Raw genomic sequence first — 144,179 nt, forward strand, 5'->3', positions numbered from 1 at the left:
GGAAGTGGGAAAGAATCACTATGGATTTCGTGACAAATCTGCCCAACACCAGGAAAGGCATGAATGTAATTTGGGTGATTGTTGACGGACTAACGAAGGCGGCACACTTCATACTGATCAAGATAAGTTACCCAGTGGAGAAGCTTGCCCGCATATATATTGAAAACATAGTCCGATTACACGGTGTGCCTGTCAATATTGTGTCTGACAGAGATCCTCAATTCACCTCAAGGTTTTGGAGAAGTTTGCAGAAGGCATTGGGATCTCAACTAAATCTTAGCACAGCTTTTCATCCGCAGATGGATGGACAATTAGAAAACACTATTCAGACTCTGGAGGATATGCTCTGAGCCTGTGTTTTGGAAATGAATGACAGTTGGGATGCTCACATACCCTTGGTGGAATTTGCATATAATAATAGCCATCACTCCACCATTGGCATGGCACCGTTCGAAGCATTGTATGGACGAAAGTGTCAAACCCCGCTATATTGGGATGAAGTCGGTGAACGAAGATATCTCGGACCTGAGATGATACAAGCGACCTGCGACAAGGTGGATATTATAAGAGAAAAGATCAAGACAGCCCAATCAAGACAGAAAAGTTATGCAGATAATAGAAGGAAGGACATCGAGTTTGAAGTCGAAGAGAAAGTATTCTTTAGAGTATCTCCAACTAAAGGATTACTACGATTTAACAAGAAAGGCAAGTTGAGCCCAAGATTCATTAGTCCTTTTGAAATACTCAATAGAGTGGGACCTGTAGCTTATCGACTAGCACTACCACCATCTTTGTCAGGCATCCATGATGTTTTTCATGTGTCAATGCTGCGAAAGTACATTAACAACCCGACACATGTACTATCAACTGAACCTGAACAGTTGGATGTGGATATGACCTACGAAGAGCAAACCACGGAGATATTGGACAGAAAGGAGCATAACCTCCATAACCGTACCGTCGCTTTTGTAAAAGTTCGATGGGGAAACAACCCGATAGAGGAAGCTTCATGGGAACGTGAGGATGAAATGAAAGAGAAGTATCCTCAACTCTTCGAAATGCAAGGTAAGCAAATTTCGAGGATGAAATTTTTGTAAGGTGGGGAGAAATGTCAAACCCTGCCCCTGGCTGATTGGAATTTTGATTGAAGGACAGGAACCCCTGATCAGGCAACCAAGAACACTATGGAGTATCACTCCAGTGGTTTGGATTGATGAGAAAACTCTGTGTGGATCATCCTACATGCCTGTCAGTAGGTGGACAGCAGATGTTTGAGTTAAAATAATACCGCAAGCGTACGGGTCAATCGTAGCTACGGGTTGAACACGAGGAGATATACGCCACTCTATTTAATTAACTTAAAAGTAATGCAAAGTGAACCAAATTAAAGTGTTAAATTAAACTAATTAAACTAATGAAAATTAATGCATCCTAACTCATAAGCATCTAACAAAATTAAGGGATTAAGTTGGCGTCCTAACACATGAGCATCTAACCTATCAAACTAACGTAAATTGGAAAGAATAACAAAAACGCAGCCACACTTCATAATCACATAAAAATAAATAAGGGAATAAAAGTGCATCCACATACCACAACCATATAAAAAAAATAAAAGAAATAGAGGGAGAAGAAGAAGAAGATAGAGAGAGATATAGGAGAGGGAGAATGAGATTGAGAGTTTAGATAGTAAAACCTGGATGTGCTTGCATGAATGTAACTGAAAAGCTTGAATACTTCATAAACTCACCATGGCTTCCTCTTCTAAATCTCCATGTCTTGTCATCAACATAGGAACTTAGACTAGGAAGCTTTAAACTAAAACTATTACAACCATTAAACTAGACTTATGAAATCAAAAGTAAGAACTTGAAATCAAAAGTAAGAACTTAAGCCAAAAATAGGAAAAGAAGAGAAAATTTCACTAAGTGAATGAAATAAAAATTACACTAAAAAACTGAATTAAAATTGAACTAGAAACTAACTAAAAACTGAACTAAAAAACTCCTAACTCCTTACAACCCAGAGGGTAAGGGGTATTTATAAGAGGAAGAGAGGAGAAGAGAGAAGAGGGAAGTGTAGGAGAAATATTCCCTAAGAAAAGAGAATATTCTCTTCTCCTTCCTCTTTTACAATGCCTTGAATCCTAAGAAAAAAGAAAAAAATAGAAAGAAGAAGAAGAGAAGATTGTTTACATAGACCTTCTATTTCTAGAAAAGTAAACTTCCAATTCTAACAAGTGCTTCCTTTTCTTTGTAGATATCTTCTCCAAGCAATAAAATCAAAGCATCTTTGATTTTTCAATTTTCCATAGGTGAGAGAATATCTTTCAAAATAAATCTATCCCAAATAGAATTCCAGAAGTGCCCTTGAGAAGTTGGAGGAGAGAGAGAGTAAGGGTGATGACTAGGATTCCTTCAAGAATAAATAAAATACCCATTCTATCCTTCAGAAAACGTGGAGCATGGGGTGCTTATATAGGCCTCACCATTGTGTTCCTTACGAAAAATCACCCAAAATAGACCCAAATTTCGTCCAATTTGGAGTTCGGGAGCCCAAGATATCTCAAGTTGAAGTTGGACTGTCCAGAGCCCTCCAAATGGAATCTTTCGGGTACAGGAAATATAACTTCTGGTTATTGCGTTAAGGCCCCTAGAATCCGAACTTTCGCTTCACTTTGTCTCCGGCCGACTGTCAATAATTGCAAATAAACCCCTACAGACCATTTTCGCGCTTCGTTACGGAAACGGCCGTAACTTCTTCGTTTCAACTCGGAATCAAGTGCCGTTTGAACCGTTACGAAGCTGACTCGATGGGCTACACATCCAAGCCATTAACACCTTTAAACAGCTTAAAAATATTTCTTTAGCATCATCTCTTCCATTTTCTCAAAAATTCACCTAAAACCTGAAAAGCACAAGAAAGCACCGAGTAACTCTGTCCAATGTGGTAAAATGTATGATTTATGCCCTAAGATTTCACACATAAATGTGCTCATCAGTAGACCCCTGCAAATGTACAGCCCATTGCCTGATATATGGTTTGGATCCCAGGTAATCTCTCTCCTCCTTATAATAGTGGGAACCACCTCTATAAAAGTGTGTAAAATCTCCTATGGGGCATGTGGGGACAATACCCTGACCAAAGGTCAGACCCCTGTGCAAGCCCATTGAATTTCAGCTTGCTGGAATTCTCTGGACAATGGCACTGGGCGATGCAGCAAGGCCCAGTGACATCGCCCAGTGAGTGATTCTGTATATTTAATTGATTTTTAATTATGGGGACCAGCCCATATGAACATGGGTACCCTCCACTAATAGAGGGAAATCCGAGGGACCACCTCATACCCTTGGTTCACTGTGGACCCCACCAGTGTACCCAGAATCAGTCTGAATCAGTTTAAAAATTGATTTTCAAAAGGGGCCTTCACAGCCAAACAAGCCTCAGTGTGGGCTGGGCTTATAAATAGAAGGGTCTTGAGCTCATTTAGAGCTCTTATTTCTGCTGGAACCGTGAGGAGAGAAACGAGAGAGGAAAGAGAGAAAGGAGAGGAAGGGGAAGAAGGAAGAAGAAGAAGGAAGAGGAGCTGCTGCAGCCCTGCACCAGGCCTGAACCCGAGCTCTATCAGACCTGTTCAAGTATAAACATACCTGCATATGCCTGCTGTCCCCATTGTTTCTCTATGTATGATGTGATTTTTCTCCCTGGGCAGCCCTGAACAGCTAGGGTTTGCCCAAAACAGCACCAGATCCGCCATGCAAGCCTTGAGCATGGAAGATCTGGGATTTTTACTTAATTCTATAATTCTGTTTTGCTGTTCTTTGGAGCTGAATATGGTTGTGCACAGCTGCACTGCCCAGATTCACGTCTGGCTGACTGATTGGAGCCCTGGATGCAAAGACCAAACCCTAGGTGGTTGCAGCCTTAAACCACTATTTTGCATCCATTTCCAGCCTTGCATGTGGCTGGAATCGAATTCCAAGTTTAGAGAAAACCCTATGATACTATTCACTGGGCTGTCTGGGCAGCCTCTGGCAGCCAAATGGTTAACCAGATGGGTGATCCATTTGGACCAGTAGGAAGACCACCCCGGGGTCTTCAGAGCACCCTAACATGCATGGGGTGATGTTGAGCACACTGCCCAAGAAGCCCCACCTTAGAATCTCAGCCCATTTGTAAATTGCAGCCTCTGGGTGATGCACTGGGCGATGCAGACATCTCCCAGAGCCATCACCCAGTGAATGGAAAATTGTTGGAATGCTGATCTGGCTATAGGAACCTCACCCAATGGCTGTGGGACACTATGGGAAGTTGGGAAATGAGCAAAAAGCCCTTCCCCGCATCTATCCTTGGTGGAGGAATACTTTGGAACCCTAGTGGGCCCCGCAGGTGAAGGAAACCTTGCTGTGCTTGGTCCTACAGCACAGGCAAGCTATGGACAGCACTGTGGATCTGATCTGACCTAGGGTCAAGTACAACTATTGAAAATGACCATATTACCTTTGTGCCACTGACACTGGATGATGCACCGGGACATGAACCTAAGACATAGTGCAAGGCCCAGTGATCCCAAATGAGTACCAATCAAGCATCAGGTCAACCCAGTAAGCTTAGGTTAACCCTAGACCTATCAAAGACAGATTGGAAACTTAATATGACAACTTTTGATTTATATCTAGGAATTGATCCCACGCTCGAGGTCAACAACCAAACTGCTTTTGGAACTGAGTTTGCAACTGAGGTCTTAGAACCCAACACAGGTGAATGGATAATATCATCATATGTGTATGTGTAATTGTAATATTGTGTCGGCTATTAAGAATTGTGAATATAAATACTGAGTTATTTACTACTGTTCAAATTACTCAAATCACTACATAATGACTATCTGTTGATCAACACTATGATTTCTTGATGATGATTGTGATTGTTAGATTAGACACCGTAGTCGGCTTGGAAATGAGGCTTGTGGTAGCCCGTATAATGGGATGCAGTTGACACCACCCGACTCATACGATGCCATATAGACATGGGGCTAGAGTTTCATCACCCATGCTACGCACCCTTGCCAGTAGGGATTTAGGTGTTGGATACCTGTGTGGGTGACCATATGAATATGAGAAAAGAAATGAAAAGAAATGAAAGAACACCGGAATGGTGAATGAAAAGAAATGAAAGAACACCGGAATGGTGAATATGGGCTGTAAGCCAAAGAAAAGAAATGCATTGCCCTATAGGTTAATCACAAAGGGCTGGTCAGGCTAACCTTGGTGAGGGAGATGCGGGAACTGATTGGTCCTCTCCGACAACTCAATGGGTGAATCGCGGGAAGGGGTTAGAAGCCCGCACCAGGGATACATGTTGTAAAACCCCTGCCCAAAAATAGGGGCTAATTGAAATTTTTGTTGAAAGCCCAGAATCCGAGGTCAAGGCTACCAGTATACTGTGGTGCAATGGACCCAAGGTTGAACATAATGAGGTAGCCCATTGGTGAGGACCTACACACCATTAAGAAGGCAAACACAAACTCTTTGTGACTGTACAGCTCATCACAAAATGTACAAGCTAAGGAAGGTGCCATACCCTGATTCTAGGACCCTTGGACTTAAATCCTACTTCTAGGCTAAACTAATGATGGCCCTCATCACCTTGAATGTTTTAGATAAAGCATTTTTAAACCCAAATATCCATTTTCATGATTGGTTTGATAATGAGAACCCAATTCCATACATACATCTTAAATCCCAACATAAATGACAAATTCTGCTAATTTACAGATAGACCTTCTCTTAGTTAAAAGGATATAACTCTACCACCTGAACTTCATTTGAGTTGGTTCCAATTTTTTTAGAAACTAGACGCATAGGGATCCCTTTTGTTAGAAGACACCATTACTTAGATCTGTCTCTAAGTTAGTTAAAAGCTTAGCTCAAATTTCTATCAAAATGGGATCCTGCTGTTTTGACAGGTTGACCTTTATGTAATAAAAATAGCATAACTTCATAACCCAATCTTCATTTCATTTGATTCCAAGTTTAATAGAAACTAGATTCATAGAGATTCACTTTCCTAGAAGAAACCATGACCCAATTATGTCTCTAAATGGACTGAAATTTCATTTCAATCCAAATAATTCTGCAGATAAATTCTCTGGGCGATGGCACTGGGCGATGCAGCAAGGCCCAGTGACATCACCCAGAGTGGGAAATTGCTGTATTTTAATGTACAGATGTGTGGGGACCACCCATATTGGACATGGGCACTCTCCATAGGTTGAGGGAAGTTTGGGGGACCACCTCATACCCTCGGATCACTGTGGATCTCACCAGAGTGCCCGGAATGACTGAGAATCAGTCTAAAAATGCATTTTGAAAAGAGACCTAAGCAGCCAAACAGGCCTTAGTCATGGCCTGGCCTATAAATAGAGGGTTCTTGAGCTCATTTAGAACCCTTAATAACCCTGAAACTATGAGGAGAGAAAGAAGGGAGAAAGGAGAGAAAGAAGAGGAAGGAGAAGAAGGAAAAAGAAGGGAGAAGGAAGGGGAGCTGCTCCAGCCCTGCACCAGGCCTGGAATCGATTTTCTCAGACCTCTCAACCCTGCTCAGGTATACATCTGCACACCTATACCTGCTGCCCCCTTCTCCTCTTGTGTTTTGCTTGAATAACTGCTCTCTGCCAGCCCAGAATAGCTGGGGGAAACTAGGTATGGCTCCAGATCTGCCATGCAAGCTTTAAGCATGGAAGATCTGTGATTTTTGAACAAAAATATAATTCTGATTTGAATTTGTCTCCCCAAAATCCCCAATATACCTAACATTCTGGCTATGCCACCTATTGCAGTACGAAAGTAGGGTTCATACAAGATTTTCTTTTGGTATTCTACCAAAAAAAAAAAAAAGATTTTCTTTTGGTAGAATATAATATATGATTTCAGTGGCACAAATTTAAGGATTCTGATCCCAATACATGATTTCAATGGCATAGATTTAAGGCTACTGATGGACATTGAAAAAGTGGCTAAAGAGATTCCTTTCCACGGTTGAAGGAAAACTTTTGCAAAAAAAAAAAAAAAAAAAAAGAAAAAAAAAATTTCCCGCCACTCGAAGGTTTTGCTTCGTAGATAGCGCCGTCAAGTATCATGCCCTTGAGGGCAAATCCGTCAATGAGTGGCGCAGATAAATTGGCACCGGTTACCCCGTCCGTCCTCTCATTTCTCGGTTAACGCCTCTGTGTCTTTTTTTTTTGGGTAACTTTAATGCCTCTGTGTTCATTGTATGAGTTATTGTAATCTTTCATGCTTAGAGTTCACATGTTTCATTCAAAACTTCTCTGCATGGTTTGAGAAAACCCTAATTTCCTCAAAAAGTTTTCAATGGCGAAGAGGATGGCTACCAGAAGGGAGCTTTTGGATCGTTGGAGAGGCATCCAAGAGGAAGATGAGGCCTCTGGCTTGGATCCGTCTAAGCAGCGTCATCTTCTTAAGGCCAAAGAAGAATGGTTTGCCCTGATTTTTAATTGACTTTTCTGATCAAATTTCTGTTCAATTCGCTTTCGACCTTTTTTTTTAAACGACGACGAAGAAGAAGATTATGCTTTATGATCAGTCCTCTTTGGTTTTGATGCAATACATTCACCGAATTCAATGCCAGATTTGATTCATTTCAGTTGATAAGTTAGAAAATTTTGAACTTTGGAGGACTTGGTTGCTACGGTTAGTGCTCAAAGTACACGTTTTGTTAATCCTTTTCTTGTGGCCGTTACTGCTGTATTACTAGTTATGGTAAGTGATATTGAGAACCTTCTTCTTTTGTAGAAGAATAACTAGAGCACAAGTAGAGGATGCTATCTTTTGAGACTAAATGTCTTACGAATGCTTTGACTTTTGGACGGGAAACCACTCTTGAAATCATCTTGTAAATACAAATTATCTGTAGGAGTTAGTAGAAGGAGTAAGGTATATGATTTTGAAGAAAAAGTTTAAAGAGGTGAGAACATCATGTTCAAGTAACTAAATTCTTCAATTAGTCTGTTAATTTGAAGATAGATTCATTCTTCTTTATTAAGTAAAGCTAATCTATTCAAGTGAATGCATTTAATTGGGTGAGACTAAGCGTCCCTGGGATTTGTTGTTTGCTAGATTTGAAACCATGTTGAAGGGGTTTTTGTTGATATATTGAGAAAGAGAATTTGTTTTGGTTCCAACTTCAATTTAGTTTTCCCTGTGTCCAACATCAACTAGCTACTGACAGAACCAGTGGTGAGGGCTTCTAATGGCAAACCAGAAACCCAAGCTCTGGGATTAGAATTCAAGGTTGATCTACTAAAAGGATCTTCCCAGAAAACAAGAGAATGAACCAGAAAATTCAGAACTGAGAGATAAAAGGAGAAATTTAATTTCTAGCGGAACGGTGGTCAGAACGGATTAGAGTTCTGGTCAAATAGCCTACTGGGAAGGGCTACTGAGCAGCTCAGGACCAGCTACCTTAGAGAAGGAGCCAGCCCAACTAGTCCACTGCTAGATGTTTTAACAGCTTCACGATCGGTCCTTAAGTTCTTTTATTTTCAGTTTGTAGATCTTTTGACATATTTGTGGGCCCCATGAGGACAGGTGGCGTGGGATAGAGGAGATGCTGCCAAGAATTTTAAAGTTTCTATTTCCATGTATTAGCTATTTAGTTAGTAAGTTAAACTAATTAAGAGTTTTTATTTGCATGTACTTTCTATTTCCAAATATTTCCCATGTAATAGTTTATATTTTGTTTTGCTTGGTAGCCAGTTACTCCCCAGTCCCCACGCAGGAGGGAGCTTCTGTTCTTGTATTGCCATTGATTATTATCAATAATTAAAACATAGGGCTATAGTAGCCCACGGTTTTGGCAAAGAAAGTGTTATGTCTTCTTCAATGCAGCTCCAGTTCTTGTGGTGAAGCAAGAGCCAACCCTAGGCGGTGAAGCCTAGATTGGGTGGTGGTGAAGCTTTTGGTCATATCCTCTTCTCCCCTTCTACTTCATTTTTTCTTTCTTTCATCGTTCCAGCAGCTTTCTATCACTATCGTGGCCTCCTATTAGGTGATATCAGTCTGCGATAGGGTTATTCGACAGCATATGAGTTTGAACTTCATTAATTGATTCATGAGAACATAACCATTGGATTAGGCTGAGTTTGAGTATGTTAATCCCTACCCTTTCTACTCCATTCGACCCACACTTGAGCACCATCGCACTGATGGATTGAGAGTTATTCAAGTTCTCCTTACTTCCTATTTTCTGTCCATGTTCATATCTTCTAACAATGTCATTTTGCTTTGGTATCTTAACCACATACTCACCCCATTAGGACCTCTATTATATATTTCTTTCTGTCCCAGCAGAATTTCTGGATTGCAAGTTCTAATCATATTTAGTTTCTGTCATAGTCATAGTTTTTTGATTCACTACGATTCTGGTTTCTGTAGGTTTGCTAGTGTTTGTTTGTTGCAGCCTATCCTACCTCATCAATTGGTATCAGAGCTCATGGCTAGCAGTGATACACAAGCTTCTAATCCATTGAGTGTCCAAGAATCCTTAAATCACTCCACTGACATGATTAGGCACCTCACTAACCGAATGGCTATTATAGAGCAAAGGAGTCCTGACCCAATGGCTTAATTCTCTGTACCACCTAGAGGCAATGAGGAGACACAAGTACATTCCACTGCCAATAATGGCCAAAGAAGGGGACCTCAAAGAACATCCACACCAACACCTTCTTTTGAGGATCACGTTTGTGCATACTTTAGTGCTGGACTGCCACACTGTCGTATCAATGACTCACATTGAGTGTACTTGGAGCTAAAGGAGTACAACAACAAGCATGATCTGCGGTTAATCTATGACTGAGTTTCATGTTTGGCTGACTGTTTCGATTGGTATGAATTGACAGAGCTAAAGAAAATGAAGCTTGAATGAACCAAATTAGTAGGCCCTTTCCAGGATGGTGTAATCATTAATTCATTATGAGAGGCGATGACAGCAGAGGGGGACAGTCCCTAGCACTTGGCTCGAGATGAAAGAAGAATTGAAGGGCACGTATCTTCTGCCCACCTTCAAAGCATGCTTGCATGATCAGCTTAACTCACTGCGGAAAAACCCTATTAGTAGTTGATTACATGCAATATTTTGACGCACTTATCTCATGTACCATACTTAATGAATGCAATGACCAGTTGGTGTCTCATTTCAAATTAGGACTGAGACTAGCGATCCAGAAGGAGATGGGCGTGACAGACATCTATGACCTTTAGGATTGTTTTCAGAAGGCCTTACGTGCAGAGGAATTGTTGGAGGTTTCAAAGAGGCGGATTGGTTTTCAAGCGGGGAGGACAACAGGAAGTCTGCAGTCAGTGTGGTATCCGATAAACTCGCCACTTGCTCTACCAGGCTACCACTACATCCATTCCTACACATGCAAAGAGTAAGGGAAAGGGTCCTATGGCCAGCAGCAGTAGAATGCAATGTTTCCATTGTCAGGAGTTTGGACATCTTGCAAAATTCTGCCCTTTATGGCAATAGTTGAATGCAGTGGTTACTAGCACTATTGAGGAGGATGAAGAGTCGGAGGTTACCTAACCATAACCACTTGAAGATTTTGGATGCTGTCTATGATGCGGGCATTCAGCCAGCTTGCCAGGCCTAGCCTACCAGACCCTGTCAAGCACCCCACGATGTAGCATCTTAGGCCCAGGCCCAGGCCTCTTTGGCCCCCTGAGTAAGCCTGCAGCCCTAGGGTCCTAAGTGCTAAGTCAAACTACCATTTTGGGTGTCATTTAAAAAAAAAGAAGGGTTCCACCATGTTTACGAAAACAACGACGACAACAACTCAGCCTTATCCACTAAATGGGATCGGCTACATGGATCCCAGTGAAGACAAAATAATAAAGATAAAAGAAGAGAAAAGGAACACAACAACGATAGCAACAAATAAGTCTTATACAAACTAATTGGGGTCGGTTATGCGGATCCTTTCCTTCCAATAAGCTCTATTTGACATCATACATGAAACAAGACCTAAACTATGCATGTTTTTCTTCACCACTTCTCCTAGGGTCATTTTAGGCCTGCCCCTAGCTCTTTTAGTACCTTCAATCAGAATCAGTCACTCCTCCGAACTGGAGCATCCGAAGGCCTCCGTTGAACATGGCCATACCACCTCAGACGACTTTCTCATAGCTTATTTTGAATCGGGGCTACTCCCAAACCAGCTCTAATATTATCATTCCTTATGTTATCCTTCCTGGTTTTGCCAGTCATCCATCTCAACATCCTCATCTCTACTCTAAGGGTTCCACCATGTTTATAGGGCCTAAAGTAGGCTGTCCTGCAAGTTTCATGACGTAATAAGGTCATATGGCCACCGGACCCAAGAGCCGAAATTTAACATAAAAAATGCACCAACTCAGCCGAGATCTCGCCAAGTTACCAAGACAACTTGGTTTTTTGACTGACCAGCTGAGATACCGTGACCTCAAACCTTGGCTGATGAAGAGAGCGACATTGCAGAGGATAGGGAGCTTGGTAATATTATAGAGATTGAGATGGAGGTTGACACTATAGTCCTAGAGATCCAAGGAAACACATATCACAATGGAAGCTGAACCTGAGGTAGAGCACATTGAGCTTATAATTCCACCTTAGTTCTTGGGGAGAGGGGACCATGCCTTGAAGATTACATTCCTACCTATCATGAGCTACCGGAGTACTTGTATGGGCTGAATTTGGACATCCATCACATACAGTTGATGCAGTGTAGGAGTTAAGACCAACTACATTAGAGTTTTTTTAAGTGGAGAGAGCTGATGCAGTGTAAGACCAGCTACATTAGAGAAGGAGCTAGCCGAACTAGCCCACAACTAGCTGTTTTAACAGCCTTTAAACAACCCCATGATGGGTCCTTAAGGTCTTTTATTTTCAGTCTGTTTGGGTTCATGTGTGTTAAGTCACTTAAGCCCATATCAGGCCCAGCTATTGAAGTTATAACTTACGCCCAAGTTCTGTCCATGTAGCCCTCGAACCGCAGCAGTTAAGGATATCTTTTAACAGATTTGTGGGCCCCAACGAGGACAGGTGGCATAGGATAGAGGAGAGTTGTTGCCAAGATCTTTTAAGGTTTCTATTTATTTAGTTTCTATTTCCATGTATTAGCTATTTAGTTAGTAAGTTAAGCTAACTAGTTTCTATTTCCATGTATTAGCTATTTAGTTTCTACTCCCATGTATTAGCTATTTAGTTTCTATTTTCATGTATTAGCTATTTTTTTTCTCAGTCCCATCAGATTTGTGGTTTCCAAGTTCTAATCATAATTAGTTTGTGCCATACTCATAGTTTTCTGGTTCACTGCGATTTTGGTTTCTGTAGGTTTGCTAGTGTGTGTTTGTTTAAGCCTAGCCTTCCTCATCAGCTATTTTTAAAAAAAAAAATTTATTAATCCCAAATATTACCTGGGACCTGGGCCAGCCCCTAGATTTTTATTAAGATCCAAAAATAATAAGCGAATAGAAGGGGGGGACATTCCACCTAACCGCAACCCAAGGAGCAAAAACACTCTTGACCTCTTAAAAACAAAACCTTCCAAACCAGTATAGAAAAGAAAAGAAAACACCAAAGCTATTTTCTGAGAACAGGCAGTCCGGCCTTGTCTTCCCGAAGAATACTCTGAAAAGCGCCCGTACACAGACGTCCCTACTGGAAAGTAATAGAAGACCCACAAGCAAGATTAGCCAACCAATCAGCCGCCTTGTTACTTTCTCGATAAGCAAAGGACATGTAAGCCCTAGCAGCAGAAACTAAGGCCAAAACCTCCTGGAACCAGTATCAACCCTTCCATAAGTTACACCTCTTGTGGTTAACCATTCTGACAGTGGATGCGGAATCCGTGTTAACCACCAAGTCAAAGAAACCTAAGTCCTGGCACAGTAGCAAGCCATCCCTCAAGGCTCTTATCTTTGCAATTGAATTAGTGCAAACACCATAGAAATTAGAGAAGGCAGCCAGGACCACAACATTCGTGTCCCTAATAACCCCTCCGCTCCCTCCAAGGCCCGGGTTACCCCTACAAGCACCACCCACATTTAGCTCTACCGAGGGGAAGGGTGGATACCAAAAACTGGGAGAGGGCGTTTCGGCTTGGGTGTTGGAGCCAGGAGGCCAGAGCACTGTAGAATTAAGCCGTCTCTTAAGGACCCCAACCGACCAATCTTGGATGGTAACGGAACATCCTTCACCCAGGCTTTAATGCGCTCAACTATTGAACCAGCAGTATGCCTATTTTCCCCATGCCTTCTATTGTTTCTCTCCTTCCAAAGCTCCCAAACGATCAAAGAAGGTCAGACACCTATAATATAAGCACTTAAGCTGCTACAGCTAGCCAAATCCTGCTAAAGTGAGATACGACTTCTGATATCTTGTGAGGGAAGAGAAGAGATGTCAAAAATACAAGAGAAGTAGCCCCACACCTTAGAAGCCGTACCACCAGAACCCAGGCAGTGATCAGTAGTCTCCCTCCTTGGACTCCCACAACAATTGCATTTGGAAGCCAGGGGAATACCAACCGACATTAGGGATTCATCCGTGGGGATCCTTTCATTAAGGAGCTGCCAAGAAAAAAATGCCACCTTCAAGGGTACAGATTGATTCCAAATCCACTTAGCATAGGATATCACAGGTGAAATACTCCGCACTTCATTCCAAGCCGATCTAGTTGTGAAACAACCATCACTAGAAGGGGTCCATACTAGAACATCCTTTCTATCTGACAGAGCAAAATTATCAAGAGTAATGCTATCTCTTCTTGCTGCTGTATCAATGTGGGCCAAAATGTCCTGCCTCCAAGTGCCGTCCTCCCCCAAATCATCCTTGACACACAGCTCCGTATCCACTAGTAGGCCGTTGTCAACATAGTCGATCAGAGGGCCAGCCCCAGTCCAATTATCAAGCCAGAAGGAAATATTGCCAGAGCCCAGCAACCATCTCCATTTATCCATCAAAAGCCCCTTAACAGCCAGAGTATTACGCCAAGATCTTGAGCCAACTCCATGCGACCCAGCCAGAGCAACATGAAAATTCCTAAAGAACTTTGCCCTAAAAAAATTCACTCCATAGGGAGAATTTTCAGACAAAATCACTCCTCATCAGCTACTTTCTTACAAAATCCGAGAGAATTCTCAGAGGAATCAGCAGGTGCGACAGTGGAGTCCTAGTGTTACTAGGATTATTTTCCAACAAACTAGAATTCAGAGATTTAGAATGGGAACTTGAAGAATAGTGCATATATCTCAGAGAATAGCCAGAATAGAGATCAGGTATGAGAAACTCTGAGAGAATTCTGAGAGCAAATAGCAGGTGCAACAATCATAGTGTTACTAGGACTGGTATCCAACAAATTCGAATATAGAGATTCAGAATGAGAACTCGAAGAACAGCAAGAATAGAGATCAGTTGTGTAATTTTGGTTAAACAGATTAGGTACTAGATAGATATGAAAGATTAAAACTATCAGAAAATAACTAGAAAAGAAAGGAATCGCAGGGTACTAGAATAGTGAAGGACTAACCGAAAATAAATAGAAGAGATAGGCACAGGAATCTATATTTGATCAGTCCTTGGAATCCACCTAGCATCTACTGAGTAGCCACCAAGCAAAACTGAATTCACATCTCTTTCACAGTTAGAAAAACTGTTTTCTATTGATTATAAAAATGGGGGAGGCTGTAGCCCTTACAACTATATAAAATTTAGAAATAGACTCTAATAATCCTAAACTGATTTGGAATTCAAACCACTATTTGAAATAGCCAAATTAGACATTGTTAAGAGATATGTAACACGATAGGGGGAGTCCCCCTATCGTGGTTTCCTTTTATTAGTTTATGTCTTTAATTGTTAGTTTCCTAGTAAGTTATTGTTTTAGGCTTTAGGTTTAATTAGGTAAGAGTTATATTCCTTTTGTAATTTTGTTTTGGCTTAATATAAATGTGTTGGCTGGTACGGTAGAAGTGAAATTCCATCGTAAAGCCCTTTTCTCCCATTGGTCTCTCTTCTTCTCCATCTCTTTCTATCTCTTCTCTTTGTCAGGCACTGGTTACGAGTTCTAGGATTCTTTACATGGTATCAGAGCAGTAACCAATACCTGGTTCTCTTCGTGATTGCCGTTTTGAGAGTCGTCTAGGTTTCCAGTTTGAAGCATAGTTGGAAAACCAGGTTTTGACTCGGGCGAGTCACCCGAGTTGAGTCAAAATTTTAGAAAACCTGGTCAAGAGTCATGCAGACTCGGCCAGCTTAAAAAATGACCAGACTCGGTTGAAAATCGTCCGAGTCAAAATAAGACTTGGTTTTTCACCCGAGCCACAACAAACTTGGCGATTCTCGTCATTTTAAAAGCATTCAATTGGGTAGTTGAGTCAGTAAACCAATAAATAAAACAGGAAAATGTAAAACCCTCTAGCTTCCCTTGTCTGACGTCAATGCTCGACTTCGTTGAAAGGACGAAGCCCTAAGGCTTTCTGCAATTTCTGGCAGCTCTACCATGAAGCGTCACCTCCATTCTGTCTGGCTGAAAATCTGCAACTCTGGTGGTGAAAACAGGATTTTCAGTTTGGTGAAAGCATGTCTCTCTCTCGGTAACTCTCTGAGGGTTAATGCGCTCTTGCATTCCTGCAGCCAGATACCTAGGGATTCTACCACTTCTGCTCCCCGTTTAACTTGTGCCCATCCTTGACCTTGAAGCCCAATTTTTGTTACTCCGTTTCCTTATGGATCTCTTGTTTATTCATGGTGTTACTTGAGTCTAAGTGAATTGCTTTTTATTTTCTTCCTTTCTTTATACTCTCCCCACGGAAGTACAGTGCATTTGACATTTTTAGTGTCCCCATTAAGGATGGTTCGTACTATCCTATCTAACCAATTCAATGCTGACAAGACAAGAAAGAATAAAAAAACTATTAATAAACTCAAAATTCATTGATAGGTCATTCCCTGAATTATTTTCCATACATTTTTCTGTATATTTTTTTGAATTTGTATTAATTTATATATATTTATTATATTTAATAAAAAAAAGTGAGCTCCGAAGGATGGGGTTTTGTTATCTTTTACAACCATGAGCTGTATGCTTCATCTATGACTTATGGAACTGCAGGAACAACACAGGAAACTGACCTCTGGAGACTCAAAGAAGGAATCCATAGGCACTTCCATTGGACTGCAGGAAGCTAGATAATTTGATTGACTGTGAGGAGCTGAGGAATTGGATCACAAGTCAAGAAATTCATCCTTGGCCGTGGGAACTATATTATATTTTGCTGGATATTAGTACTATGTTGGAATCTTATGAGTCTGTAAATATTGTTAAGCAACCTAGACCTTTGATACAGCCAGCCCATAATCTGGCAAACTATGCTAGGACAGCGCCACTTTCATCAGATAGCATGTCTTGTAATATTTCAGTTATGTTTTAATGCATTTTTATTTCATAAAAAAAAAAAAAAAAAGACTCGCCTTGACCAGGTTTGACCAGGCCGAGTCACTAGGTTTTTGAAAGACGAGTCGTGTCCGAAAACCTGGTTTTCCAACTACTTTGAAAAAGGGAACCCTAGTTCATAGAAGAAGAACTAGGGTTTTGTATGCTGATGTTGCTGATCAATTCATGTTGATTGAAGTTTATTGATGATGTTAATTGAAAACCTGTCGTGTCTTGGTAACCAGTGTTCTTGATGGTTCTTGAAGATTTATTTGCTTAGTTGGTTACCTTAACCTGCTATTTGATGCAATCGAGATTGCTGGTGATTTCCTGGTCCAAGAAAGTTGCTGTTCTTGGCAGGTTACTGAAGATGGTAATGTGACGATGAGTGGCCGCTGTTTCCCCTTGATTATACCTGAATCTATTCCTCTTGGCGTGTAACTGTCGGTCGTATGTTGTCGTTTTAATTATTTGCAGCTATTTTTTGTCATTGTCGAAGGCGTTTACTTGGTAACCAGTGTTCTTGATGGTTCTTGAAGATTTATTTGCTTAGTTGGTTACCTTAGCCTGCTATTTGATGCAATCGAGATTGCTGGTGATTTCCTGGTCCAAGAAAGTTGCTGTTCTTGGCAGGTTACTGAAGATGGTAATGTCCCCTTCTGGCATGTGTGTTTGCAATAAATTCCTTGGTGATTGGTGTTTTGATCGATCGAAGAAGATGAAGAAGATTTATATACTGCTGGTTTTCTTGGTCGTCAAATTCTAGTTGATTGCTGTTGGAGCTTTTCTGTTGCTGAACCCCTTCTGTCTTCGATTATTGCTACCACTGCTATGGTTTCTGATATTTGCTGGTTTGAAGGTTTGGTCGATGGAATCGATGACTGTTCTTGCTTTTTGTTTGCTGATCTGGGTATCGATTTGCACTTGTTGAAGATAGTCACCATTGTGTTGATTATGCTTGCTGATCTCTTGCAATTTGTGATTAGCCGTGGTTTTCTTCTCGTTGCGTGAAGGTCTCAATCTCCTTGGTTCTCGTTCCAGATGGTTTCATGAGGAAGAAGACTTCCTCTACAAATTGGTAGGATACAACAAGTTCTTTGATTGCTTTCCATATTCCTTTGTCCTTTATTTCATTATTTGAGTTTTCCATTTATACTCCTCGTATTAGCACTAAGTCCCTCATGTCCTTATTTTACTTTTCATTCCAAGATTACCCTTTTGCCTTGGGTGTTATTTGTAATTAGATTTCATCTAAATTACAGATATGCTTCTGCCATTCCCCTATTTATCTATCCAAGAGCCACTTTGAAAAATTCTAATTAATTACTAGATTGCCTTATGTTTTACCTCTCTTGGGTGGATCAATAATTGGGTTTTAAGATTGGGATTACATTGGGATTGATGGATTAATTACAAATTTGCCATTATCTAGCATTGGTGGACCCCAGATCGCGTTGGTTTGGGATTTTATTTGCTATCGTGAGGGGTGCTTCTTTATTGGCAATTATATGTGGCTGCTCTTGATTGAAGATTATTGGGATTTTATTTGTTATGGGATGGTATTTATTGTTGCCATGTATTGGTGGAATATTCTCTGAATTATTTGTTCACATGTAATGCTACACGTGAGGGGGAGATTGAAGATGTCTAGTCTACTGTCTGTGAAGATGTCTACTGCAAGCATTTTTATCTGAGATTTTTTGTTTTTTTTGGTGTTTGAGACTCAGGAGGGAGTATAATTGTTGTTGGATTGCCTTCCTTGAGAAGGGCTTTTGTGTAGCCATTGTAATGTAAGGTTAAATCACGAATGATCTAACCCCAGGAAGGATCTTGATCTCAATAAATAAATTTCAGATTAAGGGAACAAATCAGCAATCAAACCAGAAGATAGAAGAGAAGATGGAGGGATAGAAGGGTAATGTGGATAGGGGGCTATCTCAGCCGTGGGCTTCTCACCCTCAACTCTCTCAGTTGATCTCTCAGCCTTTCTCAGGACAATGGGTTGCAAAAAGCAAGCTTCGTTTTTTTCCATTCATTCTATTCTTCAAAAACTTACAATAAGGCCTCTATATATAGTGAGGGCTTAACCAAAATAGTAGTAGATACTTGCTTGATGAGAAGTCTTTACAAGTCATTCTTTGAGAAGTCGCTTACAAGTCTTGATGAGAAGGTGCTAACAATGTATTCTTTGAGAAGGTGCTTACAAGCGGTTGATGAGAAGGTGCTTACAAGCTACTGATGAGAAGCTGCTGCTGAGAAATGGCTTGATGAAGACAAATTGGCTGGTCCAATTCTGTCCCAAAGTTAGGGATTGGTTAGGTTCGAGCTGACTGGTCTTGGCTGGGCCGGTTCGATTGTATGTCAGCCCATGCATGGGGCTGGGATCTACATCAACTCTCCCCCTCTTAGGAAAAATTCGTCCTTGAATTTTGAAGATGCTAGGGGTAAGCTTGGTGTGGTGAATGTCAAATTTCTGTCCATACAAATATTCTTGCAGCTCCTTGAACATACAAATGTAATCCAGAATGTGGAGTTCGTTCTTCAAAGTACTTTGGTGGAATAACAAATTCCACGTGTTCAACTTCCACATCATCCACTGCCTCAACTTTGCTTGCTTTAAATTCTTCAATGTAAGTCTCAACATTCGGACCATCAAGAGCTGACTCTTTCATGACGGCAGAAATTGCTGGAACTTCAACATTAACTTCATAAATGTCATTGTTATCATCCAGGGTGTCTTCACACTCTTCTCCTTCAAGGGCAGCATCAACAACCCAATCATCATCAAGCTGTGGTTCACACACCAACATCTCCGGAATCGATTCAATGGCTGTGATCATTGAGTCTATCTTCTCTTGTTGCTTGTCATCATGTGGTTGATAATCAGGATCAAATTCATCACCATATTCATGCTCATCTGGATATGTAGCTTGCAAAACTCAATGAGGTGGACGTGGTACAGGCCTAGGAACACGGTTCACTGTAGGTTGTTGGCTGTTGGCTTGTGATTCCCTCATCTCTTTAATCTTTCGGTCCATAGTAGCAGGCTTATCGGACAGTTGCTGGACTGCTAGGATGAGTTGCTCCTGACTAGCATTATCCGTCAGCGGATTGGAGCTTGGTTCTCCCATAGCTCTGGTACCAATTTAATGTAAGGTTAAATCACGAATGATCTAACCCCAGGCAGGATCTTGATCTCAATAAATAAATTTCAGATTAAGGGAACAAATCAGCAATCAAAACAGAAGATAGAAGAGAAGATGGAGGGATAGAAGGGTAATGTGGATAGGGGGCTATCTCAGCCGTGGGCTTCTCACCCTCAACTCTCTCAGTTGATCTCTCAGCCTTTCTCAGGACAATGGGTTGCAAAAAGCAAGCTTCATTTTTTTCATTCATTCTATTCTTCAAATTCTTATAATAAGGCCTCTATATATAGTGAGGGCTTAACCAAAATAGTAGTAGATACTTGTTGATGAGAAGCTGCTACTGAAAAGCTGCTTACAAGCTGCTGCTGAGAAGGTGCTTACAAGTTGCTGATGAGAAGCTGCTGCTGAGAAATGGCTTGATGAAGTCAAATTGGCTGGTCCAATTCTGTCCCAAAGTTAGGGACTGGTTAGGTTCGAGTTGACTGGTCTTGGCTGGACTGGTTCGATTGTATGTCAGCCCATGTATGGGGCTGGGATCTACATCACATTGGAGCTGCACTTTTATGGGCTTTTGTGTAGTCATTGGAGCTGCACTTTTATGGGATTTTGTGTAGCCATTGGAGCTGCACTTTTATAGGCTTTGTGTAGTCACTGGAGCTGCACTTTTATGGGATTTTGTGTAGTCACTGGAGCTGCAATTTTTATGGGATTTTGTGTAGTCACTGGAGATGCAATTTTTATGGGATTTTGTGTAGCCATTGGAGTTGCACTTTTATCTGTCTTTGTTTGAATAGGTTACTACTTGCATTTTGGTGCCTTCATTGGAAAGGACGTTTGATGTAGCCGTTGGGTGCTGCATTTTGTTGATTTCCTTGGGAAGAGTTTTTGGTGTTGACGTGTTTCTGATTGGATTTGTTTGGGTTGCTATTGTTTATGGATTTATTGAGTGGAGTGCTACTTTGAGCTCGCTGGTGTCTATGACTACATGTGTTCAAGATTGGTGCTGCCTTTCATATTTGTTCTTGTTGGTCCAAGCTGGAGCTTTCTTTTGATATGTGTATACTATAGCTTAAGGGGGAGTGTTAAGAGATATGTAACACGATAGGGGGAGTCCCCCTATCGTGGTTTCCTTTTATTAGTTTATGTCTTTAATTGTTAGTTTCCTAGTTTAAGTAAGTTTATTGTTTTAGGCTTTAGGTTTAATTAGGTAAGAGTTATATTCCTTTTGTAATTCTGTTTTGGCTTAATATAAATATGTGTTGGCTGGTACGGTAGAAGTGAAATTCTATCATACAACCCTTTTCTCCCTTTATTCTCTCTTCTTCTCCATCTCTTCTCTTTGTTAGGCACTGGTTACAGGTTCTGGGATTCTTTGCAGACATTTAATTGACACACCTACTGAAAGTAGCACTCTAAACCTTTGCATTAACTGAAAAGGAAAATTGCAAGTCAATTCTTATTATATATATAGGATACTAAGACTGCTTAACATAATATAAACAAAACAAAATCTCAACTTTGACCCCAAGACCTGACTGTTGGACTAGCTATAGGATTCTAGAGTAGGGTACACAATCAACTACACATACTAACTGTTTGTTCTCCTTTTCCTTGCAAATGCCTCAGCTTGACAATGACTATAGATGCTTCCATGTTCTGTAATCTCTATTCTGCTGTTGACAATTACTTTTTTGGTCCTCTGTTGGAGCAAATATGTAACATGAAAGATTGTGGAATTTCGTGAATACTGGCTTAAGTCAGAGTGACTACAATCATCTTTATTTATAATAAAGAGAAGAACATTCTGGAATGAGTACAAGGACAGAAATACCCTTATGACTATTCTACCCCTGAACCCATATTACAATACTCCCCCTCAAGTTGGTGCATACATATCAAACATGCCCAACTTGCTAATTATAGGAAAAAAATAACTTAGTACTGATTCCTTTGGTAAGTACATCAGCCAGTTGTTCACTAGACTGAATAAATGGGATACAAATTATTCCTTGTTCTAGCTTCTCTTTGATAAAGTGCCGGTCAATCGCAACATGTTTGGTACAATCATATTGAACCGGGTTGTGAGCACTGAGCAATGTTGATTGCAGACTTGCTGTCATAGTAGAGCTGCATAGGAAGATTAGCATTCATCCCCAGGTCTTGAAGAAGCCCCTTGAGCCAAAGAAGCTCACAAATACCCTGCGCCATAGCTTGGAACTCAACTTCAGCACTAGATCGAGCCACAACAGCTTGCTTTTTGCTTCTCCAAGTAGTTAGGTTGCCTCCAACAAATGTGCAATACCCAGATGTGGACTTCTTATCTGTTAGAAGAATGTACTTTAGAATACCGTGGGGGTATTCTGGTCCTTTTGGGGTTATTTTTATGTTATTAAGTGTAAGTCGGCTATGTGGGTTTTAGTCCCACATCGCCTATTTTAGTCTCTTGTAACTTTCCCCTCTATTATAAATAGAGGGGCTTACCTATCAATTAATACAAGCAATTCTATTATTTTCTTCCCTCTCTCTAACCACGGTTCAACCAACATGGTATCAGAGCTGGTCTGATCTCGGTTAGAAAAAGAGGAAAAACCCTACTCCATCTCTCCAATCGACCTCTCTTCTCTCTCTCTCTCTCTCGGCCTCTCTTTCTCTGGTTTTCTTCTTCTTCTCCTTATAAGGGGGCAGCACTTATGAGGTAAAATCCTTGACCAATGATTTAGTTGCTGCCCTCCTCCATTCTATCTACTTTTTTATAGTAAAATACTGCTGGAATCATCTTTGCGATTTGGGGTTTTCCAGAATTTTTTGGAGATCGACTTCCTATTACTATTGAAAGCTGACCTTCCACCATTGGAGCTCCCTATGCACCCTTCTCCAGCCCCTTTCTACCCTATTCCATTATCCTCATTCCCTATTTCCTTTTTCTCGAAGCTTTAATTAATTCCAGCCACCATACCCTAATCGATCTCAACTTGTTAGGGTTTTTCAAAACCCTGTCTCCAATCGATTTTGGTGTTTCTTTTTTCAGATGTAGCTAATTTTTTGGGGGTGATTCCCTATTACTACAAGCCCTACTCGACCTAAGTTTGGACCCTTTCTGATGGCTGGATTTGTTTCTACAGCAAAAATTCCTTAACCTGCTAATTTGGTTACCTGCCAAAAACCCTGATTTTCAGGTTTCAGTTTTTGCTAATTTTTGGAGGGCTGATTACTCCCACTTTAAGGACCAATCGACCTCAATATTGCACCTATCCAAGTTTTTTGAAGACCCCTACCCCAATCGATCCTTCTTTTCAGGGTTTTTTTCAAAACCCTGCCCATATCGATTTTGGGTTAGGGTTGTTTGCTGCTATTTGGAATTTTTTGTTGGTGTTTCTACCATCACAAATGACATTCTACTTCAACTATTTATGGCTTGAAGAAGGTCTACTGCCCAAGATAGCTGCTGCCCTCATTATCTGCGATTTTTAGGTATTTCTCCCATGTGAAGATCAAGTCTCAATTACCAAGGAGATTGGTCATTCGAACTGGAGATCCATTCTAGCAGTTTTTGGTCAGCAAGTATTACAATAAGCAAACACCTTTGACATGTCAGCCTCACCTTTGTTGAAGACCCCTTCCCTATAATCGATATTCACTTTCAGGGTTTTTTACAAAACCCTGGCTATAATCGATCTAAGGGGTAGGGCAGTCCACAGTTGCTAATTTTTTAAGGAGAGTTTTATCAACATCAGAGGAGTATACAGCCCATTATTCAGCATCTTACATCAGGTTTTTTAGTAAAAAAATTTCCAGTTCATTCTGTTGGCTTGGTTTCTTCAATTATCAAGCTGTTTTTCTTGTTCCTATATGGCTGGCTGCTTCAACTACCTATGAATTTGTCTGGTTATTTGTCTTATTTGGCTGGTTATTATGAGCTTCACTACCTACCTGGCTGGTGTTATTGATTGGCTTCTATAAGCATGACTGGTTGATGTGTCACTGCTGCCTTTATATGGAATACTGCTGCCCTATAATTGTGACTGTGTTTCCTCTTATTGGAGATCGAATTTCTCTCGTTATTGAATACTCGAATCTACTACCCTGGAGATCAGCCTATTTGGGATTACCACAGTGTGTTCCACGATTTTGGTTGCACCTACGAAACTATTTGGTCATGTGGAGCCTTTCTGGTTAATATCCGGCATACTTTGGAGCTTGCATACTAGCATTGTTACAGATTCAGATCTGATCCAGTTTTGTTGAGGCTACTTCCATTCATTGCTGTCCGGATAACTTCTTAGTACTGTCTAGCATGTGGGAGTTTCTACCATGGAATCTTTTGCTCAATTGCTCCTCCTTGTTTGAAGATTGATCAAGCCTTAACAATTGGAGCATTTCCTTACTTCGAATCAGATCTGTATATTTTTCTGATCTGAATATTGGAGTTAGGAGTTTCTCCCCTGCAGGGGTTTCCATTCAAAGTGTTTGGTTGATTGATGGAAGATGGTTGGAGCTTTCTATGTTACCCAAGTTAATCTTACTCCATTATCCCACTGCTGTTTTTCTTTCACCACCTCCCAAAACATACCTTTGGCATTACCCATAACACCCTTGAAAGTTAATGGTATTCTCTTCTTTACCATTTCTTCTTTTTCCATTACACTTGGCAGCTATTGAACCATTCTGGAATGTTATGTTTGGCCCTATCTCTAACCTAATCTCTCTTATGTCCACGTGCACTACATGTGAGGGGGGGATTATATACAGTATACTTGCAGCCAATGCAGAGAGCAGAACATGCAGGGACACTTGGTGCAAAACATCGAAGGTTAGAGGTTTCACCATTGCCAATAAGTATCTACCTTGTTATTGGGTTACGTATGCCGTAAGGGGGAGGCTGGTGTTAAAAGTTTTGAAGATGTTTGGTTATTGCCTGCCCATATGAGGTCCTACAGTTTGGTTGTTTCCGCTGCTTGATCTTTATTGCTGCTTGACTCATCTGCTTGCTGCCCTAGTTACTTACCTTCAAGATTATCCGCCAGAGATTCATCCCTGGACAATTGTTGAAGATTGGTAACAATTGATCAAGTCTGCCCAAGTTTGAAGGTCTATTTTTTTCAAGTTCTTGAAGGTCTATTTGGGAGCTGCATTCCTTTTGGAGCTGGATTCTGCTACAACTTATTTTTCCCATTTTTCATTCAAGTTGGGCATTAGTACCTTGTATGCGCCAACTTGAGGGGGAGTGTTAGCATTGTTATGGAGAGAGTTTTTTCTTTTAGAGTTTTTTTCTTCTTTTAGTCCAAGCTAGATCTTCCTCTTTCTTATTTGTACAATCCAGCTTGAGGGGGAGTGTTAAAAGAATGTACTCCAGAATACCCCCAGGGTATTCTGGTCCTTTTGGGGTTATTTTTATGTTATTAAGTGTAAGTCGGCTATGTGGGTTTTAGTCCCACATCGCCTATTTTAGTCTCTTGTAACTTTCCCCTCTATTATAAATAGAGGGGCTTACCTATAAATTAATACAAGCAATTCTATTATTTTCTTCCCTCTCTCTAACCACGGTTCAACCAACATCATTAGGACTGCAAGCCCAATTTGCATCAGTGTATGCTTCTATCCGGAGATGGCTATGTGGAGAGAACAAGACTCCTTTCCCCGGAGATGATTTGTGGTAACGGAGAATTCTGTATACTGCTCATGTATTGGCTGACAAGGCTTACAACAAATTTGATTTCTGACCGGGTATGTGAGAGGTAGATCAATCGACCAACCAACCTCTGATACTGCCTTTGTCCACCGGGTCACCTTCCTTACTCTTCAAATGTGTGTTGGGTTCCAGAGAGGTATCTACTGGTTTATACCCAAACATCCCCTGTTTCTTTCAATAAATCGAATGTATATTTCCTTTGAGAAAGAGATATGCCCTTAGCTGAATAGGCAACCTCAATCTCTAGGAAGTACCTTAATCTACCCAAGTCTTTGACTTCAAATTTGGTGCCCAAATAAGTCTACAACTTCTTGATTCCTGTGCATTACTGCCTGTGATCACTATGTCATCAACATAGACAATCAACACTGTCACTTGCTGTCCTATCTTCTTAACAAACAATGTGTGATCAGCATTGCTCTACTTATACCCATAAGCAACCATAGCCTTATGGAACCGTCCAAACCATGCCTTTGGTGACTGTTTCAGACCATATAGGGCCTTTTTCAGCTTACATACCATTCCCTGAGTTTCTGAAGAGGTAAAACTAGGAGGTATCTCCATGTAAACATCTTCTTCCAAATCTCTATGCAAGAAGGCATTCTTTACATTAAGTTGTTGGAGTTCCCATCTTTGATTCACAGCACAAGAGATAATGACCCATACAGTATTCATCTTTGCTACAGGAGCAAAGGTCTCTTGATAGTCAATTCCTTGGGTTTGAGTAAACCCTTTGGCAACCAAGTCTTGCTTTGTACCTTTCTACTGAGCCATCAACCTTGTGCTTCACAACAAAAACCCATTTACAACCAATGGGTTTTTTTCTTAGTGGAGGACTCACCGAATCCCAGGTCTGATTCTTTTCAAGGGCATGCATTTCTTCATTCATCGCATCCTTCCATTTTTGTTCGGCTATTGCCTCCTGCCAATTGTTAGGGATGGAAACAGAGGATAAAGAAGATACGAAGGCATGGATAACAGGAGTTAGAGAGTTGTATGACACAAAGTTAGAACTAGGGTGCAATGTACAACTCCTCTTTGATTTTTGAACAACAATGAGTAAATCAAGACTGGGATCAAGAGAAGGCTTACAAGAAATTTGACTAGGAGCAAGACTTGGAGTGGGAACAGATGCCGATTGAGTGGATCAGTGGTGGTGGTCTCTTTGTACAGAGAGCTGTCCAGCGGAAAATCAGTTCCCCGAATGTACACATTTTCCTTTGTCTGTTGTTGCTGTCCCACTTCTTGTTCTTGACTTGTAACTCCATTTTCAAATTCAACAGAAACATCCTCTATAGTAGGTATCTCAATGTCTAGAGGAGCAATCAACGGAACCTCTTCACCAGTTATAATCTCCCCTTGCAGAGGTTCCTGCTGTTTAAAGTAAGCCTCAGACTCCCGGAACACTACATCTATAGTGACAAACACTTTTCGGGTAGGAGGATGATAGCACTTATACCCCTTCTGGGTAGCAGAATATAACCAAGAAATATGCATCGCAGCCCCTTTAGATCAAACTTGCCGTGTACATGGTGATTCCTGGCAAACACAACACAACCAAATACTTTGGGGGACACAACAAAAGTCAATTCCCACAGAGCACATCCAATGGGCAGCGGCCATCCAAAACACGGGATGGAAGGCGATTAATAAGATATGTGGCTATAAGAGTGTAAAGACAGTGTTACCCCAAAAAGAGGAGGAACAGCCATAGTGAGCAACTCCAAAAGATGTCGGTTCTTGTGTTTAGCCACCCCGTTTTGAACAGGAGTGTCAACACAAGAGGTTTGATGAATGATCCCATGGCTGTCCAAATATGACTGATAGACACCATCCATATACTCCTTCCCATTATCTGACCGGAGAATCTTCACGTTGGCATCGAACTGTGTCTCGACCATCTTATGAAATAAAGTAAAACATGTGAAAACGTCACTTTTACTATGCATCAAATACACCCAAGTCGTCCGGCTGAAACAGTCAATAAAGTGACAAACCATCGAAACCCAGAGCTAGAGACACAACGGGCAGGGCCCCACACATCAGAATGTATCAAACCAAAAGGATGCAAGCTTCTGTTATTAGAAATTGGAAAAATGTTTCTAGTTTGCTTTGCCAAAGTGCAAGAATCATTAGAAAAATTATATTACATCTTTTCACTAAACTAGGAAATAAAGTCGACAAAACACCAATCGGAGGATGGCCCAAACGACGATGCCAATTATTCAATTCAAAAAGTGCAGAATCAAAATCAGAAGATGCAGGTTGAGATGTCAAAGCTGTCCGTGAACCGTCAAGCATGTACAGACCACCAACCACTTTACCACATGCAATCGTACTGTCCATTGCTAAGTCCTGAAATAAACAATGGGTTGGAAAAAATGTTACCTTGCAGTTTAAATCCCTAGTTATGCTACTAATGCAAAGCAAATTAGTAGTGAACTTCGGAACATGTAACACAGATGAAAGGGTAAGAGAGGAAGAAAACTGCACAGTTCCCTTTCCCGGGATAAGAGAAAGAGATCCATTAGCAACACGAACCTTACTCTGACCAGATAAAGGAAAATATGTGGAATAAAAGGAGGAGGAGCCAGTCATATGGTCGGTTGCCCCTGAGTCTATTACCCAAGAATCGGGCATGACTGAGGTGCAATTCCCACCAAATGAAATACCTGTGGATGAAGGTGTATTGCGAGTAGTAGGCAGAGACAGAGCCGAGGTAGCCATAGAAGGAGATACAGATGCCGAAGATGTGTCCAAACGAGTCACCATATCCCGTAAATTTTGCAAATTTGCCTTAACCTATGACAGAGAAGGATCAGGCTGGTCCTTAGTAGTGGCCTGATGAGCATGGGTGCAATTGGACGGATTGGAACCACCCCTCCCACGCCCGCGAGTGTCTGTTGGGCAACCATGAAGCTTCCAACAGCGGTCCTTCGTATGCCATTCCTTCCTACAGTGATCGCATTTGATGGGAGAACGATCACCAGATGTCCGATCAATACTGGCAGATCGAGAAGAGCCCCCACGGGAAGACTGTGAACCAGAAATAAGAGCCGAGCGCTCTTGAGTAGCAGGGTGAACCATGGCGGTACGTCGACTGTCCTCAGTTGAAAGAATCGCATAGGCCTGTTCAAGAGTTGGGAGAGGTTTGCGATTTAAAATATTCGACCGGATATGATCAAACTCAATATTCAGGTCAGCCAAGAAATCAAAGACGCGTAAACCATCCTCCCACTTTCGGTAGGCCGTGGCGTCAACATCAGTGGTTACAGTGAAGGTGCCCAGAAAATCCAACTACTGCCACATCGTACACATGGTATTGTAATACTGAGAAAGTGTCAACTCCAGCTGTTTTGTAGAGTGGATTTTTTGACGTAGTTCATAGCACTTGGCAGCGTTCCCAATCTGGGAATATCTTTGGCTATCTTCCATACTTTTGCAGCCTAATCAAGAAGGTATCGCCCATCAATTTTTTGGTTCATGGAATTAAACCAAATACGACATGACCAAGAAATAAAAATTCATCTAGCGCTCCTGTGTAGAACCAGTCTCGGTAGGCTTGACCGTGGTACCCGTGGTATAGCCAGACAGGCCACGGGAACCACTAGCAAACAAACATGATTGAGACCATATAAGATAATTGCTGCCATTTAACTTGATGGTGTTCACCGGAAACGGAATAAAGTCATAGTGCGATGAACCATCAGAACCAGAAGAGGCAGAAGTGATCTTTGAAACGTCAGGCATGTTGGCTGGAAAAATAAATTGCAGGATCCAAAGGTAAGGCCTCCAAAAAAATTTAGATCGTTAGGAGGGAAAAAAAGAATCCCCTCGGTGGGAGTCAATTCACCACCAAGGGTGGGAAAAAAGTAACGCCAAGGGAAGAGAGAGCCTCCCGCGAGAAAAAAAGGAAGGGCGAGAGGCTATCGGGGCTGGTGGTGGTGGTGGAAAAGGCTAGGAGGCCCTGCGGTGGCTGGCGGTGGTGGCAGAAGGGGGTGGGAGGCCTTGCGGGGCTGCTGGTGGTGGTGGAAGAGGGTGGGAGACCTTGCGGGTGGTGGCGGTGGTGGCGGAAGAGGTCAAGAGACCTTGCGGGGTTGGCGGAAGGGAGAGGAGGGCAGGGGGTGGTGGCGGAGGGTTGGCGGAAGGTGGAGGAGGCCGGCCTTGGGTCAGAATCGCAAGGGAGAAGGGAGAAAGAGAAAAAAAGAAAAAAAGGAAAAAAATTTTAATTCCCATATTCTCAGAATATTTTTGGCTCTGATGCCATGTGGAATTCCGTGAATACTGGCTTAAGTCAGAGTGACTACAGCCATCTTTATTTATAATGACTGGCATCCATCGGGAGTCCTGCTCAGCTTTGGTTAGATCACTGGCATCCATCGGGAGTCCTGCTCCACCATGTCAGCCCTAGATTGATCTACGGTTTTGGTCTGCCTAGAAATGCTTTGGTGGCTGATATTCTTAATGCTGACGGATGGGATCCCCCTGATTCCTCTACTCCAGCTCTAACCTCTATCTGGAACTTACTGCCTTCTATTTTCAAAAGACCCTCTATAAGGGATGACTGTGTTTCTTGGCTGCCTAGCTCTTTGGGAATGTTCAGCTCCAAATCTGCTTGGGATCTTGTTAGAACGCGCCTCCCGCTTGTTCCTTGGAGGAAACTTGTCTGGTTCAAGCATCACATCCCCAGACACAGCTTCACGGCTTGGAGAGTCTTCTCCAACTGCCTCCCAACGCAAGCTTTCCTCAGACATCGCCACATTATGGTCTCTCCCAGTTGTGACCTTTGTTGGAATGGGATTGAAGATACAAACCATCTCTTCTTTGAGTGTCCCTTCTCCTGCTCTATCTGGAAAGGGATTCTCTCCAAATGCTGGCCAAGAAACAGGAGGATCCTACCTTTTGACCGTGAATGGATTTGGGTTGACATGACCTTTGGTGGTTCTACTCTTTGTGATGTGATTGGGAAGATGGCTTTCTCTGCTGCCATCAACCACATTTGGATGGAGTGCAATCTTCGGAAATGGACCTCCAAATCCAGATCTGCTAATCAGATTTGGGAGTCCATCTCTTTTGAAATCAAATCTAAGCTTAGTTTGGTTGCTCCTGCTTCTTGTATTGACACCCCAAGGAACAGACTAATTGTTGTATCCTGGGGTCTTTCTACTATCTCCCTTGTCCCTGCAGGCTCCCCTGTTTGAGCTTCTGCTGCTGGTTCTTGTTTCCTCCCTCCTATTTGAGGGCTGCTTTCCTTTTTAGTAATGAAATTTTTATTCACCCAAAAAAAAAAAAGAGAAGAACATTATGGAATGAGTACAAGGACAGAAATACTCTTATGACTATTCTACCCCTGAACCCATATTACAACAAAGATTATTTTTTTTATTAGTAAAATTGCATGATCTTTTCCTTCCCTGCCCCCTCCCCCACCAAAAAAAAAAAACCCCCTGCACTAGAAACTTGAAGGATTTATATGTTTTTAATCCCTTCCCCCAGCTACTGCATTAATCTTAAGGGGAGCACTCTGTATGGTTTGTTGAAATGGAATAGTCTTCTCCCTGTACCTTCTCTCTCTCTCTAACACCCTAAGTTTGTGCTATAGAATAGGACATGTATCAGAATCAAATATGGCTGACCATATCAGTATCAGCTGCTACTATCTGATCTTACCTCTAGGATGGGCTGATTCGTTATTCATTTTACATTTTCTGAGGTTACTTTCTGAGGTTATTGTTGTTGGTGTTCCATCGAATACCACATGCAGCATCTGCAGATTGAGATAGGAACACATATAATGAACAATAACAAGTGGTATTTTTCTGGAAGAGTATATGGACCAGCCATTTTTTTCCCCTGGTCGGATTGGTGTATTGGTTGAGACTGATCTGATCCTTAGTACTGATTTCAAGAATCTGTTTGTTTATGTCTTTGTAATGGAAACAGTAAATTGGAAGGAGATTTGATAGATATTCCTTTTCCTCCCAAAGAGGTGTAATTCTTCCTCGAAATCTGAAATCAACAGCACAAATTTTGCATGACTTGGTTTAACATTCTATAGCTTTTGAGCTTCCTCTGTTTGTTTATGTCTTTGTAATGGAAACAGTAAATTGAAAGGAGATTTGATAGATATTCCTTTTCCTCCCAAAGAGGTGAAATTCTTCCTCAAAATCTAAAATCAATAGCACAGATTTTGCATGACTTGGTTTAACATTCTATAGCTTTTGAGCTTCCTCATGAGGTGAACTAGACTTATGTGAGAGGAAAATGTACAAGGAAGTAAATTGTATGAATGCATATGCTTTTTGCAGGTTTATGCTCGACCAGAGTTGAGTCTTGACATTAAACTGTTTCTATTTTAATTTTTGGTTTGATCTATATGTATAATTGCTCAAATATCTTATCAGGGAGTATACTGGCCATTATTCTATCTAATATTTACCCTTTTCATTTGCATAATTTATATTTCACATGCTTTTCTTCGACCATTTTGACTTCATTAGTATCTGCAGGTTTTCTGATGCCTTCAACCTTTTGATATCTTTATCGAAGGAAAATCATATCTGGTGTGGGTCATGGGAGCTAATGGGACCTCTTTTGGAAACCTTCTACAATTATCCAAAGGATAAATGCAATGATTCTCCTCTCAAGCTTCTATGGTTTAGACTTTCTCAAGAAATGCAGCAATGCATACAATGCATTTGTCAGCATCATCAAGCTCAGGAATTGTATAATGCTGAGTATGAATCAAGTACCATTAGCCCTCTTCTTAGCATCCTGCGAAGTCTGGATGAAGAAAGGGTGACTCAACACCTTAAAGAGATTAATGCAAAGGTAGCCAGCGGGGTATATGATCCTGAGCTGCACAATGCTGAAGTTGTCAGTATCATGTATGAGGTATGTGCAGCAGCTATCTTTTCTCATTTATGGGAAAAGGTTTTTTTTTTTTGGGGGGGGGGGGGGTGGGGGGGAATTTTTATCACCTCCAATTCGCTGCCCCCTCCAATTCCCTCCAATCCCTCACATAGGAGCAGAAATGACCACCCTACCCCACCTTGGGCAGTGTGTTCCGGCAGTGGGTAAGGTGGTCATTTCCACTCCTATGTGAGGGATTGGAGGGAATTGGAGCGGGCAGGAATTGGAGGTGATAATGATTCGGGTGGGGGGGTGGGGTGGGGTTCCTACCCATGGCCCAGTAATTTGAACCATGAAAAAAATCTTTGAATGAATACCTGGTTCTCCTTTGCCTTTTTTGTTTTGGACGAAACTGATGAACACTTTTGTTGTCAGTATTAGATGTCATAAATTCTTCTATTCTGTTTCAGTTTGTATAAGCACCTTCTGTATGGTATCTTGCTCAGATGATTGTAGATTACATGCCTTTTCATTTAACTTTAGGCTTGAATTATAACCTGGAGGTTACTTCTTGATGCTGACATTACTTTCTTCTTCTTGATAGATAACAATGGAAATTTTATTGAGGAAAACAGGAGAAATGAATATGGTACATCAACAACAAACCGGGGCTCTCAAACTGAAGGGAGGCCCAGGGCAGGAAAAGAAAAGACGAAGTTGGGGGGAATACATTATTGACTGTAAACCCACATATAACCTGCCCCTGTTGATCCCTTCCTTGGCTAGCTGGTCGGCCATAGAGTTTGCTGACCTAAGTCTCCAAGAAACGGAGAAATTTCCTTGGGCAGCTAAGGCCTTGGCTTTCTTGATGAGATGCATATACTTCCAAGGATCGCCAAAAGGATTCTGGGGCCAAAAAACCATATTTTTGGAACCCTCTCAATGATGACATCAAACCATCTATTAGAGAGCAAGCTAGAGGCCGAGTCAGCTCTAAGCTCAGCAAAGGCAGAGTCAGTGCTTCCATAGAGCCAGAGAAAACCAACAAGACCCATTTTTAAATTTATCACCAATCCACTCTGGCTCTGGGTTCCCCAAAGAGCCACCATCTACATTTTGGTTTAGGTTCCCTGGGTTGGGGGGGGGGGGGGGAGGGGCGCCAAGACCGAGAGTGATGGATAGCATGGCTTGTGATTGTGGATGAAGCCACCACTAACTAACAGCTCAAGGAGGAGTCAGCAGAGATTGATGCAGATACACTACCTTGGACCGACCCAAACCCAGTTGGGTATCGAAATTAAGATGAACCAGGTCCCAACCATGTTTTGGTTCAGTAGGATATTTAGAATTTATCTTATTTGGGAAAGATATGTAATCTTTTATTTTGGGGTAGCTATTAGACTTATAGGGAAATTTCCAATTTGTGTTTTATTGAGTTTCTATTTTAGTTAGTCTAAGTTTCAGGATGTAATTAGGAGTCTAGTTTTTGGGGGGTTTATAAATACATGTGTAACCACGATTGAAGCAGATTTGAAGAATGAATTGAGTTTATGGTTTGAGTAGCCTGAGGGCTGTGTGCATCCTTCTTCCATTCCACCCTGTGACTCGATCGATCCCTTCCACCGCTTTCGGTTCCTCCAGCAACAACCAGAACCAAAAAAAGAAAAAAAAAAGAAAAAAAGAAAAGAGATAGAAGAAGAGAAGAGAGAAAGTAAGAGGCAGAGAACAAAAAAAAAATTACATACCTGGTTTCAGAAGACCCACCGCTACTGGTTCGACATCGTTCGCTGGCCGACAAAATCTCTTCTTCATCTGAACTCCTCAGTCGATCAAGACCCTCGCAGCACCTTCATCGAGTCGACCTCCTCTGTCGCTGTTTCCCTCTCTGGAGTAGCAAGTAGGAGGAGGCTGCAATTGGCAACCCCAAGCCAAAACCCACGACTTCTCATTTTAAACCTCATATTCCCTTTATAACCCTTGTTTAGTGCTTTGCTTTCCCTTCTATTATCTTTTGTTTTTATTTCCTAAACTACCCCCTCTCTGTCTTATATTACCCCTATCATTAGTTGTTCTTTTATTTCTAAGTGAGGCCTTATTCTTTAATTTTTATTACTCATCCTACCCTTTCTCTAGTCTACCTTTGTTACCCTTTAAGATTCTTTTAATTACAAACCTGCCCATGGATTGTGTTTAAATTTAGAGGGCATTTGCCCAATGGAAAGCTTGTATGTTGTTTATTGATGAAGGGCAAAGCAACAATTTCATCTCATGATCTGTGGTAGAGATGTTTTCAAAGAATGACCAGATCGTTATTCACTCTGAGGATTATTTATTCGTTGAATTCTCCGTTTCTTATTATTGTGATGGTGCTCATTGTGAAGTGTTTGATTCTCCTCTTATTAAATTGGGTCGTGAATGGCTAGAAGAACGAAAAGGCATCATTGATCGTGACGGAAACTTGTGCATCCTACATCCTTTTCACATGTCCTAGACATTCATTCTTCATGGGTTGGTTAACAACATTTGTTCCAAGCCAAAAGTGGCAGCACTAGTGATACAACCTGATGCAGGACAATTTTGGACCGGGTCGACCGAACTGGTGTACTACATTGGACTGACCCAAACCCAGTTGAACCGGGTCCAGTTTGAGTGTTTGGATCTAGTAGGATTTTTGGAAGTTTATTTTATTTGAAAAATTATTATGTAATCTTTTATTTTAAGGTAGTTATTAGACACATAGGGAAATTTCCAATTTGAGTTTTATTGGGTTTCTATTTTAGTTAGCCTGGTTTTAGTAAGTAATTAGGAGTCTATTTTTTTGGGGTTTTATAAATAGATGTGTAACCAAAGTATTATGATGATGTAGGAATGAATTAAAAAAAGGTGAGTTTGTGCGTGTGCTCCCCCCCCCCCCTCTTATTCTTCTTCTCACGGCTTCTTCCTCCCTCCTCCCTCTGATTTCTTCTCAGATTTCCCCTCTCCTATTCTGTCCCCCATTATCTGGTATCAAAGCCCAAACCTGGGTGAATCTCTTCCCCTCTCTCTCTCTCTCTCTCTCTGATTCTTCATCCTCTCAGTCTCTCTTCCCTGCTATTTCCTGAGTCTCATTTTCCCCCCATTCTATTCTTCGTCCTTCTATTTCCTCTTCGCTGCAGTTGTGACCGAACTTCAACAGCAATCATACCACCAAGCCCAACCCCCATCTCATCCCTTCCCCACAACAATTTCCGCTGAATTCACAACCCATCCTTTCGTTTCCCGTCTGTGACTGCCAAAAAAAGAGTCGTCTCTGTGGAAACAGAGGTCGAATCGAAAACCCAGACCCCAATCCCATCCCTTTCGATTCCATGAGCATAATCCCCAACCCACCATCACCCATCTTCTTGATTCCACGATTCAACTCCCCGTAGTCGATCAGCTCCCTCGCACTGACGTCATTCATCGAAGTAATGAAGCCCCTCCTCAGTGCCTTCCTCCATTCTTCCTCTCTAGTTCGACAGAATCAGACTCCAAGTAGGAGACGGTAACCCCACCCACAATCCCACTTTTTGTCTCTTTTCTTTATTTATTTTTGTTTTCCTAAATTGCCCTCCATTTTAATCTAATTCTGATTTCCCTTATTTTCCTTTTATTCCAAGTATGCCCCTCCCTCTCACGGTTCCTTTCTTTTATTGCTTCTCCATATTACCCTCACCCCTAAGTGTTGCCTATTTGTGTTCTTATTTTTCCAGGATTACCCCCATCTTTCTCTCTAATTTCCTTTTCTCTATTAATTTTATTAGTTTCCAAGTTTATCCTCCCCATACTTGTGACTCTTTTCTTGTGTGTTTCTAATTGAACATCCCATATTTACAATTCTGCCATTGATATCATAAATCCCATTGTATCTACAGCTGTGCCATCAATGTTCTACTTCACCATATTTACGGGAATTGACCAATAGTAGGAGTCAGATACAATGCAACCAAATTCTCTTGGTTACAATCCATCACCTATTATGTCCTGTAACGGTGAAAGCACTGCATTAGGTATTTTCTCTTTATGGATTTGTGGAAAAGATCATGACAACATTTCATAAGTCTGCTAGTTCTCAAGCCCTTATCCAGTATCAGTCACTTCTAAGTGCCGTTTTAGCAAGAAATGCTCTTCAAGGGCGTAATGTTTATGATGATTGCTTTACACTGGACATTCAATTTTCATGCCTAAGTGAGGTACAATTGAACTACAGACGGTCAAAGGGTTTCAAGAACACATCCGTGCCTTCAGCACAGAAAGACAGGAAAATTATGATTGAGGCATCACCGACTGAATCACTTCTAGGAGATTCTAATGCATTGAAGGAAAACTCTACTAAAGATGTCTCTGAAGAGCCAAAAGGTGAGCCACCATTGATGGACGTGATGGTGTCGATAGTGGTTCAAGAAAAGGTGGAGCTGAACGATCCGTTCAAGATTGCAGCCGTGGAACCAATCAATGGTCCGATTACAGTGGCAAAACCCCGTGGTCCTATTCCAATCAAAGTCATATCATTTGTTGACGACCATCGGGAGATCATAACGGCTGATTGGGAGATGTGTGGGATCACCGTCCCTATTAAGCTTTTGATTGTGGATGCTGATCGAGTAGTGCTGATCCTTTCCTTCTTTAAAACTCGTGGGCGAGTTTTTCTCATTATCGGGCGAGTTGATGCAGGACAATATTGGACCGAGTAGACCCAACTGGTGTATTACATTGGACCGACCCAAACCCAGTTGAACCTGGTCCAGTTTGAGTGTTTGGATCTAGTAGGATTTTAGGAAGTTTATTTTATTTGGGAAATTGTTATGTAATCTTTTATTTTAAGGTAGTTATTAGACACAGGGAAATTTCCAATTTGAGTTTTATTCGGTTTCTATTTTAGTTAGCCTAGTTTTTGTTAGTATTTAGGAGTCTCTATTTTTTTGGGGTTTTATAAATAGATATGTAACCAACGTATTATGATGATGCAGGAATGAATTAAAAAAAAGTGAGTTTGTGCGTGTGCACACCCCCCCCCCCCCCCTATTCTTCTTCCTCCCTCCCCCCTCTGATTTCTTCTCAGATTTCCCCTCTCCTATCCTGTCGCCCATTACAACCTCAACCAGAACAGCCAATAGTAGCAACAGAAGATGAGCAGATCGTGGATCAGGTGATGAAGAAATCTAGTGCAGTAAAGTCCTTCCCCATCATAAGTTCGTTCTTCCCCATGATTTCCCTGACATGGATGCAACCCCAAAGCTTCATGTTTTGGATTTTCTTCAAGTTGCAGACATGGAACAGATAGCCCCCGCTCGTTAGCTTTCATTTCTACCATTACAAAATTCGAGTTCGAGTTTTTCTCAACACGGGGGAATTGATGTAGATACACGACCTTGGACCGACCCAAACCCAGTTGGGTATCTAAACCAACATGAACCAGGTCCCAACTATGTTCTGATTTAGTGATATTTAGAATTTATCTTATTTGGGAAAGATATGTAATCTTTATTTTGGGGTAACTTATAGGGAAATTTTCAATTTGTGTTTTTAATGAGTTTCTATTTTAGTTAGTCTACATTTTAGGAAGTAATTAGGAGTCTATTTTTTGGGGGGGGGGGTTTATAAACACATTGTTGAGTTGTGTAACCCGATAAGGGTATTTTTGGTTTTTCTCTTTGTTTATTCCCTGTAACAGGGACATATTTGTAATTCTGCCCTCTTATTGAAAGCTATAAATGAAAGGGGCTGAGTAAACAATTAATTCACTCAAGCCATTCTCCAATTTTCTGTTTTGCTAACATGGTATCAGAGCTAAACCCTACTCTGATCTAAGTTTCCAAAACCCTCTCCTTCCATCGTTTTTTCCCTTCTCTCCTCTTCTTCTTGGTTCCTCTCTTTCACCTTAGGGCAGCACTAATGAGGTGATCTTATGATCTAGTTGCTGCCCTCAAACCTACCTCTTTTTCTCCATGTCATAAACTCTACCGATACCCGATAGTTGCTGCCCTTTCCTTTTGTGATATTGAAGCTGTCCAAGTTTTTTGAAGATCAAGTTATCTCGTTGTAGGTTGATCTTCCCCTGATTGGAGCTTCTTCTGCTACCTTAATTAGCTTTTATCGACCATTCCCATTCCTTTTGAAGATCCCTAACCTAAAATCGATCTCACTTTCAGGGTTTTCTAAAACCTTGACATCTATCGATATTTGGGTTAGGGCTGCTTGTTGTTGCTGCCTTTTTCGGAGGCGTTTATTACCATCCAGAGTATTCCTCGACATCAATTTCAGCCACAGATTCTGCAAGTTTTTTGGAGATTCCAGATTCCCTTGTCTTGAGGTCGATTTCTCCCTATATCGATCTCAAGGTTTTTTGGTTCTCCTTGGCTGACTGCATCGAATCCTTGCTTGCTCTCTTCATTGTTTGGCTGCCTCAATGACAGGCTTAGACTCCTCTTCTGCAACCTCTGGGCTAGATGGACAGCCCCAGACAGAGTTTCTTCCCCTTGCTGCTCCTATCAAACTCGATGGCACAAGTTATCTCAAGTGGTCTCGGACTACCTATTTGACCATTGCTGGTCGCTGGCTTACTGGCCATATCCTTGGGACCAACCCCATGCCAGCCAAACCTAGTTCTCCGCAAGAGAAGTGTGATGCAGGACAATTTCGATGGATCGACCCGAACCCGTTTGTGAACCCAGACCAAGATGAACCGAATCCAAATTTAGATCAATAGCTTACTTTAGTAGCATTGTTTTTGTTTCTAGTTTATTCTTAGGCTACTTCCTATTTTAGTTGCTTATTTTTAGAAAGTTGATTTTATTTTATCTCTTTCCTATGTAATGGTTTCCTGATAAGACTCTTTATACCAGCTATATATCATGTAAGGCTTTGGCCAAAACAAAAAAGGAGATGAATGAATGAATTGAGTGTTTGAAGCCTGCGTGGCTGGTTGCTTCTCCCCCCCCTTCTTGGACGCTCCCTTCTTCTGCTGCATCTTTTTCTTCCCCTTTCTTCTGTGTGATTTCTCCCCTCCCCCTCTAGTGTCTTCTTCTACCTCCTTCAATCCTCTTGATTTCTGTCTCCCATTAAAGTGGATGTCTCATGATGCTATGGTGATGTCTTATTTGATCTACTCTATGCAACCAAATCTATCCGACAATTTTTTACTTCTGGAAACATCCCATCAAATCTGGAGTGCTGGTAAGGAGACTTATGGACGCATTGGGAATGATGTTCAGGTGTATGAGATTCGCAAGAAGGCCCATGACCCCACTCAGAAGGAGCTGTCCGTATCTGCGTACTATGCTGCCCTCAAAAGCATGTGGCAACAATGGATCATTAGTCCGACTATCAGCCCTCTACGCCTACTGATATTGCTGACTATCGTAAACATGTCGGCAAAATCCGTGTAAACGACTTCTTGGGAGGTCTGAATGTGGAGTATAACACTATTCGAGTGCAAGTGCTTAGCAGCCCTACACTAGAGCAGTCATTTGTTTGTCATACAGAGGAGACTCGTCGGGCTGCTATGTTGCATACTCCTACTGTTGATCGGTCTGCCCTACAGACTACTTCCAGCCCCACTCCCATTAGCATTACTGATGGTGATAATGCTGCCTCCAAGGAGCTAGTCAAGTGTGAACACTGCAACAAACCCTATCACACCAAGGCTTAATTCTAGAAGTTACACGGGAAGCCTGCTGATTTTGAGGCAAAATGGAGCCGTGTGAAGTCTAAACCCTAGGCAAATCTTACTGAATCTTCTGCTGCTGCTGCCCCCTCTACGGACATTGGGCTTACTCAGGATGAACTCCTGGCTTTCTGTCGCATGCTATAGGCCTCTTCCGCTGCACCTACTACGGCATCTGCACCTGCTACCTCTTCTGGTTCTCACTTTGCCTCAAGTATTCCAGTCGGTAGTCATTATGCATCGGTTGTCTCTGTCCTTTGGATTATAGACTCTGGTGCCACTGACCACATGACTGGTTCTTCCCATGTGTTTTACCAGTATTCTCCCTCTTTCGGCAAAGATAGTGTTCGAGTAGCTAATGGTTCTCTTTCTCCTATTAATGGAAAGGGTTCCATTTGGTGCTCTTCTACCCTTACATTAAATTCTGTTTTGCAGGTTCCTTCATTTTCTACCAACCTTCTTTCCATTAGTAGTCTAACCAAACATTTGAACTGCAAAATAATTTTCTTTCCCTCATTGTGTCATACAGGATCTGGTGAAAGGGCACACGATTGGGGGTGGTAAGGTACATGGTGGTCTCTACATACTCGGCACGAGTCAGACTTGTCCACCGTCAGCTTCATCCCCGACTCATTAGTTACATTCAACCACTTCTTCGGATCTCCATCTATGGCATTGTCGGCTCGATCACCCTCCTCTTCGAACTTTAACTTTTTTGTTTCCTCAGTTAAAGATTGTAAAAGGGATGAGTTTTTATGTGAGGCCTGTGTTTTGGCTAAACAGACTCGTTCAACTTACTCTCCATTAAATAATAGAAGTATTTCTCCCTTTGCTTTAGTTCATACTGATGTGTGGGGCCCTGCCCGTTGTGTTTCTATTTCTGGCCATAGATGGTTGTTTCCTTTATTAACTGCTTTACTAGGACTACTTGGATGTATATGATGCAACACAAGAGTGAGGTTTTTCAATGTTTTCAGCTATTTCATCGTATGGTTCAGACCCAATTCAATGCCACATAAAAAATTCTGCGGAGTAATAATGGCAGGGAATACATGGAAGGTCAGTTCCAAAAATATTTGGCTGAAAATGGCATACTTCATCAGACCACCTGTGTAGACACTCCGGCCTAGAATGGAGTGGTTGAAAGAAATAATCGTCATCTTTTGGAAGTGGCTCAAACAATTATGTTTGCATGGCAGGTTCCTTCTCCATATTGGAGTGATGCTATCCTCACCGTTGTCTACCTCATTAACCACATGCCTACCCCTGTACTTGATGGCCGTGCCCCTTTTGACCTTCTCCAGGGTTCTTCCTCTTTTGTGGTCCCCCCAAAATTTTTTGGTTGTGTTTGCTATGTTTGCAACCATCATCTTCATGGCAAGCTCGATCCTCGGAGCATTCGGTGTATTTTTTTGAGCTACTCCACCACCCAAAAAGGATACAAATATTATCATCCACCCTCTCGGCGTACATTTGTTACCATGGATATTATCTTCCATGAATCCCTAACATATTATTTTCAACCACCTCTTCTGGGGGAGCATGATCCAGGTTTCGAAGATGTGTCTGCTCTTCTACCGGTTCCTATTCAGGGGGAGCCTTCTTCTCCAGAACTTCCAACCTCAGTCTCCAGTGTGATTCCTATTCAGGGGGAGCGTAGACCTGTAAGTCAGAATCCTGTTGATAAAGTCTATACTCGGAAGCATAAAGAGCAAGTTGAGACTACCACTACTATACCACGTCTCCAATCGTCAGAACTTGATCTAGATCCAGACTCTGCTACATCATCTGGTAAGGATTCTTCTCTTGATTTACCTATTGCTGCCCATAAAGGCATATTAGGTCTTACACCCAACATCCCATCTCCAATTTTGTTTCCTAATGCTTTGTCTCCTTCCTATCATGCATTTGTGTCCTCTCTTTCCTTTGTTTCTATTCCTTGAAAATGGCAGGAGGCAATTGCAGATCCAAAGTGGAAAGCAGCCATGATGGAAGAGATGACGACCTTATCCAAAAATGAGACGTGGGAGTTGGTGGTTCTTCCTTCGGGCAAGAAACCAGTAGGTTATAAATGGGTGTTTGTTGTCAAGCAGAAGCCGAACGGAATAGTAGGCAGATATAAGGCCAGACTTGTGGCCAAGGGCTTTACTCAGACCTATAGGATTGACTATCAGGAGACGTTTGCCCCAGTTGCAAAGTTGAACACTATTTGGGTTTTGTTGTCATATGCTGTCAATCTAGGCTGGGATTTGCAGCAATTGGATGTGAAAAATGCTTTCCTTCATGGAGAGCTGGAAGAGGAAGTTTATATGGAGGTTCCTCCAGGTTTTTCTTATGACAAGACTCATGGGAAGGTTTGCAGGCTGAAGCGGGCATTATATAGGCTGAAGCAATCTCCTAGGGCTTTGTTGGGTAGGTTCCATAATGCAATGATCTCTATAGGATACAAACAGAGCAATGCTGATCACACCTTATTCATCAAGCGAAATGGGGATAAGGTCATTCTTCTTATAGTCTATGTCGATGACATAGTTGTGACTGGTAATGATTCAGATGAAGTTTCTCACCTGAAGACCTTCTTAGGACGAGAATTTGAAATAAAAGGTCTAGGACAGCTCAGGTACTTCCTTGGGATTGAAGTTGCCCGTTCTCCCAAAGTCATTTTTCTCTCCCAAAGGAAGTATGTTCTAGACCTACTCACAGAGACAGGTTTGTTAGGATGTCATCCATGTGATACTCCTTTGGAAGCTACTACTCGTCTGCAAGAGAAGGATGGTGATCCGGTTGATAGGGGACAATATCAATGGTTGGTGGGAAAATTAATTTATCTCTCCCACACTAGATCGGACATTGCATTTGCAGTAAGCTTGGTCAGTCAGTTCATGCATGATCCCCACTCCACTCATATGGCTGTTGTTCTTTGTAATCTCTACTACTTGAAGTCAGCTCCAGGAAAAGGGATTTTCCTGTCTCTGCATGATCATCTTTGCTTTGAAGCTTACACAAATGCTGACTAGGGTGGTAATCCTGACAGGAAATCCACTTCAGGTTATTGTACCTTCGTAGGAGGTAACCTTGTCATGTGGTGAAGTAAAAAACAAAATGTTGTGGCAAGGTCCAGTGCTGAAGCCGAATTCGGTGCTATGGCCCAGGGCATATGTGAGTTATTGTGGCTTCAGAGTTTACTCCAGGATTTTAGTGGTTCTGTTCATCGTTCAATGATGTTGTACTGTGACAACAAAGCAGCAATCAGCATTGCCCACAATCCAGTGCAACATGATCGTACCAAGCATGTGGCGATCGACAGACACTTCATCAAGGAGAAGTTAGAAAGTGGGCAGATTTGTATACCTTTTGTGAAGTCTGATGATCAACTTGCTGATGTCTTCACCAAAGGGCTAAGTGGAAAGTTATTTCACCCTAGTTCAGTCAAGTTGGGCATGTGTGATATCCATGCCCCAACTTGGGGGGGAGTGTTGAGTTGTGTAACCCGATAAGGGTATTTTTGGTTTTTTCTCTTTGTTTATTCCCAGTAACTAGCATAGTCGGCTCTATAGGGACATAGTTGTAATTCTGCCCTCTTCTTGAAAGCTATAAATGAAAGGGGCTGAGTGAACAATTAATTCACTCAAGCCATTCTCCTATTTTTTGTTTTGCTAACATACATGTGTAACCTCGATTGAAGAAGATTTGAAGAATGAATTGAGTTTATGGTTTGGGTAGCTTGAGGGCTGTGTGCGTGTGCACTCTTCTCCCCCCCCCCCTCTTTCTTCTTATGCGATTTCTTCTCTCTTCCCCCTGCAACTCTGATTTCTTCTTTTTTTAACCGGCCCTCTACCAGAGATGCTTCTGAAAGTCTCTAATGTCACAACCCATCTAGCATCCTCAAGATGACGATGTCACTAGCCTCTTTAGTTTATCTCAAATGGTTCAATTGTAAACAAGAAAGACAAAACAACAGTTCAATTTGCTTTGGGGAATGTAGAGGCCTGCCAGAAATCCATCAGATCTCGGATACCTCGCGGGGGATTCCAGAGTTGATCAAAGGAAGCCCCAAACTGTGCCAATGCAGCTTTAGAAAAAGAGAAGTGGCTGAACAAGTGATTAACAGATTCCCCACCTGCCACACAGAGAAAGCAGACCTGTGGAAAGATAAAATTTCTTCCCCCTCCCTGCAATCTATCTCGAGTATTGAGCCTTTAATGGCTCACCTCCCAAGCTAGGGTCTTATATTTAGAAGGCCCCTTGATTTTACATATCAATTTGAAAGGCTAAGTCCTGTTGGGGTGGGAGTGGAGGATATCAGACCTGAAAAAAGATGTAGAAAAAACCCATCATTGGTATGGGTCCAATTGCATACATCAGGCTCATTTGGAGAAATAATGACATCACTTTTAAAACCAAATTTCTTTTTTCTTGTAACTATGAACTTTCACTGTATTGTACTACCTCTCTACCTAGAAGGTCAATCTAAATCATGATTTTTTCATTAACATTGTCTCCTTGGGCTTGTGCTTTGCTATTATTAAAACTTTAACTCTCTTTTCTTCATTTCCTTTCCATAAAATTATAAATTTATATTAGTTCGATTCACCCCTTTCCTTAAATATTTTATTTATAATTGATTCAAAAGGAAATAAATAATTTGTTCAGTACTTCAGTCATCAATATTTTCCTTTGCATACTTCAATAATGTAGCCGACCCCATTTAGTTGGGATAAGGCTGAGTTGTTGTTGCGTACTGTTATAATATGGTTGTTTGTATCCCAATTGCAGGTGTTGATGTTCCCTGGCTTATTAGATGATGAATCTTTGGTCACTGAATTTCAAACAGTAATTGAAGCAATTGATGATTCTCATGAACTGAGTTTGGCCGGACATCAGCAGTATCCGGTAACTGTCTGCCTGGACTGTCTGCCTCTGAAATTTATATCGTTTTTGTATATTTATTTTCTCCTGCGTTACCCACCTTTTGCTCCTCATAGTTTTCTGAAATGAGTATCTTTTTTCCAATAGGGTGTTTATGCGCTTCTTTTTCTTAAAAGTAGAAGAACTCGTGCTATTGGTTACCGCCTTGCTGGTTACATGGGGAAATTGAGGTATTATTGCTTGTGCACTGTTCTTGCTGCAATTGATTGTTGTTATTGTTTTTCTTTTTGTGGGGATGGGGGGATGATATACAACAACAAAAGGGTATATTAAACGAAAGGGAAAAATACACAGAAACCAAGGACACTAAAGCACTACCAGAGGCCACCAGAAAAAACCCTATACCCCCCTCCCAACACACACACAAACACAAAAGAATGCTATCAGGGAGGAACACCTGCAGAAAAAATAAACAAACACCCCGAACCAGAAAGAAACAGGAGGGAGCCTGCACCACTCCACCATCCCAAAGCACAGAACCCAGAAAAAAAAAACAGGAAAAAGATATTGGAATACCAAGACTAATATAAACTGTCTCTGTGAGTTCCATTGACACTAGAAGACAAATTTCTCTGACTGACCAAACTATTTCTTGATTTTTAACCTCGTTTCACCCAATATTAAGATCTATGGAATTTTAGATTTGAGAAAACCCCAGGCATTAGAAAGTTGAAAATTGCACCTACCACCGAAAATCCAGTTTTTGTTCTTGAACTGGGGGGTTGACTTTTAATCCTTTTGGAATTTGATTTTTTAACTATTTTTATTGGATTCAAATAGGGGATATTTGTTTATTTATGAATAATATCTTAAGTAAACATTTACTTAACTGTTATTTGGCATAAATAAGTGCCTGTTCTGGTTTCCAGTCAGGTTTCCTCAAGTTTCGATGGGGATAAGTGACACTTATATAGGTGTCTAGGTCGAAACATGTCAAAACAGGTCAAAACTTGTCGAGTTGGGTCGAAACATGGGATATTTTAAACTCGCATGACATCTCGTCTCGGCTTCGTGCGAAACTGAGGTATCTCGGTCGAAACTGCAAGTTTCAAGCGAGATTTAATTCCATGATACTACTGTACAATTATCACATATCAACAAACATGTTCCATTCACATTATATCATGCTTCATACAATCAATAATCTGTAACAGTACAGTATACAATCCCTCATATTCTTAACATTATATATATAGCAATGCATCATTCAATACACATGATCCCCTCACATCATTCTACTCATACATGTAAAGCTATGTAACTAAGCAATAACCTGTCATACCAATATACAACAATACTTATATGACTCCTTCACTTAGCCCATACATCATAGTAACCAATAACACAAATACATACAGCCATATACATATGAGTCTCTCACCTTTAAATCCTAATCTGTTTACTACTTCGATCAATGGCATGTCAAAATAGCACTCCCTAGGAAAACAGATTTCTAAGACTCAAGAACTTCAAGTTCCTTCATTCCTCTGCTTTTCTCTTGCTCAATTCTCCTTCTAATCTTAGTTTCAACAAATTCCGTGAAGCTCCTGCCTTCTTCTATTCTTCTTCTTCTCTTTTCTCCGACTCAGCAAACCCAAAAATGAGAGAATCGATTTACCTTAGTCTAACTTAGGAAAACTAAGTACTAACTCAAATCACTAATCTACTTTTGGTCTAATTAGTCCAACTAATCCCTGTTACAAACTTAGATAAATTAGACTACTAACACACTATTCACCTAGTCAAACTTTGCTTAACAAAGCATTTGACAGCACCTGGGCCAGCACATGAGACCTCATTGCCACCTCTTACTTCCCATGCTAGGTGGCTGGGCTGACTGTGCCACAACCTCCTTGCCATGCAACATAGCTGCCTTCCATTGCCACCTCCTCCTCTTACATGCACATGGTGGCTGCACCATGATGCTACATGTAGTCCAATGGCATGTTGCTAGTTGCCACCACATAGATTCCACTAACTCAGTTAACCTCCCATTAGTTTAACTAATGAAGGTTAACTCTTAACTAATCATAGCTACGACTAACCTTTTTTTTTTAAACCCGAATATTAACTGGGACCGGGGTCGGCCCCTAAGATTTTATTAATGTCAAACCGTGGAAAAAGAATACAAGGGGTGGACGTCCCGCCTTACCCATCCCAGGGAGGAAACCTCTCAAAACTAGAACAACCCCAAACAAGCTAAGACATGAAAACTTCTCATTATACTCCGGGAACTGGTAACCTAGCCCTGTCTTCCTGAAGAATACTCTGCAAGTCCCTTGGTGGCTAACTGCCCGTGTGGAAAACAACGGAGGCAGAAGTATCACAAGCTAGGTTGGCAAGCCAATGCGCTGCCCTGTTACTTTCTCTATAGGCAAAAGCTAAGTGAGGCCGAGAGGAACGGATGAGGGCCATAGACTCTTGGAACCAGTACCATCCCCGCCAGAAGCTGCACCTCCCTCGTTGAAACATCCTGATAATGGTGGAGGAATCTGAGTTCACCACAAAATCAGTCAGGCCCAACTCATGACACAACTTCAAACCATCTATCAACGCCCGTAGTTCAGCAACAGAATTGGTGCACTTGCTATAGAAACTAGAAAAGGCTGCCAAAACAACCCCTTCCTTATCCTTGATGATCCCTCCACCCCCTCCTAAACCCGGATTACCTCTACAGGCACCATCAACATTCAGTTTAACTGAGGAGAAAGGAGGGCACCAATAAATTGGGATCGGCCGCCTTAGTCTGGCAGGCGGAGCCGACAAGCCCAAAACCTGAAGAATCAAACCCTCCCTAGGCGAAACCGAGGCTCCAACCTTGAGAGAAACCGGTATGCCTTCCACCCAATTTTTTATAGCCTCAACAACAGTATTCACTGATCGTCTGCGCTCCCCGTGCCTTTTGTTGTTCCTTTCCTTCCACAGCTCCCAGACAACAAAGGAAGGTAGTAGGCCAGTAAGGAAAGCTTAAATGCTTTTAGGACTCGTTGCCTCATGCCAAAACAGGATTCGGGTTCTGGCATCCTGAGCAGAAATCACACTAATGTCAAAGAGACATGAGAAGAAGTTCCAGACCGTTGTAGCAGTATCTCCTGAAACAAGACAATGGTCCGTTGTTTCTCTCCTAGGCCTCCCGCAACAGTTACACCTAGAAGCCAGGGGAATGCCAATAGCCATCAACGACTCATCTGTGGGTATTCGGCCGTTGAAGATCTGCTAAGTAAAAAAACCAATCTTTGGGGGTAGGGACTGGTTCTAGATCCATCTGGCAAAGGGGACCTCAGGAGATCTATATTGCACCTTATTCCAGGCAGATTTAGTAGTGAACTGACCATTACTAGAAGGGGTCCAGACCAGAACATCCTTCTCTAAACCCACCAGCTCCTTCAGAGCAGCGACACTATGCCTAACCACATCAGAATGAACCTGGTCCAGAATGGATCGCTTTCGTTAGCCATTTTCCTCCAAAGCATCCTTGACCCTCAGCGACATGTCGACCGTCAGTGAATTATCCACAAAGTCTATCAAAGGTCCAACTCCCACCCAATTATCCAGCTAGAAACAAATATCACCCGACCCGATCAACCACCTTGACTTGGTCTGGACGAGATCCTTGTGCACCAGAGTGTTCCTCCAAGACCTCGAGCCTATCCCGCTCGAGTCAGCCAAAGCAAAGTGAATATATTTAAAGAACTTTGCCCTGAAGAACTCACTCCACAGAGAATGGTCAGCAAGAATTCTCCATAACCCTTTTAAGTCTTAAGGCGAGACCGAAATCTTCCAAAAGCCTGACTCCCAGTCCCCCTTTAGCTAGGGGCTTACAAACTTTCTGCCAGCTCACCCAGTGTCTACGCTTGCCCCACTCCGAGTCTCCCCACAGAAAATCAGCAAAGATGCCATAGATCCTACCCAAGACTGCCTTAGGCGGGTCCAGGGTTGCAAGCACATGGATAGGGATGGATGCAAGAACATGCTTTAAGAGAGTAACACGACCCCTAGCAGACAAAAGTTTTCCTTTCCAGCCTGCCACCTTGACCCTTATTCGAACAATCAACTCATCAAAGTAACAAATTTTAAGCCTTCCAGAATGGAGGGGGGACCCCAGGTAAGTGATCGGGAGCGGCTTCCTTGCAAAATCAGTAACAGACCCTACCATCCAAGCTCTAGCTGACGAGATCTTGTCACCCAACAGGATGCAGCTTTTGAGTTTGTTAACCATTTGCCCTGAGAAACCTTCATTCCTAGATAAGAAACCCATAATTTGTTGCAAAGATCGCTTTAGACCCTTTGTGAAAATAATGGTGTCATCTGCAAACAAACAGTGAGAGATACTAGGGCAACCTCTAGGCTGCCGAAAAAAGTTTGCACGCCCTGCCACAAAAAGATTTTTCATCCCCCTACTCAGAACCTCCTCCGCCAGAATAAACAGAGCAGGAGACAAAGGGTCCCCCTGTCTCAAGCCCCTGGTAGATTTGAAAAACCCAGAAGCACTGCCACCCATGACTACGGAGAACCAGCAATTCTCTGTTGTCTTCCTAAGTAAATTGATCCAAGCTTCAGAAAACCCAAACCTTGACATGACCAAATAAAAGAATCCCCACTCCAGACGGTTGTAAGCCTTGGCCATATCCAACTTGAGGATCACATTGCCTCCCCTTGTCTTCCAATTTAAATCATGGGTGATCTCCTGGACAATGGAGATGTTGTCATGGATGCACCTTCCCTGAACAAATGTGCCCTGTTCTTCGGCAACCAAGGCAAGGAGCAGCCCTTCCAACCTGGAGACAATAATCTTGGCAATAATTTTATGGGAAAAATTACAAAGGCTAATGGGCCGAAAATCAGACATTACCTCCGGGATGTCCTTTTTGGGGACCAGAACCAGGTTAGCAAAAGTGAAGCTTCTGGGAAGAACGCCCCCTGCAAAGAAATCTCCCACTGCTGCCCAGACATCTCTAGTAACAGTTTCCCAGCAAGCCGTGAAGAAATATCTTGAGAAGCCGTCAGGGCCTGGGGCACTATCACAAGACAATGAAAAAACCGCCCCTTTAACCTCCTCTAGTGACGGGGAAGCCAAGAGCATAGCATTATCCTCCTCTGAAACAAGCCTGGGAATTTGGGCAAGCAAATCCTCATCAACCACACACCCTTGAGTTGCAAAAATGTCAGAGAAATGATTCACTGCCGAAGCCTGAATACCCTTTTGGTCAATGATCCACTCTCCATCCTCGGACTTGATTCTGTGGATACCACTCTGCCTTCTCCTAATGTTAACCATGGAGTGAAAAAATTTAGTGTTCCGATCCCCCTCTCTGACCCAAGTTGCTCTTGATTTCTGCTTCCAAAAGATTTCCTCCTGAAGCAGAACTCCATGTAAAGCCTTCTTAGCCACTTCAAAGGCCAACACCGACTCAGCGCTCCCAGCCTGTTCACAGGCTACCTCTGCCCTACTAATTGAGTCCTCTGCATCCCTTATATTTTGGTGGATATTGCCAAAGACCTCGCTGTTCCAAGTCGGAGAGCAACCCGAAGGCTTTTGAGTTTCATGAACAACACAAAAAGTGGCGAACCAAAGACAGGCGTCTCCCACTGACCCTTAATGAATGCCTGAAAATCCGGATGCAACATGTTAGAAGTCATGTAATAGGGGTAGTTTAGGAACTAGTCTCATTACTTTTTGCCCTATTATGTAATTCTGTTCTTTCTTCTTTATTTCCCTTGTACCTCCCTAGGGAGATGAATGTAATTTTCTCCTTATTATGTTTGAAGTAATATAGGTGTATGGAGAAGTTTCTCCAACACAACCGATTCACAACCTAACATATTCTCTTCTCTCTTCTCCCTTCTCTTGTCTCCTTCTTCTTCCTCCAACTTCTTCCTCCTCTCCTACTTATCTCCCTAACCTAAATCTAACTACAACCTCATTTGCTGAAATTTAAATGCAGAGATAGACTTCCCACCCACGTCTGCAACAGAGAGCAAGATTGGCGCATGATCAGAGCAAGCCCTATTATGATGAACAACCTCGCACCTGGGAAAAGCAGCTACCCAGGCCGAGTCAACCAAGAACCTGTCCAACCTAGCCATGACCTTTCTCACGCCTCCCTGATTGTTACACCAAGTGCAAAGATTCCCACGTAGCCCATGTCAATGATGGCAGCATTACTCACAAAATTTCCAAAGTCATCCAGAGTTGTCGAACAAGCCGGTCTGCCACCAGTTTTCTCAGAGGGAGACAATGCCGCATTAAAATCACCCCCAACTGCCCAGGGAAGAGCGGAGGTCCTAGAGAAGCGAACCAGAGCATCCCACAAAGCCTCCCTCTCCACCATCGAGCACAATCCATAGACAAAAGTGGGAAGGAAGCAAACCCCATTAGAAGCCAGGCATTCCAGAGTAACAAACTGGCAGTGTTCCTCCACTACTTTAATCTGAAGAGAGTCCTTCCAAAAAATCCAAAGCCTTTCCGCAACATGCACCTTGTTGAGGCCAACCCTTCTCAGCATTACTGGTGCCTTAGCAGGTAGCGCTTTCGGTTCTGCAATAGCCACAATGCCAAAATTATGTAATTTGACTAAAGCCTTCAGCCGCCTAGAAGTAGGCTTATTCCCTATTCTCCGAGCGTTCCAGAATAAAAAATTCATTTGGAACTGGGAACAACAACATCTACCGGTCCCATTGACCTTGTGATTCTCCTCTTGTGCCCCCCCTTAGGAAGACGACGCCTCTTCAACACCTTCCGCCTGTACACCTTTGCAACACTGGAGGCAACAACCCGCGCCACTACCCGCTTAGCCTTGGGGGGCCTAGCCGACTCCACCAGCCTTCCCTACTCGCCCAACCTGTCAAAGGTTCTGTGAAGCCTCCCCTCAAGGGAAGCTCGAAAAGCTTTAAAGCTGTCCAACAAAGCCCCACGGTCTCGACAGACCAAGCTCAATTTTGCAACCTAGGAGTCATCTCGAGCACAGGGCAAACCAGCCTTGTCAACAAAGAACGGCGTCGAAGGGCCACCCACTGATTGCGAGCCTTTAGGCAAGACCCTCTCAGCACCTGCGCCAAAGGCATAGAACCCCTCGAGGCTCGCTTGCTTGGGGATGTCAGACACAGTCACCCCCACAACCATATTGTCCACAACCGTGGCAGCACAAGACGTTTGCTGCCCTTGAGGTGTCACGACTGCCCCTTCAGAATCTGAAATCTCCCCCTCTTCTAAAGCCCCCGAGACCACCACCTACCCTGCCGTAGCAATGGCACCAAAGACAAAGTCATCCGCAGCCACCAACGTTCCGCCACCAATATTAGTAGAGCCAGCCGCTGCCAGAGAGCGCGGCAACGACGCCCCCTGAGCAGCAGGCCGCCATCGACCACCATGCCCAGTCCTGCCCTGCTCCTCCGAAGATCTCCCGTGCCTAGGCGCAGAAACCCCAGGCACATCAGCAGCGGCTTACGATGAGCCCTCCCCCATCGGAATAAAAACTCCATTCGCCGTACGATTCTCACCACCTTCATCAACCGCCACCACAGTGGCCTTCGCGACACCATCAGCAGCGACAACACTGCTCGAGCCAGGAAGCGAATTACCCCCTTCTTCTTCCTGTTTTTAAGACAGACGTCCTTGGGGTGCCCAAGCTTCGTGCAACGAACACAGTACACCGGCAATTTCTCGAAGATCACCTTATGGTAAAACCCATCTCCACCACACCCAATCCATACCTTCGATGGATGTGATGCTTGAAGATCAACCTCAACACACACCCGCGAAGCCACAGTGCGAGTGCAATTGGCATAGCGCTATCCACCTTCAACACCCTTCCAATCGCCCCAACAATTGAGATCAGGTAGTTCCCCTGGTAGAAATTGATTGGCAGACCTGGCAAGGAAACCCAAACTGGCGCAAGGGGTGATTCCCAACTTGAAATAAAATCCGAGGTCCACTTCATAAATCGCAAACGAAAGCCTTGGATATGAACATGTTCCTTCAAACACACTTTCACAAAATCCGACTGAAGAGCAAATCGCAGGAGCATATGCCTAGGGTCGAACGTCGAGACGATGATGTCCCCCTGGAAGAAGAGGGATTTCTTCAAGAACTCCTTAACCTTGAACAACGATGGCCTTCCAAAGCTGCACTTGGCAATTAAAGCCGAAGAAAAAGCACGTTCCAAGAGTTGAACCTCCTCTTTGGAGAAGAAGATTGCAGGGTCCCCAAAAAAGGACGAAGGCTTTTTTAATTCCACCTCTGCAGGTGGGGTAGCAAGAGAATGAGAGACTGCCTCCGTAAAAGACACTGGTAGGGCCCCAGCAGAAGCAGATCCAAGCCTTGGATCAGGTGGGCGGCCCTCCCGAGAAGGAGGAGACGCCATACCTAGAACCCCACGAAAAACCACTATCCTGCGCCTCTAGAGCTACTCGCTGCTAACTAGTGCCTCAAGATAATCACTATTGCACCAGCTACGGCTAACCTTAACTTTGCTTAACTAACAACTAACAAATCAACTTTATTAACTTAATCAAGCATTATTACTTAGTCAAACGTATCTCCAGCCACCTCCTTCTTCTAGGACATGTGGCTGCCCCTCTTAAGCCACCTCAAGCTTAAGCATGCACATGGTGGCATCACCACATGAAACCATGTGGTCCAATCCTAATCAGCCACCACAAAAAATCCGTAAGTCACTTAATTCCCTCTTAGTCTAATAATGCTAATTATACTAATAAACTATGGTTATTACTCAGCTGCCACCGCCTACTTCACTATTCACATAATAAAAAGAAATCAAATAAACTTTATTAAATCAATATAAATATTCCAAACACCTTCATATAATAATATTACATTGTAACAATTAAGAAACAATATTAAAATACCCCAAAGTATCATTTCAATGTTTTAGAACAATTTAAAAGGATATTGAAATAGTAGTAAAATTTTCCAAATCATTATTATATTATTAACATGGAAATGTGGGGCATTACACGGGATCGGTGGATTTTGATCTGATTTGGCTGGAATCGGCAATCCAACTCCGATTCCTCAAACCATGCCTCCTGTAGACCTGAATTTTCAAACCTCTATTTGGCCGCCAGCTCCAGTTGGAGTGAAACTTGACTGATGGGCATGGAATCTTTGGGTCTACCTTTCCACAACTTTTTGGTTCATTCAATATGCCATCCAGCAAATTTTTGAGTTTACCAGATATGCTTATCTCGTTGACCAGATGCACGTTATCTTACTAAATGGTATTACTAATTTAAGAAGTAAATACAAAATAAGATTCTTGATCTAATTAGACTTTCTGAAATTGAATTCCTGTCACAGATTTATATTCTATTGGAACATCAGTCATAACTTTCTTAGTGTAGGCTTGTAGTTTGGAATAACCTTTCAAACAATATCAATACCATGAGAAATATAGAAATTTTGACTATCCAAATATAATCCCCAAGAGAAGGGGATAATTTCATTTTCACAGCCTGTTATGATAAGCTTATCATAATGGTCCACTATTTTAATCCATGTTGCAGGATGATGATGTGATTCTGACTGTTGGATAGACAGGTCTAGGTTTGGTCTTGACACATGTCAAATTTTCAGAACCTAACTGAATTAAATGCCCTCCTGTGTATTATTGGCATGCATCCTTGAATTTTTCGCCCTGTAGTCCTTAGATTTTCAAAGCTTTTCTTTGCCACTTGGTGATATCCGTTAGAACTGAAACTTGACATGTAGGCATGGGACCTTGGGGTCTACTTGTGCACAAAATATAGGCCCAATCCAACATGCCATATTGCAGATTTTTGGAACATATCTAAACAGATTGTTTAGGATACTTTTTCCTAAGAAAAGTGGTTGAAGTGCACATTAGGATCCAATACTACTTACTCAATTCTGGCTCCAATTCTTTAGAATTGGAGAATTGTGTTTGGATGCACTATTTGCGTTTCCAATTCTTCTCTGCTTTGGTATGACAGAACCCCCCTTTTCCCCATTTGCTCTGGTTTCTTATGCTTTTACTGTGAAACGCCGAGAATGCTCCACTAAAGCATGTGCAATGCACGATCTTTAAAGCCGTGCCTTAGAATTGAAGAACTGGGCTGAATGCCAATTCTGAGTTCTTTCTTAATTCTGTGAATTGGCCTCCAAAATTGGAGCAAAAAATATACGTAATGATGCCAATTCTAATTCTTCGCCATAATTGAGAATTAGAATTGAAACCAAAAGTGCACGACATAACCATTTTTTTGTCTGTAATATAATGCTCTCAAACACCAAAACTGATGCAATGGTTTGTGATGAGCAATCAAACCATAGGAATTATTTTGTAGGATGGTCCTGTATCAAACTATCATATTTACAGCATGGGCAAGGAACTTTTAGTCATGAGGAATCAAACTACTCCCTCGTAAATGGTGTAAAGCTGAAACTAATCTGGTACCACTCTCCTTTCAAATATGTGCATGAATTACTGCATGATGTATGCTAATTGACAGCAATAGTTATCACTAATAGTTGCAGTCCCAAACCATACTTAACTCAGCTCAACTGAAAAAAACATAGGTTATTCAATTTAATTGCCAAGGTAATGCTGGGGATACCTCATGGTCTAGGAAATAAACCTTTTTCATCTTGGGCCCTAGTGTGAGAGGATCATCCCTGTCTAGCATAGTTGTCAAGGCGTCGCCTAGGCGATGCCTTGGCATCAAGCATTTTTTTGGATGGGTGCTTTGGTTTTCTAGGCGTCTTGTTGGTGTCGCCTGTTTTTTTTACCCCCTCAACGGCCTTGGTTCGCCTAGACGCCATGACAACTATGCTGTCTAGGAAATAAACCAGCTTGCCTGTCTCCTGGCACTTCTTGTGAGTGGTAGTGTGGTTTTTTTTTTTTTGTGGATGAATAAATAAGTTCATTACCAAAAGGGAGAGAAAGAGATAGGGGGCCCCGAAGGGAAGAAAGAAAAATAAGACAGCAAGCCCAAGCCTTAGGCAAGACCGGCTGGAGCAACTAAAGATACATTGGAGAGACCCTAGGAATCAACAATGAGCCTGTTCCTTGGGGTGTCTAAACACTGGGAGGGGGGGAGCTAGAAATAACTTTGCATTAATTTCAAAAGAAATGGAATCCCAAATCTTTTGGTAAGAGCGAGATGTGGAGGTCCATTTCCTGATATTGCGCTCCATCCAAATGTGGTTGAGAGTAGCACAAAAAGCCATCTTTCCGACCGAATCGCAAATAGAGGAACCCGCATAGGTCATATCAATCCATATCCATTCTCTAGAGAAAGGGAGAATTCTTCTGCGGGCAGGCCAGCATTTGCTGAGAATTCCTTTCCAAATGGCAGCGGTTGTAGGACAATCAAAGAAAAGATGATCCAAGTCTTCGGCATTGTGCCAACAAAGGCAGCAAGCAGGGGAGATTGAGCTCTGGCGGCTGCGGAGAAAGGCCTGAGTTGGAAGACAGTTGGTGAAGACCCTCCAGGCTGTGAAGCAGTGACGAGGAATGTGATGCTTGAACCAAAGAAGATTACGCCAAGGAACCAACGGGCCTTTCAAACGAATGAGATTCCAGGCTGCCTTGGAGAAGGAGCTTGAGTTGTTTGACGACCAAGTAACACAGTCACCTCTTGCCACTAGCCTTCTTGGAATGGAAGGAAGCTCATTCCAAATAAAGTTAAGGGAGGGGGGAGCCCAACCATCTTGATCAAGGATGTCAGCCACCAAGGAGAGTCTGTTGACACTCGAAGCATAAATGATTCTCGGAGTGACCAAGTGGGGAAGAATTCCCAATGGGTGCCAGTAATCCAACCAAAGGTAGGAAGAGAGACCATCACCAATCTTGGAGCGAATGACTTGAAGCACCAAGTGGCGGTTGGCAAGAATTTTATGCCAGACCCAAGAAGCATTTGACAAGGCTAAGGCAGTCCAGATTGAGTCCTGACGAAGGAGACCCGAGTATATCCAATCAGCCCAAATACTTTTCTTTTTTGAGGCAATCTTCTAGATAAGCTTAATGATACCAGCAGAATTGACTTCTTTGATTCTTCTAATGCCTAGACCACCTTCCTTTTTGGGGAGACACACGGCAGCCCAGCTAAGGGGATGGAGAAATCTCGAGGAATCATTTGCCTTCCAAAGAAAAGAAGCTATGAGGGATTCCAAGGACTGAATAATGGCTTGAGGGAGGCCATAAATGCCAGACCAGTAAATGTAGGACGACTCCAACACTAATTTGATAAGAATCAATCTGCTTGCATAAGAGAGAAGCTTGCATTTCCATAGTTGAAGCCTGTTTCGGATAAGGTCCAGCATAGGATTGCAATGGTGAGCAAAGAGTCTTGCTGGAATCAAAGGAAGCCCCAAATATTTAACTGGCAATAGACCCTCAAGAAACTCAGATTTCTCAAGGAAAGCCATTTTGTCCATCTTTGACGCCCCAGCAAAGAACAACTGAGACTTTGAGGAATTGATGCGGAGACTTGAAAGCTCATGGAAGCACTTAAGACAGAGCAAAATGGACTCAAGCGAGGCAATCGAGGCCTTAGAGAAAATCATCAAGTCATCAACAAAAGCCAAGATTGATTGAGAGCTTTACACTTGGCCAATGGAGAAATGTGCATCTGATAAGTGCTAAGCTGGATTTCTTTGGATAGAACTTCCATCGCCAAAGTAAACAAGTAAGGGGAAAGAGGGCATCCTTGACGAATACCATTGAAGCTCTTAAGTATCATGCCGGACTACCATTAACCAAAACTGAGAACTTTGAGGAAGAGATACAAGAGCTAATCCGGTTGACAAAAAAACCAACGCATCTTAGTTTACTCGTATCTCCTAGACGTTGTGACAACTATGGTTGTAATAGTAGTCAGCTACATAAGTTACTTGTAACTTTAGAACACTCCCATTGTTGGAGAGGTTTTTTTTTTCCTGGTTGGGTATATATTTGTTATATAGAGTTTGAGACTATTAGTCAACTCTATCTATATTTGTAAGAGCCTAAGGGCTCCCCCCTAACAATTTGATGAATAAGAATTTGTTTTTTTATTTTTCCTTTAATGGAGCTGTGAGAGACAGATTAGCTACCGTGGGAGACAGCTGCAACCTCCGTGAAACTCTGAGACCGATCAGTTGGGAAATCTGATCTTATTCTCTGACCTTACTCCTTTTCTGCCTCCTTACAGTACCAAGTAAGTACAACCCTTGTTCTTAATTCTTTTCTAAAATTTTTCTTTGGGATTCTTCAACCTTTTATTAAGAGAATATAAGCCTGATCATGGAGTAACATCACAGCAGCAACCTCAGTGAGACTCTGAGATCGATCAGGTGAGAAATCTTATCTTATTCTCTTACCCTACTCCTCTTTTTCCTCCTTACAGTACCAAGTAATCTAACCCTGTCAAACAACCTTGGTCCTCCCTTTCTCCGGCAGCACCTCTGCTAAACCTGCTGGACATCCTCTTCATTTCGTCCCCCCTACCTCCCTTGATGCTTCCAAGATTGGGTTCTGCTCCAAAGGATTACTCGATGATGAAATCTCAAAATGGCAATGCTGCCTTGTGGGGAATTTCCTGGGTAGCAGACCTCCTTGCCATGTTGTCAAGTCCTCCCTTCTGAAACAATGGAGAGCTGCTGGCGCAGTCTACATTTACTTGCTATCAAGTGGGCTGTTCATCTTCAGATTCTCCAACGATTCCGATAAAGCTCGTGCGCTGGAAGGTGGGCCCTGGCAGATTGGGAAGAAACAGATCTATCTCCGGCAGTGGGACCATCGTTCCTCACTCAACAGGATCGACCTCAAGCTCATTCCAGTTTGGATTAACCTACTTGGGCTCCCCTTCCATTACTGGTGCCCCTCTGGACTTAGCATCGTCGGATCGACCATCGGCAACCCCCTCTTCTCCGACGAGCGCACCAAGAGAATGGATCGACTCTCCTTAGCTCGCATATGCGTTGAACTCTGTACTGAAGACCCTCCACCGGACTTCGTCACCATCCAGGAAGAAGATGGACACTCATTCACTCAGCGTGTTCTCTATGAAGGCCTGCCCCACCACTGCTCTGTCTGCAAGCTCTTCGGTCATACCTCCAAGAGTTGTGTATCAGGTTCTCCTTCTTCCAAGAGTCACTCGACTTCCCTGTTTGCTCCTGAGGCTCAGGTCGAGGCTGAGACCTTCGTTGAAGATCACAGACCTGCTCCGTCTTCGGTTCATGTGCTTGCTACGTCCACGGCTACAGTGCCTGCTGCTGGTTCAACTGACGCTGCTGGTTCTATCGCTGCTTCTAAAGGCATCTCGATGGACTCCATCACTGCTATGGTCGCTGTTGGTTTTATCGCTGCTTCCAACTTGATCGATTCCATCGCTGTTTCTGCCAACACTGGTACTGGAGACACTTCTAGTGACCGGAAAAAAAAGAGGAACCGCCATCGGAGGAGTCGCGGGGAACCAGACAAGACTCCAGCACCTGGCGAGATCCCCGAGGCTCACCTGACGCTGGCCACAACAGGTTTGCTGCGCTCATGGACCTCGATCCTGAGGCTGTCTGTGATGCCGCTGTCTCTCCGGTTCTTCAGGAGCCCAGGGAGATCCTACACGAAGACCTGCAACCTCCCTCTGCAAACCCTCTTGAGAAACACCTATCGCCCCTGCTTCGCTCCCTTTCCCCTTTTGCTAATACAACCTCGAAGCCCCCCATTGCTACACTTTTAAACCCCTCCACTTCTAGCTCTTACCTACCCCCAACGTTGGACCCTGCTCCCCAAAATACCCAGTTGACCTTTCCACGTGGCCCTCCCCTTGCCTCATTCCACTTAAAAATATTTCCTGTTGACCCGACCCAATTACCCACCTCCCCAACCCTTTTAGCCCCACTTCTCCCCTTTAACCCAACCAACTTGAACCCAACCAAACCAGTCCTAGCCCCCCATACCGGTTCAACTGGTCCCTCTTCTCCCCTGGTTTGCTTCCCCCCCTTGCGTGATTACTGTCTCCGGCCCCGCAGTGTTCCTCCGGGGTCCAGAGTTAGTCCATTCACTGGTTGGCTGCCCCCTCCACCACCCCTCCCATGATCCCTTGGACCATCTGGAACGTCCGTGGGCTTAATGCTCAGGCCATACAAGCTAAAATCCAAGTCGCCTAAAGAACTCCAAATCCCCCCTTTGTTGTCTCCTTGAAACCAAAGTGCTTGAGCACAACTTGTCCCGTATTGCCTACTCTTTGGCCCCCTCTTGGTCCTTCCTTTCCAAGTATGACCATTCCCCCCTTGGCCGCATTTGGGTTCTGTGGGATCCCATAAAATTCCATATCTTGCCCACCTCATCTTCCTCCCAATTTCTCCATCTCAGCATTTCTGATCACCTCCATAACCATCTCTTCTTTACCATGGTCTATGCCCTCAACCGCCATCCCGATAGGATCCCTCTCTGGGAGAATATCCGCTCCATCTCTTCTTCTATTGGTTCCTCCCCCTGGGGCATTGGAGGTGATTTCAATGTCATTCGCTTTTGTTATGAAAAATTGGGTGGTTCTCCTATCGACCACCAAGTAGTTGTAGCCTTTAACTCCTGTCTGGAGGACTCTGGGCTAAACGACCTCAGATGGTCGGGTGCTGATCTCTCTTGGCACAACAAGCGCTCTGGCTCTGACAGAGTCCTTGTAAATGATCCTTGGCTTTACTCCCTTCCTTCCTCTTATGCCTTCTTTGACCTTCCTGGCCTCTCCGACCATTCCCCCATATCTCGTTTTGTCCTTCCTTTCCTTTCTTTTGGCCCAAACCCTTCAAGTACTTTGACATGTGGTCCTCCCACTTTGGTTTTTTGACCATTGTCCAAATGGCTTGGAACATCCCAGTGCATTCCTTCTCCTCTCCTCTGCTTGCCTTCTCCAAAAAGCTCAAGAATGTCAAGGTGGCTCTCAAAGTCTGGAATTCCTCCACGTTTGGCAACATTTCTTCTCATGTCTCCTCTTATCGGGACACCCTCTCCTCCATCCAGCTCCGCCTTCAGGCTGACCCCCTCAACTCCTTCCTCCCTGAAGAGGAGATCCTCGCTGCTTTTGACCTTTCCTCTTCTCTCTCCCTTGAGGAAAGCTTCCTTAAACAGATATCCAGAATCAAATGGCTTGACCTCGGCGACTCAAACACCGCCTTCTTCCACCGCTCTCTCAAAGCCCGCTCCAACTTTAACTCCAACTCCATCCTCTCTCTTACTTCCTCTGATGGCACTGTCCTCTCCTCTGTGGATGCCATCAAAGCCGAAGCTGTGAGCTACTTCACTGGTATCTTTTGCCCCCCTCCTCCCATACCCTCCTCTCTACAGACCTTATCAACAAATTCCTCCCCCCCACCTCCTCAACTCCCTCAGCTCCATCCCCTCCGACTCTGAAATCACCTCCGTTGTGCGCTCCCACAAAGCTTGTAAAGCTCCTGGCCCCGATGGGTTCAGCATGGGATTTTTCACCACTTGCTGGGACATCATCGGTGTCGAGCTTATCAGTGCCAGTTAGAGGTTCTTCTTCAACCCTCAGCAGATCCAAAATATCAACCATACCTTCCTCTGTTTGATCCCCAAATCCTCTGGAGCTTCTTCCATGTCCGACTTTAGACCCATCTCCCTTTGTAATCTCCTCTACAAATTCATTGCTAAAATCCTTGCCAACCGGCTCAGCCTTGTCATTGATTCCCTTGTTAGCCCCAACCAATTTGCCTTCATTGCTGGGAGAAGCATCTCGGACAACATCATCCTCTGCCAGGAAATTGTCCGAGGCTTCGACCGCAAGTCCCACTCTCCTGCTACTCTTCTAAAGATCGACATCCACAAGGCTTTTGACTCCGTCAGATGGGATTTCATCTCCCAAGTCCTCCTCAAGATGTCCTTCTCCCCCATTTTTGTCAATTGGATCCACTCCTGCATCTCCACTCCCCGCTTCTCTGTTCTCCTGAATGGCAGTCCTGCTGGTTTTTTCCCCTCCTTGGTTGGTATTCGCCAAGGCTGCCCCCTCTCTCCTTTTCTCTTTTGCCTGTCCCTTGAGGTTCTCTCTCGCAGTATCCAGTCCAAAACCGACCTCCACCTCATCTCCCCTACCCCTAAGTGTAAGCCTACCAACCTGACCCACCTAGCCTTCGCAAATGATCTCATGATCTTCTCAAAGGCTGACCCTCTCTCCATTGCTTCCATCATGTCCTCCCTCAACCTTTTTCAGGGCCTCTCTGGTCTTCGCATTAACCTGTTAAAGTCCCAGATATTCCTTGCCGGAGTTTCGGACACCACCAAAGCCTCCCTCTCCTCCCTCACCGGCTTTACCATTGGCACCCTCCCTGTCCGCTACCTAGGCCTCCCCTTCATCCCTGCCAGACTTTCAGCCCACCACTACTCCCCCATCCTGGACCTTCTTTGCAAGAGGTTGCAGCTTTGGAAAGCCAAGCTTTTATCTTATGCAGGTCGCCTAGAGCTTATCAGATCGGTGCTCCAGTCTTACTACATTTATTGGAGTGGAGTTTTTGACCTCCCAAAGGCTACCATCAAGGCGGCTGAATCTATTATGTGTGCCTTCCTTTGGAAAGGTGTGGACTCTGCCAGGTTCCTTCATCCTATGAGTTGGGCCTCCCTTTGTGTCCCCAAATTTGAAGGAGGACTTGGGCTAAGGAGAATAAAAGATGTCAACATTGCTGGATCCATCAAACTTATTTGGAAGATCCTTACCAACAGAACCTCCATCTGGACTTCTTGGTTGTATGCTGGGCCCCTCCGTAGAGATTCCATTTGGTCTGTTAGTCCAGGGACCGACTCCTCCTGGGTTTGGCGTAGAATTCTGCAGATGAGACATTTAGCCAGTGATGCCATTTCGTGCTTGATACTTTGATAGATGATGGTACGAGTACGACCACCTTGCTTTGGCTGGACAAGTGGCACCCTTCTGGTGTCCTCTCTTCTATTGTGAGCCCCAAAGATATCTACTCCTCCGGATTGGACAGATTCGCCCATGTTGCTGCTATCATCTCCAGAGGCTCTTGGTCCCCTCCCACCTCCCCTCCCCCCCTCGCTGACCTATGGAGCTCCCTTCCCCCCATCCTCCCAGGGCATCGAGGTAGAGGCGACACCATCTTATGGCTTCCCTCCCAATCGGGCAGATTGAGCTCTCACTCCGCTTGGGATTTGGTTAGACATAGAGGGACCCCTTGTCCTTAGTATAGAGTTGTTTGGTTTCGTGGTCACATACCTCGCCATAGCCTCACCGCTTGGCGCGTCCTTGCTAGCTGCCTTCCTACCCAAGCCTTCCTTATTTATCGGCATATTCAGGTCCCTCCCAACTGCTGTCTCTGTTGGAATGGGTCTGAAGATGTCGATCACCTTTTCTTTACTTGTCCCTTTGCTGCCTCCATCTAGACCTGTGTTCTCTGCCATTGTTGGCCCGGTCGGCGCTCTCCTCTTCCTCTCAGCAGGGAATGGATTTGGATTGACATGACATTCGGAGGGAAGTCGATCTGCGACTCGATTGGCAAGATTGCCTTTTGTGCCACTATCTCTCACATTTGGATGGAACGCAACCTTAGAAGATGGACATCCAACTCCCGCTCTTTCGACACGATTTGGAAGGCCATCTTTTTTGATGATTCATCTAAAGTTAGATCCCTCCCCCTCCGTGATGTGAAGGATTCCCCAAGGAACAGGCTCATTGTTGTCTCTTGGGGCCTCCCTACATCCATTTTGCGCCCTAACTAGTCCCTAGTTTCGGCTTGCTGCCCTTGGGCTTTTATATTCCCTCTTTTTCTTCGTCATTAAATTTTTATTCATCCAAAAAAAAAAAATACAGCCCTTGTTCTTAATTCTTTTTTAAAATTTTTCGTTGGGATTCTTCAATCTTTTATTAAGAGAATATAAGCCTGATCATGGAGTAACATCACAGCAGCAACCTCAGTGAGACTCTGTGATCGATCAGGTGAGAAATCTAATCTTATTCCCTTACACTACTCTTCTTCCTCCTTACAGTACCAAGTCAGTACAACCCTTGTTCTTAATTCTTTTCTTAAAATTTTCTGTGGGATTCTTCAACCTTTTATTAAGAGAATATAAGCCTGATCATAGAGTAACATCTGGAATTTTTTAACCTTGTTTGGTTGCTGTTTCCATAGCTGGCTACACCCCTGTTTTGGGTGTGTTTTTGCTGCTAATAGAGGCCAGTTTCTAGGGACATCCAACCCTTAGATTTACCTGAGATTTGGAGGGTTTTTCTCTGTCTTAGAAGGGTGGTTTGAGCAGACTTTGGTCCCCATCAGAGCTGCTGATTGACTGATGTCATAGTTCCTAGATTTTAGGAATTAGTAGTTGCTGATTCTGAAACTACCCCCACGGTTTACAATCTGACCATTGGATCGTCACCAAACATTAGGATTAACTTATACTGATAGAAAGGCCTACTCGACCTGAATTGCAGCCAGATCTGTTTGGTAGATTGTTAGATAGCGGTATTCTCTAAATCCGATTTTTGTAGATAACTTGTGATCCTACCTTTGGGTCGTATTTCTGAATCTGTGTTTAGGGTTTAGGCTCCATTACTTTGAGTCTTTGTTTACCCCTGATAGGTTGGAGTTCCCTTTAAGTCCATATGGGTTTGCGGGGTTCCTTTGGAAGTACAAATTTGTACAATTTTTGTTCGACTCTGGAAAGGACAGAATATCTAATGTAGCTCTAAATCTGAGAAGGATCCTATTAAAGGCCAAGCAACAGGATCTAAAAGGGACTGCTGGTTCGAATGGGCAGAATTAGGATTTTTGGTCAATTTCTAGGGTTATACTTGGGAGAATGGAACTGGGTTTTATTTGGCAAAACTAGGCAGGCTTTTAAAGGTATAATGGACTAGGTTAGATTAGGTTTTAATGAGGTTTGAACAGAATTTGAAAATCTGGAAATTTTAGGGTTATGGTTTCGGGTTTTGGAGATGAAGGAACGGATGAGATCTAGGGTTTAAAGGAGGATTGATGGACAGAGGTTATAACCGAGTGTTAGTGGCAACAAAAAGGGGACTCGACTGTAATATGGGAGCTATTTGATGGTGGATATGTAGGATCTGTAATTTAGGGTTTTCTAGGTTTAGTAGAATTGAAGGGGATTAGGGTTTTTGTGTTAAGAAGGGGTTGAAACTGAGATCAAGCCGAGGGTATGACCTAATGGATCTGAGGTGTGAGTTTGAGGAGATTCTGATGGGGGAATTATGGCTGGACAGGTTTAGACTAACTAGGGTTTATGAGATTCAACCATAATAAAGGGGGATCGATTGGGGGGGGGGAATTAGAGGATTAGGAGAAGAAGATACTGATCAAATTGCAGCAGAACTCTACTGGCAGCAGCTTGAACAGGGTTAAAGGATAGAACCACCTTCGGATAGGGATCCTCCTGGCCATTACGGCGCAAGGAGTCTCAGGAGATCCACCTGCCCTTCTTCCTTGATAGAACCACGAGGCAAAACACTCTAAAGAGCAGTAGCGGCAGAGAACACTTCACGATTGGGAGACTTCAAAACTGTCTCTTCTGTTTTTCTTTATTAATATTTATAATAATAAGAGGGCCAAAGGCCATCCACGATTCAGCTTTGGAGTTTGACTCCTTGGCTGGATCAAATTACATTCCTAATGCAATCTAAACACTTCCCTTACTTAAGTCGTGGAAGGAGTGTGAAATTTAAAACAAAAACTTAAAAGATTCCTAAACTACCTTTCTAAAATTGTGGAAGGGAGAAATCCTAACTTAAAACAGCTGATTAATTGAAGATTCCCTACTAGCCAATAGGATTTAAGAACCTATTAGCCAATAGGAGCACTTCACTTAAATTAGACCAATTGAACCAATTGGATGCAACCAATTTAAACCGGTTCAATTTAAAAACAGAAAAATAAAGCTAGGTATAGAAAATCTAAGTAACTACTAAGCTATTAACTAAGTATGGGGGCCAAGGGCCAACCCTAGCTAACTACTCAATGGGCCCCACTTGGGAGTGGGGCTTATTCCTCTTCTTCCTATGGGTGAGGCCCTTTGATGCTGCGTCAATATCAACCATAAACCACTTGATTCAAAGTGCACTACCCTAGAATGTCTGCATCTATACCTTTGCTACAGATGAATCACTCAACCTTGTACTTTGCAATGCATTTTTGCATTGGAGGTGTGGCATGTTATCCTGGATGAGCCAAATATTTGTTGGTCAACTCGTAACAACTTGGAAAATCTGGAGGTTGGAAGATGTAAAGAGTTAAGGGAGCTAATTTTTGTAGCTGTCCTCTAGAGCTTTTTGAAAGAAGAAACAGGGTGTTGAAGGAATCAGGGAGCCTGCCCATACCATTTGATGGAAACTTGAAGGGTTTAGTCATGTATAGCTGCTGTTAATCTTGAATGTCACAGATATGACTTAAATATTAAGAAAATTTTGCTCGTAAAAAAAGTATTGCATCCACACTTTGGAGTCTATCATCAATTTACTGTTTATTTCCTGCTGTCTGTAATGCTTTGTGAAAATAACGTGCCATTATCACAAAGTGTGGGAACACAAAAGAAGTGCAATTCCTCGTCTTTAGAGCATTCTCATTATGCTAATAGCTAGCTTGGCTCTTCTTTCTCCAATTGTTTTCTCTTAGTACTTAATCATAGTTATCAAGGCGGCAAGGCGCCCATGGCGTTGGAGAGGGTCTAAAAGCAAGCCAACACCAACAAGGTGGCAAGGCGCCCGCCTAGGCAACCAAGGAGCCTGGACGCCTTGATAACTGTGATCAGACTTAATTATTTGCTTCATTATCCATTTCTATACAGAAGGTGCTTCTATTTTTCATGATGTTCTCTTCTAGACATTTGACATTAATCTGGCAGTTTAGGTGTAATTTTAAGTAACCGTGTTTTTTTCATGAACAGAGTTTCTTGATAACTTATCAAATCATATTTGTTAATTCATTTGTGCATAGGAGAGCAGCAGATTTGGAACCTTTGCAACCATTACTCAAGAAATGTATTGGTCTTTTAGAAACAGAGGTTTTGCCATCAACATTGGAGACTTCAAGGCCAAGAGTACAGGTTGAGCGTATCACTGTATGGCTTGGAATCAAAGCATTGTAGGAAAATTGTGGCCCTAAAACTGAATTGTCATTTTACTTTTGGGTATCTCAATGAAATTTTCTTCTAATCCTACTTCCTTCTTGATATACATTGAAGGCTTGGTTTTTTAGAACCTCCAGCATTTGAAGAAGGAATATTGGAACGATATCCTATTTTTCTCAGTATTGTACTCAACCATGTCAGTGACGATTCACTTGAATTCAGTTATGCGGTTAACTGCTTGAGACTACTGTTTGAAATGCTTGGTAAGTTCACCTTTGGCCTTCTACTTGTCAATGAAATATTCTTCTTAACACGTAATAGAATTTCCTTGAGTGTGCCTTTAGGATGTAAGCTTTGGTTGAGGACGTCATTGTCACCAAGTGTTATGCGCAACACACTATTGGGTCAGTGTTTCCATACTCGAAATGAGAAAAGCCATAAAGAAATTTTTGATCTTTTCCAGCCATTCCTGCAGGTGAGTCCATGGACTGTGAATCCTTTTGTTTAATTTTTTTGACTATAGTTCTTTGCCGTCATGTTGTTCCTTGATTATTGTCATCCTTCTTGGCTTCTTGGTTATTATGCTCATGACATTACTGATTGAGTGTTATACCCATTTGTCTAGTCCCTTGAAGCATTGCAAGATGGGGAGCATGAAAAGCAGCGCAGACATTTTCTCTATTTTCTCCTTCATCAAGTAACTGTCAGTAGTAACTTCAGTATTTTAATGAGGAAAAAGGCTTGCCAGGTTAGCTTATTTCTTCTTCTCTTTATTTATTTATTTATTTGGGTGAATAAAAGAATTTAATAACAAAAAGAAAAGGAATACAAGAGCCCCAAAGGACTATAACAAAACAAGAAACACAAGGCGAAGGCCTCTGCTAAGAGGAACCTGGGCCAACTAAAGAAACAGAAGAGAGACCCCAGGAGACAACAATGAGCCTGTTCCTTGGGGTGTCAGGATAAGAAGAGGGAGGGACTGACGACAACTTTGCTTTAATTTCGAAAGAGATGCAATCCCAAATCTGCTGATAAGGCCGAGATTTGGAGGTCCATTTCCTGATATTACTCTCCATCCAAATATGGTTGAGAGTGGCACAGAAGGCCAACTTTCCGACAGTGTCGCAAATAGAGGAGCCCACGAAAGTCATATCAATCCAAATCCACTCACGAGAGAAAGGTAGGATTCTTCTAGTAGTCGGCCAGCACTTGGACAAAATGCCTTTCCAAATTTCTTCTCTTTTTCAGTGGACATCTAGTTCTTGATTTTAAAGCAGAGTGGGCCTCTGATTGCTGAAGCCCTGTGGTTGGGGATGGAGGGATAATCCACCCATCATGTGGGGGATATGATGGTCCTTTAAAATGCGTTTGATTGTTATAATGATAATCATGTCAATCGAGAATCATGACTAAAAGGGCGTACCCAATTCACAAGGCTCCCACCACTGTGGGGTCTGGGGAGGGTCATAATGTATGCAGCCTTACCCCTGCTTTCGCAGATAGGCTGTTTGCAAACTCGAACCCGTGACCACTTGGTCACAATGGAACAACCTTACCGTTACACCAAGGTCTGCTCTCAATCGATTATCATGATTATTGAGTAAAATTGTACTTGAGAGTTTTCTTTTTGTTATTTTTTTTACTCGCATATCAGCTTATCTCTCTTGCTGTTTATTGCAAGATTATATCTTCAGATAGCCCTTCTCATTGTGCATCGAGGCTATAAAATGAACCCGCCATGCCCGCCTTCTGAGTGCGCACTTATGTGGTAGGAAGATTTAAATTCTTTTTTTTCCATTGATTTAGATATGTAGGTTATTTGGTATAATTTTTTGGCGTTAAGCAGTTGCCATTCTTTATTTTTTTATTTATATGCACGTTTTACCTCATTCCATAAATATGCTCTAATATTGACTTTCTTTCTAGTCTTCTATTAATTATTGTAAGCTCTTCTAGTTTAATTACAGATTTATGTCCACGTTCTCTTGATAGATTGAACTTTATTCTTTTCTTTTCTGGATGTTTCTCTCAAAAATTATTTGCAGAACTCATCAAATCTTTTGACACTTGAAAATCTTTTTTCATTGCTAATATTTCATATCACAGCTGTCACGGCGTCTAGGCAACCCGAGGCTGTTAAAATATCGAGTGTTGTGAGAATCTCGATAAGGCTATTCCTAGTCCTAATCGAGATTCTCTGTTTTGGTCTTTTGTACTTAGATTAGGATTCTAAGTTCAGTCCTGTTTGTTATTCCTAATTACTTTATGATTCCTGATTGTAATTGGAGTTTTAAGTATAAATAAAGCTGGGGGGACAGGAGAATGGTCAGTTCGATCATAGCTTTCTCTCCTGTCTCTCTTCTCCATCTGCTCTCTTCACATCTCTCTCGGTTCTGGTATTTTAGGGTTCTGCCCTGCTACATGGTATCAGGATTCTAAGTTCAGTCCTGTTTGTTATTCCTAATTACTTTATGATTCCTGATTGTAATTGGAGTTTTAAGTATAAATAAAGCTGGGGGGACAGGAGAATGGTCCGTTTGATCATAGTATTCTCTCCTGTCTTTCTTCTCCACTCTTCTTCTCCATCTCCTCTCTTCACATCTCTCTTAGTTCTTGTATTTTAGGGCGCTGCCTCTACAAAGGCGTTTGAGGCGGTCGGGATGCAAGGTGGCCAAAGCGCTTCGATGCCTAGGCGATGCCTTGAAAACTATAATTTCATATTTAATTTATTAAATGGATGTGACTAGAATTCTGTTATGCACATGATTAGACTTGGCATATATTGATAGTACACTTCTACAAAATGTATGTTTGTGTACAAATGATTGGCTTCACACGTGTTTATTACTCACTTATTAATGATTTTACTGGACAGGGGACCTTCTTTGTTGTGTTCTCTGAAGGATTCATCGCTTCATAATTCTCTTCGACAACCCGCCTTTGATCTTATTCAGACTATTATAGTCTTGGATGCTGCTGCTCTGATTGCTTTGTTGTTTGAGTGTCACACTCCACTGGATGTTGATACCAGCATGTCTGCTGATGTCATTGACGATGAAGATGAGCTTCTGTTTTCTCAAGAAGTTGAGGAGAGAGAAAACAGTTGTTGGAGTGAATTTAGTGGCCAAAACAAACTTACCTCTCGGGATTGTAGAGATTGGATGTGCATTCCCTTGTTATGGTTTGATGTTTTGGTAGAGGTTGATCCTTCAGTTCTTCCCATATCGTTTTCTAAGGCTGTTGTCTGGGCTTCATCCCGTTTCTCTATGATACAGCCTGAAGATGGTAATGTGGCACTATCTGTTAGAGATTGGTTGTCATCCTATGCTGGAACTATTTCAGCTTCTTTTGAGTGGGAGATTCCTAATGGTTCTGATCATGGTGGAGATGGAAAGGAGTCAAAAAATTCAGTCAAAGCATCAACAATGTGCATTACACTAATAAAAGCATTCAAAAGGTTTGCTGAATGACAAACTTTCATTTTTATATAATGTTTGGCAATTGCGATGTTGTCATTATTTTTCATGTTAATTGTAGTTTGTTTGCTCTCTTTATCATACATATATTTGGTTTAGAAAGCTGGAAGGGGGTTTATATTGTTTCCATTATGGTCACTGGAGTTCTATTGCATCTGCAGGTTTTGTGCTCATTTTGTTATTCAGATGGAGCAAGGAGAACTCTGGAAGCAGTGGACATGGGAACCAAGAATGGCCGAGAGCTTGATCCTATTGCTTGTTGATCCAAATGATGTATGAATATTAGTCTTTGTCTTAACATTTTGCATCTTTTTAGTGGCTTTGGCACCATGTTATTTACTCTGTGCTCTCTCTCTCTCTCTGCATCCCCATTAAGATTGATACTCCACTTTGTGCAAGACTCTAATTTTTTTTTTCTTTTTCCATGTTTGATACAGATTGTAAGGCAAGTTGATAGGCTTATCCTGGAACAAGTTTCAAACACACGAGGTCTTGCTTCTGGTTTGCAGTTCCTTTGCTCCAGTGCATCTTCTCTCTCTGCCATTTATTTGGGATTGAGACATGCATTCAAACTAGTAAAGCATCCTCGAAACCTTTCTACTCATAAAGCATATGTGATTGAGTTCAATGAAATCTAGGTCATTTATATTTGTTAAGATGTGCCATGGGACAGAACCATAGTTCCTTCTTATGGAAATCTTTGTACATTTTTCCAGGTCCAGCTGGATTGCGTTTTAGCAAAGTTTCAGAATTTACATCATTTCTTCTTTGTCCTACGAAAACTTCTCAAAGATGCAGTTGTGGATCCCCAATCTTCAACAGACAATCCAGTTGATAGCTCAAACCTCTCTAAGTTTTCGTCCTCGGGCGGATTTTTGCGGCAGCCTGATTTTGATGCTTTATCTGCCAATATTCATCAACACCCATTAAATTCTCTAGATAGTAAATGTTGGGAGAAGTTCTGCTGCTTAGCATCCGAAATTTCATGGCCTGCTATAAGAAAATGCTTGGTGGAAGGGAAGGCATTTATAGATAATAAAAGCTCCCTGGTATGCTCCTTTTAAGTTTGGCCTTTCATTTCATTGTGTTTATTGTATATTGATGGTGGTTTCTTTTCACCGTAATTACATGCTACTTGTTGACGATGCACTACTTCACCCTTCAAACAGTAGTCATCGTGGAGCTATTTTATTTCCTTCAGGACTTAATCAGATGGCAAGTCAAGGGAACTTGGGCATATCTGGGAACACTCCGTCATAGTTGTCAAGGCGTCGCCTAGGCGTCCAGGCGCCTTGGTTGACTTGGGCGCCTTGGTCGCCTAGGCGGACGCCTTGTTCGCCTAGCTGGTGTCGCCTTCAACTTTGGCCCTTTCCACCGCCTTGGGTCGCCTAACTGCCGTGACAACTATGCACTCCGTTGTATTCTATTCGGTGTCCTTTTATTGTGTGGGACTAAAAAAAAAGCCGAATCTCATTTTCACACACCCGTTCTTTATTGTGTTCCGTGGGAATGAATCGGACGTTGATAATAGAAAGGGTGAAACCAAAAAGGAAAAAGAAAAAAATGGTCTGCAATGGAAGAAATGTTTCTCTTGAAGAATATGAGGGTAACCAAAACATGTCATGAGAGACACACATGACTCATAAGGGGATATTTCCCATTGAAAGGGGAGTTTTTAATAGTAAAAAGAAAACAATACTTCCAGAATGGATTTAATAATTTACCTAATTGAGAAACCAGCGCTAACAGGGTGGCTCGCTCGATGGCTCCTATTACTCTCAGAGTTTGACATCAAGCATGTCACACAAAAAACTATCAAAGGTAGGGCTGTCGCTGATCATCTGTCAGCCCAACCAATCCCTAAAACCAGACCCCTAGAGGATATTTTCCCAGATGAAGATATTTTTTTTTTTGGTGAATAAAAAAATATATATTACCAAGGCCCGAGAAGAGCAAGAGGGAGAAGGGGATGTACAAAAAAGGGGGAGAAAGGAAGGGGGGGGGGGAAGCCCCGAGCTCCTTTAAGGGGAGGGGCTGGGGCGTAAAAGAGCTCTATCTAGACCCCAGGAAACAACAATGTGCCTGTTCCTTGGGGTATCCAAAAAGGCCTTATGAGGCAAAAGACTAAGCTTAGAGGATACATCCCAAGAGATGGCTTTCCAAATTGAGTCGAAAGAACGAGATTTGGAAGTCCATCTCCTAAGGTTCCTCTCCATCCAAATGTGAGAAATAGTGGCACCGAGCACGAGCTTGCCAATGGTGTCGCAGGTGGTGCAGCCTGGAAAAGTCATGGCCATCCAAAGCCACTCTTTAGCGAAAGGAAGGATACTTCTGTTGCGAGGCCAGATGAACGACAGGGCTTTTTTCCAGATGGTGGTAAAGAAAGGGCAGGCGAAAAAGAGATGGTCGATGTCTTCCGAACCATGCCAGCAGAGGATGCAAGAGGTTGGGATAGGGATTCTTCGGTGGGAGAGGAAAGCTTGGGTTGGGAGGCAGTGGTTTAGGGTTCTCCAGAGAAGGAAGCTGTGGCGGGGGATGTGGCCTTTGAACCAGACAAGCTTGAACCAAAGGATAGTAGGGGCTTAAAGTCTGACAAGGTTCTAAGCAGATTTGAAGTTAAAGAGGCCATTGTTGGATGGAAGCCAACAGACCCTGTCCGCGAGACCTGGGGGGGGGGGAAGGGGGAAGGGGGGAGGGGGGAGAGAGAGGCCCAAATCAGGGAGAGGGGGGGGATGAGGGGGGAGGGGGGGTTCAGTTGCCATTAGAGATGATTGACGAAAGAGGGGCAGATTTTGGAATCCTGGAGGAGTAGATTTCCCTGGGCCCAAAGAAGTTATAGAGAACTCCAAATGGGTGCCTGGGGTCGAGCCATAAGGAAGTGGAGGACCCATCAGAAATGGAAGAGGAAATGGTTGAGAGGGCCAGAGGGCGAAGGTGAAGGATTTTCCGCCAGATCTTGGAGCAATCCTTAGGAATGGAGACAATCTAGATGGAGTCGTTTTTTAGGATGTGAGAGTAGAGCCACTGAACCCAAAAGGAGTCCTGTTTGGTAGAGATTTTCCAAATAAGCTTCAGAATCCTGGCAGCGTTGGAGTCACGGATGCGGCGAATGCCAAGACCACCCTCGGATTTGGGAAGGCAGATGGAGTTCTAACTGATCGGGTGGAGGAATTTGGAGGATTCCTTTCCTTTCCAGAGGAAAGCAGCAAACAGCGATTCCATGGCTTTAATGATGGCTTTAGGAATGACAAAGATACCGCACCAATAAATGTAAGAGGATTAGAGTACGGATCTAATGCATTCAAGCCTACCCGCATAAGAGAGGAGTCTGCCCTTCCAGAGCTGGAGGTGCTTGCGGATAATGTCGAGCATGGGGGTGCAATGGTGACTGGAGAGCCTAGCAGGGATAAGAGGGAGGCCCAGGTATTTCACTAGGAGGGAGCCCAGGGAGAAACCAGTGAGGAGGAGGAGGGAATCCTTCTCCAGTTCCGAGCCACCGGAGAGGAAGAGTTTGGATTTAAGGAGGTTGATACGGAGGCCAGACAGACTTTCAAAGAGGTTAAGGGATGCCATAATGGCAGAGATGGAGGGAGAGGCTTTGGAGAAGATCATAAAATCATCCCCAAAGGCCAGGTGGGTGAGGTTGAGTTGTTTGCACTTGGGGAGGGGGGGATAAGATGGAGGTCAGTTTTGGTTTGGATACTCCTCGAGAGGACTTCCAAAGCTAGGGAGCAGAGGAAAGGGGAGAGAGGGCAACCCTGACGAATCCCAGCTTTAGAGTGGAAGAAACCAGCTGGGGAGCCATTGACAATAACCTAGAAGGAGGGGGTGGAGATACAAGCATAGATCCAACGGATGAAAGGAGGGGGAAAACCCATCTGTGAGAGCACATTGCAGATGAAGTCCCATCTGAGGGAATCAAAAGCTTTGTGGAGATCAATTTTCATAAGGGCAGCGGGAGAGTGAGATTTACGATCAAAGCCTTGAACAAATTCAGAGCAAAGGATATTGTTATCCGCAATGCTTCTGCTAGAGATGAAAGCAGATTGATTGGGGCTGACTAAGGAAGGACTGACAAGTTGGATTCTATTTGCCAGAATTTTGGCAATGAACTTGTAGAGGAGGTTGCAGAGGGAGATAGGTCTGAAATCAGAGAGAGAAGATGCTCCATCTTGTTTAGGGATGAGGCAGCGGAAAGTCTGATTGACTTGGGCAAGCTGGCTGGGATTGAAGAAAAAGCTACGGATGGCTTTTAACAGGTTGTCCTTGATATGGTCCCAGCAGCTATGGAAGAACCCCATGCTGAAACCGTCAGGGCCAGGGGCCTTATTGGACTTGTGGGACAAGATAGGCTTGGTAATCTCCTCATCGGAGGGGATGGCAAGAAGAAAGTTAGCTATGGGGGGGGACAAATTTGTTGATGAGGCCAGGGGGGATGGGGGAGGGAGAGGGGAGAGGGGGAATGAAGAGGGAAGTGAAGAAGGAAGCCGCCTCCGCCTTAATGGCAAGGACAGTGGTAAGAGGCAAGCCATCCTGAGCGATGAGCAGGGTGATGGAGTTGAAATTCAATCTGGCCTTAAGAGAGCGGTGGAAGAAAGCAGAGTTGGAATCGCCAAGATCAAGCCACTTAATGCGAGCTTTTTGGAGAAGGAAGCTTTTTTCCAGAGAGGAGAGGGAGAAGAGCTCTTTAGTACGCTTCCTTTCGTCCTGAGCCAGCGAGGGGTTAAGAGGATCCAATTGGAGCCGGGATTGCACCGAGGCCAGATCCGAGCGGCAGGAAGAGACACGAGAGGGGAGGTTGCCAAAGTTGGTAGAGTTCTAGGATTTGAGCTCAGATTTGGTGAGTCTGAGTTTACGGGCAAAAGCAACGAGGGGGAGGGAGTGACAGTGGACGGGGGAGCTCCAAGCTTTAAGAATGGTGGGGAGATAGAACGGGTGGGAGGTCCACATGTCAAAGAATTTAAAAGGTTTTGGATCGAAGGAGGTGTACTGCTGGATGAGAAGATGACAGGGACTATGTTCAGAGAGGCCCTGGAGGAGGAAGTTGGCAATGGAATGGGGGAAGGAGGTGAGCCAAGCTTTGTTGGTGAGAAACCGGTCAAGCTTGAAAGCAATACGGTCAGAGCCCCCCCTACGGTTGTGCCAGGTGAGAGGGGAGCCAGACCATCGAAGGTCATCAATACCAATGTCTTCAAGACAGTCATTGAAGGCCTGGACGGTCGGTAAGTCAATAGGACGACCACCAACCTTCTCAGATTGGGATCGGACAACATTGAAATCTCCTCCCACTCCCCAGGAAAGAGGGCCAATCCTAACTTTAATATGAGATAGATCATCCCAAAGAGAAGAGCGGTCCACGGTCCTGTTGAGGGCATAGACAATAGTGAGGTAGAAAGAAGAGGTGGAATTGGGGAGGGAGAGAAGAAGGTGGATAAGCTGAGAGGAGGAGTGAGAGATGGATTTGTTAATTTTGGAAGGGTCCCAAAGGATCCAGATACGACCATTTGGAGAATGGTTGTAATTGGAGAGGAAGGACCACGAAGGGGCAATGGAAGCAGCAATGCGAGAGGCATTATCTTGAATAACACGAGTCTCCAGGAGGGCGCAGAAGGAGGAATGGGAGGACTTAATAAGATCTCTGATGTCTTGGTGTTTGGCCAGGGAGTTAAGGCTCCTGACATTCCAGAAAAAACCTGCAGACATGGACACTAGAGGGAGGGGGGCAACGAGAATCTCGGGGGTACACGTCTGTACCTCCTACGAGAATAGGCTAAAGTGGGGCGATGCTTGGCAATAATGGAACTATTAAGAGGGCAGTCAGAACCACGCAAAGGGGGGGGGGGGAAGGAGGGGGGAGACCAAGACCAAGGGGGGGGAGGGAATGGCCGAGGCCAAGGGGGGAGGGGGGAGCTGTCTGCGGACAAGGGGGGAGAGTGGGGAAAACAAATTATGACATAGGAGTGGGATAGGGGCAGAATCGGTAAGAAAAGTGGAGGGGGAGGGTAGGGGAGCGTGGAGGGTAAGACTATAAGAGAGCTGGTGAAGGGGGGGATGGCATGGTTTGGAGAAGAGGGTCGGGTATGGGGTGAAGAGGTGGTGGGGCTACGTTCACAGGGGTTAGAGGTAATTAAAACTGGAGGAGGGGGTAAGATGGGTATATTGTAAGTGAAAAAGGAAGGGAACTGGCTTACAGAGGCTGGTTTGGAAAGGGGTTGGACCGGATCGGTCGTAGGTTGGGTCGGTTTGGGAAAGAGGGTGGTTTGGATAGGGGTAGGTAAGATTTGGTTGGTAAAAGGGGCAAGGGTGGGGCCAGGGGGGAAAGTATCGAGGTGGGGCCATGTGGGTTAGACAAAAGGGGACGGGGAGACAAGGCAAATGGAAAGCAGTCGTTCAGGTGGCCATTTCGCGAAGAAGCACTTCCAACGAGAGGGAGACCTAGGAGGTTCTGATCACCGGCCTGGTCGTTGACAGAGCTTGCGACAGAGGGCAGGCAGCAGCTTCTCGAGGCAACATCGCAGGGAGGAGCCCCAGCAAAGGGAACAGAGGCCAAACTAGTGAAACTTCCTCTGGGGGCTCTTAACAGAGAAGAGCGCAGGGTGTTTGAAGCAGTGACCAGATGAAGATATTGCTAACATTGAAACTACTGAATCAGTAGGGGTTTGGCAGCTATTCTTTGAAGGAGCAGCTAATCAAAGGAGATATGGGGCAGGAATACTTTTGATAACACCAGATGGATCTCATCTACCCTTGGCATTTAGGCTCAATTTAGGTCCTGGTAGTCGGGTTGATCGTAGAGCACTCTCTCCCGGTGGTCGAGCTGGTCTACGACCACCCCTTCCGTTTTCGCTTGGTAAACTAAGCAAGCCTGGTTCTCTGAGTACTATGGTAGGATGTGGATCACTCATGACAAGAATAGCCTTCTCCCTAATGTAATGTAATAGAAAAGTCACGGTGGTCACTGAACATGTTTTCTTGCCCCGAAATACACTTGAAGAAGAGAACCACCCAGAAGGGTTCTGAAGTCAGAAACACACTCGTGGAGCAGAAACATTGCCAAATGTGGCCTTTGTGAACCTATGGTACATTATTTCCAATCTTCTGTTAGAGTTTATAGTGTAAGGGTATTGTGGGAGCTTTGTTAAAGGAGCTTGTGCGCATAGTTGTTAAGGCGCCTAGGCGAACCAAGGCGATCGACTAAGTCGACATCAACAAGGCGACCAAGACGACACCAGAAATCAAGGCGTGACCAAGGCACCTGGACGCCTAAGCGACACCATGACAACTATGCTTGTGCGTTTACCTCCCTTGGTATCCTTATGTTAGTATGGGGGTATTGATATAAGCACATTGATGTAATCTTCTCTTTGAACTTTTCATTACTCGGATCTTTCTCCACTCCTTCATGGAACTCAGTCTAGTTGGTTTTGCCACCTTATGGATGGGTAAACCTCAACAAGACTGCTTTCAAGATCTTAGCCTCAGATGTAGAGCTAAAATTTGAGAAAATAAAGTTGGGGGATCAGATGAAAAGTATATAGAGATTTTCAGGTGGTTGGTGTGCACTCTCTAAGAGGTACTCACTGATTATTATTATGATTTTCTTGATATACTGTATTGATTGTCAAACTGGGTGCAGTCCATGTGCAAGTGAGTGTTACACATTTAACTAGCGTCTAAAAGCTTGCCTTAGGAGTAGCTCATTTCCCTACTTGAGTAGAAATTGGTGCCATCGTATCCTATAAAATCCATGTAGTATAAGCCAAAAACATAGGGCAAAATGTGCTCCTGTTAGTTACTTATTGAAGAAGCCACACTCGCCTGAAGGCCTCTTAGAATATATTATCCTTTCCTTCTAGTGGGTTCAACATATCACAAATGACAGAAATTTTCACAAAATCTAACCTGGTAAACCTAGATTATTAATCTTCCAGTTGTTGGCCATCTCAGCCAAGCTTCTGGAAGAAACCCAATGTACATTCAGAAGTTGGAAATTTATCGGATTGCTGTCTTTTTCAGGTTCATCATATATTTTCTCTGTTACAATTGAATTTGGCAGGGTAAGTTTTATCTTTTTGTTTTGATCTATTTTTATTAGTTTTTTGTTTGTTGTTCAGATGACTTTTGTTCGTTTGCTTGAGATCCTTCCGGTTATTTTTGAACGGCTTGAATCATCTATTTTTAAGCTGTCTGGGAGTTCTAGCACCATGGAGCAAAACAATTTGGATTTAAATTGGCTACATGATTTGATGGACTGGGGAAAGTCATCACTTGTGGTTATAAATAGATATTGGAGGCAGACATTACGTTCTTTGGTACATTTACTCAAGGTTTCTTGCGATGGTAATTCTGAAAGGACAATCAAGGCCATTGAAAAACTTATCTCATGTGGTGGGTTCCCCCCCCCCCCCCCCTCTTCAGATTTTGATTTAATTCATAATCCTCTTTTAGTTTAGTGCTCTTCTGTAATTATTAAATTTTTTTTTTGTGGGGCTGCATCACCTGACGCACATTCCCTGCTTATTTCAGATAGCATCCTGATAGATGAATTGAAGAGACAATTTTCACAATTATCTGTCTCACTATCACGTAATTCTGATTGTGCTGTGGGAAGCAAAACCTTGGCTGAACTGCCTTCTCCCAAAAGTTTGAATTCTGGTGGGATATCTTTAGCTTCAGATACAGAGCCTTCCCCATTGCAGGCCATAGATTTGCAAGTAGTGGAGTCGGTGTCAGTGGCCAATAACAGGTGTAGAGATGATCTAATTGTTCTTTCAGATGATGAGGAGGGGGAGAAAGTTTCTCCTGATGCAGTCATTTTATCTCATGGCAAGTCAAGCCTTTTGATGTTGGGGGGGAAGACCATAGTTCCAAGTGTTGAAAACGGCAGTTTGCAGGATAATGGTGGAAGCAGTTCTATTTATTCTGTTAGCATTTCAAAGAGCTTACATGGGGCTTTCAAGTTTAAAGATGCTGCAGAAAATGCTGGGGTTGCTTCTCAAAAGCATAATCGTGATGCATCCTTGGGCAAACTTGCTTCTGCTGCCCCTTCGCAAGCTGAAGTTGATATGAGACAAGAAAAAATCTCTTCATATCTCAACAATGCTCCCCCATTTCTGAATAAATCTGATTCTGTTCACAAGAATTCATTAGATAGTATTGAGGAGAAGGCATCGAGAAGCAAACTAGCCTCTACCTCCCTTCATCAATCACAAGGTGTTGATGGAAATAGAAAAGGAAATATGTCTGCCTTTAATTTAGATAGTGCTTTCCAATCTCATCAGAAACCAGATTCTATTCCCAAGAGCTCATCAGGTAAAATCTTGGATCAGGTGTGTTTGATAGGGAATGCTAGAACTCATATGGATCCGGAAACAAGGGATACTGTCATAACGGAGTTAGTACGTGATTCTGAAGATGATCCATTTGAGCTTGCACTCAAATCTGCCATACATCCGCTGTCATTATTGACAAAGCCAAGTACAGTTGTTCCTAGAAGGAAAGTCATGCAACTCCAAATGCCTGTAGAAAACAAATCTGGTTATCTACAAAGGCTGGATGGTAGAAGTAAAAGGTTGAAGCGTCCGAGGCTGGATGACTGGTACAGACCAATTTTAGAAATTGATTACTTTTCAACTGTGGGACTATCATCGAAAAATAAGGACGAGAATCCGACAGCAACAAAATTGAAGGAGGTGCCTGTCTGTTTCAGTTCACCTGAACACTATGTGGAAATTTTTCGGCCTTTAGTTTTGGAGGAGTTCAAAGCTCAACTACATAGCTCCTTTTCAGAGGCATCTTCATCAGAAATGTGCTGTGGAAGTGTATCTGTGCTGTCAGTTGAAAGGGTTGATAACTTTCATCTAATTCGCTGTGTTCCTGACAAAAGTGACTTTGCCACATCTAGAGGCTTGTCAGAGAATGACCTCGTTTTGCTTACAAGACAGCCCCTGCAAAATTCTGCCCATGACGTTCACATGGTTGGGAAGGTATTTACTTTATGTGCATATTAATTGAGGAAAAGTAAGGTGCAATCCTGTAAATTTTGTATCTGGTAGTATCTTGTATTTTGATGCAGCATATGTATGTAGCTTTGGTGCTGAAACGGGGTTGCTTTTTTCTGAACCATAACACCCAATTCGGAATTATCAAATGTGCTAACTTATTGGCCATCATTTTTTGATGGATGATAATGATATTTCCAGCAAAGTTTTGTGCTTAAAAGTAGTAAATCAGATGGATCTAGGGTTTGCAAAACTGGTAAATCAACTACAAGGCAGCATAGTTGTCAAGGCATCCAGACGGATTTCTAGGTGCCTAGGTGGCTCCTGCCTTATTGTAGGGCGCCGTGCACTGGTTTAATTGGTATCGAACCAGGTTTTGGCACTTATTTATGCCAAATATCATTTAAGTAATTGTTTCATTTACTTAAGATATTATTCATAAATAAGCAAATACCACCTATTTGAATCCAATAAATGTAGTTTAAAAATCAAATTCCGGATAAAAAGTCAACCCCCCAGTTCAAGAACAAAAATACGATTTTTGGTGGTAGGTGAAATTTTCAACTTTCTAATGCCTGAGGTTTTTCAAATTAAAAAATTCCATAAATCTTAAATATGGTAAAGCATTACTAAAAACCAAAAGTGTTGTAAAATATTGAATTGTTTTGATATTTAAAAAAACATTTTCATTCAGAGCGATTTTGACAACATGCACACCAAATAAGGTTTGACCGGACCATAACTCCTTCAATATAAGTCTGATTTAAGTAATCTTGGATTTGTTGGAAAGCTGGTTTTGCGCTCTACCTAATACCAAAAGTCTCATGTAAAAATAAAATCATTTGATCAATCAAATTTCTTAGAGAATAGAAACATTTCTCTAAATCGGGAGCAGATTAATTACTTGAAAATGACCAATTCCAAGAACATATAAACCAAATGTATATTTTGATTGTTTCAAATTTCCAATAGCTTGCTTCTTCAGTTCTTCTATCCTCTATTTCTATGTTGATATTTGATGACTTGATGTGGCTTAATATTGAATTTTGAAGACTTGATGTGACTTAATGTTGATTTTTGATGACTTGGTGTGGCGTAATGTTGATTTTTGATGATATAAGGTACATACTGTAGCATACTAAAGAATGTTAAAAAAGAGGGGAAATAAGATAACACTTGGGCACCTTGGTCGCCTAGGCGAGCGCCTTGTCGCCTAAGCGCTTAGACACCCCTCCACCGCCTTGACAACTATGCTAGGCAGTCTGGATTGATGGGACATGTATCACGTGGCAAATTTGTTGGTGACTACCATTTGTAAATATTAATGATTCTTGGCAAGATTGTGTACTAACATTTTTCTAACAATCTATAGGAGTTGGGTGTTGTATACTTGTATTTTACTGACACTTTTCCTCCTGTCTCAGGTGGAGAGACGTGAGAGAGACAATAAGAGAAGGTCAAGTATCCTAGTTATTAGGTTTTTTCTGCAAAATGACTCTTTGCGTTTCAATAAAGCTAAAAGGCTCCTCATTGAAAGAAGCAAATGGTATGTAAGTCGCATTATGAGCATAACACCTCAACTACGAGAATTCCAGGCACTCTCATCTTTAAGTGATATCCCTATACTTCCAATTATATTGAAACCCACCAGTCACTCTCTTGGTCATCATGACTGTAAAAGTTTTGATTTGGGTAAGCTAACACAACCCTTGCAGCGAATACTTAAGTCATCATTCAATGATGGCCAGCTCCAAGCTATCAGTGATGTCATTGGAACACATGGCTCAGAAAAAGAATTTGAATTGTCTCTCATCCAAGGTCCTCCAGGTAGATGATACCTTTGCCATCTGGTCGTTCATATGTTATAATCTGAAAAGTTTGGTGTCTAGTTACTACTTGCCATTTGAATTACTTTTGTTTGCAGGTACCGGGAAGACTCGAACCATTCTTGCTATTGTCAGTGTATTGCTTGCTCTACCTCCTCAGCAGAAGAATGATAAGTCGAAGTTGCAAAATAGCTGTCTGAGACCAAGCAGTATTTCATGTAACAATACAAGAATCAGCCGGTCTACAGCAATTGCAAGGGCTTGGCAGGATGCGGCCTTAGCTAGACAACTGAACAAGGAGGTCGAGAAGAATTCTAAATCAGTTGAAAGTTCTGGTGGAGTAAGGGTGCTCATTTGTGCACAATCTAATGCTGCAGTCGATGAGCTGGTTGCAAGAATATCTAATATTGGCCTTTATGGAAGTGATGGGAAGGTGTACAAGCCTTATCTGGTAAGGGTTGGAAATGCAAAAACTGTTCACCCAAGTTCACTTCCCTTCTTTGTTGATACTCTAGTTGACCAACGTTTGGCTGAAGAGAAGATGAGTGGAAGTGTCGCCAAGAATGATGTGATCGGAGACTCTTCAATGGTACTTCGTTCTCATCTGGAGAAAATCGTCGACCAGATTAGGTTCTATGAAGCTAAGCACTCTGAATTGAGGGATGGGAGTTTGGACCCCAAAAAATCTTCCGAATGCATGGCACCAACTGAGGATGATGGCCAGGTACTCTCGTATGCAACAATAGGGACAAAGCTGAAGAGACTTTACGAGCAGAAGAAAGAAATTTATATAGATCTTGCTGCAGCACAGTCTCGTGAAAAGAAATCCACAGAAGAAATCAAAGCTCTCAAACATAAGCTACGGAAATCTATTTTAGAGGAAGCCGAGATAGTGGTGACCACACTGAGTGGCTGTGGTGGTGATCTGTATGGAGTTTGCTCTGAATCTCTATCGAGTCATAAATTTGGGAGTTCATTTGAACACACATTGTTTGACGCTGTTGTGATTGATGAAGCTGCTCAAGTATTTTCTCTTTCCTTTCCTCTCTTTTTTTTGGGGTCTCAATTTTTGTAGTCATAAACAAGTACCATTCTTTTCCTACTCCTTGGTATTAAATTTTTTTTGTTGCTTTGTTTTTATTTATTTAATTATTTATTTTTGTGTTGTAGGCTCTGGAACCAGCTACTCTGATTCCTTTCCAGCTTCTGAAATCAAATGGGACCAAATGTATAATGGTGAGAATTATTGGGTATATTGATACGTGAAACATTGTCTTGTTTTTCAATTTCTTAAATGCTTTTAACTCTTTTCTTGAAGGTCGGTGATCCAAAGCAACTTCCTGCAACAGTGCTCTCTAACATTGCCAGCAAATATCTTTATGAGTGCAGCATGTTTGAGCGTTTACAAAGGGCTGGTCATCCTGTTGTCATGCTTACTGAACAGGTGAAATCACATATGTAACAGTTGTTTTGCACATTGCTGATTAATTAGTAATGATCTATGGCATATGTAATTTAGCTTGTCTTCCTTTCGATAGGCTTCTCCTGAACAAGGTTAGCACTAAGGCTCCGTTTGTTTCAACTTGGAAAAGCTTTCCTGGAAGATCAGCTTCTATTTATAAAATTTATTTTGTATATATATATATATGGACCTGGTTTCCTACATAGACGTTAAGGAAAGAATCTCCTTGACGGGCATCTAGATCTGCCACATGGCCGATCAGATAAGGCTGAAATTTTGTGGTCTAAGTAGACCTCAAGGTCCCCAGCTTACATGCCAAATTTCAGACCAGTCTGAGTTTGCGAATTGGAAAAACAAGGAATTGCAAAATCTGGGACTATGAAGGGGGTGCACGGGACTACACTGGATGCATGGACTTAAACAGGTGGTTGCGGCATCAGATGGGAGGGTAAATGATTGAATTTGAGACTGAAATTTGACACATGGCTTATTCAGGACATTCCCTAGATATCCAAAGATGAGATTTGCCACATCACTCTGCCACATGAGAAAAATATGTCTAGCCCATTAAGGAGATTCTTTCCTAGATGGTGTGTGGAAAAACCCTTCGCTATATGTTTTTTTAGTACTTTTTTTCCCCCTGATTTATATGACAAGGAAGAATATTGGCACGAGTGACTGAGGAAAAGGATTCAGCCATATACTGGGAGGTGTCCTCCATGGGTTTTAATAGCATCTTTGACCTAGTTGCTCTCTTTTTTTTTCTGAATCATCCAGAAAATAGAATGGAAGTTGTTTTCCAAATTTTGTATTGTATTCAGTAAAGCAATTTTCAATTTTTGAGGCCACTACAATTTCCTCTTGCTATGGCGATTCCTGTAAAATATTCTGTTGAATCAACAGGATCCTTAATTGTAGAAAGGAAAACAATAAGCTATGAAAATTTATTTCATTTACAAAAATTTCACATCATCACATGTACATATGTTTGCCTCCGTACATGTGTGTCAACTTCAAGCCTGTAGACAACATAGAGCAATGCTTGGAGGACCCTGAGGTCAGCTATCTATAGGACACCCCCAAGGCCCCAATGCACTTGCACCACATGGTATCCTCCTATTTCATTGCCTTCTTTCAGAAACTTTTCATTCCATGAAGTGCAATCCAAAATTTGGACTGCTCTAGATGTGATTTGGACTGCTCTTTAGGGAACCTTGAGTTTCTTTCTTTCCATGAGCTCCAAAATTCAGTGTAAGAATTAATTGCACTAGATGCTGCTTATCCTTCCAAAAGGATATCTTGGCCATCCGTAAATAGGTGTTTTCTATTCCTGGGCCAGCACATAAAACAAAGAAAGAAAGAAGCATCTCCATACATTCTCAGCCAGATCACTATTCAGAAATGAATGTATAGCAGATGCCTTTTCACAAAATTAACAATTATTTGCTTATAGGCATCCTCTGTGCTGTCATGGTTTAAAATCTCGCAAAATTTCGGCGATAAATCGCCAAATTTCGTATATCTCGACATGTCCGAGATACGAAACCAATCCGAAACCAAAAAATACAATATTTCGTCGATATATCGTGAGATATCGACGAAATATCGTGGATCTCATGATATATCGCGAGATATTGAAAAAGTGACAAGTAGTGTCACGTGAGAGGCCATTTTATACCATATTTCGCAGCTCTTGGTCGATATTTCGACCGAGAGCTGCTGAAACTCTATTTTTCTCTCTTCTTCCTCATTTTTTGCTCTTCTTCCTCCCTTCCAAGCCTCATCCAAGAATTATTGAAGCTCCTTGTTGTCGGGAAGACGTCGGAGGGTCATCTAAGCTCATCATCCAAGCCTATTTTCATTATTTAAGGTAAATTCTATTTCTCTGCAACTATTTTTTTTTAAAATACTTTGTACAAATGTTGTTGGATGTTGATGATATTAATATACGTTAGACACCGGAGGCCGATCTATAGCCTCACGGTGTAGAAATTTTTTTCCCATATGTATTTTTTTTTTTTTTTCCTGATTTTAAAAATTCATTTTCCTACAACTAAAATAGGAAATAATTAGGGGTAATATGACTTAGATGGTAATGAATTAAATATATGTTAGACACCAATGACCGATCTACGGCTTCACAGTGTCGGATTTATTTTTTTGCTCTTAAGTAATTATTTTAATTTTCAAAAATTAAGAAAAATATATAAAAATTAAAAAACAGAAATAAATAAGGAAAAATATGAGTTTTAAGTTTAAAAAATAATGAAAAAATATGAAAGTTATTTCTATATGTTTTGAAATGCATTACATGTATATTATGTTTACTACTTATATTACATTAATATTTGGTTTTAATATGTGAAAATATAGGTTTTATTTGTGTTTAGCAAGTATCATAGGGATCGTGATAACAACGTGAAGGCAGAAGGGGGAAAAAGAGAAAAGAGGAACAAAGAGAATGAGGACAAGAGAGACCAGCCGCCCAAGATAGGGGTGACATTGCATGGTTACATGGTACTCCCATTGATGGGGATAAGAGAAAATTTATATGTAACTATTGTCACATGCAATTTATGGGAGGGGGTCCAGTAGACTTAAACAACATCTGACTGGAGGATCTAAAGATGTTGTAGGTTGTCATATGGTCCCTATTGAAGTAGCCAAGGAGATTGGTGATAGTTTGAGGGGAAAGAAGAAGAGGAAGGCTGATAAGCAAAGGATAAGAGAACAACTTGAGGATACAGTGAGGAGTTCGATGGGAGGAGGAAGACGATACAATGATGATGATGATGATGACTCCTCGATGATGATGATGATGACATTGCGTGCACTCGATGACATACAAACAGCAGAGGAGGCTAGGGATTTTAGGCGGACTGTTTGAGGAGTAGAGTAAGTTTTCAAGATGATCGCAGAGACAAAGAGTAGGGGTAGTGGAGGAGGTGCGGAGTTCGGAGGTCCTAGAACTTTGAATCCTTTTAAAAGATCACAAAGTGTGAGGGCAGCCCCAACACCTCTACCGATGCAGTACCACCATCAACATCGATGCTAAATTGCATAAGAAGAAAGGAAGCGGTCAACCCAGAATCAAAGAAGCATGGAAGGGGATGAAGGGATTGGATAAAGAATCAATAGCTAAGTGGGAATCAATAGCTAAGTGGATGCTATACCATACCATCTCAGCAAAAACTGCACAAGGCCCCCATTATGATACCATGATAGATACCATTGCAGAGGTTGGCCCAGGATTCAAGGGCCCCACCCCATATGAGGTAATGAATGTTTATCTACTTCAACAAAAGAGTGAGATTGATGAGTACATTAGTGAGATGAGGAATATGTGGGAGACATATGGGGTGACTATAATGGCAGATGGATGGACTGGGCCTACAAGAAAGTCCATCATCAATTTCATGGTTTATTGTGATGGGAGGACAGTGTTCCTCAAATCTATGGATGCATCCAAAGAGATAAAGGATGCAAAATATATTTATAGATTGTTAAAGGAAGTAGTGGAAAAAGATGTGGGTATTGAGAATGTTGTCCAGATTGTAACGGACAATGGAAGTAACTTCAAGCTGGCCGGTGAGAAGATGATGAACAATAGTAAGTACCGGTTCTTCTGGACTCCTTGTGCAGCCCATTGCATTGACTTAATGCTAAAAGATATGGGAAAGTTAAAGTTGGTGAAGACTGTGGTTGAAAGTGCAAGACAAGTCACCAACTTTGTATACAACCACTCCTATGCACTCAATCTATTGAGGGAAAAATGTGGGAGTGACTTGGTTAGGCCTGGCATCATAAGATTTGCCACCAACTACATTGCCCTCAAAAGCATTGAGACAAAGAAGGCCGGGCTGAGAAACATGTTTGCTTTTGAGGAGTGGTTTGAATGGAAGGGTTCCAAGACTGCAAATGGGAGGGAAGCACAAGCAACGATGTCATCTGAGGACTTCTGGACCAAACTAAGCAAAGTGGTGAAAGTTTTGGAACCAGTAGTTAAAGTTCTACATGTTGCTGACTCCGCTCTGAAGGGCCCAACCATGCTAGTCCTATATGCTGCAATAGACTTGATGAAAGATAGTTTCTATAGTGTGGCTCCTCGCAGTAGCAAATACTTCTTAGATATCATAAATGCTCGTTGGGAGAATCAACTTATGCATCCATGCGTAAAATTTGGTGAAGTAAATTTGTTTTATGTTTACTAATTTATAGTATTATTATTTACTAATTACCTATGCATTTGACAATACCTCTATTCTATATGTCATATTTCAGCATACTACTTGAACCCTAAGTATCAATATAACAATAAGCTTGGGTTGGAAACTCAACTTATTGATGTTGTGAAACAAGTAGTGAAGAAGTTGGAGCCAGATGGTGCACTACAAGCAATTTGCAACAATGAGGTGAGTTCATTTGGAAACTCAACTTATTGATGCTTTCAAATAAGTAGTGAAGAAGTACGTACTAATTTTCCACATGGGTGTAGATCAAGGTATTTAGGGATGCATTGGGAAGTTTTGGAACTAAGGCTGCGATACAAGGCAGAGCACGTGGTGATGCTGGTAATTCTTTTAAGTTTTAAATTACATATGTATTGAAATTTGAAAGTTGAAACAACATTTGACACTGTCTTTTTTTGTTGTAAACTTGTAATGCAGCTGAATGGTGGGTGTTGTATGGGGAATCGGCTGAAAACTTAAGAAGAATAGCAATTAAAGTCCTTGCCCAAACATGTTCTACATTTGGTTATGAGAGGAACTGGAGTACCTTTGCACTCATCCACTCCAAGAGGCGCAACAGATTGGGGTCTCAACGTTTATCTAACATGGTGTATGTGCACTACAACTTGAGGCTGAAACTGCAACACATACGCATGGGACATGAGGGACAGAGGGGCACCATTGATCTAGCTGACATCTTTTAAGTTGACTCAGACGATGAGGACCCTATTATGGATTGGGTGAGGGATAGAGGTGAGCTAGTGTTGGATGAGAAGGGAGGTAGGCCCGACCCCATGATAGCTTCTGAGATTGGTGTTGATGTGGACGAGTATATGGCTGACGAGGGTCAGATACATGCAAGGGAAGCCTCACCCATACCATTCCAGTCCACTGGTGGCAATGTTGCTGATGATGAAGACTGGTCTAAGTCCTCAAATGATGATGATGGTGATGCTGGTGGTGGTGATGGTGATGCTGGTGGTGGTAATGCTGGTGGTGGTGATGTTGGGGGTGGTGATGCTAGTGAAGAATTTGACGGCATGCGAGAGCGTTATGTGGTAGGCCAGGAGGCCTAGGATACGACACCTGTAGAGCCACTCCGATTCACTGGAGAGACAGTTTGATCATGCCACACAAGATATGGACCACGGAGCATGTGCCCCCGCACCCCCACTCTCAAGAGGCCCCCTACATACATACAACAGGAAGCGTAGGGGTCGACAAACACAGTTGCAACCTGATCACATGGACATTGATAACCTATCTAGCTCTGTTGGTTGTTTGAGTATGGGTGATAGGGAGGGAGGACCGACTGGACATTGGCGTGCCCCATCTTTTGACGCACATACCACTCTATTGGCATCGGATTATGGTGCATCACAACCTTACGGTGGATATGGATATGGATCATCATCATATGGGCAGTTTAGTGGGGTAGGGGACTATGACTACCAGTCCCAGTCCCAGGGACATACTGGATCATCTTTTGTAGATAACATCTTTGCATACCCTAGCAGACCTAGCTACCAACCTCACCAGCCATACATGCAGCCAATGCCATCGCCTCTTGCGCCAGTGCCAACATCATATCATAGTGGATCATCTTCTTCACGGACTGGATCGATTGGTAACCCTAGCTTATATCCTAGGATAGGTTACCTACAGTATATTGATGATTCCATTTACGTGACACTTGTGGATGACTACACTCGTTTCTTCTCCGATTCTATATCGTTGTCCACATATGTCCTTCAAACAGAGAGCAATGGACGTAGACTCCAGAGAGGCATGAGTGGGTTGATCCAGGGAGGCACAGCAACTACTATTAGTAGTTTAGCATTTGTAATTTGTAACTTAAGTTGTGATTTCATTGATCTATGAACTTGTGAGTTGTGACTTGCGAGTCCTGTGACTTGACACTTAGTGTATTACCTTTAAGGCTTTAAGCATTTGAGCTATTGAGTTTTGAGTTATTGAATATTATGGAGTTTATGAGAATCATGGTACTCATCAATGTGTATTGGCTTTAACTTGATATGTGATGAAGTTAAATACTATTATTAAATATTAACTGCCTAATCTATGACTCTACGTGTATTTAACTATTTATACATTAGGGTCGGCGACCGTATGTCAATCAAGGGTGCAAGCCCAAAACACCAATTTGAATTCATATTTTTGCAAATTTTATGGTTTAAATGTGTTTATTAAGCTTAAATAAGGTTGTCCATGAAGTTTCAGGCCTAGATATGACCAAATACCCTTCGAGATGGACCCCTGAAATATTGCAGAAAAAATGCAATATTTCGGTCATATTTCGCGATATTTCGGGTATCTCGGATATCTCGGTAGGCCCGAGATACCGAGATATCGCGAAATATTAAACCTTGTGTGCTGTAAGTTATCCTAGGTTAAAAGCCTTTTCAAAGCCTCTTGAGTAGAAGCGGCTAAACCTGGTAGATCTGAATTTCTCCATACCTTCATTACCTAGACGAATGTTGCCTACTATTCTTCTTTTACCTGCTAGCTAATACATTGGCAAATGAGAAGCAAAATAATTTTTTTTTCACACTACTTTGGCTAGGAAATTTTTCCTTGCCGGAGTTCTTTAATTAGATGTTCATTCTCCAGTACTGGCTCTATGGGACTTTAAATAATGTTCAGAGAAGAATGTTTGATTGCTTCTACAGCCTAATGAATGGTTTTCCCATGGCTGTGCAGCTTACTAGAGTTCTAGGATTTTGATGAGCCCTCTCATTCCCTTGGTTGTGCATGGGGTGGGATTCCCTTGCCAACAAGGATGTCAATTGGTACGGGTTCTGAGGCAGAGCTGATGCACTACATCTGCAAGAAGAAGCTGTTCAAGTAGTATTACTAGTATTAGTTAGTTGCTTAGTAGTTTATTTCCCATACTCGGTTTTTATTTTGATGTAGAAGTCATGTGACTACTTAAGTGGTCAAATGGCCCTCTTTTATTTTTAAAAGTCTACTTATTTGTTTAGTTGTCACGTGACCTTTTAAGTTGTCACATGACCAGAATCGGATAGGCTGTTTTAGGAGTCATGTGACAACTTAAAAAGTCACATGACCTTTTTCTTTCAATGTAATAGGAAATCAGCTAGGGGAATCTTTCCTTCTCATAGGCTGAATAGGTGCAAGGCCTTTAGGCCCTTATTTAAAGCAATAGGAACCGTGGAGCTATTCATTCTCCACTTTATGAAATAAAAAACTGCTGTTTGCAAGCTGCTGCTTCTCTTCCCCTTGTGAGATTGCTTTGTGTTTGATCAAGGCAAGGTGGGATTGGTGTGTGATTCAATCGACACCTTGCGGTGCAAAGCCCGGGTGGTTCGAACAAGTTTTCTCTCAAGTGTTCTTATTCAAGACTCAATTTTTCTTCAAGTTACTGCTGCTGCCATCATCCCCTCTGCATCTCCTAATAAGTTTGAAGCTCCCCCATCCCCAATCTTCTACTTCTAAACCCTCTACAGCCCAACCCTAACCTTCCCCTTTTATTTTTCCTAAATTTTCCTAAACCTAATTCACTCACAGCCTTAACCTACCATCAGAATTCAACCAAATTTTAACCACAGCACCCTTACAAGTACCCTTTCACTCGACCTTAACCTCTGCCCCATCCCACCATTAAAACCCTAATTTTCCTCAACCTTCATTAACCCGAAACCCTAAGTTGCTGTTTTTTTGACTTTTCACACTTCCACTCGTCGAAACATCACTGGACCAATATTGATAGACTCCCCTACACCTGCCTATCAAAACCAACCCTTCAAACCCTAACCCTAATTTTGACCTAAATCCATATTTTACCCCTATCGGACTGCTTGTTCATAGCAGATCCTGTTGCTTGCCTCCTAGCTGGTACCCTTGCCACCTAGGACTACATTAGTTTCAGTATGGTACACTGCACATATATACCCCATACTGATATCATACCGAATACCGATTCGGTACAGGTATTAGGTACAGAATCGGTACAGTATGGTGTATTTTAATATTATGTCCATACCGATACTGTACCAAATACCGACTCGGTACAGGTATCTCATACCGATACCATACCATATTTATTCGGTACGGTTCGGTATAGATAATTCGGTACGGAAACAGTTTCGGTATTCAGTACTAGGTACACATTGACACCCTTACCTGCCAATGGCCTTGAGATTGTAAGCTCTTAGTTGTTGAACTACTCTGCAATAGTTTTACCTTGAGGGCCAGTAATCCTTTTATCAATGATTCGATATTTAAGTATCTGTGGTTTCTCATGCAATGCATATTGTTTTGCACTGGTACTTAATTTTGATTAGCTTAAGAAAGGAGTCCAATTTGGTCTTTTAGGCTGTCAGTGCAAATTGATCCATCTTATGGTATGCCTACCACTCCTGAATGCTAGTTTTTCTTCAAATGAAATTGAATTAGATAAGCTTGGAAGCTAACATGGTTTATTTTCTATTTACAGTATAGGATGCATCCGGAGATAAGCCAGTTTCCTTCCCTGCATTTTTATGAAAACAAATTACTAAATGGAGATCAGATGGGCAGTAAATCAGCATCATTTCATGAGAGTGCATATCTTGGACCATATGTATTCTTTGACATTATTGATGGCCAGGAACATCATGGGAAGAACTCTGGATCATTATCTCTCTATAATGAGTGTGAGGCTGATGCTTGTGTTGAAATTTTAAGGTTTTTAAAGAAGAGGTATTTTCTTCTAAAAGGACAATCCATCCATCTTTACAAGTTACTGTGAATAAATTGCTTCTAAATGTCATATCTAATTCTTGGGCAGGTACCCACCAGAGTTTGTTGGTGGAAGAATAGGAATTATTAGTCCATATAAAAGTCAGGTTTCTCTTCTGCGTTCTCGTTTTTCTAGTGTATTTGGACCTAGTGTCACTGCTGATATGGAGTTCAACACTGTGGACGGTTTTCAAGGCCGTGAGGTCGATATACTCTTGCTTTCTACAGTGAGAGCTTCAGCTTCGAGTAATAAAGATCCTGGGATCAACTCGAGCACTATAGGCTTTGTTGCTGATGTAAGGCGGATGAATGTTGCTTTGACAAGGGCCAAGCTCTCCTTGTGGATTTTCGGTAATGCAAGTACGCTGCAGACAAACCAAAACTGGGCTGCTCTTCTCAAGGATGCTAAAAAACGGTTTCTGGTTATATCTGTTGCAAGGCCCTATGAATACCTGTTTAGGAAGCCTTTATCAGCTTCTAGTAAAAAGCCTATCTCATCCCGTTCTGATTCTCATTGGAAAGATCCAAAGCAGAGGGAAAAGATCAAAGAAACCAGTAACTCTATTGAGAAAAGTATTAGCAGTTCCAAGGAAACGACAAAAAGGGAAATAAAAATTGTAAGCACTGATACTGGAAGACCGACAAGCAGAATCGGAGATGATGGAAACCATAATTTTTCGAAAAGAAGGGAGTGCTCATCTGATATAATTTCAGAAAGTGAAAACAGATCCTTGAAGGGTGCAAAGTCAATCAGGACTGAAAAGCGGACAGATGTCAAAGAAAAAAAAAAGAATGGGCAGAAGCAAATTAACCTTGACGGTGATTTGCACATTGTGAAGGTGAAAGCCACATGTGAAAACCCAGGAAGTGAGAACATTCAATCCCATAAACATGAGGAATCAGATTCCAGAGACAGAACTTTGAACTTGAAAGGGTTAAAGGGAGTGGTGGAATCTTCTAAGCATGATTCTGGTAAGAGGAAGTTAGGAAGCTTAGTCCCTGCTACAAAATCTGTCCATCTAGAGAGGAAGACAAATGATGGGATTCTTGTATCTAATACAGCTGATGCACCCAAAGATTTAAAAGAAACAAGAAAGCAGCAACGTGATGCTGTTGATGCTCTTCTATCTTCTGCTTTGATACCTTCAAAGAAGCCTGAAACATCATCGAAGTCTGCTCCTGTTAAAAGGCCACTTTCCCCTACCACCACTGGTAGAGGCACCATCAGACCTCCCAAGTCGAGGAAAGGCAAGTCTTTGTACCTGATCTTGTTATGCATTGCAAAATCTCTTAGTTTCACTTTCAGGTGATTTTTTGGTTACAAATTTGAAGTAGAAACTCATGATTTTGTAGGTAAACCAGATTTTTTCTGATTCACACCCCTGCATTTCTAATAGGTTGTATCCATTAAAAAATGGCTCTGATCATTTATTTGCCTGTCATATATGTGCTTAATATATTTTGTGCTTACAGATGGCTGAATACTAGCTAGTCTGGGTTCATTCTGTAATTGATCTGCAAATGAAGTTCGGAAGAGTGGTGTTTCAAGCATTTTTTTTTTGAATTTGCCTACTTTGTCTTGCTTTACATTTGGATAGGGTCATTTACTCAAAAACCATATTTCTTATACATCTGAATTCCCATATGGCACAAAAATTTCGTGTTTTCTCTACATGATACTGGTTCTTGCATTCATTCAAACAACCTGTCAGTTCTCTAAGCAATTAGAAGCAGAGGATGTGAAGTAAAAAGGCAGGTTTCATGGTTTATAATTAGTGGTGGCCTCTCATGTGTGATGATGTGGTTCAAGTGTGAGGGCAGCCAGTTCAGCTCCATTTGTTTCTCAACTCAACTCTATCTTATTCCAACTAAATGGGGTCTGCTACACGGACCCTATTTCTCCAATCAGCTCTATTCCAAGCCATGCAAGATTCCAGTCCTAGGCTATACATGTCTAATGTAGTTCTAGATTGGTAGGAGACCAAGTAGAAGCCAATAATCAGGATCTACTATGAACTAGGTAATTCGGCTAGGTCAAAATAGGTGAAAATTGTGAAATTAGGGTTAGGGTTTGATGGTAGGTTTAGGTCAAGTTGATGTAGGGGAGTCTATCAAGGTTACATTAAGTTTTAATGGTGGAGAGTATGTTGGAATGAATTGGCAGCAAGTTAGGTTTGGGGTTTTTGAAAGGTGGAAGATGGAATCTAGGGTTTAGAGTGGTCAAAAGTGGACCAAACTTGGATCGAGTTTCCCAATAGGTGAAGGGAGAATTCGATCTAAATATTGGAGGGTTTTGATGGCTGGTTAGGTCTCGGCTGAATTTAGGTCTTGGGAAAATTGAAAACAAAAAGGGGGAATTTAGGGTTTGGGCTGTGAGAGGATTAGAAGAAGAATTGTTGGGGATGGGGATGATTTAAACTCACTGTTGTTGAAGAATTTCCTTGGCAGCAGCTTGTTTGATTGTAGATCTTGAAAAAAAGTCAAAACTTGAATTGAACTTCAAAGTAGGGCTTCAAAAGAACAAAGAGAGCTTGAACGAACCACCCGGGCTTCACATTGCAAAGTGTCAATTGGATCAAACACCAATCCCACCTGCCTTGATCAAACACAAGATGAAAAATCTTCAATGGAGAAAAAGAGCAGCAAAAAGCTTTTCATTAATATCAAAATTCGTGTTCAATACTTGCCCCCCCTCCCTTACAACCTTATATAAAAGACTCCAAAATAGATCGCTTAAATTGAACCATTGGTTGAACCAGTTCAATTTGTGAACAAAAACACCAAAATAAATCTAAGTATGGAACTAAAACAACTAATCCCATGTGCAACCCTATTACCCATACTTTAGGTCCATAAAAGTGACCTATTACATAGAAAAATCAATGGGATCAAAGTCCCAACATGTATAGAACCCATAGACTTATTCCTAATAAAACAAGCCTATTTCGGTGATGAATCTGTATCAACTCCCTCCATCTTGAAAAATTTGATCGTCGAACATTGCAGTGATGAGAGGGAAACAACATCTGATTAAAAACTTTGACAATTCCCAAACAGAACTCTAGTGATGCAAGAACATTAAGAATAAATTCTTCATGGCGTGGAGCTTTCTCTTCAGGAACCATGGTGGCATAACAAACTCTATATGCTCGAATCTAAATTAATATCAATTGCGAATGTCATATTCATAGAGTTCTCAACGTTGGTAACTTTCTTATCGAAGACTTGAGGCACAAGCTCCACCTCTTCAAGAACAACATCTTGAATGCCAATGATTTTTGGTGGAGTGTTCTCGACCACCTGTCCACCTTCCACTATTTCAGCTTTGTCTACCTTGATTTATTCAACACAAACCTCTTCAGTAGAATCTTCAACATGTTGACCTTCCGTCTTTGAAGCTTCAAGCATTGTCTCTTCCTTTTCATCACAATTCACTGTGACCACTTCAGCTTTATCTTGAACTTGTGCTCTCTCAATTTCCATTGGCAATGTATATTTGTAGTCAGCCATTTATTTAATACTGGTGATGTCAGATTTCCAACACTCTTCAACTTGCGAACTGAATCTCATTGATGGAGGCTTCGTCAGTCTTTAGATTTGAAGGCCTTTTGGTGGTGATGTTGTCGAAGGGAATTTATTTGACCTTGCCGTCGAGTTCTGAATGCCCATGGTAAATATTTCTTACTCAGGTATTCCTTCATCTTTGCCCTATTAATAGGTGCTTTGCCTTCATACTGAAGATCTCTCTCAGTAGTTCTCCACCACTCATGGGCTGGCCACACTAGATTAATACGAGCTAATCTCGTCTTCCTAGACTCATGCAAATTATATCAATCAAAAATTCAAAATAATCATCCAAAGCTTCTAACCAATCATAAAATACCTATGGATCTTGTCTGCCATCATATTCCTTCAACTCGAACGCCTCTGGAGGTCTAGACTGTTCCCTTTCTTCTCTGTGCCTTCTAGGAGGTCGATGAACTTGAAACTATACTTGATATCTCTCCTCTTCCATGGGTAGATTGGTGCCCCTAATTGGAGTAACTTATCATTCCTCAAGTCGCTGCATTCTATCACTTAACTACTGGAACATCTCAATAACCTTTGCCATAGTTTCGGGTGCTGCTTGTTCATCATCCATGGCTTTCATACCACTTAATGTAGTTCTAGTTGGTCTCCTACCAATCTAAAACTACATTAATGTCTTTCCCCATAACTTCTATGGTTATTTTAGGTCTACCTCTAGCTCTTTTAGCACCTTCAATTTGAAATAAATCACTTATCCGTACCGGAGCATTCGAAGGCCTCCGTTGCATTGTCCATGCCAAGATTTTAGGACTTGGTTTCACCCATCGTTTCGACCAGCCACAAAACCTTCTGTCTAGATCTCGGAGAGTTGGTGTATATTTTTTCTGTCAAAACTCAGTGGTTGGTTTTAGTGGCCACATGGCCAAGAAAGGTCCTAAAAATTGGCATCCACCCTATTTTAGGCCTTCTAAACGTAATGAAAACATTAATTTTAAAAAATTCAAACCTAAAATTGTACTTTGACTTCAAACCCTAGCTTGGTATTCTCCGGTGTAGGTGAGATCTACTCTAGACTATTCCACACAATATTTAGAACACATATAACTAAAATAGAGGTGTAAAACAACTTAATTAAGCATTAAGAATTAAAAAACATCAAACCATAAACCATTTATGCATTAGGCATCATATTCATAATCATACATTGTTTGTTATTAATTGTTAGAAACTTAGAAAGAGACATAGATTAAACAAATACAAGTGTAACAAGTCCTAGGATCCTAGTAGCTAGTACTGAAATAAGTGTCGGACTGGATCATCAAAACGACCATGTTGTTGTTGTTGTTATGTCGTTGTTGAATCAGTCTTTGCTCTGATTGAATCACAAACGCTGGCCATGACATAATATGCTGGAAGTAATGCTCAAATCTATCCGCAGTAGCTCTAGAAATGGAATCATCAACGTACCAAAGGTACCCTAACCTAGGGTATATATCTCCGAAACGTAAGGAACTAGATCGAGAGCCACCGCTACTAGATGGTGCCCATGAAACTAGAGCTGACACCAACATGTATGGTTGGGGGGCTGGGAACCCAAAGATGCTTTCCACAAAACCTAACCTAGGTGTGACTGACCCTCATACTCATAGGCGGTAATGATGATGAAGAGCTTTTTTATTTCAAGAAAATTATTTTATTTTACAGAAAAATAAATAAATAATGGAAAAAGAGAAAAATAAATCTATCTCCATCAAACTATAGAACGGAGTAAGAAACATCATATATAAAAAAACATATAGACAACAAACAAGTATTCATGGTGGATCCATGCAAAAAGTAGTTTTTGAGAAGAGTTTTTTACCTAACAATGTTTTTGAGAAGAAATGCAACTCCTTTGTTCTTGAAGCTTGAATCAACAATCTCCAACCTTCAATCATCAATCTCCAGCAGTTTATGGGACATTTGGCAAAAAAAATAGTGAAAAGCACAAGTTTGGAGGAGTTTTTCAAACCAGAGAGGCGAGATAGTTGGAACCCAAAGATAAATCGAATCTAGTAAGAGAGAAGAGATTTACAGGAAGAAGAAGAGGAAGGAGAGAAAAGAAGAGAATGGGAGATTCGATTGTGTATTGAGTAATCCTCAACACACATATTTACTTCATTAAGCACTTCTAAGAATTATATGGACCTCCCTAGGGAGGTAAATAGAAATAAAGAAGAAATAACAAAAAATACAACTTAGCCATGTCTAATAATAAGACAATGATAGAACTACCCTTATACACCTATTATAATAACTCTTAACACTCCCCCTCAAGCTGGAGAATAAATGTCATACATTCCCATCTTGCATAATAAGGTACTGAATAGCATTGGAATGAGACCCTTGGTAAAGATATCTGCTACTTGATCACCTGGCTTCATAAAGGGAGTACAAATGCACCTAGAATCCAGCTGCTCTTTAATGAAGTGTCGATCAACCTCAATATGTTTGGTTCGATCATGTTGAACGATAGAACGGTCAAAATCTATGCCCTTCAATTACCACTCAAGAAGATTTTATCCATATAGTCATCTTCAGAGCAAGTAGATCCCTATAGATCTAGCTAACCAGGCGCTCCTCCGTAACTAGATTACCACAAAGTACCAGTAGTCCCAATCGATGTAGCCTTCAATCGCAAATGGTCATGCCGCAAATAGAAGACCTTTTCCTGGACATGATTTCAAGTATCTAATGATGCGATACCCGCATCCAGATGTCCACTCCTGGGAGCATGCATGAACTGACTCACGACTCCAACTGCATAAGAGATGTCTGGTCGAGTCAAGGAGAGATAGATTAGTTTCCCAACTAAAATCTTTGGTACTTGCTTACATCTTTAAGAGAAGAACCACATTCATCACCAAGCTTATGATTCGGATCAATGGGGGAAGTTGTTGGTTTGCATCCCATCATGCCTATCTCTTTCAAAAGATCCAAGACAAATTTCCTTTGGTAGATGTTGATTCCTCTCTTTGATCTAGATACTTCAATACCCAACAAGTATTTCAAGAGTCCAAGGTCTTTGATGTCAAACTGTTTAGCCAGATAAGGCTTTAATCTGTTTATCTCAGCAACATCATTCCCAATTACCACAATATCGTCAACATAGACAATGAGAATTGTAACTGTACCATTACCTCTCCCGATAAACAAGGTGTGGTCAGCTTGACTCTGATAATACCCATTCTTCAGGATGGCTTGTCTAAATCTCTCAAACCAGACCTTAGGAGACTGCTTGAGGCCATGAGAGCTTTCTTCAAGAGACATACTTTCCCTTCAACTGAGGGACACTTAAAACCAAGTGGAGGCTGCATGTACACTCCTGCTAGATCTCCATGAAGAAATGCATTCTTCACATCTAATCGGTACATTGGCCAATCTTTATTGGTTGCCACTGTAAGAAGAACACTGATTGAGTTATGCTTAGCTACAGGGGCAAAAGTCTCCTGGAAGTCCATGCCATACACTTGACTATACCCTTTTGCAACCAGCCTAGCTTTGTATTTTTCCACTGTACCTTCGGATCTATACTTGATGGTATAAACCCATCTGCATCCAACTGGAGTTTTCCCCCCAGAAAGATCAACTATTGTCCAAGTATTGTTCTTTTCTAGAGCCACCATTTCCTCAGACATTGCTTGCATCCATTTTGGATCGGATAAGGTCTGTGTGACATTTTTGGGAATGGAAGAAGACCCAAGGGCATTGGAAAAGACAATACCTGTAGGACAAATAGAGTCATAGGAAACAAACTGGGCTATGGGGTTAGTACAGGCTCTCTTCCCCTTTCTAATAGTAATGATCTAATTCAGAAGAAGTATTACCTGACTGAGGAGGATGAGACTGAGGATGTGAATCCAAAGAGGGGTTTTGGCAGGGTTGCTTTCCTTTTCCCTTCAACAAGCATTCACCTCTTCTGAATACAAAATCTTTGAATCTTATTCCCTTGTATTCTTTTTTTCTGCTAGCATCTCCACCACTGCGAGCATCACCACCACTACTAGCATCAGCATCAGCATCAGCATCAACAATACCATCAGCATCAACAACATCCACTTCTTTGTATTTCCCAATATCAAATAGGAATGGGGAAGTGAAGGTAGGCAAGGGAGATAGAAAAGGAATGACATCAGCATCTTGTTCACTTCTAGTACTCTCCCCCTAAAGAGGATGCTGAGGAGAAGAAAAATAAGGAATTGACTCAAAGAAGGTGACATCTTTGGAGAGAAGTCGCCTTCGTGAAGGAGGATGGTAGCACTTATACCCTTTGGTTGAATCAAAGTAGCCCAAGAAGATGCACTTGAGAGCTTTGGGATCAAGCTTGGTGCAGGCTGATTTGTTGACATGAACATAACAAACACAACCAAAGATTTTTGGAGGCAAGGAGAAGATTGAGTATTGAGGAGAAAGAAGAGCCAGGGGAAATTTGGAGCCAAGGAGTAGAGTTGGCATCCGGTTAATAAGAAAGGCAGCGGTAAGAAGTGCATCAGACTAGAAAGTCTTAGGCACATGCATACCAAAGAGAAGACCTCTGGTGATTTCCAACAAGTGGCGGTTTTTTCTCTCAGCCACCCCATTTTGTTGAGGGGTGTCAACACAGGCCAGTTGATGGATGATGTCATTATCAGTAAAGAACTGTTGGAGACCCCCATACATGTACTCACCCCTCTTATCAGACCTAACAATTTGGATTCGAGTACCAAACTGAGTACTGATAAGGTAATAAAAATCCTTGAAAGCATCACAAACATCACTCTTTTGTTTCAACAAAACAGTCCAAGTAGATCTAGAATAGTCGTCTACAAATGAAACAAAGTAACGAAATCCAGACAAAGAAGTAATAGGAGAAGACCCCCAAACATCAGTATAAACAAGAGAAAAAAGTTGCAATAGATCTATTACCACGAGAAGGATAAGATGTGCGACAATGTTTAGCAAAAATACAAGATTCACACTGAAAAATGTAAGAAGAAGGAAAAGAAGTAAACAAGTGGGGTAACTGTCTCCTCATAACAACAAAAGAGGGGTGACCCAAACGTTGATGCCAAATCATTACAGACTCCAAAGTACTACGGTCACTCCGACCACAAACATAAGCTGCAGCAGTATATTGATCAAGTAACCGTGGTTCAAGATGGTAGAGTTCTCCTTTTTCAATCCCATTGCCAATAACCCTCTTTGTCTCCAAATCCTGAAAAAGACAATAAGAAGGGAAGAAAGTGACACAACGATTTAAGGATTTGGTTAGGTGACTCACAGATAATAGGTAAGTAGCAAAATCAGGAACATGAAGAACAGACTCGAGGGAAATAGAAGGGGTAACTCTCATGTTACCCTTACCAGAGACAAAAGAAAGGGAACCATCAGCAACCCTTACCTTGTCCCGGCCATAGCAAATGGAGTAGGAATCATAATACTGTGACATACCAGTCATGTGATCAGAGGCTCCAGAGTCAATAATCTAGGTAGCTGCAGTAGGAGCAGACAAGACCTGCAGAGCAGAGGTTGAATAGCTGACCCTCCAGAGGTAGGACCAGTAGCTGACCATCCAAGGTGAGACACCAACCAGTGGAAGGTTGCAATATCATCCTGTGAAAGAGAATCAGGGGCAAGCTGGGGTCCAGATGTTTCAGATTCAGAAGTCACAAAGTGAGCCCTAGCTCCCCCTCGCTTGCCTCCACGGGCACTAGATGAACCACCACGCATACCAGGGAGCTGTCCGTGAAGATCCCAACATCTGTCCTTGGTGTGTCCAAGCTTTCTACTGTGATCACGTTTAAATCTCTCATAGTGATCTCCAAGAGTTGGTCCTTGGCCTTTCCCCCCACTTTTCCAGTCTCCGTGGGAACTACAAACAAGAGCAGATCTTCTGTTGATAGTGCAATATCCATAGTTGTTCTCCTGGTTTCCTCACTTTGCTAGTAGCTGCACACTTCATCCAGAAATGGAAAGGGAGATCTCTCTAAGATTTGCAAGCGAAGAGGCTCATATTCTGGGTTAAGACCGCCATGCAAAATAAGTATCCTTTCCTTTTTGTAGCTCCTGTAGACCTTTGCCTCATCATCAGAATTGGACAGCTGGAGGTTGTTATAGTGATCATATTCCTCCCACAAGTTGATTACAGTGTTGTAGTAGTCAGATATACTCCTATCACCCTGTTTCATATGGATGATTTTTTGGAGGATTTAATACACTTTTGTTGCATCACCAGTTCTATCAAAAACCTTGGAGACACTGTCCCAGATATCCTTCGCAGACTCCTTACTCATAAACCTCCTACCTATCTTAGGTTTCATGGAGAAAATCAGCCAAGTCATAACAGTAGAGTTCTCAGTCTCCTACTTGAGATAGCCTGGATCAGTTGTAGCAGAAGCCTTGATAGACCTAGTAATATATCCCAACTTTCCCCTACTATGTAGGGACAACTTCACAGAACGGGACCAATCCAAGTAGTTGGTATTGTCCAATTTCACAACAGAGATTTGGGTGTTGGGGTTATCAAAGGAAGCCATGGTTGGGAAACCACTACTCAGGTTGCCAGCTGTGGTTGGTCCATTGACCTCAGAATCTTGTCCAGACACAGTAGACATAATGGGCAGACACTTCAACAATCAATATAGTGTGCTGCTCAAGTGGGGAGTACCCTCAACCCAAACAAAAGAGGCAAACCAGCAAACAAGTAGCTCCAAACAACCAAATCAACCAGACATAGAGCCAATACCAAAAAACAGCAAGTGTACAGGGAGTAAAAGCTTGTATAACATCAACCAAACTGCTCTAACACCCAATAGCCTTCAGTCCATAGCAACCAATTAGTGTAAAAGGAACAAAAAAACTCCATTCTTATCAACCAACACACATCCAATACATTTTAGCTTCAAAAAAAGTTCAAACCAGAGGCAGAAAACAGAGCTGGCGGTACCTTGAGAGCATCACAGTTTGGAGTTACCTCCTCAAACTGCTCCTCTCTTCAACCGAGTGATGAGGGGTTTAAAAGGGTACCCCTAGGCGATCCACAAGCAGCAAATCCCTTCCCAAAAGATGGGAAGATGAGGGAGAAACAGGAAAAACACTCTTCAGCTGGCGGAAAAAAATCTGGGTGGCTGCCAGGGCTTCAATCTTCATCAACAGCTACTACACTCCATCCGTGGTGTGTTGGTATGAAGAATAAACCTCCAAAGACTGTAGTATGTGTATACTTCACATAGTACAGCCTCTAATGGAACCCTTTGTTCTCTTAGGGTTCCAAAGAGAGGTGAAGGAATAGACAGCCAAGCTTAGTCGACTCTCAAACCAGATTACTTAGCTCTGATACGAAGATGGAACCTAAAGATAGATCGAATCTAGTAAGAGAGAAGAGATTTACAGCAAGAAGAAGAGGAAGGAGAGAAGAGAAGAGAATGGGAGAATCGATTGTGTATTGAGTAATCCTCAACACACATATTTACTTCATTAAGCACTTCTAAGAATTACATGGACCTCCCTAGGGAGGTACATAAATAAAGAAATAACAAAAAATACAACTTAGCCATGTCTAATAATAAGGCAATGACAGAACTACCCTTGTACACCTATTATAATAAGTCTAACAGAGATATGTCAAGTTAGGCGAGTTCTGGGCTGAATTTGTTATTTATAACAATAGTACTGGGCCTGGTTTGATGAAGATGAACCGAAATCGAAACAAGCACCAAAATCTTGCGGAGATAGTGAGATTTCGGTCAAGATATGGTATATTTTATATATCACCATGCATCTTGTTTCTGTAGGCCACGAAACTGAGATAAAAGCGAGATCTCACCGAGATTTTGAATGTCTCTAGTCAACTCATCCATATTAGTGTAAACAAATACAGGCTTAGAGCTGAACCTTGGTGTAATCCAACTGTTATTGGGAATTCACTACCTTGTCCTCTCTTTTCTCCCTCTCCTCACTTCACGTCTCTCTCAGTTCTGGTATTTTAGGGCTCTTCCCTGCTACAGGTATCATCTTCCTTTTTAAGTACCTGAATGCAGCTCTTTTGACGCCGTACTTTCTCAAACATATGAAAGTACTTTGAATTCCGATCCCCACACTTCAACCAACAGATCCGAGATTTCTCTACCCAAAGCTTTTCCTGCATGACAATAGCTTTTTGGTAAGCATTCCTGCCAGCCACTTCCTGATCAAAAAGAAACTCAGAGAATCGCACTGTCTCAATCACTTCTTGCGCATCCTCCAAATTAGCCTTGGTTTTCCTAACCTCCAAGTCAGTATCTGATAAAGCATCATGAGACCAGGTATGCAAATTACCCTTCAGCCTTTTTAACTTCTCAGCCACAACATACGTTGGTAAACCCCGCAGAGGGACAAACCACGACTGCAGGACAATATCATTAAAGAGCTCATGCTCTAACCAAAATCGTTGCAATTGAAATGGGATATTCCTAGCTTTCGGAATAGGAGTATGATCTAACACCGATCTAGGCAGAACTCTTTGGGAACTTTTTGCAAAAACCAAACCAAGCATCATCACAAAAATATCTATCCAAAACTGCAGAAATGGTACTCACCTTTCTGTGGTTATTCAAGGTGAACTTGCATTCCCAGGAATTCAACCGGAGGACAGAACAACTGTCCACAATCACAGAAAACTCACTAGCCGAGCCAATATTAAAAGATCCTGGACCTCTCTTTTCATGAGAGTACAAAGTGGCATTAAAGTCTCCAACCACCAACCAAGGACTAGTCGAGATAGAGGGCCCCAAGATCCATCCACTGATCACTACGCTTTGCACAAAGACAGCTAGCATGGATTGCCAATCCAAAGCATGTTTTCCTATTAAAGTCCACAAATAGTTATCTGCTGATCTGAATAGCATATCACAGAGAAATTCTGAATTGAGTTTTTCCACAATCCATAAGATTGCTTGGCTCCCTGTCCACTTGCTTTCATGTACATCTTCTTCTCTCCTGGCTTGCAGAGTTGTGTTTCCCGTGTTCCCGCTCCGGACAACCCGAATGGTTGTCTCGACTCGAATGATCGTTCGCTCCCTTTCAGGGCATTGAGTGGAACCGAGCTTGCAAAGCGGTGTGAAAGCGCTTAGCCGTTAAGAGCATCAAGTAAGTCTTTGACTTCCTCTGCCGGCACTCTGAAAGGTATTCTTGATAATGTTAATAAGCTAGGTTCAGACCAAAAAAACCATACTTATTGCTTAGTTTTTGGTTTTTTATTTTCCCGAACATTATGATAAAAATCCACACTGAAACTCCAATTTCTGAAGAAAACTCTCAGAAACTTACTTGGGTGAATAAATGGCTCCGCAATACAAACAACCCCTGGGTTATTATCAGCAATCACCTTTTCCAAAGCAGCTTTTGCTTTGCTATTATTAATACCACGAATGTTCCAGAATAGAACTTTCATTACAACCATTTTAATTACCTGCCGACCTCCGCAGCACCTCATCGCTATTATTATTTTGTGATCTCCTTGTTCTTCTATTCTGAACAGTAGTGAAATCTGCCGAAATATTCATTGCCATTTGATCCACCTCTGCCGTCTCCTGGAACTGAACAACTCCTGTCCTATCCGATCCCTACATGAAACTCTTGCACGAGATCACATTTACCTGCTCTAAACTCCTGCGTGAATTCAACACCGTAGGACTATCAGCTCCACTGTTACCCCAACAGGGACACTCACATCACCCTCTGGATCAACCATGGGTGAAGAAACATACAAACCTGCTGCATTGGTCTCGGATGCATTGAACTCAGATACAGTAGTAGTAGAAACATGACCATCAGCATCAATTGCATCATGAACAGCATGATTCACTCCACCCTCATCATGAATCGAAGGAGATAACCCTCCCCCCGCACCATGACCAACATGAAAAACTCCGTTTCTTGCACCACGAAGATAACAACCGAGCCCTAGTGCAATAAGCAACATGAACTGCCTGCAAAGAATCATTCCTCAAGTGGCCAAGAATATCAACAGAAACCCTACTATGATCCAATACCTGTGCACCTTGAACTTTCATGAGGAGATCCCCCTTGTGATCGGTCATGCAGGAACCCTATTCTGGTCCACAACAGCAGAAACCCTAGTCTGGTCCGCAATAACAGCAGTGACCCTATTCTGGTCTGCAACAGCAGGACCCCACTTCTGATTAGCAATATTCACACCATGCACCGGAACCGTAGACCGATCCTCATCTACAGACACTGCACCTGGAACTGAAGGCTCTGTTGCATCAGCATTAGGGTTAATTCAACAAACGTCTGCGGAATGCCCAAACTTCTTACATATGCCAAATCTTTTCTGAGGTTCTTCGTAGAACAAACCGCACAGGACAGAATTACAGTGAGACAATATTAATATTTCAGAATCTAATGGTCAGATGAAGGTGAAATTAGAGTCAAATATCACGCTGATCAAATGTTTGGATCTGCTGTAACGAAGCATGGCAGAAAATAGAAACTTCGAGTACCAGAATTTATTAATTAAATAAAAAAGGCTTAGCTCCAAATTTGTTGGTCTGATGATCCTCAAATTAAGGTCATATAGAATACCAGTAGAGAAGAATATAATATCAAAAAAAGGGGCCAATCCAAAGCTGGATTGACTAGAATAACAAAATGATTCCCTGCAGCCAGAAATTAGAAACATAATAAAATGATGAAGTAAGACCTGCAAATTAGTATTTGACAGTGACAACCGAGGATTAGAACAGTAGGGGGTGGGGGGAAAAAACAAAGAAAGAAACTAATTCAACCCTAGGTATTGTGTGACCATCAAGAGAGAATCAAAACAAAAGAAGAAAAACTGAGGTGAACAGAAACCATAGGGAGTTTTCTATACTATAATCCTGCAGAAACATTAATGGAAAAATGAGAAAAGATGAGAAGATAGAAGGGGGTATGACCAATAGGCTTCACCACCTATGGCCTGTGGGAAGGCTTCACCAACAGTCTCAAACCTAGGATTCACTACCCTGGATTGCCAGTTGCTTCACCACAAGGGCTTTGACTGATTCACCACAGTACACACACTCACATAGAGCTAGTGTTTCAGAACATCAAATCTGTGGGCTAGTGTGTCCTTTGCTATTTCTTTATTAAAACCAATGAACTGATTACAAGAATAGAAACTTTCCTTGCTACTTGGCTGCCAAGCAAACACTGGAAGGGAATCCTTAGTTATTATAAGAAAAATAGAAAGCAAATAAAATAGAAACTAGGATGGAATCCTTCTAGAGGATCCATTGCTATTACATGCAAAATAGAAAGCAACAAATTAGAAACTTCTACTGTTCTACTTAATATCTATCTTTACCAAGTAACTCATTACATGGAATTAAAACATACGAAAATAGAAAGTGCTTATTCTCGTGTAGGCCTTAAATCCCTAGTATTTGGGTTTATAGAATGGGCCCGTTACAATAGAAAACTCAAAATTACTTAGCTCATGACCTATATAACCCATTGGGGACTTGGGCCTAACTTATTGAACTGGAGGTTCAACTTGATCCCCAAAAAAATGAACCAAACCCAAATCCAAAAATTCTTCTGAGGTATGTGATCTGCATCATTAAGGCTTTCAAGTTGCCTGTAACATAGATGATAGGCCACAAACCCTTCCTAGGGACCAAACTGTTCAACTTTCGGTTTTCCAAATTCTAGTTCCATGCATTAGCCTACTGGAGCATGTTGATCTTTTGTTTTTTGTGATGCTTTTGTTATACTTCTATGTTACTTGTTTTATTTCATTTCATTATTGATATGATTTATTCCCTTCGTACTTTCTTTTTCAATCTTTTCTTCCTTCTATCTTCACTAGTTCAAGTTCCACCTGATTGATTGAATTTTAAGTTAAATTATCATTATCTTATAGGCAAGTTCAACTATCTATTTGACCCAGTCCTATCTTTACCTGAATTCTTACAGGTTCGTCTTCAAGAACTAGGAACTTGGATGAAGAATGGAAGTGTTTCAAGGATTTGCTTGGAAATGGTCAGCCACCATGTTAATGACATTTGATCAACCGCCCTGCCTTTTAATGCAGCTGCGTTCATATTTCCCCTGCCTATACCATTACTCACTTCTATATGTGAACCTGATTTTGCATTATATTCAGGTGTAGCCCCTGTAAATTAGTTTTTGTACAGTAATTTGTATTCTGTATACCTGGGGAAAGTCAGGACCTAGATTAGTGTTTCTTCATTTAGCCTGCAGAACTCAGTCAAGGCCCATGTTGCAACCATCCAATTATCTTTTGACGAGTTCTCAAGTTTGTTTGTACATATGCAACTTGATATGTGGTAGTTCAAAGATATGTAATAATTAACTTTTGGGCGAGGCATTGCTGGTCGAGCAGACCACAATTGGGGGAGGGGGCATTTTGGAGATACAATCACCGAGTCTGGGGCATTTTGGGCACTTTGTATACAAGAGGCAAGTAATTATTCTATTTACGTGGTCTATGGCTCCAGTCCAAAAAGATTTTATTTTGCATTGCACCGCCTTCTGGCAAACCTTTCGCCTAATTTTTTCCTCAACCATAAAAGCTATTCTTGTGAAAATACTATCCTGGCTGCTTATTGGATATGATTGAAATGGATCTGCAGTGTTCTAGTTGCTGCTGTCTTTGTGGTCTCCTGTAAGCATTCAGATGGCAAGTGGCCTTCCAGATAATGAACTCCATGTTGGCCTTATGGTCATATTGTAAGCCAAAGTTTACTTCTTGGTATGCAGTTTCTTGTGCAAGCATCCATGAACCCTAATGACCAGATGGGTGTAATTACAGTACTTGAAAATATACCTAATTTTTATACTAATGAGAGTCTACTTCTACCTGATGAAGGACATTTACTTGGAACTATTAATTTCTTGAGCTGATGATCTCTGTGCCGCAGTGCAGACTGTACGCAGACACATGGGCTGGGTATTCAGGAGGACAGGTTAGTCATTTTGCTCACCCCCATGTGTCTAGGCGCAGCCTGGCGCAGAACATTTGCCCTAATTTCTTTTACAGTAGTTTCCATGTTATGCCCCCCTTCCATATTGAACTTCTCAAGTCTTCGAAAAAACGTGATCAAGATGAGGATCAGCTTTCCCTTTGTTGCTCCATCTCCTAGAGAATCCATACTGGGCATCCTTGCAGTAGCCATCAGTTTGAACCCCACATTTCCATATGCAGTGCAAATCACAAAATCGCAAGTTAAAACCTCAAGGACCAAAAGTACATTTTGTAGAACTGTCACTGTCAGATAGGATTGTTATTTTGATTTTACTTTCTCATCCTAGCCTTTCATGACTCTTGATTTGGCATTAGCCAAAATTATCCTTCCAACCAAATTCCTTAATCCTGTTGTGGAAGGATGGGAGTAGAAATTGCATTTTGCCACTGACCGCATTGTACTGTGTTTAATATGGACTTCAGGGCTCCATAAGCCATTTCACTGTAAAAGGTTGGTGCTCATTTTGTAGAACGTTTTCAATCTTAGCCTCTGAGTTGCCCAGTTTTAATCTTTTGGGTGAGCCAAACAATGACTACTCAAATGAATTCTGGTTCATCCCTCCACTACTGCTGGTTGGGCCCAGGCTTTTGGGATGTCAAAGGGTGGGGATAGAGGTTGTTCCATGTATTGTAGATCCTATTATATTCTATGTTTCTGGATCCTTTTGAGTTCAGGTCCAGAAATGCTACGTTGGTTCGGTGCTTTACCTGCTAGATAATGAGGTGCCCAACAAATGTTTGATGATAATTTCAACTTAATGAAAGTGGCAAGAAAAGCCAAGAGGAGAGCATACGATGGAAGAATCCCACTTTTCAAAGTTTTTTTTTATTTTTTTGGTAAGAAGAAAATGCATTAATATTAACAAAGAGAACAAAAGTCTGAGATGGAGTCATCTACCACATTTACAGCCTTAGAGTTGCGCCCCTTAGTAATTAGGATATCAAAAAACACAAAAAAAGAGAATGTCATGTAGCAGGTGAAAAAGTTTTCAAGGCCAGCAATGAAAATGTTCTTTTTGAAACCAAAATACCAAGTTCGCCGAGTCTGTCCAGACAACTAAGTGCTTGACGCCTTTGTCTTGTCTTGATTTGATACCTTTTTGATTGTCTTTCCTTATGCTTCATCTGTAGAATCTACAATTCCATAATCAAATGAAAACACAAATGTATCTGAATTTAGATAGAGTATGGTGGCTCAGTCGCTTTCCTTAGTATCATGTTTGAAACTTCCATCAGTTAGAAGTAGAGTGCATCCTTTTGGTGGTTTCAGATCATGTGGAGGGAGAAGACATGAGGCTGAAGAGAGCTGGGAGTTGGTGATAAATAATTCCAAAGTGGGACTCAAGAGGGGGGGGGGGGGAGGATGGTAAAGAAGATGGAATTAAGGTACTCTCAAGTCTTAATATTAGAGAGAACTCGATGTGGGTTGGGTTTATCCTAGTCATGGACAACTCGATTCCGTTCTGACCATATATAGTATAAAAGAAGTGTATTGCATCAGATTTAGTGGAAGATGAAATAAAATAAAAAAGAAAAGAGGACCATGAGGGGATAGTTAAACCCGAGATCTTGAGTCCCACACTACATCCAAACCAAACAATGCGCGAAAAGAAACATTCAAAAAACAAGTACCAAAAAGATTCCTTCACTTCATTATACATCACACACTTAGTGTCAATTGAGAAAAATCTAGAAAGGTAGCTTTTGGTCTAGAGACCATTATGACAGCATTTTCATAGAAATAACTTAAATCTAAGATGAATCTTCACTATGAAGGATGGGGATGGGGCATAAAGAGGGGGATATCATCTTCTTTTTCCAAAATAGATGGCAACTGTTTTGGTTGAAAATTTTTCAGTTTTAGAAAAAGGGTAGAATAGAGAATCAATGGTGAGGGCTAGTGAGAGCTTTACTTTGAGAATGTAAGACACAACTTCAGGTGGGAAAAGAGAGGAGATGAGTGGAAGGTTCCAATTTCTATAGGTGTCTCTCAATTCAGAGACAAAGGTAAAAAGAACAATTAGATGCCAAGGAGGGAGGAGTAGAAAATGAAGGAAGATGAGGGATCTAGGGACCCATCCAAATTTTAACCTTGTTTCCACTTCCTATGTGCCAACATATAATCTATTTACATAGGGGGCGTAAATTCAAGATATTTCTCCAAAATCTTGAACAGTTCCTAGGTAAAGGGGCTTCAAGTTTCATTCCGATAATATTTTGCTTTTAGAGTTTGAACCCACAATTCCTCAGGATTGTGTTATGCCAACATAAATTTAGAAGCAAAGCCAGATTATGAATACTGCTGGTACAGATCCCCCAATCCACCTCTAGACTTGTGTTGGCAAATTTTGTCCCAACAAATAGTGTGGATCTTTCTCTTCTCTAGAATATCCCCACCAAAAGTTCCTTTGGAGAGAATCTAAGTCTTGGCAGATTGATTGAGGGAATTTGAAAATTGTTATATGGTAAGTAGGTGAAGAGGAAAGAACTGATTTGATGAGGATCGTGCGCCTAGCTTGTGATAAGAGATTTATTTTTCATCCGACAAGTTTTTGTTCTATTCTATTAACAATATCCTTGTAGGAAGTAGTACTAGAACGGGAAAAAGATAATTTTGTACCCAAGAACTTTGCCTCACGCGGAAGTTTTTGGAATCCAAGAAGATTGGAAAGAATACGTCTACTAGTCTGTGCAATTAGCACTACAATGAATGAAGCTCTTGTCAAAATTGACAACCTGACCTGACATATCTTCGAACAGTTAAAGAATAGATTTGATCAAGAGGATCTCATTGGCACTGGCTTTACAAAAAATAAAGTAATCATATGCAAAAAATAGATGGGAAATGGAGGGTGCATAATGGAAGAGTTTTATTCCTTTGAAGAAGCCACCATCCTGAGCTACCCCTAGCATACGTGATATAAGGCTTCCATTCCAAAAAGGAAGAGATAGATAGAGAGGGGGTCATCTTGACGAATACCTCTTGAGGTAGAGAAATGTGAAAAGGCCGAACCATTGAGCTTAATTGAATAAGAATACGAAGAAATGCAATTCAAAACCAAATCACACCAATGGAAACTGAAGCCTAGTAGATTCATGATATATAGCACGAATAAAGCACCATTCAGTGTGATCATAGGCCTTGGACATATCAATTTTCAGCGCAATGAGTCCTGAATTCTCTTTTTTTGTGCTTAATGTGATAGAAAATTTTGTGAGCCAAGATGATATTATCTAAAATCTGAGGTCCACGAATGAAAGCACCTTGAAGGGGAGAAATAATATTTTGTAGAAACGGACGTAGCCTATTAGCTAAAATTTTTGAAAAAAAATTTATCGGCTACGTTGCAAAGAGTGATTGGTCGAAATTGCTCAACTCGATTGGCTACAGATTGTTTAGGGATAAGAGTGACTAAAGTATGATTTAGGCAGGGGGGAAGGGTACCATTGGAGAAAAAATCAATCACAAGGTTGAAGAGGTCAGGTGAGATCACATCCCAACATTTTTGGTAGAACATTGCTTGAAACCCCTCTGGACCCGGAGTCTTAAAGGGGTCCATTATCAAAGACCACCTCTTTGATCTTGTCAATAAAGGGAATGCAAGTTAATGCCTTATTGTCCTCCAATGAGATTGAAGGGTGGAAGAAATCAGCAATATAGTTAGGTTCTAACAGATTAGAGGTAGCAAAAAATTGAGAAAAAAAATCCGCAAAAACCAAGGCAATCTTAGGGGAAGAGGAAACCACACCACCCTCTGAAGAGTGAATGGAAAGAATCCGCTTAGAACAATGTCTACTTCTTGTTAGAGCATGGCAATACCTAGTATTCCGATCACCAAGCAACACAAAATTATCCCTGGATTTCTGTTTCCAAAATATGTCCTCGGCCAGAAGTAAATTATCAATCTGTGACTCCAAAGATGAAATAAGGTCCAAATTCTCAATAGAAGGGTCAATCAAGAGCGTAGTTTGAAGCTGAGAGAGTAAAAGATCTTTTAAACCATGAATATTGCCAAAAATCTCCTTATTCCATTTTTTTTAGAAACCAAGTTAGAAGCATATAAGTGAGATCGTTTATTAATAAAAGAATTCAAAAAAATTATTGTGAGAAAACCAAGCTGCTTGGAAATGAAAAACTTTTTAAAAGAAATGGAAATTTGATCAGTAAAGAAGATAAGGGGGTTATGGTCAGAACCAATGTTAGGTAGAACAGAAATATACACATTCAAACAAAAATTCCACCATGAGCAAGATGCCAAACCCTTGTCAAGATGCTCCCTAATTAGCCTATGGGGTTTTTGTTTATTGGTCCAGGTGAAGAAAGGTCCCTCGGATGGGAGTTCACAGAGGTTAATGGTAGAAATCAGATATTGGGATGCACAAATAGAACTAGAAGACAAGTTCAATGGTCGCCCTCCAAATTTCTCTTAATGAGTAAGGATTTCATTTAAGTCACCCATAAGAAGAATAGTAAGGGATTGCGAATCCATAATATGTGATAGCTAATTCCAGAAGGCAATCCTTGAAGAAGGTTTAGGTGGGGCATAGAGGAAAATTAAGATCCAAGATAAGCCCAATTATAATCTAAAAATCTAGCTACAATTTGTTACACCCGCACCCAAAATACACCCTCATATTCCGTTTCAATTTGAACTTTTACTAACGGGTGCTGCCACGATGCCAACGGTCAACACCTGTGACCTTGGACTTTAATAGTCAAGGGGGAAAGCTCGAACTCAAGGATTGTGTTCATACCTTGATGGGCGATTGAACCACACCGTGAAGTAAGCCTTGAACCCAAAATTTTGGTATGCATATCCCTTCGAAGTCCTGGAAGTCCCAGCCACTTTCTTTGTGTCTTTAGCCCTTACAGCAGCAATGGAGTCACGAACGGACTCACAAGACTAGTTCCGTTCATGCTGTTTCTTGCCTTTTCATTGTTTTCTTGTGTGGGACCCACATCCCCGTGTTTTGGACACAATGACTAAGCTCTTGGACAAGATAGACCCCCACCCTAACCTTCTCTTGGTTTGTTGAGCCATGAAAGTGGGCCCACAAGACTTAACTAATACAAATAATGGTTCTCTTTTATTAGAGTGAGCCAAACAAGCCCTAGACTAAAATACATTTTCGGACCTTAGGCTAAGCCAAACATATCCTAACTACTTAGACCTAAAGGGGCTTGGAACCTTAGCCAAACTGGCCCTAAGGCCCAACTTGAATTAAAGGGATTTCCTAACTTTAAAAGACCTAGACAAACAGGCCCTAAGACCCATTTCATCTAATAAAAAGAGGGCTTAGCTTTAGATCCTCATTTCTTCCCCATCCAAGCCAAACCGTGGAGGAGAAGAGGGAAGAAGAAGAAGAAGAAAGGAAGAGGAAAGGGAGGGGAAGGAAGAAAGAGGAAGGGGGAAGCAAGAGAAGAGATCTTGCCGTCCTACCTCCTCCCCTCTTGCTGTCCGGACAAGGATAGAAGAAAAGAGTGGAAGGTGGATCTTCAAGGCTGGTTGAAGCTGGAGTTTGGGCTCCACTCATCTAGGTAAGCTTTCATCCTACTACACTCTCATCCTCCATTCTTGGGTTTAAGTAGGTTTTACTAGGAATGGGTTAACCTAGGGTTCCATTTGGGACTCAAGGTGGAGCCTAGCCCATAATGGGGTTCCATTAATGAAGATCTACCCCTAATATTAGCTCCACTCAGCCCATCTACAGCCCTTGCTGCTGTTCTATGGTTTTCCAAACCCTAAATCTTATACTTGGACCAAAGGAGTTGAATCCTTGTGTGACCTTAGACCCGTGAGGTGGGACTAGATTCTAGTGATCCTAGGGAGGCTTATGACTCCCCTCTCTGACCTTTAGAGCCATTTGACCTTTAGGTTCCAAGATGGGGAAGAAAATCCATAAAAATCTCAGAAAGAACCTCAACTGATGCACGAACGGATCCAGTGTCGTGGTTCCGTTCGTAAATCCGTCCAATACATTGGTGACTAGCATGAGCGGAGCTAGGAACGGATTCACCTACTGGTTCCATCCGTGGTTCCGTTCCCTCTTGGGAATGTCTCAGGGATCGAACAGATGCACGAATGGATTCATGGAGAGGTTCCGTCCATGAATCCGTCCCTCATTTTGACTATTTGACCTAGACGGACTCACCCTGTTGCTTCCGTCCGTGAGTCCGTCCGTACTGTCTTGTGTAAAACCCAACTTTAACCTTGGGGACACAGCATGAGACCCCTCCACACATCTTCTAACACTTGCTCTCGCATCTTTAGACCGTCTAATTCGTACGGGAGAGCATATATCAAGGCAATCCATACCAAACACATTGAACGATATTCGAGTTATGATGAGTGGGTCTTGGGTGTGATGGAGTATCAATATGCAGCGGAAATAAAACTTAATTTTCTAATCATATTAGAAATCAAGATCAATCCATTTGTAGGAATAGGGATTTCCATTATAAATTACCATCACATGGAAGGGGAGAAATGGTTTCCTTGAGTGTCACAAATGCAACACCTCCTACGGATTGTAGCTTTTCTCCAACACTGCGGCAAAGGTACGCACACACTCTGTGACAACACTTGCCACAGACTTTAAGTTCAACCTTGGAACTCAAAATAGAGAAAAATGAAAAAGAGAATACATTTTCTGTTTTCCAAAACTAAAGCCGATCCCAGGCCGTTGTCTCTTCCATACTGTTTACAGAGTGTGTCAAGTGTTAATCAAACCGTAATGTTTCCTCATCAAGCACTTAGTTTTTTTTTTAAATAAAGCTATTAAAACGACACGTGGCATGAGGTGTCACCACACTCTCTAATGAATTCGGCTTTAGCCCTTATACGACTTATAAAGTTGGTTTCTAATCGCTTCTCTTCATTATCCTTTTACACATACATATATTATAATATATAATATAGAAAAAAATATAGATGAAACAAAAGTTTCTCAAACCTTTCGTCCTCATCTCCTTTTCCATAATATATAAAATAATATATATAAATAAACAATCATTAGTTAATCCCATTAACCAATCAAATTGAGATTTAATATTAATTAACTATTAAATCTCACTTTGTAATTAATCCGTTAGTTGCACGTACAATTCTTCGCCGCTGGCATTGGGAAAAGGTATGATCTCAATGGGAAATCTACTATAGATGTCGATCGGTTAATGCCAACAATTCTAAATTAAAAGCATTTACCAATTACTACATCAGATGTAGATATAACTCTTATTCCTCCCAAAGTTGTAGTAGTCAAGTATTGATTTGGTCTCTCCACTTAACAATATTACATGACAAACCTTTAGGCATGGAAATAATAACTGTCACAACCTAGGTTTGTCGAAATATCATGCAGAGAATCTAAACTTCCGATTGGGTATCTCAAAATGTTCCAAAACATTTTGAAAATTAAATATTAATATAATATTAATATTTTAGAAAACCTTTATAAACATTTTACAAAATGTAACACCGGATCCGGATTTTCATCCAATCATGTCCAAATACTCTCTCTTGATATTTACCCAAAATGGGAGTGGATTCCTTGTTGAGCATCTCTTTCGTCCATAGATAAACACCATAAATCCAGAAAATGGGAGTGGATTCCTTGTTGAGCATCTCTTTCGTCCATAGATAAACACCATGAATCCAGTGCACCGATATATAGTCCGAGGGACATCAACCGTTGGTACACCAAAACCCATAATGTCTGACTGCAAGGATAAGGACCTCTCAGGTCTGGAGACCAATCGAAAAACTACTAATGAGAATCTTGTCCTCAAACAACTGACAATATTCCATTCAAGATTCTCATGTGATCAAAAATCAATGTACACACAATATGTACACTCACATTTGTGTCTCTGAATCAACATTCATGAGCACACACAATATGATGACCATATGAACAGAATGCCCAGTTCTGTCCCTAGTCATGAAAATATTTAAGGTGAAAACCTATGACCAACCACAGCCCGTTAATGTCATGCAATCATAATCACAATTAAATAATTTATTTGATAGATTTTATGGACTTATTTCCAACAATCTCTCACTTGGACATCAAATCCAACTGCCTATGTATTTAAGTCCCATGTTTTCAACATGCCTTTCAAATACATTCTATGATAAACTCTTTGTCATAGGATTTGATAAATTATTTACGGTGTCAACCTTAGCTATGGTTACATCACCACGCTGTATGATCTCTCTGATGATATGATACTTACGTTCCACATGCTTGTTGCGTTGATGAGCTCTAGGTTCCTTTGCCTGTGCAATAGCTCCCCTATTATCACAATATAACTGTATGGGGTGCTTCATCAGCTCAGGGACCACTCGTAGTTCAGTCAAGAATTTTTTCAATCAAACTCCCTCTTTTGTTGCTTCACAAGCTGCTAGGTACTCAGCTTCAGTTGTGGAATCAGCTATTGACTTTTGTTTAGTACTTTTCCAGGTAACCACCCCACCACCCAATATAAAAACCATCCCAGATGTGGATTTTCTGTCATCTTTGTCAGTTTGAGAATCTGAATCTATATAACCCAGAACTGACAACTAGTCACAACCATAGACTAAAAAATAGTCCTTGGTTCTTCTCAAATATTTGAGGATATTCTTGACAGCTATCCAATGTTCTTGTCTAGGATTGGACTGATATCGACTCACAATCCCTACAACATAACAAATATCTAGCCTACTACACAACATTGCGTACATGAGACTCCTTATAGCAAATGCATAAGGAATTCTGTTCATAGCCTCAATATCTTCAATAGTTTGAGGACATTGAGACTTAGATAACGTAACTCCATGTCTGAAAGGTACATTTTCTCTCTTGGAATCTTGCATGTTAAACCAAGCCAGAACCTTAGCAATGTAGTTGGGCTGTGACAAACTTAACATCCTATTCTTGCGATCTCTCATAAGTTTTATCCCAAGGATGTAACTGGCTTCACCAAGATCTTTCATCGAGAAATTAGTAGACAACCACATCTTTATAGATGTCAGCATACCTACATCATTCCCAACGAGTAATATATCATCCACATATAGGACTACAAAACAAACTGCACTCCCACTCACCTTTATATAAACACATGGCTCATCTATATTCTGTTCAAACCTAAACAATTTGATAGTCTGATCAAAACGGATGTTCCAACTCCTAGAGGCTTGTTTTAGACCATAAATAGATCTCATCAGCTTACATACTCTGGTTTCCTCTCCCTGAGAGACAAATCCCTCTGGCTGAACCATATAAATATCTTCATCAGGATGTCAATTTAAAAATGCAGTTGTACGTCCATCTGTCAGATTTCATAATCATAGTATGCAGCTATTGACAATAAAATCCAAATGGATTTAGTCATCGCTACTGGAGAAAAGGTTTCATCATAATCAATACCCTCTTGCTGGGTATAACCTTTTGTTACCAGTCTTGCTTTAAAATGTTCTACTTTCCATCCACACCTCTCTTTCTCTTAAAAATCCACTTACATCCAATGGGCTTTATGCCTTGTGGTGGATCAATAAGAGTCCAGAGATGCTTGGAATACATAGAGTCCATTTCAAAGCGCATAGCCTCTAACCATTTAACTACATCCACATCCCTAAGAGCTTCAGTGTATGTAACTGGATCCAATTCAGAAGAATCAGACACCATGTAGAATTCTTCTACTTTACCTTCCTCCTCAATAAGAAGAGTATATTTAGCAGGGGTTTTTAAATCCTCCCTCTACTTCTAGCTCCTGGGGTTGTGATACAATACTGGGAGTTGCAATCATAGGGTCTATTGGTACAAATGATACAGATGGAACTTGGTCATTAGACAACTCTTCTATGACCACAGGATCAGACCGTTTAACGATAAAATCCTCCTCAAGAAAAATGGCATGCTTACTTACAATAACCTTTTGTTCTATAGGGTTATAAAAATAATACCCTATAGTACCTTTGGGGTATCCCAAGAAATAGCATTAGTCTGTACGAGATTTCAACTTATCTGCTTGCTGCTTTCATACATGTACAATGCAACCTCAGACCCTTACATGTTGTAGACTAGGCTTTTGCCCAAACCACAACTCATAAGGTGTTATGACATAGCTTTACTTGGAGCCCTGTTTAGAATATACATGACTGTCTCTAAGGAAAAACCCCAGAAACTTAAAGGTAATTCACAATAACTTAACATGGACCGAACCATATCTAATAGGGTTTTGTTTTGTCTCTCTGAGACACCATTTTGTTGTGGTGCCCCTGGGTTTGTTAACTGAGAGACAATTCCAGCAAGTTTAAGATTATTCATAAACTCATCTGACAAATATTCTCCTCCTCGATCAGATCTAAGGAATTTAATACGTTTACCTAATTGGTTCTCAACCTCGGCACGAAATTCTTTGAACTTTTCAAAAGTTTCTGACTTTCGATGCATTAGGTAAGTATATCCATATCAAGAATAATCATCAGTAAAAGTCATAAAATATTCATACCCATATCGAGCCTGAACATTCAAAGGACCACAAACATCAGTATGGATTAACTCCAACAAACTATTGGCCCTCATACCCTTACTGGAAATGGGTTTTCTGGTCATTTTTCCTTGTAAACAGGATTCACAAGTTGGAAAAAACTCCACCTTCTGACTATCCAAGGGTCCATCTTTTACTAACCAATTTATCCTATCTACTTCAATATGACCCAATCTTAAGTGCCAAAGTAAGTATAGTTAACTGGAGCATATTTCCTTTTCAAATCAACATTTGAAATTTTATTTGTGTTTTGAATAGAATTTAGAAAATATAGTCCGTTTTCCAGAAAACCAGAAGCAACAAATTTGCCATTATTTTGGATAATCAGTTTTGAACTGAACTGAAAAATATAATCAACTGAGATTAACTTTGAAATAGAAATTACATTTCTTCTAAAATCTGGAACATAAAAACAGTCAGTCAAAACCAAAACAGACATTTCCAAACTCAAAACAAAAGTTCCAACTGCCACTGCAGAAACCTCTACTCCAGATCCCATCCTGAGTCGCACTTCATCTCTATGAAGTCTTCTTGTCTGGTTGAACCCCTGCAACATATTGGACACATGGATAGTAGACCCAGAGTCCACCAACCAAGCATTAGTTGGACATTCCAACAAATTGGATTCAAATAAAATAAGGGATTCATTATTACCTTCTTCTGGCTTCTTCTTAAGACTGGCCAGGTAAGCACGATAGTTTCTCTTCCAATGCCCTAGTTTCTTACAGTAGAAACACTTTCCTTTTTCAACAGATTGGATTCAAATAAAATAAGGGATTCATTATTACCTTCTTCTGGCTTCTTCTTAAGACTGGCCAGGTAAGCACAATAGTTTCTCTTCCAATGCCCTAGTTTCTTACAGTAGAAACACTTTCCTTTTTCAGTCTTTTTATCATTTCCTTCTTTTTTGACTTTAGTTAACTTTTTTTTTTTAGACTTCTTCTTCTTCTTGCCCTTAGGCTTAGAAGCAGAAGTTCCAACCTCTGTTGCCATCACAACTGCCTTTTGCTTCTTAAGTGTGGTCTTTGCCTCTTGCAACATATTATTAAGCTCAGAAATGCTCACAACCACCTTGTTCATATTAAAATTCATAATGAAAGAACTATATGCAGTAGGCAGAGAAGCAAGGATGACGTCAATCTTATATTGAGCATCAAAGAACGTCCCAAGAGTTTCCAATTCCTGAAATAGATTATACATCTTCATCACATGATTTTGAACTGTAGCCCCTTCAGACATTTTGGTAGTATGGATTGTAGCAGTGAGAGCATGGTGAGCAGAATGATTCTGCTTACCAAAAGTCTCATGCAACTCTTTCATTATGTCCCTTGTATATGGCAGCTCATCACATGACTTGGCAATGGTCTTATCCAGAGAACTGAGGATATAGATTTTAGCCTGAGAATCCATTTTCTGGAATTTACTATAGGCCTGAACCTCCTCAGGATCATTAAAGTCAGGTAAAGAGGGAGACTCTTGATCTAGGATATTGGACCGTTCCTCTGCATTAAGTACTAGCATCATATATCTTTTCCAGTCTAAATAATTTGGACCTGTTAGGCAGTTTTCATTCAACAGGGTAGAAATAACCATAGAACTCGTTATCAGAGACAATCTACAAATGAATAAACAAGTGGAAATTAGATTGCATGACATAACCATTGAACACAAGTGGGCAAGTCTAAATCAACGGTTTCTCACAATATATGCCACCCTTATAGCATATAAAAGTAAATCGGAACGTTGCAATCCTTACATTCTCAATTTACCCTATCGAGAGTCATTAGAACTTGTTGATTGGGTGGACTAATTCTGTCCATCATACCTCATCATATGAAATTAGACTTCCAATATTTTGGCCACCTGAGTGTCATGCCTATTCCTATCGGCTGATACACACTCAAGTCAAGTGTATACCTATCGTCTCGGAGTGAATCACGGGTACCTTTGGATGATGCCCACTATCGCAGTGCACTCCCACTGGCTGTGTCCACTACCTATCGTATAAGAAATGAACGCAGACCATTTCATAAACTGATCCATGCATTATCCTATCGGCATCAGCAAAAACCAATCTACAAAATCTCTACGCCCACCAACAATAGGAGGCCATGGAAATTCTACAACTTAAGAATTCCCATTTCACACTTGCTTTTGTAAGTGAGGGACTGAACATCATATGCGCAAGTTGAATGTGCATCACATGTATAAGTATATGTATCATCTCATGAAATTTAACATCACATGTAACAAATAATAAAACTTATAATGCAACATCTCATGTAAACACATTAATTAGATAACCATTATAATTCAATTTTAGTGTCAGTGTTTATGGGAAGATAACTGAAATCAAATTGATGTACTGTCATACAGACTTCATTTTGATTTCACATAATGCAGAAGATGAACAATTTAATTAAGATTTCCCATATACATGTCAAAGAATCACATCCAACAACACATCATCTCCAAGCGAAGTTGCTTCTGCTGGCATCTCTGATGTGACTGTAGCCTCCATCTCACCTACTATCTCCGTCACTCGAATACAATAAAATAAATAAATTCCTAAATCTTAAATATATTTGAGTTAAAGAAACCTTGGAGAAACTAACTCATCATATGAGTTGCCCAAGTGGAGTACATAATTTTACATAGGGATAGAGAGAAAGAGATAAAGAGAGGAGAATTATACAATTACAAACAAATTACATATCAACCATGCCATTCCATTCAAATGAACCAATCATTGAATAAAATAATTCCCATAATCACTGGTATATACATGTATATAGCAATTAACATGTATTATCTCACAGACAAAATAATTATCTGGGTGTTAACTCTTAACCACCCTCAATCTAATTGGATTTTCTGACTTTTAGAAACCTAATTAGTGACTTGAATCAAACAATTTGACCCACTTATAATGATGAATCTTAATTCTTGGAACTGGTAGTCCCAAGAGATACACAATTTCAATCCATGCGTAACACATATCAATTAAAACATACATGAAGGTTCAAAATTAAATTAAAACCAACCAAATAGCAATTTCAATTGAGAAATCCCATTTAATATAGAAACCCAGTTCTGCAAATGGGTTGCTCTGATACCAGATCTGATGGAGTATCAATATGTAGCGGAAATAAAACTTAATTTTCTAATCATATTAGAAATCAGGATCAATCCATTTGTAGGAATAGGGATTTCCATTATAAATTACCATCACATGGAAGGGGGGAAATGGTTACCTTGAGTGTCACAAATGCAACACCTCCTAGGGATTGTAGCTTTTCTCCAACACCGCGGCAAAGGTACGCACACACTCTGTGACAACACTTGCCAAAGACTTTAAGTTCAACCCTTGAACTCAAAAGAGAGAAAAATGAAAAAGAGAATACGTTTTTTGTTTTCCAAAATCAAAGCCGAAGCCAGGCCGTTGTCTCTTCCATACTGTTTACAGAGTGTGTCAAGTGTTAATCAAACCCTAATGCTTCCTCATCAAGCATTTAGTTTTTTTTTTATATTATTAATAAAGCTATTAAAACAACATGTGGCATGAGGTGTCACCACACTCTAATAAATTTGGCTTTAGCTCTTATACGACTTATAAAGTCGATTTCTAATCTCTTCTCTTCATTATCCTTTTACACATATATATATATATTATAATATATAATATGGAAAAAGATATAGATAAAAGGATATCAGAGTGCCATGGCAGATCGAACTACCCATAGATGATTTACATCATCGATATAAAATCCCAAATACCTATGTTATACCATAGACATATCCATTTATGTTCAATAAGTACAATATCTTGGTAATTACACTTCTTGAAAGAAAGAAGCTTAAATAATAACAAAATTGTCGCTAAGAAACAAGATGAGGATGATCTACAATTCCATCGACAACTTCATTGTCTATTGGCAAACCAGTACCTACAAAATCAGCTTAAAGAGAATATACAAGAGTGTGAGCCCCACTGAGGTTGTGAGTAAAACATATCATCATGCATGCATATGCAACCACATTCATATGAATCCTACATGAAAATGCAGTCCAGTTATTATTAGCCACCTAACATCACAACTAGGGCAGGGTAGTGCTACTACAATCCCCAATACGTGTATCCCTGGTGCAGACTGTTAACCCCTTCCCGCAATACACCCATTGAGTTGTCGGTGAGGACCAGTCAGCTCTCGCATTCATTCCTAGGTCAGCCCGACCAGCCCTCTGTGATTATCCTGTGAGGTAACCATCGCCATTTAACTCAATTATTTTTTTTTCTTTCTTGTGGATTATATTATGGCATAAAGCCCCGCATATAGCTCATAATCACATTTCTTTTTTTTCCTTATTACGGTTTTAAGTCCGGCATATAGCTCATGGCTTAAAACCCGACATATAGCTCAAGGATATACGATCGCTCCCACAGGCATCCAACACCTTAACCCCTGTTGGCAAGGGTGCATAGTATGGGTGATGAAACTCTAACCCCATGTCTATATGACATTGTATGAGTTGGGCGGTGTCAACCGTATCCCATTCTACGGGCTACCACAAGCCTCATTTCCAAGCGGACTACGGCATCTAGTCTAGCATACACAATCAACATAGAATATTCAAGCAGAGTTGATCAACAGTCAACACAGTGTTGCATTGTATTTATAAGACTTGAATTAAACATGAATCATATTATTAATAATTATGAAAATTAGATTCAGCATATTATTCATGTTACACATACATACACGATGACATTTCACTCACCTTGGTTTGATCCTATTGTCAGCAGTTTGTTTAGTTCCAGCCGGTATTTGGCTGTGCACCTCGAGCACAGGATCAAATTCTAAAGTATTAAATTTGAAATGTGTTATTTTAATTATTCAAAACTGTTTTGGATAATCTAGTGTTGTTCTAGGCTCACTGGTCTGACTCGGTGCTTAGTCTGACATCACTTGGAATTCTCTGGGCCTTGCACTGGGCTTTAGGTCTATGTCCCGGCGCATCATCCGGAGAATGTGGTTTAGGGTCAATAGGGTATTTTACCACTGAAGTACATGCTTCTAGGTCCCAACAGTCCTACAACACAATCCCCAGGTCAGCAGTGCTGCAGGACTAACACAGACAGGGTTTCCAAGCCCTGCGGGGCCCACTTGGGTACCCAAGGTGTCCATAATTATGGACAGATGTGAGGATGGGTATTTTCATCATTTATCATCTCCTTACACTGTTTACAATCCATGGCTAGAAGCCCCAAAGTCAGATCTGCAAAAATAGCCATTTTAATTCTCTGGGCTTTGCACTAGGTGATGTGTGCATCGTCTAGTGCATCAACCAGTGCCTATTCAAAACGTGAACAAGCCCATTTTCTTGGGTTTTGCACCATAGGCAGTACCATGGACAACCCCTTATGCATGTTAGGTCATCGTGGACCTCATGTGGGGTAGTTTGCCATGGTCCACACTAATCATAACCTGGGCCCACCATTTGGCAGCCAGGAGCCACCCAGACAACCTAGTGAATAGTAACCCAGCTGTGTTCCAGCATATGGGCATGGATTGGGCTGCATGCAAAGGTTATCCCACGTGTAACAGGGTGGTCTGAGGCTACTACAACATAGAGCAATGCTAGAAGCAGCCAGTGTGCACAGATCCAAGCCCAGACTGCCTGTTCTTGGTGCAACAACGTAGTCCAGTCTGGCACAGGGATGGATTTTGGTCTCAGGTGAACAACAACAACCAAAATCACCTAAAAATGCTTAGATCCTCCATGTAACATGTTTACATGTTAGATATGAGGTAGCTCATGGCAGCCCCTAGCTGTTCTGGGCTGCCAATGGCCAGAAATGCTACCAAAACTCAGGGATTTAAGAAGATGAATAGAGAACAGCAGCATAGCAGTATTGGTATGATTCTTATACCTGAATCAAGTCTGTATGTGCAGCTGGAGCTGAGCTTGGAGGCAAAGGTAAGCTTCCCTTCCTCTTCTCCTTCCTTCCTTCTTCTTCTCCTTCTCCTTCTCTCTTTTTTCTCTTCTCTTCTCTCCTACAGTTTCAGCAGTGTCTAGAGGTTCTAAAATGAGGCTGAGTCCCCTACTGAGGCCTGTTTGGCAGCTTAGGTCCATTCCCAGAATGCATTTTTTGACTGATTCTCAGTCATTCTGGGCACTCTGGTGGGGTCCACTGGGGTCCAAGGGTATGTGATGGTTCCCAAGACTCCCATCAATCTATGGAGGGTGTCCATGGCCAGTACGGGTGGTCCCCACACATCTATTGATTAAAATACCCATTTTTACCACTCTGGGTGATGTGTGCATCGCCCAGTGCATCACCTAGAGAATACAACAAGGCTGTATCTCAGTGGGGCTTACACAGGGGTTTGGCCCAGGGTCTAGGCCTTACACCTACACCTCACCCAGGGTAATTTGCACCCTTTTTTAGGTGTGGGCCCCACATTTATGAGGAGGAGAGAGAATACCTGGAGTCCAAGCTATACATTATGCTGTGGGTTGTACAACTGCAAGGGTTTGCAATCCATCTTCTGGCAGGTATGTAGGAGGACATCCTCGGGGTTCTCCATTAAATTCAATCACTAGGGTGATGCTCCATAGTGTGTTTGGATGCCATATCAAGGGTTCCTATTCTTCAATCAAATTCTCAGCCAGTCAGGGGTAGGTTTGACATTTCTCCCAACCTTACAAAAATTTAATCCTCGAAGTCTTACCTTGTAGCTCGAAGAGTTGGGGATACTTTTCTTACATTTCCTCTTCGCTTTCCCATGATGCTTCCTCTATGGGACTGTTTCCCCATTGAACCTTGACGAATGCGAGAGTGCGGTTACGGAGGTTATGTTCTTTTCTGTCCAATTTCTCTGTAGGTTGTTCTTCATAGGTCATATCCACATCTAATTGTTCAGGTTTAGCTGAGAGTACATGTGTTGGGTTGTTGATATACTTTCTTAGCATTGACACATGGAAACATTATGGATGCCTTGCAAGGATGGTGGTAATGCTAGCCGGTATGCTACGGGTCCACTTTGTTGAGGATTTCATAAGGACCAATGAATCTTGGGCTTAGCTTGTCCTTCTTGTTGAAACATAGCAATTCCTTCGTTGGAGATACTCGGAGGAACACCTTCTCTCCGACTCTAAATTCAATATTCTTCCTCCGATGATCAGCATAACTTTTCTATCTTGATTGGGCCGCTTTAATCTTCTCTCTAATGATATCCACCTTCTTGCAGGTTACTTGTATCATTTCGGGCCCAAGATACTTCCGTTCTCCGACTTCGTCCTAATACAACGGGGTCCAACATTTTCGATCATAAGACTTCATATGGTGCCACGCCAATGGTGGAGTGGTAGCTATTATTGTATGCAAATTCCACCAAAGGTATGTGGGCATCCCAACTATCGTTCATTTCTAATATACAGGCTCTGAGCATGTCCTGTAGAGTCTGGATTGTTCTTTTGGACTGTCCGTCCATCTGCGGATGGGAAGCTGTGCTAAGATTTAGTTGGGATCCTAGTGCCTTTACAACAAGATAACCCGATTGGTAGAGATTGTGCTTCTCACATCCCACATTCTCTTCGGGTTTCTCTTGACAGGTCATAGAGGCAGCGAGCCTAAGTGGTTCCTGAGTCAAGACATGAGTCGAGTCCGGGAGGTACTTCTTCAATACCGATGCGTGGAATACGTCATGGACTTTTGCCAATCAGTACGCCACTGGTCATGATTCTCGGATTCAACTCCCCTTTCTTATTGAACCGCATCACCCTTTTGGTTGGTGATTCCCAAGGAAATCCTTGATCGCCCATGATGTACTTCAGGCCCTTCCATCTTGTATCGGCATTACTCATTGTTTCTATTGAGCTATAAAGATATGGTTCTCAAACATAACCAACTCTCAACAAGTTATCCAAATTACTTCTGGGTTTGATTGATCTAAGGTCCAGCTTGATTTTAAGGGCCTAAGGAAAATCGAACTCCCAGCATATTCCTCAAAAATCAAACGATCCAACTACCTCCATGTATTTTACCTAATAATTTATACTTCTATGGCTTTACATTGTGTGGCATAAGTCTACACCATCTTCCCTATATGGCTCTTCCTATGAATACTTTAACTTTTTGGTTTCCCCAATACCTAATCTCAACTTTAGGATGAATTGGGATATTGATGGAATCCCTATTGTTCGCTCCCAATAACGGAGGGGACATTCGGTGACCCATTACCCCCTTTATACCTATTGTTGAGCAAGGTTTTGTCAGATCCTTTAGTTCCAGTTCCATCCTATCCTTCATATCGAACTTTATCAGACGTGCGGTCAGGTTCTTCCCACAAATCTCTACCTGATAGGGGTTGTAAACTTCCTTCAGGCTCATGATACTACCCGTCGACGTGCTGACTACTAAATCATGCCCGATGTCCCTCGGTTGATCAATCATCCTACTCGCGAAGGTAGTAGAGACGAAAGAGTGGGATGCGCTCGGGTCGAATAGTACTTATGCGGGAATGGTTGAGACATTTAGGGTACCTAGGGTTTGTATAAAATTTAGGTTTCACATTCCATAGGCTATTCCATACAATTTAGTAGTGTTCAGTGGACCTACCTGTCATTACATCGGGGTTCACCTCCGCTTCTTTATTTGTCTGCGTGAACACCTTTCCTCTCGTTCGATTGTCCCGTGGCTGAAAAGGACTACTGTAGGGCTGATTTGGTGAGTAAGTGTTGTATCTGTGTTGCATACATTCCCTAGCCATATGTCCTGCTTTGTTGCACACATAGAATTTGTTACTCGACTTAGATGGCCGGGGCACAACGGTGAATTATGCCGATTGGCTAGGTCGATTTGCATCCTCCCCGTTAGAGTATGCTGGAGTCGAATCAGGATAGGGTCCTCTGGGAGCCTTATTAGGTTCTCCAGGCTCTTGTGAGTTCATAGGTCTCTTCTTGGACCCATGCTGTGTTATGCCCTCAACTCCTTAGCCGTCTTCCATAGACTTATCAAGTACAGGTGGTGAGTCAGATACAGGAGAAGCCCCCAGTGCGGCATGTGCTTGACTTGCAGCTTAAAAGTGTGCGTTCATGCAAGTCATGAACTTTTCCTACTATTGTTGCATTACAATCACAATTTGAGTGGTCATGTGGGCTAGCAACTCTTGCTATTGTTGCCGGTTTTGCAACAGGATTTGTTGCTGTTGTTACATGACCTGCATCATATTGGTCATGATGGTAGCCACCTCATTAGCAGTCATAATAGGGGAAGGTACAGGTGCATGAGCTAGAGGGCCTCAGGTATAGATGCAGGTGGAACTTCTATGTTTTGAGTAACAGGTTCATTGGGAGGATTGACTGGAAGGTTAACAGGAGGATATGCTCCACGAGGAATATTTCTGTTGAATCGAGTTTGCACCATGCTTGCTTTCTTAAAAGAATTTAGGATTTATGATTACTTGGATGCAATAGGAAAATTCAATATATTTCATATATTGAGGCGATATTTATGTACTTGAAATATTTGAATAGAACGATTTGGAGCAAGAAATTTGAAATACATGGTGTGATGATCTTAAGGTAGTGTTAAGTAAGATATGCATCAGCATACCTCGAATCAGGCACTAGATTCGGTCTGACCATCGTTGGAGTAAGATTTTGATACAGATTATATGAGTCTAAAGATATTCTGTATCCCTCTTAATTACACAGAAGTCCCTTGCTATCAAGGTTCAATTATAATACAGCTGGGTCTATAGGTAACTATAGTTTGTTGATTATCATTTTGAGCTTAAGGTTCAGCTCAAAAGTAGATCTAGTTTTAGAATTTCTAGAAATTAGAATCTCTCGAATTATTTTTGTGTTTGTTTTTGCTTTATTTGTTGTACTTTCGTTTATAATGCGATTGGAAATAGTACTTCCAGTCTCCTTTTCGGATGTAAAAGTTTATGCCTCTTCAATTATAAAGTTATCGACTTTTGCACCTAGCTAGTCTCCTACTGTGTTCTTCTACTTCTTTATTTTGATGTTTTCTTAAAACTTTATTTTTTTTTTTGTCTCTAAACCACCCACCATCCTACTTTCGTTGTTTGTGAATGTAAATAGAGCTTCTCACTCTGATACCACTCTGTTACGCCCCAAACCACCCCCTGGGAGGATTTAGGCAAGTGACCCCTGACATCCGACAATCCCAAAGGATCAAGAAGTAGTACTTACATGTCACAAACCACACATTGAGGTTAAAAGATAATAAAGGGCTATCAAAGTGCCATGGAAGATTGAACTACCCACAGATGATTTACATCATCGATATAAAATCCCAAATACCTATGTTATAGCATATACATTTCCATTTATGTTCAATAAGTACAATATCTTGGTAATTACACTTCTTGAAAGAAAGAAGCATAAATAATAACAAAATTATCGCTAAGCAACAAGATGAGGACGATTTACAATTCCATTGACAACTTCATCATCTATTGGCAAACCAGTACCTACAAAATCAGCTAAAAGAGAATATACAAGAGTGTGAGCCCCACTGAGCCCGTGAGTAAAACATATCATCATGCATGCATATGCAACCACATTCATATGAATTCTACATAAAAATGCAGTTCAGTTATTATTAGCCACCTAACATCACAACTAGGGCAGGTTAGTGCTACTACAATCCCCAATATGTCACACCCCAAACCACCCTCTAGGAGGATTAGGTAGGTGACCTGAATTGCATATCGGCAATCCACCAAATCCCACAGATCTAGAAGTAAGTAATACATTCATAGACACACACATCCATCATATTACCACGAGAGATCAGAGTGCTGCACATAATCTACAATTATAAGAAAAAAGAGAAAGCGTAGTGATACGGGAAATGTTTATGATACATATATATAAGTAAGGTTTTTTCCATTCCCCAATACACCCACAAACAGAACAGTAAGAACTGACATATACATAAGTTGAGGTAAAAGTAACTATATACAGGGTGAGACAACTCAACCCAATGCCAAAAAGAAAAGAAGAACTAAAACAGAAATAGAAATGGGGATAAACTCCTAACAAAAATCAAAATGGAGTCCCCAAAACAAAAGCATCAAGAGCGCCCCTCACTGGTCTTCATCAATAACCACTGAGAACACTCAAATCATTGGTACAACCTCCATCGAGGTCCACACCAATATCATCATAACCACAAGGGCTCTCCTCCTCATAATGAGCCTCCATGCCATAGTGGCATCTATCTGCACAATCATCTAGAAAGAAAAACATATATAACAGAGTGTGAGCCCTACTGAGCTCGTGAGTAAAACATATCATCATGCATGCATATGCAACCACAATCCACATGATCCTACATGATATGCAAGTCCAGATTATTTATTAGCCACCTAATAATACAACTAAGGCAGGTTAGTGCTACTACAATCCCCAATACATGTATCCCTGGTGTGAGCTTGGTTACCCCTTCCCGCGATAGATCCATTGAGTTGTCAGAGAGGACCAGTTAGCTCCAGCATCCCTTCCCAAGGTTAGCCTGATCGGCCCTCTATGATTGAACTTGTGAGATAACCGACTTAATATCAAATTCACCTTTCTGGTGCTTCCCGACATGTAGATCGAGGATAAACTTTGTTTGGCATATAGCCATAATTCACCTATTGGTACTTCCCAAGCTTGTAGCTCGAGGCTTCCCGACATATTTTCCCTGGGGCATCCTAGCATGTAGCCGAGGCTTCCCGACATAAACGCCTGAGGTTTTACGGTAGTCCTTATAGTTATCCAACACCTTAACCCCTGTTGGCAAGGGTGCGTAGCACGGGTGATGAATCTCTAACCCCATGTCTATATGGCATCGTATGAGTTAGGCGGTGTCAACAGTATCCCATACTATGGGCTACCACAGACCTCATTTCCAAACCGACTATGACATCTAGTCTATCAATCACAATCGTCATGATATATTCAAGTAGAGTTGATCAACAGATAAACGATGTGTGATATTTGAGAAATTGCAATTGAATAAGTAACACAGCTTTATAATTAAAGAATTTAATTGCCAGCATAATAATATTGTTACACGTACATACACAATAACATTTCACTCACCTGGGTTTGGTTCTATGAACTCAGTTGTAGTTTCAGTTTCGGCTGTAGTCTGGCAATAGGCCTCGAGCGCGGGATCAAACCCTAAGTATAAATAAAAAATGTGTCATTTAATATTTCAAACTGCTTTTGGATGTCCTAGGGTTGATCTAGGCTCACTGGGTTGACTCGGTGCACAATTAGGTATCACTTGGAATTCTCTAGACCTTGCACTGGGCTTAGGCCTATGTCCTGATGCATCATGCAGAGATTGTGGCTTAGGGGCAGAATGGTCATTTATACATGCAATACATGGTTCAAGGTCCTAATAACCTCACAACACTGTCCCTAACTCAGCATTATTGCAGGACCAACACAGACAGGGTTTCCAAGCCCTGCGGGGCCCACTTGGGCACCCAAGGTATTCATATTTATGGGTAGATGTGGGGAGGGGTATTTTTGTCATTTTCCACCTCCCTACACTATTTACAGTCCATGTGTGGAGGTCCCCAAAGCAAATCAACAAAACTGCCACTTTTCATTCTTTGGGCGATGTCTGCATCGCCCAGTGCATCGCCCAGAGCCTGTTTAGAATGTGAACAGGCTCCAATTCCTAGGTTTTGCACCATGGACAGTGCCCTAATCATCTCCTTATATATGTTAGGTCATCATGGACCCCTTGGGGTGTACTTTGCACTGAACCCCATGGATTTTTACCTGGGCCCACCACTTGGCTGCCAGGAGCTGACCAGACAGCCCAATGAATAGTAACCCAGTGTAGTATCAGCTGCAAACCATGGATTTGGCTGCATGCAAGGGTTGATTCACATATAATACAGTGATCTAGGGCTGTTACAACTCAGGGCTAGGCTGCATGCAGCCAGGGCACACAAATCTGAGCCCAGATTGCCTGTTCTTGGTGTAGTAGTGTAGTGCAGTTTGGCACAGCCTGGGTTTCGGTCTCAGGTGTAGAACAGTCATCAAAACATGGTCAAAATGCTCAGATCCTCCATGCATCATGCTTGATCTAAGATTGTTCATGGCAGCCCCCAGCTGTTCTGGGCTACCAATAGCTAGAAAGGCTTAAAAAATGTTAGGGATTTATGGAGAAGATCAGTAGCAGCATCACAGCAGTTGGTATAGGTTCAGATTTATAGCTGAGCTGAGCTGAGGAGGGATGCTGCAGCAATTTTGAGCCAAGGTGAGGTCTTCTCTTCTTCTCCTTCTCTTTTTTCTCTTTTCTTTCTTCTCCTCTCCACGATTTCAACAGTAACCAAAGCTCTAAAATGAGCCTAAGTCCCCCCTATTTGTAGGTCAGCCTCTTATTGAGGCATGTTTGGCTGCCTAAACCTCTTTTGAGACTGTGTTTTTAACCTAATTCTCTACCATTCTGGGCACTCAGGTGGGGTCCACAGGGATCCAAGGATATGAGGTGGTTTCCCAGACTCCCCTCAACCTATGGAGGGTGCCTATGTCCAATATGGGTGGTCCCTACACATCTGTTCATTAAAATGTTGTATTTTTCCACTCTGGGCGATGTTTCTAGGTGATGTCTGCATCGCCCAGTGCATTACCCAGAGATTTCAGCAAGGCTGTTTCTCTTTGGGCTTTCACAGGGGTTTGACCCAGGGTTAGGGCCTTGCATCCACATGCCACTCAAGGCCTTTTGCACCTATTTTCAAGTGTGGGACCCACATTCATGGAGAAGAGAGAAAGTACCTGGAGTCCAAGCAGTACATGATGCTGTGGGCAGTGCAACTGCAAGGATCGACAATCCATCTTCTGACAGGTATTTAGGAGAACATCCACGGGGGTTCTTCATTAAATTCAATCACTGGGGTAATACTCCACAGTGTGCTTGGATGCCAATGCAGGAGTTCCTGTCCTTCAATAAAAAATTCCAGTCAGTTAGGGGCAGGGTTTGACATTTCTCCCCACCTTACAAAAATTTTGTCCTCGAAATTTGCTTACCTTGTGGCTCGAAGAGTTGGGGATACTTTTCTTTCATTTCTTCTTCACGTTCCCATGAAGCCTCTTCTATGGGATTGTTTCCCCATCGAACCTTTACAAAGGCGACCGTGCGGTTATGAAGGTTATGTTCTTTCCTATCCAATATCTCCATAGGTTATTTTTCATAGGTCATATCCACTTCTAACTGTTCAGGTTCAGTTGAGAGTACATGTGTCAGGTTGTTGATAGTCCAGCACTGACTTGGTTCCTTGTACCAGCGCAGAGAACTCAGCTTCTTTCCTGTCCCTAAAACTCTCTGGGAAGTAGTTCTTAAAGAAGACCTCTTTAAATTGCTCCCACGTGAGATTCGGATGAGCAGCTTCAAGATTTGGTTTAGTAGCCTTCCACCAAGCTTCAGCCTCGTTCTGTAGCTGATAACCCTCACATATCAGCTTTTGTGCATTTAAACACTCGAGCACATCGAAGGCCTTCTCTAGTGCGATAATCCACCGTTCTGGTTGCATTGCCTCGGTATTCAACCTAGAAAACACAGGTGGTTAGAGTTTCTTGAATCTCTCCATTACCTTAGCGGTAGAGTTTTCCGCCAAGTATTGAGGCACAAGTGGTGGGAAAAGTATGGGCCGGTTGGGTGGTGGAGGTGGTGCTGCATGTTTATGCTTCATAGCCACAAACTGCGTAGACATTTGACCCAACAGTTCTTGTTGTTGCTACATGGTCCGCATCATAGTAGTCATGAAAGCATTCACCTCACCGGCTGAGGTGCCGTAGCAGTGGCTTAAGCAGCCGCTGGTGCCCCTGACGAAGCAGCCGATGCTTCAGAATTTTGGGGCTCAGTTCCATTTGGCAGTTCAACATCCGGTATAACGCAAGGGCATTTTCCTTTACGACCACCTCGAGAACTTCTTGTGTTGACCACGGTTGCTTTTCTAAAAAGAGCAACATGTTCAATAATCCAACACTCCTTATCGAGGTCAACAGAAAATTCCTAGTTAAGACATGTACACACCTATTCCACAGTTTCAGTGAATTATGTTGTCATACCAACAAGGTGTATAATTGTGTATATATATATTTGATTATTATGAAGTGTTTCTTTTACTTATGTTCTTATCCCCTAGGAATTTGCTATGCATGACACTAAATAATAAACTTTAAATTTTTAATTAAAATCTTTTAATTATGTACCTGAGTCTAACAGGCAAGTCTCTGTAACTGCCAACTTGTGACAATATTTTGCACGTAAAGGTAGGCTATATCACCTCTAACCTCATCTGCTAGGGATAGGTAAATGGCTCGATCCACAGGTTCACTGGCGTCCGCAAGAGCTAAGTAAATTATTAACTGGTTCTCGGCATGGGCTTGTATCACACGTATCCTGATCAGTCTTCTCCTCAGTTGCTTAATGTGTCACATGTTGCTGGGGTCTCCAGGCTTGAATGAGGTAGTAAGGTCCTACCATGAAAAGGCTCTAAGTATCAAGTCACTTTAGATACTTAATTAAAAGAATTAAGTACATGGCCATAGGAATATCTTATGAGTAGGAGAAAAATAAATGGGTTGGCTCGAGGCAGCTTAGCGTCTAGGGGTTCAATTTTGACTGGACAGCCTATCGGATCCTATTCTTGGTTGACCTAGGTGGTGGGTAGGGTGAGACCTACGTTCCCTAAAATCTCATAAATACATATTACAACATACCTAAATATCTATGTTTAGTTTGCATAGCATCACTCCAACTTGGTTCATACACGCATAGTACTCAGCACATAATATTAAATATTTCTGTACACCCTACCTAGGTATAGGTATAGGCATAAATATTTATTATCATTGTTCATCTTAAACAAGGAAAGAATTTCCTAAAATTCTCTATGCTTCTCATTTCACCATGTTAGCCGCAAGCATTGCCCTTTTCTAGTCATATATGTATTTTTAATTAAACTTATTTTAAATTTTAATATTATTATTTTCTTTATATCCACACATTTGAAATTCATATTTTTGTGTTTACCATGCCATTTCTAGGCAAAACTCACAAGTTCATAAGCTTTTATGCAAAAATAGCAAAATTCTATTCACTGGGTGATGTCTCTGGGCGTTCGATGCATCGCCTAGTGCTATCACCCAGAGAATCGGGGCCCAGATATAACAGTTCGAGAGGGTCCCATTTCATTTCATTTGCTCTCTAAAGCTTTCTAAACACCTAGGGCAGAGCTTTGGGGCCTAGTGTGACCTCTTCCATACCATATCCTTCCATTTTCATGGGTTCCCCACGATCCTACGCGACCTTGGGTAAGATTCTTTAACTTTTCTCCTTATCTTAGGTCATTTTCTATGTCTTTCTGGTTTTGGCTAGGGTTTTACAAATTTTTCTTGCTCTAACCTTTCCTATCCTTTTCTTTTTGCAGTCCCATGTCTACTAGTCATAGAACGGCGAGGATATCCGTAACACGCAAGAGGCTACAGTCCAAGAGTGAGCATTCCTCATCTTCCTCAATGCCACCTTCCTCACTGAGAGAGGATTCTTCATCGGAGGAGCTGGATTTTGATCGGTTCCTATTCTCTAGGTATGAGCACTCACGTGATTGGGACAAATTTAGGTCCCTCAAGATGGTGAATGGGAGGATGGTATAGGTGGATGACTTCCATCAGTACTAGGTTCAATATCCTAGGTTGGGCTTCTATGCTATCACCCACTGAGCCATGTTACCCTAACTTGGTTCGTTATTTTTACTTTAACCTAGTGCCATTTGGGGCACAGGAGTTTGGGTTAGTGAGTAGGGTTAAGGGAGTGGATATTAGGCTTACCACTGCTACCTTGGGAGAGATTCTTGGGCTGCCTAACACAAGCGAGAGGTGCTACTATAAGCCCAGGATTGACATTTCAGACATGTTTTCCTTGGAGACCAGGAGGAGGGTCTTCAAGGCATTGACCGGTTCAGAGGGAACTCCTAAATCTGAGGCTGCCTATAAGCCTAGTGCCCGGGTTATTAGTAGATGCGTTTCTTATAACATTTACCCGAAGGGCGGTAACAGAGACAATATTTCTATGTTGAGAGCCTACATTACTTATTGCCTACTGGGAGCGGGTAAGGGGGTCCAGTTATAAACCTCCCATATTTACTACTTCAGGTCATGTTATATCATGCCCAAAACCCTTCTGATGGGAACCTTCCATATGGGAAGTTCCTAACTTGGTCTTCAAACACTTTGATATTCCCATGGGCGGCGAGTATATGGAGAGGGATAGGTCTAGGCCCATCAACAAGACCTCGATCCTAAAGATGAAGGTGCCAAGGGAGCCAGGGAGTGATCCAGAGGAGGGTCTTTAGGAGGAGCAGGGTGAGGAGCAGGGAGATGTGCAGGGAGATATGCAAGGAGATATACATGGTGAGGAGGGCGACTTCGAGGGAGTTGGAGCACAGTTTACTGATTTGCCCCCTTATGAGGCTACCGGTGCCACCAGCTCACAGGTGCTAAAGTCCTTTGGGTGGTCACAGATGATGTCTCAGTTTCAGGGCCTCAGCACCCAGCTTACTGACATGACTACCAGGATGGATCGGGGCTTCTCGTCCCCTGAGAGCATAGTAGGATCTGTAGATCGACGCCTAGGCTTTTGGGACACTTTCTATCGCGTTGAGTCATGCCAGTCTCAGCCTCCACCAGGTGACTTACCTCCGACAGAGTAGCATCCCAGCCAGCTTCTATTTATTCTAACCTGACATGATGTAGTTGTGACCCTTGTCTTATTTATTTATTTATTTTTTTTATAGACTATGTATTTTTTTTTTTTTGTTCATGGTATATGTACTTACCTTTTTTTGTCAGCTTATGTACATTTGAAGGTAGTACCTTCAGTCAAACTTCTTGTAGTGGCTCAGCCATAGTTATCTTCATGTTAATATAATCATAAAATTTACCTTTTAATTACATCGACCTCCCCTGTAGCTTTTACTTTAAGTCCTGTTTTATTATTGGTAGCTTAGTACTCCTATTCTACAACCCGTGAATGTAGAAAGAGCCTCACGCTCTGATACCAAGCTCTGTCACCCCCCAAACAACCCCCAGGAGGATTAGGTAGGTGACCCAAATTACATATCGGTAATCCTCCAAATCCCACGGATCTAGAAGCAGTTAATACATTCACGAACACACACATCCATCATATTACCATGAGTAAGATCAGAGTGCTACAGATAATCTACAATTATAGGAAGAAAGAGAAAGCGTAGTGATACGGGAAATGTTTGTGATACATAAATATAAGTAAGGTTTGTTCCATTCCCCAATACACCCACAAACAGAACAGTAAGAATTGACATATACAAAAGCTGAGGTAAAAGTAACTATATACAGGGTGAGACAACTAAACCCCAAAAAGAAAAGAAGAACTAAAACAGAAACAGAAACAGGGATAAACTCCTAACAAAAATCAAATGGAGTCCCCAAAACAAAAGCATCAAGAGCGCCCCTCATTGGTCTTCATCAATAACCACTGAGAACACTCGGATCATCGGCACGACCTCCGTCGAGGTCCACACCAATATCATCATAACCATAAGGGCTCTCCTCCTCGTAATTAGCCTCCATGCCACAGTGGCATCTATCTACACAATCATCTAGAAAGAAAAATATATATAACAGAGTGTGAACCCCACTGAGCTCGTGAGTAAAACATATCATCCTGCATGCATATACAACCACAATCCACATGATCCTACATGATATGCAAGTCCAGATTATTTATTAGCCACCTAACAATACAGCTAAGGCAGGTTAGTGCTACTACAATCCCCAATACATGTATCCCTGGTGTGGGCTTGGTTACTCCTTCCCGTGATACACCCATTGAGTTGTCAGAGAGGACCAGTCAGCTCCAGCATCCCTTCCCAAGGTCAGCCCGACCAACCCTCTGTGATTGAACTTGTGAGGTAACCAACTTAATATCAAATTCACCTTTTCGGTGCTTCCCGACATGTAGATCGAGGATAAACTTTGTTTGGCATATAGCCATGATTCACCTATTACCCTGGGGCATCCCAACATGTAGCCGAGGCTTCCCAATGTAAACGCCCGAGGTTTTACGATAGTCCTCACAGTTATCCAACACCTTAACCCCTGTTGGCAAGGGTGTGTAGCATGGGTGATGAATCTCTAGCCCCATGTCTATATGGCATTGTATGAGTCAGGCGGTGTCAACCGTATCCCATACTACAGGCTACCACAGGCCTCATTTTTAAGCCAACTACAGCATCTAGTCTATCAATCACAATCATCATGATATATTCAAGCAGAGTTAATCAACAGACATACGATGTGTAATATTTGAGAAATTGCAATTGAATAAGTAACATAGCTTTATAATTAAAGAATTTAATTGCTGACATAATAATATTGTTATATGTACATACACGATAATATTTCACTCACCTAGGTTTGGTTCTATGAACTCAGTTGTAGTTTCAGTTCTAGCTGTAGTCTCACAGTAAGCCTCAAGCGCGGCATCAAACCCTAAGTATAATAAAAAATGTGTCATTTAATATTTCAAATTGCTTTTGGATGTCCTAAGGTTGATATAGGCTCACTGGGTTGACTCGGTGCACAATCAGGTATCACTTGGAATTCTCCAGGCCTTGCACTGGGCCTTAGGCCTATGTCCCGGTGCATCATGCAGAGATTGTGGCTTAGGGGCAGAATGGTCATTTATTCCTACAGTACATGGTTCAAGGTCCTAATAACCTGACAACACTGTCCCTAACTCAGCAGTGCTACAGGACCAACACAGACAAGGTTTCCAAGCCCTATGGGGCCCACTTGGGAACCTAAGGTATTCATATTTATGGACAGATGTGGGGAGGGGTATTTTGGTCATTTTCCACATCCCTACATTGTTTACAGTCCATATGTGGAGGTCCCCAAAGCAGATCAGCAAAATTGCCACTTTTCATTCTCTAGGTGATGTCTGCATCGCCCAGAGCCTGTTTAGAACGTGAACAGGCTCCAATTCCTAGCTTCTGCACCATGAGCAGTGCCCTAATCATCCCCTTACACATGTTAGGTCATCATGGACCCCTTGGGGTGTACTTTGCACTGAACCCAATGGATTTTTACCTAGGCCCACCACTTGGTTTCTAGGAGCTGCCCAGACAACCTAGTGAATAGTAACCCAGTGTAGTTTCAGCTGCAGACCATGGATTTGGCTGCATGCAAGGGTTGATTCACATATAATACAGTGATCTAGGGCTGTTACAACTCAGGGCTAGGCTGCATGCAGCCAGGGCACACCAATTTGAGCCTAGACTGCCTGTTCTTGGTGTAACAGTGCAGTGCAGTCTGGCACAGCCTGGGTTTCAGTCTCAGGTGTAGAACAATCATCAAAACATGGTCAAAATGCTCAGATCCTCCATGCAACATGCTTGCATGTTGGATCTGAGATGGTTCATGGTAGCCCCTAACTGTTCTAGGCTGCCAATAGCCAGAAAGGTTTCAAAAATGTCAGGGATTTATGGAGAAGATCAGTAGCAGCATCACAACAGTTGGTATAGGTTCAGATTTATACCTGAGCTGAGTTGAGGAGGGATGCTGGAGCAGATTTGAGCCAAGGTGAGGTCTTCCCTTCTTCTCCCTCTCTTTCCTTCTTCTTCTTCTCTTTTCTCTCTTTTCTTTCATCTCCTTCTCTCCATGATTTCAACAGTAACCAAAGCTCTAAAATGAGCCTAAAGCCCCCCTATTTATAGGCCAGCCTCTTACTGAGGCCTATTTGGCTTCCTAAGCCTCTTTTCAGAATGTGTTTTTAACTTGATTCTCTGCCATTCTGGGCACTCAGGTGGGCTCCACAGGGATCCAAGGATATAAGGTGGTTCCCCAGACTCCCCTCAACCTATGGAGGGTGCCCATGTCCAATATAGGTGGTCCCCACACATTTGTTCATTAAAATATTGTATTTTTCCACTCTGGGTGGTGTTTGCATTGGCCAGTGCATTGCCCAGAGATTTCAGCAAGGTTGTTTCTCTTTGGGCTTTCACAGGGGTTTAACTCAGGGTTAGGGCCTTGCATCCACATGCCACTCAAGTCCTTTTGCACCTATTTTCAAGTGTGGGACCCACATTCATGGAGAAGAGAGAGAGAGTACCTAGAGTCCAAGCAGTACATGATGCTACGGGCAGTGCAACTGCAAGGATCGGCAATCCATCTTCTGACAGGTATGTAGAGGACATCCACGGGGGTTCTTCATTAAATTCAATCACTGGGGTAATACTCCACAGTGTGCTTGGATGCCATGTCAGGGGTTCCTGTCCTTCAATAAAAAATTCCAGTCAGTCTGGGGTAGGGTTTGACATAATACATGTATCCTTGGTGCGGGCTTAACCCCTTCCCGCGATACACCCATTGAGTTGTTAGAGAGGACCAGTCAGCTCCAGCATTCATTCCTAGGTCATCCCGACCAGCCCTCTGTGATTATCCTGTGAAGTAACCATTGCCATTTAGCTCAATTCTTTTTTTTTTTTCTTTCTTTTGGATTATATTGTGGCATAAAGCCCAGCATATAGCTCATAATCACATTTCTTTTTTTTCCTTGTTATGGTTTTAAGCTCGACATTTAGCTCATGGCTTAAAACCCGGCATATAGCTTAAGGATATACGATCGCTCCCACATGCATCCAACACCTTAACCCTTTTGGCAAGGGTGCATAGTACAGGTGATGAAACTCTAACCCAATGTCTATATGGCATCGTATGAGTCGGGCGGTGTCAACTGTATCCCATTCTACGGGCTACCATAGGCCTCATTTCCAAGCCGACTACGGCATCTAGTCTAACATACATAATCAACATAGAATATTCAAGTAGAGTTGATCAAAAGTTAACACAGTGTTGCATTGTATTGATAAGACTTGAATTAAACATGAATCATATTATTATTAATTATGAAAATTAGATTCAGCATATTATTTATGTTACACGTACAAACACGATGACATTTCACTCACCTTGGTCTGATCCTACTGGTTCAGTTGTTTGTTCAGTTCTGGCCTATATCTGGTTGTGCACCTCGAGCACAGGATCAAATCCTAAAATAATAAATTAGAAATGTGTTATTTTAATTATTCAAAACTATTTTGGATAATCTAGTGTTGGTCTAGGCTCACTGATCTGACTCGATGTTCAGTCTAACATCACTTGGAATTCTCTGGGCATTGCACTGGGCTTTAAGTCTATGTCCCAGTGCATCATCCGGAGAATGTGGTTTAGGGTTAGTAGGGTATTTTACCATTGTAGTACATGGTTCTAGGTGCCAACAGTCCTACAACACAGTCCCCAGGTCAGCAGTGCTGCAGGGCCAACACAGACAGGGTTTCCAAGCCCTACGGGCCCACTTGGGTAACAAGGTGTCCATAAATATGGATAGATGTGAGGAGGGGTATTTTGGTCATTTATCACCTCCTTACATTGTTTACAATCCATGGGTGGAAACCCCAAAGTCAGATCTGCAAAAATAGCCATTTTAATTCTCTGGGCTTTGCACTGGGTGATGTATGCATCGCCCAGTGCATCACCCAATGCCTATTCAAAACGTGAACAGGCCCATTTTCTTGGGTTTTGCACCATAGGCAGTACCATGGACAACCCCTTATGCATGTTAGGTCATCGTGGACCTTATGTGGGGTAGTTTGCCATGGTCCACACTAATCATGACCTGGGCCCATTATTTGGCAGCCAGGAGCTGCCCAAACAGCCTAGTGAATAGTAACCCAACTGTGTTCCAGCATATAGGCATGGATTCGGCTGCATGCAAGGGTTATTCCACTTGTAACAGGGTGGTCTGAGACTGCTGCAACACAGAGCTAGGCTGGAAGTAGTCTGTGTGCACAGATCCAAGCCCAGACTGCTTGTTCTTGGTGCAACAGTGTAGTGCAATCTGGCACAGGGATGGATTTTGGTCTCAGGTGAACAACAACAACCAAAATCACCTCAAAATGCTCAGATCCTCTATGCAACATGTTTGCATGTTGGATCTGAGGCAGTTCATGATAGCCCCCAGCTGTTCTGGACTGCCAAAGGCCTGAAATGCTACCAAAACTCAGGGATCTAAGAAGATGAATAGAGAACAATAGCACAACAGTATTGGTATGATTCTTATACCTGAATCAAGTCTGTATGTGCAGCTGGAGCTGAGCTTGGAGGCAAAGGTAAGCTTCCCTTCCTCTTCTCCTTCCTTCTTCTTCTCCTTCTCTTTCTCTCTTTTCTCTCTTCTCTTCTCTCCTATGGTTTCAGCAGTGTCTAGAGGTTCTAAAATGAGGCTGAGTCCTCTATTTATGGACTAGCCCCCTACTAAGGCCTGTTTAGTAGCTTAGGTCCATTCCCAGAATGCATTTTTTTGACTGATTCTCAGTCATTCTGGGCACTCTGGTGGGTTCCACAAGGGTCTAGGGGTATATGATGGTTCCCAAGACTCCCATCAACCTATGGAGGGTGTCCATGGCCAATATGGGTGGTCCCCACACATCTGCTAATTAAAATACCCATTTTTACCACTCTGGATGATGTGTGCATCACCCAGAGAATACAGCAAGGCTGTATCTCAGTGGGGCTTGCACAGGGGTTTGGCCCTGGGTCTAGGCCTTACACCTACACCTCACCCAGGGTAATTTGTATCCTTTTTCAGGTGGGGCCCCCATATTTATGAGGAGAGAGAATACCTGAAGTCTAAGTTGTACATTATGCTATAGGCTATACAACTGCAAGGGTCTATAATCCATCTTATGACAGGTATGTAGGAGGACATCCTCGGGGTTCTCCATTAAATTCAATCACTGGGGTGATGCTCCACAGTGTGTTTGGATGCCATGTTAGGGGTTCCTGTCCTTCAATCAAATTCTCAGCCAGTCAGGGGCAGGTTTGACACAAGATTCTCAGGTGATCAAAATTAATGTACACACAATATGTACACTCACATTTGTGTCTCTGAATCAACATTCTTGAGCACACACAATATAATGACCATATGAACAGAATGCCCAGTTCTGTCCCTAGTCATGAAAATATTTAAGGTGAAAACCTATGGACAACCACAGCCCGTAAATGTCATGTAATCATAATCATAAATAAACAATTTATTTATAGATTTTATGGACATATTTCCAACAGGGTGATTGTTTGGGTTTGTTAATTATTAAATATTCATTATCATGCTTTTATATGATTAATAAGCATTTTACACCTTTGCATTATTTATCTAAATTATGACCGGAATCAAATATGGATACGTGAATTGCTACATTATTATACTGGGTTACGGTGCCTAGTGTACTGATATCGGAACCCCAGAAATGTTTATGAAATTCATTGACTGCCATTCTGCCCTATATGTGTCGTGCTGT

At 41.8% G+C, this 144,179-nt stretch overlaps 1 protein-coding gene across 1 annotated transcript; it reads left to right on the forward strand.

Moving 5' to 3' along the window:
• The first annotated feature begins 7,258 nt into the window (after positions 1–7,258).
• On the forward strand, positions 7,259–108,237 carry LOC122658369. Its single transcript, XM_043853295.1, has 23 exons — positions 7,259–7,498; positions 31,837–32,221; positions 44,640–44,756; positions 44,880–44,962; positions 66,730–66,876; positions 66,977–67,125; positions 67,207–67,337; positions 67,488–67,610; positions 68,557–68,630; positions 69,738–70,319; positions 70,500–70,611; positions 70,776–70,913; positions 71,055–71,387; positions 78,453–78,726; positions 78,865–80,324; positions 81,764–82,166; positions 82,264–83,189; positions 83,336–83,401; positions 83,484–83,609; positions 92,334–92,578; positions 92,667–93,589; positions 93,680–93,865; positions 108,122–108,237. The coding sequence occupies exons 1-23, from the start codon at positions 7,374–7,376 to the stop codon at positions 108,202–108,204; spliced, it is 7,191 nt and encodes a 2,396-aa protein (XP_043709230.1). The 5' UTR covers positions 7,259–7,373; the 3' UTR covers positions 108,205–108,237.
• The last annotated feature ends 35,942 nt before the right edge of the window (positions 108,238–144,179 follow it).

This window comes from Telopea speciosissima, chromosome 4 (genome assembly GCF_018873765.1).
Source record: "Telopea speciosissima isolate NSW1024214 ecotype Mountain lineage chromosome 4, Tspe_v1, whole genome shotgun sequence".
Classification (NCBI taxonomy): domain Eukaryota; kingdom Viridiplantae; phylum Streptophyta; class Magnoliopsida; order Proteales; family Proteaceae; genus Telopea; species Telopea speciosissima.

What these genes read in the sequence shown, in the direction of transcription:
- LOC122658369 (XM_043853295.1), top strand. Translation starts at nt 7,374, where the DNA reads ATGGCGAAGAGGATGGCTACCAGAAGGGAGCTTTTGGATCGTTGGAGA. An exon ending in TCTGAGTGCGCACTTATGTG is followed by an intron (nt 68,631 to 69,737) that starts GTAGGAAGATTT and finishes TTTACTGGACAG; the next exon opens with GGGACCTTCTTTGTTGTGTT. An exon ending in ATCTTCTAAGCATGATTCTG is followed by an intron (nt 93,590 to 93,679) that starts GTAAGAGGAAGT and finishes TATCTAATACAG; the next exon opens with CTGATGCACCCAAAGATTTA.